At 37.6% G+C, this 123,562-nt stretch overlaps 5 protein-coding genes across 19 annotated transcripts; 2 read left to right on the top strand and 3 right to left on the bottom strand.

Moving 5' to 3' along the window:
* The first annotated feature begins 43,440 nt into the window (after positions 1–43,440).
* Positions 43,441–44,721, top strand: LOC142175489 (uncharacterized). The gene is made up of 2 exons (XM_075242347.1): positions 43,441–43,708; positions 43,832–44,721. Exons 1-2 carry the CDS (start codon positions 43,441–43,443, stop codon positions 44,719–44,721), a joined length of 1,158 nt encoding a protein of 385 aa, XP_075098448.1.
* A 384-nt stretch (positions 44,722–45,105) lies between these two features.
* Positions 45,106–47,440, top strand: LOC142175486 (uncharacterized). Its single transcript, XM_075242344.1, has 6 exons — positions 45,106–45,234; positions 45,334–45,633; positions 45,792–46,490; positions 46,784–46,850; positions 46,944–47,221; positions 47,372–47,440. The coding sequence occupies exons 1-6, from the start codon at positions 45,106–45,108 to the stop codon at positions 47,438–47,440; spliced, it is 1,542 nt and encodes a 513-aa protein (XP_075098445.1).
* A 20,935-nt stretch (positions 47,441–68,375) lies between these two features.
* LOC107829938 (uncharacterized) lies at positions 68,376–69,097 on the bottom strand. Its single transcript, XM_016657410.2, has 2 exons — positions 68,786–69,097; positions 68,376–68,636 (listed from the first exon to the last, which is right to left on the bottom strand). The coding sequence occupies exons 1-2, from the start codon at positions 69,095–69,097 to the stop codon at positions 68,376–68,378; spliced, it is 573 nt and encodes a 190-aa protein (XP_016512896.2).
* An 11,435-nt stretch (positions 69,098–80,532) lies between these two features.
* LOC107786449 (putative disease resistance RPP13-like protein 3) lies at positions 80,533–95,727 on the bottom strand. Of its 11 annotated transcripts, XM_075249134.1 has the most exons (10): positions 94,964–95,727; positions 92,392–92,457; positions 86,275–86,434; positions 86,068–86,160; positions 85,620–85,700; positions 81,701–85,390; positions 81,467–81,570; positions 81,269–81,355; positions 81,016–81,138; positions 80,533–80,762 (listed from the first exon to the last, which is right to left on the bottom strand). In XM_075249134.1, the coding sequence occupies exons 3-7, from the start codon at positions 86,368–86,370 to the stop codon at positions 81,541–81,543; spliced, it is 3,990 nt and encodes a 1,329-aa protein (XP_075105235.1). In that variant the 5' UTR covers positions 86,371–86,434; positions 92,392–92,457; positions 94,964–95,727; the 3' UTR covers positions 80,533–80,762; positions 81,016–81,138; positions 81,269–81,355; positions 81,467–81,540. The 11 variants fall into 11 exon arrangements, with proteins under 11 accessions (XP_075105235.1, XP_075105238.1, XP_075105234.1 ...); XM_075249137.1 differs by lacking the exon at positions 92,392–92,457 and having other exon boundaries at positions 81,258–81,355; XM_075249133.1 differs by lacking the exon at positions 92,392–92,457.
* A 564-nt stretch (positions 95,728–96,291) lies between these two features.
* LOC142179379 (putative late blight resistance protein homolog R1A-3) lies at positions 96,292–114,791 on the bottom strand. 5 transcript variants are annotated; one of them, XM_075249129.1, is made up of 7 exons: positions 114,638–114,791; positions 114,414–114,518; positions 108,264–108,528; positions 102,238–102,537; positions 97,968–101,479; positions 97,543–97,889; positions 96,292–97,415 (listed from the first exon to the last, which is right to left on the bottom strand). In XM_075249129.1, exons 3-5 carry the CDS (start codon positions 108,492–108,494, stop codon positions 97,991–97,993), a joined length of 4,020 nt encoding a protein of 1,339 aa, XP_075105230.1. In that variant the 5' UTR covers positions 108,495–108,528; positions 114,414–114,518; positions 114,638–114,791; the 3' UTR covers positions 96,292–97,415; positions 97,543–97,889; positions 97,968–97,990. The 5 variants fall into 5 exon arrangements, with proteins under 5 accessions (XP_075105230.1, XP_075105229.1, XP_075105232.1 ...); XM_075249128.1 differs by having other exon boundaries at positions 108,264–108,482; XM_075249131.1 differs by lacking the exon at positions 102,238–102,537 and having other exon boundaries at positions 108,264–108,482.
* Positions 114,792–123,562: the final 8,771 nt, after the last annotated feature.

Below are 123,562 nucleotides of genomic sequence, written 5' to 3'. Positions count from 1 at the left end.
TCAAATCTTAAAAACTACAACATTAAAGACTGTATCGAACACTAGAAATCTAGAATCTGGAAACTCTGTTGGTGAATAATTACGGACCACCCTTGGTACTATTACCAATAATTTGGAATCTTGTAAAGTTGCGAGTGGTGGGCATAGATGACTGTTCTTTCTTTGATTTGGATACAGATGAACCAATACTGGTAGGAGAGGACTCAAAGTTAGAGAGCTTGAGATTATTACGGGGACTCAGGCTTTCCAATTCAAAAGACATAGAGGATATATTCAAAAGGTTTCCCAATCTTCAAGAGCTTCGATTTCATCTCAAGAAATCATGGGATTGTTCAACAGATCGATATTGGTTCCCGAAATTGGATTTCCTAAATGAACAAGAATCTCTCAAAGTAAATTTTGAACGTTCATATTCAAATGATAGTGCGGCTCTCTATAGCGACAAATCGGCTTTGGGATTTTCACTTCCCTTCGAGTGTGAAAATGTTGTGTTTGTGTGAGTTTCCTCTGCCATCCGATTCACTATCAACAATAGGAATACTGCCCAAGCTTGAAGATCTGTAACTTGAAGACACAATCATCGAGGGGGAAGGATGGAACATGGGGGAGGAAGACACCTTCCAGAATCTCAAATGTCTGACGTTGCAGCGAGTGACTCTTGCTAATTGGGAGGTTAGAGAGGAATCCTCTCATGCGCTTGAGAAATTACGACTGCGGGACTGTCGTATGCTTGAGGAGATTCCGCCTAGTTTCAGGGATATTTGTTCATTAAAAAGTATCGAACTACGGAGGAGCCCTCAACTTAAAGAATCTGCTCTGTAGATTAACAAGATGTTGAAGATATGAATAGGGATATTCTGGTCCTTGTTTATAACTGATCGAGTCGTGAGCACTTTTACCTTGGGAAAATATGTGAGTATAGCCGAACTTATTACCTCATCGTTTTCATTTTACGTGGTAGTGCTTGACCAGTGTAATGTTCTTTTGCAGAACGTATGTAAGAAATACATCCTCAGACATCTAAATTCTGATGCATTCTCCCAGAATACACCAGCATTTGTTGCAGTTAGCTCTACATGTGTAGATCCTTTTGTTGATGCTCTTGCTTTGTCTTCTGTGAAACTACAAATTTGGGAGGGATGAAGCTCCCACTTTCATCCCTCCCAAATCGAGTCAACTGCAGCACTTGTTTTAGTGATTCTAAGCTTCGATAGCACTCTGTCACCAATTTTAATTGCAGCGAATGAGTTTTGCTAAGTGGGAGTTTAGAGAGGAATCCTTTTATGTGCTTGAGAAATTACAACTGTGGGAATGTCATAAGCTTGAGGAGATTTCGCCTAGTTTCGGGGATCTCGTTTCATTGAAAATTATTGATCTATGGAGGAGCCTTCAACTTGAAGATTCCGCTCGGGAGATTAAGCAATATGTTGAAGATATGATGGGAGAAGACATGATTCAGTTCCTTTTTCGGAATGAGTCTTGAACACTCTTACCCTGGGAAAAATAAGTGAGTATAGATGAATTTATTACCTCCTTTATTTCATTTTATGTGGAGGACATTGACCAGTATAATTTTCTTTGCAGAGAGCATGTAAGGAATACATCCAGCTTTGGAGGCTAAAGATGAATCCTCAAACATCTATTGCATTCTTCTCCTTTTCTTCTTCTCTGTTGTGTGGTGAATAAGTGATGGATTTGTATTGATATTAATTATTACTATTGAACTTTTGTCTAATTTTCCCACTTTTTCTTCATTTTGTGGAGTCCATACCTACTAAATTAAATAAAAGAAAAAGAAAGAGGAGTGATTGACTCACCTACTACATTGAATACAAGGAAGAGGAGTGATGGACGGAAGAAAAAAAACTTCAGATTTTTCAAGATTGGGCTGCTGGAATTTGCACATTGATTAACCAATCAAATTGGTTTGGTTGGTGAAAATGTGCCTATAAATAGCAGGCTTCATTTTTCCTTTAAAACACACCAAAATAAAGAGAGAAGCAACATATAGTTAGTGAGAGTAATCCACAGATTATTGTCGGTGAGATAATTAGTGAGTGGTAGTAATATTGTAGTGAAGTGTGTTAAATAAAGAGTGTTATTTCTTTCAAAGTTGTAGTAGTTTCTTGACACTACTAAGTTGCAATATTATAGTGATAATATCGCTCCACTCGGGTATTATATTTTACCTTGCTAAAATATTTGGTGTCATTGTTACTCTCTTGTGTTATTATTATTTATTGTGGATATTATTCCTGGGCGGGATTATTTATTTTATCCCAACAACTTGGTATCAGAGCCATGACAAATAATGGTCCGCTATCTTTTCAGTACCCCCGTCTCACAAAAGATAATTATGAGAAATGGTGTCTACGTATGAAAGCCATTCTTGGCTCCCAAGATGTGTGGGAAATTGTAGACAGAGGGTATGCAAAATCAGATAATGAGGAAGCTCTGCCTCAAACTGAAAAAGAAATCTTGGCAAAGACAAAGAAGAAGGATCAACAAGCCCTCACGCTCATCCACCAATGTTTGGATGATGCCATGTTTGAGAAGGTGGCAGATGCTACCACCTCAAAGGAAGCTTGGGAGATTTTACAAAATTCTTTTCAAGGAGTTGACAAGGTGAAAAAGGTAAAACTTCAAACTCTAAGGGTTGATTTTGAAGCTTTAAAAATGAAAGAATCCGAATGCATCTCGGATTATTTTTCAAAAGTGAAGGCTGTTGTAAATCAACTAAGAAGATACGGGGAGGACATAGAAGATGTCTGTGTGGTAGAAAAGATCCTTCGCACTTTAACACCTAAATTTGATTTTGTGGTGTGTGCTATTGAGGAGTCTAAAGATTTAGACTCTATGATGGTGGAGCAATTGGAAGGTTCTTTACAGGCCCACGAAGAAAAGATCAAAAGGAGACAAGAAGTGTCATCGGAGCAACTTCTTAAAACTCAGGCATCCTTCAAGGATTATGGAGGTGAAACAAGCTATCGAGGAAACGGATGAGGCCGAGGTCGAGGAGGTCATGGAAGAGGAATAAGTAATGGTAACAACTTCAACAATGAAGTTAAAATCCACCAAACATTCAGAGGTCGTGGTTGTGGACAAAGAGGAGGAAGAGGACGTGGATACTACCAAGAAAATAATGGACAAAGGTATGACAAATCAAAAATTGAATGTTATAATTGTCATAAATTTGGCCATTACTCTTGGGAATGTCGTAGAAATGTTGAAGAAAAGGCTAACCTTGTTGACGATAAGAAAGAAGAAAATGAGTCAACGTTGTTGATGACACTCAAGAAGAAGACAGAGATGATTGCATCTCGTGGTATTTGGACAATGGAGCAAGCAATCATATGTGTGGATGCAAATAGAAGTTTGTGGAGATCAATAAAATAGTGAGAGGTAATGTGTCCTTTAGAGATATCTCAAAGGTTCAAATCGAAAGGATAGGTACGATTCTGATCTCCTGTAAAGATGATAGTCGCAAGTTAATTCAAGATGTTTATTATGTGCCAAAATTAAAAAGTAATATTTTAAGTTTGGGCCAAATTCTTAAAAAGGAATATGACATCCACATGAAAAATATGCATCTTTGGCCTAGAGATTCAAGTGGAATTCTAATTGCTAAAGTGCATATGGCAAAGAATAGATTGTTTTCTCTGAATCTTAAAACAATTCATGCAAAGTGTTTGAAGGCTAATGTGCAAGATGAATCATGGTGTTGGCATATGCGATTTGGGCACTTAAATTTTTGAAGCGCTCAAATCAATGGGAGAAAAGAACATTGTACATGGGATACCATCAATCAACCATCCAAATCAATTGTGTGAAGCTTGTCTTCTTAGGAAACATGCAAGGAGGCGTTTTCCAAAGGAGGCCATGTCAAGATCAACCAAGCCGCTCTAGCTTGTCCATACTGATGTGTGTGGACCAATCAATCCACCTTCTTTTGGTAAAAGAAAATACTTTCTGCTTTTCATTGATGACTTTAGTAGAAAGACTTGGGTTTATTTCTTGAACCAAAAATCTGAAGCTTTTGCTGCTTTTAAAAATTTCAAAGTACTTGTGGAGAAAGAAAGTGTCTATTAAATTAAAGCTCTAAGGTCTGATAGAGGAGACGAATTCACCTCAAACGAATTTAATGACTTCTGTCAACTTCATGGAATTCGTCGCCGTCTAACGGTACCTTATTCACCTCAACAAAATGGTATTGCAGAGAGAAAGAATCGAGCGATGCTTAATATGGATAGATGTATGTTGAAAGCTAAAAGTATGCCTAAGGAATAACAGGCCGAAGCTGTTTCTTGTGCAGTTTATTTGAATAACAGGTCTCCAACAAGAAATGTTAGAGATCAAACCCCTCAAGAAGCATGGAGTGGAAGAAATCCAAGTGTCAAGCACTTGAGAATCTTTGGGAGCATAGCCTATGTTCATGTGCCACATCAAGGGAGAGCAAAGCTTGACGATCGAAGTGTTAAGCATGTGTTTGTTGGCTATGATACGAGTTCAAAAAGCTACAAGCTATACAACCCAAGCAGCGGCAAGGTGGTGGTAAGTCGTGATGTTGAATTTGATGAAGAATTGGCATGGAATTGGGAAGATGAGGAAGAAACTTCATATGATTTTCTTCCATACTTTGGTGATGAAGAAGAACCAGAAACCGTGGAACCTGTGAAGGACACAACTCCACCTCCTTCTCCAACAAATGTTGCATCTCCCTCTTCTCAAGAAGGTTCAAATGAACAGCTACAAAGGACAAGGAGCATTCAAGAGCTCTATGAGGACACAGAAGAAGTTACTAATTTTGATTTTTTATGTTGTCTCTTTCCTGATAGTGAACCAATGAACTTTGATGAAGCTGTTACAAACAAAAGGTGGAGACAAGCCATGGAGGAGGAGATCAAGTCAATAGAGAAGAACAACAATTGGGAGTTAACAACTCTTCCAAGGGCCATCGACCAATTGGAGTGAAGTGGGTATACAAGACAAAGAAGAATGCTGATGGAGATGTGGAGAGATACAAGGCACGACTTGTGGCTAAAGGGTACAAGCAAAGGCAAGACATTGAATATGAAGAAGTCTATGCACTTGTTGCCCGCATGGAGACGATTCGTTTGCTGATCTCTTTGGCGGCACAAATGAAGTGGAAGATTCATCAACTAGATTTCAAGTCAGCCTTCTTGAATGATTATCTTGAAGAAGAAGTCTATGTTGAACAACCATTGGGATTCATGGTCAAAAACCATGAAGATAAAGTGTTGCGGTTGAATAAAGCTTTATATGGATTAAAGCAAGCCCCGCGAGCATGGAATAGTTGCATCGACAAATATTTTCAAGACAATGGGTTTACTCGTTGTCTACATGAATATGCTCTTTACCTTAAAGTTCATACTAATGGAGATATCTTACTTGTTTGTCTTTATGTTGATGATCTTATTTTCACGGGTAATAACCCAAGTTTGTTTGAAGCTTTCAAGAAAGATATGTCTCGTGAGTTCGAGATGACAGACGTAGGGCCCATGTCATATTACCTGGGCCTAGAAGTGAAGCAAATGGAGGATGGAATTTTTATCTCTCAAGAAAGCTATAGAAATGAGATATTGAAAAAGTTCAACATGCTCGATTGCAACCCCGTGAACACACCGATGGAAAGTGGGACAAAATTGTCCAAGTTTGATGAAGGAGAAAAAGTGGATCCCAAATTCTTCAAAAGTCTTGTGGGAAGTTTGAGGTACTTGACTTGTACCAGACCAGATATACTTTTTGCAGTTTGAGTAGTAAGTCACTTCATTAAGGCTCCTACCTCTACTCATTTGAAGGTCACTAGAAGAATTCTTCGTTACATAAAAGGTACGATCGATTTTGGGTTATTTTATTCTTCTTCTAATGATTTCATGGGATTTTGTGATAGTGATTATGCGGGAGATATTGATGATAGAAAAAGTACAACTGGTTTTATATTTTTCTTGGGTGATTCTGTTATTTCTTGGAGTTCAAAGAAATAGTCCATTGTTACTTTCTCGACTTGTGAAGCCGAATATATAGCAACAACATCATGTACCTGTCATGCTATTTGGCTAAGGATATTATTAAAGGAGCTCAATTTGCCACAAATGGAAGCTACAGAGATTTGTATTGATAACAAATCAGCGCAGGCACTCGTAAAGAATCCAGTGTATCATGATCGAAGCAAGCATATAGATACAAGGTATCACTTCATCAGAGAATGCATTGCAAAGAAGGAAGTCGAGCTCAAATATGTGAAGTCTCATGATCAAGTTGCAGATATCTTCACAAAGGCTCTCAAGTTTGAAGATTTTCAAAGATTGAGATCAAGACTTGGAATGAAGAAGAAAAATCAAAATTAAGGGAGAGATTTGTGGAGTCCATACCACATTGAATAAAAGAAAAAGAAAGAGGAATGATTGACTCACCTACTACATTGAATAAAAGGAAGAGGAGTGATGGACGGAAGAAAAAAAACTTTAGATTTTTCAAGATTGGGTTGCTGGAATTTACACATTGATTAACCAATCAAATTGGTTTGGTTGGTGAAAATGTGCCTATAAATAGCAGGCTTCTTTCTCCTTAAAACACACCAAAATAAAGAGAGAAGCAACATATAGTTAGTGAGAGTAATCCACAGATTATTGTCTGTGAGATAATTAGTGAGTGGTAGTAATATTGTAGTGAAGTGTGTTAAATAAAGAGTATTATTTCTTTCAAAGTTGTAGTAGTTTCTTGACACTACTAAGTTGCAATATTATAGTAATAATATTGCTCCACTCGGGTATTATATTTTACCCCGCTAAAATATTTGGTGTCATTATTACTCTCTTGTATTATTATTATTTGTTGTGGATATTATTCCTGGGCGGGGTTATTTATTTTATCCCAACACATTTTGTGTGCTTATTGTAAACCAAAAGGTACTCTAGTTATGTATTCCAAGATTTGTTCTTTCAAATTTTTATTGTTTTATACTCTCTTTTCTTTTTTTGGCATGGCTTGAATTGTTTGCATATCATACGTTACTTCTCAAGTCCAGAGACATACATGGGATTGCTGACTCTCCGCAATGACGGGATAATATTCACTCAGATACTGATAATAAAGGATGAGAACAGTGCTTTAGGAAGTGAAACAAAAGGCGTGCAACCTCTGTACTATATGAAAGTTATTTTATATCTCAGATTTTTTTCAAGTTTTTATATATCTTTCAAGAAATACCATCAGAACCAGCTCATCGACGCATAGAGTTTTAATTGCGATGCAGGCTGGTGGATTTCACGCGCACCAAGAATCAGCCCATCGACACATTTGGAGTTGAGGCTGCTATATCTTTGATCTAGATGTTTCAATAGGTGCTGCTGTACAATATTTTGAAGGATTGCGTATGGGTGTTCGTAACACGCAGCGGAAGACAATAACAATTCTAAGCAGATCTTTTTGTGTTTAAAATTTATTTACATGTCAAAGATCGGATCAAAGACGTACCTGGTGAAGAGAGTCTTGTTTTAAAATTTCTTCGATAGTGCGAAGACTCTATGCGTATCCACACCGAAACCGGTCCTTGCTATCAACTCTTTGATCAATGAAACCCGCGAACAAATTGAACAAAATATAGTGCTGAAATTTTTCTCAAAAATCTCAACTCAATGTTAGAAGAACAAGAAACACTTTTCTTGTAATTGTATTTTCTCTCTTGGCTTGGTATTGCACTCTCACTTTCACAAAGTGGGTTTTTTTCTCAAGAAAAAAATTATAATACGACAAATTTTTGTCCCATCACCCTTTATATAGCATCACCTATAAACCCTTTTCTCATTTGGATGAGGTAATAATTTACTTAGGGTAAAAGTTTATTCCAAAAATAAACTTCAATCGAATTTATGGAAAATTGATAAATCACGTCTTCATGAAAAGTGACTGCCGAATCCATTCCTCCAACTTAAAATTGGATTCTCGTCAATCCAACTTAATGTTGGATTCATTCTATACGTCCTTTGTGGACTTTATATTTCCAATTCCAAATTGGTAAATTAATTAATATTATATATATATATATAACTTTTATATAAATTAATATTAATTCATATTATATATATCTCATATATATTTCAACCAAGAAAAATAATTTATTTTCAATTCCAAATAGAAACTTCAATTTGTTCACAATATTAATTATATCATCTATGCTAGCAAAGAATATAATAATATTTTATTTGGACTAATAACTAAATCTATTTGACTAATTAAATTCATTAATTTAATTATCAACTAATAAAATAATTAATTCTCTAGCAAAGATCAGAACACTCATTAGTGTGCAACCCCATAAGTTCAATACTAAACCGGTAGTAAATTGATCACATCAATATACTAATCAAGGGTGGCGTCTAGCAACACTCCTTACCGACCGAATAACATGAAGTATACAATTTACTCTGAAGAACCAGTAGAAGAATAATGTAGTAATTCCTTCTGTCCTTATAGCTCTGGATCACCCTAGGATATGGTTCAACTGTCAAATGCTAATGGGCGACCAACTATGTGTTCATATCAAGTATAATCGACAATTGAATGACCTAAGAAACTCATTCTTCTTTCATTCAATTGCCCTGGCCAAGATCTTAATTTGGTCATTTATAATTCATGACAACATGGAGCTTAAACTCATTACCAAGAGTTGACAGATTCCATCTTGATCAATCACTAATTCTACAAGTATTCAATCGTGCCCAATATCCTTTCAACTATCGCCCTAGGGCCATAGGTGTCAAGTATTAAAGTACAACAAATAACTTGTCAATTACTATGACGATCTCAGGTCAAAGGAAACTCTTACATCACATCAAGAGAATATCCTATTGACAGTTTATGGTAATTCTAACCATTAGGAATTATCCAATGAGTCGGTTCAATGATCATATCTCTATATGCATCATCTATCTATATGATTTAGTTAATGAGATCAACTAATCTTTATTCAATAAAGACGATCCCATAAATATTGATCTAACCGGATTATTAATGTCCGAATTAATAATCCTATGATCAAGAACAAATTTAGAATAAATTATTGGAAAACTTCACTCTCATTATCATGATCTCCATCACAATATCAAGTCTCAAAATTTAATCAAGGACTTTATCAAATTAATCAAACAATAAATAATAATGATAACAGAATATCAAATTTCATATATTTTTATATCAAATAACGTTCACAAAAATATGTTCAAATCATCAAATATGAGATTGGATCTAGGGCATCTCTACTATATCTGTAACAATCTCCCACTTGCACTAGAGCCAATCGTTCTTATACTTCATTCCCAATTTCTACTTGCACTTGTCAAACTCTTTTGCACCAAGAGCTTTAGTGAATGGGTCTAGAGCATTTTTCTTTCCATAAACCTTTTGAATCTAGACATCTCCACGTTTAGTGATCTCTCTTATCAAGTTATACATTCATAGAACGTGTTTGGATTTTTGGTGTGATCTTGGTTCTTTTGCGTGAGAAATAGCTCCAGTGTTCTCACACAATAATGGAATTGTAACTTCTATTGAAGGAACCACACCAAGTTCAGTTGAGAACTTTTTCATCCATACAGCTTTCATGGCAGCTTCACTAGCTACTATATATTCTGCTTCAGTCACTGAATCAGCTACTGTAGCTTGTTTGGAACTTTTCCAACTCACTGCACCACCATTTAAGGTAAATACATAACCAGAAATAGATTTGCTATCATCATTATCTGAAGAGGAACTTGCATCAGTATAACCTTCAAGTTTCAACTCAGAATCTCCATAGATGAGGAATTGGTCTTTAGTCCTTCTTAAGTACTTAAGAATGGTCTTCACCACCTTCCAATGTTCCTCACCAAGATTTGCATGATATCGTCTAGTCACTTCAAGTGCTTAAGCCATATCAGTACGTGTATATTTAATGGTATACATGATAGCTCCCACTGCACTAGCGTATGAGATCCTTCTCATGCGTTCTCTCTCTTTAGGTGTTTTAGGACAATCCTCCCTACTGAGAGTAATTCCAATACCTATTGGTAGATAGCCTCTTTTGGAATTATCCATATTATACCTCTTTAAGATGATATCAATATACAAAGATTGGGAGAGTTCAAGCAGCTTCCTAGATCTATCTCTATAGATCTTTATTCAAAATATATAAGTTGCTTCTCCCAAGTCTTTTATGGAGAACTGTTCAGATAGCCAAATCTTGGTACTTTACAATGCCGGTATGTCATTCCCTATGAGTAATATATCATCAACATACAACACTAAGAATATAATTGTGCTCTCACTAACCTTTTGTACCCACAAGGTTCTTCTTCGCATCTAACAAAATTAAACTTTTCAATTGTCTTGTTAAAGCGAATATTCCAACTTCGAGAACCTTGCTTTAGTCCATAAATGGATCTTTGTAGCTTGCAAATTTTATTATGATCAGACGAAGATGTGAAATCTTCAGGTTGTGTCATGTACACATCCTCTTCTAGCTCACCATTAAGCAAAATTATTTTCATATCTATTTGCCATATTTCATTGTCAGAACCTTATGTCGTCTCTTCATAGGTCTCAAGGTCATCATCATTATGATCAACCTCATTTGATACATCACCTTTTACCATCAGATTTAATCAAGTTGGTACATGATGTTCTCGTGTAGACCTTCTAAGAGGTGCTTGTACAACTTGTTCACCTTGTGCTGGATTTGGTTGTTGTTTATTTTGGTTTGGAACTGGTCCATTAACCTATTCTTGAACTACATTTAGTTCTTGAAATTTAACCATTGAAGATTGCAACTTCTTTGTCAACTTCAAAACATCCAATAAAGGTTCTTCAACTTGGGTCTCATGATCTTTACACAGTTTTGATTCATTAGTATCTTGAACTTCATCAAGTTCTATTTCTCCATTATAATTTCCTTCTAAAAAAAATTCCCTTTCCAAAAAGGTTGCTCCTCTGGCCACACACACTTTATGATCAGAAGGGTGATAGAAATAATATCCCATTATTTCCTTGGGATACCCAATGAACCTACACTTATCCGATCTTGAATCAAGTTTATCATACTGTAGTCTCTTAATATAAGTCGGACAACCCCAAACTTTAATATGTTTAAGGTTAGGCTTACATCATTTCCATATCTCATATGGTGTTGTAGAGACTGACTTAGTGGGATTTTATTAAGTAAGTATGTTGCTGATTCCAAAGCATATCCCCATAAATTTATTGGAAGATCAGTGAACCCCATAATAGATCCCACCATATCTAATAAGGTTTGATTTGTCCTTTCAGACCGGATAGCATGAAGTATACAATTTACTCTGAAGAACCAGTAGAAGAATAATGTAGTAATTCCTTCTGTCCTTATAGCATTGGATCACCCTAGGATATGGTTCAACTATCAAATCCTAATAGGCGACTAACTATGTGTTCATGTCAAGTATAATAGACCATTGAATGACCTAAGAAACTCATTTCTTCTTTCATTCAATTGCCCTGGTCAAGGTCTTAATTTGGTCATTTATAATTCATGACAACATGGAGCTTAAACTTATTACCAAGAGTTGACAGATTCCATCTTGATCAATCACTAATTCTACAAGTATTCAATCGTGCCCAATATCCTTTCAACTATCGCCCTAAGGACATAGGTGTCTAGTATTAAAGCACAAAATATTATGCTGAAATTTTTCTCAAAAATCTCAACTCAATGTTAGAAGAATAAGAAAGACTTTTCTTGTAATTGTATTTTCTCTCTCTCACTTTCACAAAGTGGGTTTTCTTCTCAAGAAAAATTTATAATATGGCAAATTTTTGTTCCATCACCCTTTATATAGCATCACCTATAAACCCTTTTCCTATTTGGGTGAGGTAATGATTTACTTAGGATGAAAGTTTATTCCAAAAATAAATTTCAATCGAATTTTATGGAAAATTGATAAATCACGTCTTCATGAGAAAGTGACTGTCGAATCAATTCCTCCAACTTAAAATTGGATTCTCGTCAATCCAACTTAATGTTGGATTCATTCTATACGTCCTTTGTGGACTTTATATTTCCAATTCCAAATTGGTAAATTAATTAATATTATATATATATATATATATTTCAACCAAGAGATATATATATATATACTTTTATATAAATTAATATTAATTCATATTATATATATCTCATATATATTTCAACCAAGAAAAATAATTTATTTTCTATTCCAAATAGGAACTTCAATTTGTTCACAATATTAATTATATCATCTATGCTAGCAAAGAATATAATAATATTTCATTTGGACTAATAACTAAATCTATTTGACTAATTAAATTATTTAATTTAATTATCAACTAATAAAATAATTAATCTTCTAGCAAAGATCAGAACACTCGTTAGTGTGCGACCCCATAGGTTCAATACTGAACCGGTAGTAAATTGATCACATCAATATACTAATCAAGGGTGGCGTCTAGCAACACTTCTTAATGACTGGATAGCATGAAGTATACAATTTACTCTGAAGAACCATTAGAAGAATAATGTAGTAATTTCTTCTATCCTTATAGCTCTGGATCACCCTAGGATATGGTTCAACTGTCAAATCCTAATAGACGACCAACTATGTGTTCATGTCAAGTATAATCGACCATTGAATGACCTAAGAAACACATTTCTTCTTTTATTCAATTGCCCTGGCCAAGGTCTTAATTTGGTCATTTATAATCTTGACAACATGGAGCTTAAACTCATTACCAAGAGTTGACAGATTCCATCTTGATCAATCACTAATTCTATAAGTATTCAATCGTGCCCAATATCCTTTCAACTATCGCCCTAGGGCCATAGGTGTCTAGTATTAAAGCACAACAAATAACTTGTCAATTACTATGACGATCTCAGGTCAAAGGAAACTCTTACATCACATTCTTCAAGAGAATATCCTATTGACAGTTTATGGTAATTCTAACCATTAGGAATTATCCAATGAGTCGGTTCAATGATCATATCTCTATATGCATCATCTATCTATGCGATTTAGTTAATGAGATCAACTAATCTTTATCCAATAAAGACGATCACATAAATATTGATCTAACCGGATTATTAATGTCCAAATTAATAATCCTATGATCAAGAACAAATTTAGATTAAATTATAAGAAACTTCACTTTCATTATCAGGATCTCCATCACAATATCAAGTTTCAAAATTTAATCAAGGACCTTATCAAATTAATCAAACAATTAGTAATAATAATGAAAGAATATCAAATGTTATATATTTTTATATCAAATAACGTTCACAAAATATGTTTAAATCATCAAATATGAGATTGGATCTAGGGCATCTCTACTATATCCCTAACATATTTGGCCTCATGCGCAACAGTAAGTGTTATTAAAAATCCTGCAGTGCCTATTAATACGCTACTGGTAAAGATGCGTGTTGCTCTCAAACAAGAATTCCCAATAAGAAAAAGAAGTTTAATTTGAGTATTACAGCTACTGGTAGTTGTGATAATATAAGGGGGAAGCTGAAAAAATTAATCCAAAGGCGCAAGAGCCATAATTTTTGGTATAGTTGACATCTTTGCTGTTTTATTTGGCGACTTTGTCAAGTATTCTTTAGGTGCATGCCGTGATCAACTGAATGGTTGCATATATTGTGTTACATATATACCAATTCTTTTTTTTTTTTGGCAGTGCTCGTCCGCTAGCTTTGGTTTTTTAGATTCTTACTACATTTCACCTAAGCGTCTTGAAGGAGATCCTGGACGTGATTGCGCAGTGCTTGGCTTCTTTCAATCCTATAGATTGTTGGCTTTATGTTTACCTTGTCCGAAATCCATGCGGAAAGGTTCTTTTGAGGCAATTTTGATGGAAAGGCAACCTGAATCATCGTTGGTCCCGAAGCAATTTTTAGTCCTGCTCCTTTCCCATCATCAACAGGTCCTACTATATTTCCTCCACCAAATGTCCAACCAAACCAGATTCCTTCTCAAAATGCTGTTGTAATAATTGCTGTTGCAGCTAGCTCTACTACACAGGCTGCTACATTAGCTGTGACAAAATAGACAAGAAATTCAACAACTATTCTTCAAACCTTGATCTACTCTCGTTTGCTAATATGGTGGGACAAGTGCTGGAAAGCCATAAGATGACCTTTCATGAGGACGAGCTGCCATTTCCCCGCCAGTGATGTTACTTGGTACGTATGCCTCACTTAGCACCTTTAACAGACCATTCTTGTGTGCCTCAGAATTTTGCAGCAGAGAGAGAATGGATATTTGTGTTGGCGTCTTGTTTAATTGGTCGATGACCGAATATTCCTTGGCCTGTATCTTCCTCCAAAGATCGTCCGGACCTGTCTCAATGAGGGGTGGCCTAATGGAGGCCTGCTTTCTTGATTCAGCTAGGTGTTCAGGGGTACAGACCGTACTAGTTCTTGTCATACTCTGTGCTGCAATGGTTTCTTCAAACATGACCTTGCCTTCCCTTCTTGCCTCGGCTGTATAGTCCCAGGGTACGACATTTTTATGAAATGGTGTCATGTTCGACATCGTTACTGGGATCGGCGAGGCTATCCTCACGCCGAATGGTAGATGTGCCTTGGGTGGCAAGACTCAACCTCAAATGGTGCGGGTGCATTTGCCGGAGACACGAATTCAACCTCAATTGGTGCTGGTGTCTTTGCGGATGATGTTGCTTCAAACTCAAGTGGTACAGACATATTCACCTCAGCGTCCTCAGACGGTTGAATTTGGACTATGATTGGATTGAGAGTAATTGTTGGTTTCTTTGGGTCATCACCTTCTGCGATCAACCCGATTGACCCCTCGGGATCCCAGTCATCTTCTATTTCAATCATGTGGATACCTCCACCCTTATGGTCTAGCAGAGGGTTGTTGTGGATGTTTGGAGCGGGTTCTTTTGCCACAATGATCTTGTTATCAATCAAAGACTGTATCTTATCTTTCAAAGAACGACATTCATCGATGTTGTACCCTTTCATGCCGGAGTGGTATGCACATGATTTGTTTGGGTTAACCTATTGAGAAGGGTTCTCAGGGGTTACAGCAGGGATGGGGGTAAGATAACCAGCAGATTTGAGTCTCTCATATAACTGGTCGATGGGTTCGGTGATGGCTGTATATTATTTTGGAGGTCTGCGATCAAAATTTGGCCGAGGTCTAGGGGAGTTTTGGCGTGCAGGGGGTGACTGGTAATGGGATGGTTGAGCATTATAGGTTTGGTAAACATGAGCGGGTTGGGAGTATCTGGGTGAGGTAGGTTGATACGTGGGAGGTGGAGACGATTGATAAGTTGGTGGTGGAGCTTGGTATGAGGGTGAGGGTGCTTAGTAATTTGAGGTTGGCTGATATATGAGTGGAGGTGTTGGGAAAGTTTGGTATTTGAGGGGAGACTTGGTCCTTTGCGCAACCATCACAGCCCATACGTCCCTCTTCTTAGACATACCACCGGACTATAAGGCCTTATTTGTAGCTTGCAAGGCCTCAAAGTTTGTAACCATGCCACTTTTGATACCTTCTTCAATTATTTCCCCTAGTTTGATAATATCGGAGAACTTATGGTTCTCAATCATCATCAGTCGTTCATAGTATTGTGGGCCCTGAGCCCAGACAAAGAACTTGTTCATTTTCTCCTCTTCTAAGGCAGGTCTGACCTTAGCAAATTCGGACCTCCAGCGAGTAGCATACTCACAAAACGTCTCTGTGGGCTTCTTCTTTATATTATGTATATAAAACACATCTGGTGCATTTTCTGTATTAAACCTGAATCTATCCATAAAATCAGATGTCATGCCTATCCAGCTTGACCACTTCTTGGGATCTTGGTTGATGTACCAAGACAACGCATCCCCTTTCAAACTCCTCATGAACAGTTTCATGCAGATTCTTTCATCCTTTCCTACTCCAACCAGCTTGTCATAATATGTCCTCAGATGGACCCTTGGATCACCCGTACCATCAAATATCTCGAACTTAGGAGGTTTGTATCCTTCGTGAAGTTCGACATCATGTTGTATACAAAGATCCTCATAGTTCAGCCCTTCGATTCCTTTGCTTCCCTCCACTCCCTGAATCCGGCTAGTCAGTTTCTTAAGTTCCTGATAAGCAGATCCTTTTCATCAGACTCAGGTGTGCTCGAGATGGGTTGGGTGGTGTGTGGAATGGTCTCCACATAGATAGGAGTGTTGTGGTGGCCTGGTGTGTGGGTGTGGAAATGGTCATTTGTGGAGTTTTGGGGTTCTGGGATGAGTAGTGGAGTGTTGTTTGGGGTATGGCAGGTGTTGCATTGGAACTTTGGTGGAACAGTGTGATGGTAAGGAACGAGATGATTCTATTGCTTTGGGATATTTTGAGGTGTAGGGTTTTGAGTGTGGGGGAAATTAATATCTGGGGTGCTCAGAGAAAATGACAGGCTTGCCAGATTCCGAACCTGATCGAGCTCTTCCTGAAATTTCAGCAGCTTCTGTTCAAGTTGTGACACATTCTCATTAGGAACCCAAATACCATGGCCATCAGTGGCCTCAACCGTTCAGTTGGGTTCTCCTTCCTGACGTTGTTCAAATATTCCATCTTGCCTTTGTTCTTGCTTTTAACAGGACTAAGAGGAGGAGTGGGTGGAGGGCCCCTGGATCTCGTGGAATAAGATGATGATGCAAGAGTGCACGAACTAACCTTTGGGGAGGGGAATAATAAAAACAGAAATAAAAACAAAAGGTAATCAAGTTAGTGAGGATTATAAAAAGTATTACAATATTTAAACACATAGTGCGGGAATGTAAATCGAGTCCTAATCGAGTCCTAGCGACAAATTGATTTGGAGAACTTGGAATGGTAAATGCCTCATTTTATTGATAAAAAACAGACGGATCCCAAATCGACACTAAAATAAGCAAAAGTCACTAGTGGTCATTGTCCTTATTACATTTATAAAGTGGAAAAGTAGATTCCTATCTATTTGGTCCCAGAAGGACCTTCCCCAGATTCGGCATCCTTGGCTCCGTCGAACAGCTTCCCCAACTCGCGAAGTCCCAGCAACAGGAATGCTCTGGCTAGATGTCCTCTTTCGGTCCCTTCAGCCTCTTGACATTCTTCAACCCTTTTGAGAATTTTTCTCTCTAATTCTGCTATGCCTCACTCCAAGTATCCTAGCCTTTTGTTGGCATTTACAGCCATATCCTTCCATTCCTCAATCAGCTTCTGGTTGGACTCTTGTATCTCGCGGTGTTCGCTCTCACATTCATGGATCCTCTTGCGCAATTGGTTGTACTTGACTTGCGCCTCGACCTTTTCATCTATAATTCTGTGACCTCGAACAAACCCTGTCTGGCCCAGACTATCATGATTGTCTTCCAACCAACCTGAGTAGAAAGGATCACAACCAGCATGGTATCTCTCCCCATTACGATCTTGCAGTGCCACATATGCTGGGCTTGGCACTTGTAAGGACTATCATCATTTTGGAAGTCAGTTCGGAAATGGATCATCTTGTCGACCCTGGGTATAACGTGCTTCCTACCAGCTTACCTCATAACTCGGACAGGAACGTAAGGGTAGGTTCCTCTTAGACCAATTAGTATCAGGAAAGGTGCATCTCTGGATCGGACAATGAATTCCTCGATCGGAAACCACTCGAACATCCATTGAACTTGTTCTTCAGTCAGATTATCAAATGGCTCAACCCATCCTTTGGCATTCTCAGACTGAGCGAACATGTCGGGGATGTAATTTATTTGTTTTGGATGGTGGAAAGCGATGTGGTCATCCCAGTCCCTTCGCTGAATTTATTGTCGGTATTCGCCCCTTTGAAGATGTTCCATGAGCCAGAAGTAGTAAATTGCAGCCTTCAAAGTGTTTTGCTATTTATTGGCACTTATCTAAGTCTCGGTATATGTCTGCAATGATCATGGGCACAATGCTGAATGTCTGCCGGTCAATACCCTCCATTAGGGTCTTAGTTACCATAGCCAGTGTGGTATGGATTCTCCCTTTCTTCATCAGAAACACGATCAGACCCAGGAAGCAGAACATGAAGACGAAAACCCTACGATGGATGTGCCCCAAGGATGTGATGGCGAACTCGTCAGGGTAGGTACGGTAAGATTTGTTGTGACCGTACCTTTCATACAGGTAATCAAAAGGGATGTATGATTCCTTCAGGCATGTCAATTCTGTATTCTTCTTCAAACCCATCATTTTAAGGAAACCCTTGCCTTTGCGGTTCTCAGGCATTAGCAAACCCGGAGTTTTCCATGCCAGACCAGCCAGTCATCCTATCTCCTCTAGTAGAGGTGTCATTTCAATGTCCCCAAAGCGGAACATAGGACTTTCACAATCCCAAAACAATGTGGCAGCTTCTATGATTATGTTGTTAGGTTGGATCTCCAGGAGGGATGGTAGATTTCCTAGGTATTTTCTGACGAGAGTTTGGTCACTAGAGTGTAAATCTCTCCACCAGCTTAACAATCTTGGGTGGATGTTGGTGACCATGCCGAATCTGGGGACTTCGTGCCTCATATTTCTGCAAGACAAATAAGGCTAGGCCTTTACCCCTACCAGACTCGACTATTTAATATCAACAATTAGCATAAAGCATTTAGTTCTCCAAATAAATGCATAGAATGTGATGATGTCCATTTGGGTTCAGGGAAACCCAGTGGACTTTGGACTAGGCTATGTTAAAGGATCATTATGTGGACAATATAACCGACCCGACTAGGTTTGACCATGATGCATGCACAATTTAAACAGAGTAAGGTTTCTATGGGGTTTTAGACTGGTACCCTTGAGTGGACTACTCAAGGGGGAAGGCACGGAACTGTCGACTGCACCACTGATCGACTAGTTTTGCAGAAAATATGCCTTTCCGAATTTAGGGGGTAATGATATAGGAAGAGCGCAACCACTCATTAAAGCATTGCTATAGTATTTGTTTGGCACGAGTGGAGTATGATGTTGAGCATGATTATTCAATAATTAAAATCATGTTGCCATGTATTTGCACGTTAAGAAAGTGATAAATACAACAATTTTGTCATTGAAAACAATAGTAAAGGAAGGAAACAAGAGAGATAGTCAGTTTTGCTTTTGAAGAAGAAATTAAATGCTTAAACAAATTAAACAAGTTATTGCACATAGGGAGGTACAAATTCACAAGAACAATCTGAAATGGCAAAAGCCTAAAAATCCTCAGCAAAGTCGCCATGCTGTCATGCCCCCCTTTTCCTTCTGCGGAGAGAAGTCCGGGTTTCGACATTCATGGAGGTGTGATGACTCATTTCCTTTTGGGAATTGGGTATTGTGTTTTTGAAGAGTCACCACCTAACAATTTTTAAGGTGTGTTAGGGCACCTACAAGGTTTATCTACAACTACGTTGGATAACCAGAGATAGGGTAAGGGCTTGAAATTATCCTAAGGGAAAGGTGTTAGGCACCCCTCAAGATCCACTAGTGTGGTTCCCGGCCATATAGTTTTTGTGAATTTGTGCAATTAGCAAGTAAACAAACAAGGCTCAAGTAATAGGGAATTTTGAGTTTAAATACACAAATATTTGAAAAACAATAAAAGCAAGGTTTTGAAAAGAGTTATAGTCTAAGCATACTTATAAAAATAAAAGGGGTGTCCTAGGTTTGTTTGTAATATGTATCACCTCAATGCAATACCCGGTATGACACTCCTCAGAAGAGGGGATACACGTGGTATTAACACACTGGTTATCATATCCATATCTACCCTTTCCCACCCCGTGAAGGTAATTAAAGTGAGGGTTGGTCTCGACCTCTATTGCATGCTGCTGCCCGTCCCTTCCTATCAGTCCCGGAGGAGCTTTAGTACTCATATTCCTATAAGAAGGAGGTTCTAGGTAGACCCTCAGGTTTAAAGGTAAAAATGCTAAGGCAACATACAAAACATATAAGACTGCAATTATGGGGAAACATATAAGCAGATAGAAGGCTCAGTTATACCTCCGCAAACAGTGCACATAGACAGCACAACTTATACACAGTTAAGGTCTGAATTTTTTAAAATCCTAAGCAGGGTGTTTAAGTCAGAAACAGATTCATTATATAACTCAGAAAAGAAGTCTGAATCAGGTCTGCCTGCTGGTTGTAGCAGTTGATATGTAAACAAAGGCAGCTCCAGTTTTATTTAAGTAATTACCTAAGGCTTGCCTAGGCGTAATCAGTATTCATTAGTTATTCAGAATTGTTAAGACGGTTTGGAGATTATTTATATTACCTAAAACATGTTGTTCTAGGTGTTCAACACATAGAATTATGGCCAGTTGCTTGTAAAAAACTGAGTAAAATTGTTTTATTCCTAGTTAGCCTAAGCGTGTTTAAGAGAATATAAATGAAATCCTAAAGACATGGCATCTAATGTACAGAGATGCAGAATGATGTATATGCAGAATCCTAAGCAGGATTTCTATATACACAAATATTACAGCGTTTAAAACATGATTTCAAGAATATGCAGAGATGATATGTTTGTTAGTATTGTTTAGCCTAAAACAGGATCTCTAAGTGTGCATGACAGTAGGAGCATGATCGCATAAATACCAGTTATTAACACATTTAATGCAGAACTTTCTAAGTGATATGATAGTGAAATAAGCATGCTGAAAACAATAAGTGTAGTCCTAGGGAACATGATCTCTAATGCATAAGATGAATCCTAAGCATGACTACTATAGCGCAAGTAGGAATATAAACCTAATAGCATGTTTTCTATCCTTTTTTATAGCTAAAGCATGCATAGTCACACATTCCCTTTCCACTATCCATCCCCAAATTATTACAGACCAGATGATTAAATTACAAAAGAAGTGCAAAAATAAGAAGTTACAACCATAGGAAGCCTGATCCTAACTTCCTCTCTGAGTTATGTAATAAACCACTTCAATGCCAATATTGTTCCAAATCTTTGCTCATATCTGGGTGTGTCAGAGTTCTCTAAGGACCTCAAAGGATCTCGGACAGTGCTCACACCCAGATTGTATAACCAAAAGTAAGTGCATTATGGAAGGGCCAGCTCATATGTGTCCAAGTTTAGAGAGAGCTCAAGGGTCCCAAGGCAAGGCTCACACAAGAGGGACAGAACCTAGTATTTTAAGAGTATATGTGAGAGTGCTTAACATAGTTTGAAAAAGAGTTTGTGCAAAAATTGGACTGTCAAATCCATTTTTGAAAGCAATCAGTAACAAAGATGATTGAAAGTAGTGGTAGTAGTAAACAAAACTCAAAACCCCTTAATATGGGATCACACACAGAACCAGTAGACACACACGGTGGGGGGTCAAGGGATTTTGGGGATACACAGACACTTGTCTGTAAGCACATGACCCCATCAGGAGTCTAGTTTGGACATGCACAACAATAGCTGATACTGGCATAATCACAAACCAACCAAAAGAACACCAACACATGGAGGGGATATGGGTTTAGGATTCATAAGATAGCAAGTACACAATAAAGACACATGCAAGGGAGTGCATTAATCTAAAGGGGAAAGGGACATATTACGGCATGCTGGTAATGTATCTTAACAGGACCACAAGCAGAAGTAGACCAAAAATGAAAGAAGCTAAAATAAATAAGGAAACATGTTGTTGTTGGAGCTTTAAAATTAAACTAGGACATACCAGTCAAGGAAGAAAAGTGCAGAAAAGAAAAGTAATCAGGGTTCCAAAGTCCATCCTTGGCTTTCAGCCGGCAAGACAAGGCAGTAGCACAAGTAGTAGAGAAAGAAAGAGAGTTTGAATGTGTAAGTGTGTGTTTTTGAACTCAGTTGTTCGTGTCTTTATAGAAGAGAGGGTAGGGTATTTGTAGCTTTGAAAACGAGTAGAAAATAAGGTAACAAGTATTGACTGATCATAATTATAGAAATAATACCATCTAGAATCAATTAAAGACCCAGACTCCCTTTAATTAGGGAGTCATAGTTCAGACGGGTACAAGTTGTATCAAATAAGAAATATAATTGTTTGCAAGACTGATTTTGCCATAATAGGAATAGTAAAAGCATGATGCATGTAATAGGGACTAAGTACAGAATATTTTCAAATAAGGAAAGTATAATAACAGTATATTGGGCACATAAACAGGCAGATTACAAATTGATTTTAAAAATTAGTTCAAAGAATCACGGATGAGATTGAAAATCGTAGGGAATCAGTACTATCCAAGGAAAGTATCACGAAAGTAATGTAGCTATTTTCGAAAATCAGTATAGGGTTACAAGAAAAATACACAAAATCAAAGGTGTAGACATAAGGAGATCATACAGAATCACCACAAATTGTGTAAGCAATCAGTAAAACAAATGGTTGGACCTATAAATAACAAGGTTTCAGACAAAATCAAAGAAACCTTAAGAATAGATCAAAACGAGAAGCACAAGAGAATATAGAACACACATAAAGCCCAGAAGGTTCATAACAATCATGCAAACACACTGCAAACAAAGTCAAACTTCGAATCGAACCCCAGAAGTATTAGGGTTCCTTGACAAAATGAATCGAGCCAAAAGGAAAGTCTCAAGTAACGTTTAAACATGCTAAAATCATAATAATTAGAAAGAAATCATTTTTTGCAACAAAAAAAGGGTTTTGAAACCCTAGTTTTAAAAAATAGAGAAACTTTTTGAAATCAGAGAAACATTGTTTAGGAAAACAAGCGAAAACCTTAAGAATCTCATAGATCCACCACAGATCTAAGAGATCGGAAGATTTTAACTAGGTTTTTTTCAAAGAAATAAAAGAGACGAAGAAAAGATCGGTTAAAACCCATGGATTTATCTAGATCGAAGACAGATCTCAAAGAAAAGTAAAAGGTCTCAAGAGCTAGGGTTTCAGAGAACCTAGAGAGGATAAGAAAATATTAGATCGTTACCGATTTTAGCCGGAAAAGCCATGGATCTGACTCGAGCAGCCATGGATGGCCGGAAAAGGACCACGGCTAGAAGTTGATCAAGGACTGGACCAGATCTATTTGATATCTTTCCATGAAATCACGAAAATAGTCCACCAGGAGACATAGAAGACCGGTATACATCTCAAACGGCCATGAGAGTCCATGGATTGAGCAAGGATTGCAAGGGTTTAGGGTGGATTTGGGTGGAGGCAGCTAGGGTTAGCCTTAGGTTTCAGAGAGAGTTTGAGAGGAGTGTGGATTCAAGGGCGGCGGGTCGGTAACAAATGAATAAGGTTAGGGGTCATTTTGGGTTAAAAATGGTAAGGGGGAATGGTGGTCGTTGATCTGAATTATCAACAGCCTAGATTAAAGGGGTAGGTAGGGATACGGGTTTGGGTAAGGTCTAAAAGGGTTAGGGTCGGGTTAATATTAAAATTGGGCTGGGGAATTGAGGTCCAATTTGGTTATAATTGAAATACAAAAGGGGCTATTATTTAAATAGCCAGTTTTCCCTTTTTTAATTTATAAAAATAGTAACTATTTTTTGGAAACTAAATTGAAAGGGTTAAAATGATTTATAACACATAATTAAAAATTTTAAAATACATGACCCAATGTTAAAATATAAAACCTAATTAAACCTTAAAAGGGCTAATATTGCAATTATATGCAATTTAGCTTTAAAAATACTAAACAAAATTGTAAAAATTATTTTAGCCATATTTTGGCACGAATAGAAAAATCCCATAGATGAATTATCAAAATAATAATTTTGGAAATAATTATTGGGGATTTTATGGATAAAAAAGAAAAATAAATCAAATTTAAAAATCTTAAAAATTATGGAAAAAATAATAAGGCACTTGGGCATGCTTATATATGCATATATATGCTATTTTGAAGTATCTTGCATATTGAAAATATATAGGGAAAAATTGGGTATCAACACATATACATATATTTACATATATACGCGTATATAATGCCATCTGGTGCCACTGTGGGCAAAATCATCAACGTATACCAGCTGATTAGGTGGTGGTGCGTATATAAAGTCATAACCTTTTTTCATATCTCATATACATATATTTACATATATACGCGTATATAACGCCATCTGGTGCCACAGTGGGCAAAATCATCAACGTATACCAGCTGATCAGGTGGTGGTGCGTATATAATACCGTAACCTTTTTCCATATCCTATATATATATATATATATATATATATATATATATATATATATATATATATATATATATATGCATATATAAGCATGCACAACGCCGTCTGAGTCATGGGTAAATGCACATGTAAATGAATGCAATGCATGAGAAATACGTTAGTAAACTCTCTCGGAATGTCATTGATTGTACCTTCAACTACAACTGAAGTATGTTGACATTGTGTTAGTATCTTTGATGGATTATTCATTCATATTTCCTTTTATTGCTTTCCTTTGATCTGCATGTGTTCATATGGCTCAACCCAACCCCTAATTTCTTTGCAGGTCTATTATCTTTTGGGGTGTAAAGTATTTTTGGAGCAATGTATTGTCAATTGATTATACTTTCACAACTAAAGTATCTTGACATTGTGTAAGAACCTTTGAGCGAGTATGTATAATTGTTCTTGACGTGTACATTGCTGAAGACATAAAACTTCAAACACAATTTTTATTTTTGCAAGATAGGAATTATCCAAATATAAAGAACGCAATTATTAGATACATACTTACACAAAATCATACATATTTAAAATACAAGTACAATTGCTATGCATAATTATTCTAGCAACATTCTTTGTATATAACAATGTACACATTAATACATATTTGAAAAAAAGAAGGTACATATAATACATGTAAAAGTTCATAGTCATATTTTATCATAATATACATTGTACCTCGTGAGCGTCGTGGCGCTTCACTTTCTAACCTTAAACTGTTAAGAGTGGAATCACTTATGGAATAACATTACGTTTGTGAGCACGTGATTTTTGCCCTATATGAATTACTCCTACAAATTCAAGAAAATAAAATTTTCCCATTATTTGCAATTTCGTGGATTTTTGTAGCATTTTTCTGCGCATGTTAACTTTGTTTAATTAATGAAAAATACAAAAATATATTGCATTTGAATTTAGGATTTAATTCTATATTTTAGGATTAATTAAAAAATTAGTTATTTTATAAAAATGGAAAAATCACAAAAAATAGTTTACTTTTGCACTTTTTAATTTTAATTTTTGAAATTTTGGTAGTTTTCCCTTTAAATTTGGTTTTTAATTACTTATGGTAATTATTAGTTAGAGTTAATTAATTTAATTTGGTAGGATAATTTGGGTTAGGAATTTAATTAGGTTTTACTTTATTTTTATTTTTGTTTTTAAAAGAAAAAGGGATTAAAAAGAATTTTGAAAGGGAAAAGAAAAGAATCAGATTTTTGGGCCATTTTATTTTAATTCTCTCAAGCCCAAACAATTGCACCCTTAAACCCGTCCAAAACCAGCCCCAATCCAGTCCGACCTTTCAGTCTCCTAAACAATTCAAGCGACGTAGTATCAGGCCAATACTACGTTATTTTGAGTTTCGTCAAGACAAATCAATCTAATCCTTTCATTCCTCTTCATCGAACGGCCAGCAAAGCCTCACCCTAATCACATAAGACTGTCCGAAAACCTTAGAACATTAACATAGTATCGTCTTCTTCATCACACCCTCCTCTCACCACTGTCCGCCGCCCATCGGAAATTGCCAGCAGCGGCGGTTGACCTCCAATCCACACCAGATTTACACCGTAGCACCCTCTTCCTCCCCTCATAATGAATCCGTCATTTGTTGCCTTCGAATCATCATGGAACTCTTCGAATCTTCGATCGAAGTTTGGACCTTCAAACCTTAACCCACCCAAACTCATACCAGTTAAAGTCCAGACCGTCCCAAAACTTATCCATACGCCTATTTCCTGAAAACCCTAACAGGACCTCCCTAGTTCTAAATCTAAGAAGATTCAACCTTAATCTCTCTCGTCTTCTGATTCCGTTCAAGGCCTGGCTTCGTTTTGAATTATAGTCTATGCGGGTTGATTGTTCTTAACGAGAACAATAAATCGACAGTGATTTTAATTCATTCCGAGGATGCCAGACTTTGACGAGTTCATCAAGTTCCGAGGCAATTGTTCACTCTCATTGATACGCCTCATGTCGTCAAGGCATTCCACCATGTTTGGTAAATTTTCCTCCTTTCTCCCACTAATTTTATACACTGTAGTTCCTTTCTGTTTTCATTTGGTTCAGTTTTATTTATTTCTTTTGTTTTTCGTTGTTTGTGACTGATTATCTTTAGTTAGTCAAGTTCGATTTTAGTTTGATTAGCTAAAGTTAGTTTAAGACTAAAATCAGAATTGTGTGAGTTTATCCTCCAGTTTTGGATTTGTTCTTTTTCTATGGTTTCGTTTAATCGTTTCTGAGTATTCAAGTCTCTCATAGTAACTATGGTCACCACTGACCTAGTTAAGAGACTGGTTTATTTGGACTATGGTCTAGCTTAACCCATGTTAATAATTGAAGGGTAAATAACAGGGGATTTTAAGGGTGATCTGGGAATTGTAAGTAGAAAATCTCTCTATACCTGAAATAGGAAGCTTCCCAGAAGCTATCATTAGGACTTAACTGAATTTCTGATCTTTACACTAGGGTTATCTAAGCTAAAACCAAAATTTCAAAAGGTTTAAAGTGCAAAATTGTTTTCAGCATTGTTGCCCTAATACCTTGTCTATAAAGGCATCCTTACTTCACTAGCAAAAAAGAGAAAAATTAGAGAAGGAAAATCTTGTAAAACTGAAACAGCTGAAAACTTGGGAATAACACTGATTTCCCTGCACTTTCTTTGTGAAAAATTGCTCAAAAAATCTGTTTGGTGTTGATTTTCTGATCTTCTTCACTAGTTAGAATCTCTGAAAACTTCAAATCTTGCACCCGAGCTGAAGATGGTTTGATTTTGGGATTTTAAAAGCTGGTTTTGAGTTGCTGTGGGGGTTTTACTATTTCATTGGTATTGCTGGGTTCTGGTTCTGCTACTGCTTACTGCTGATTTTCTACCTCTTTTGTTTTTCCTTGTTCCTTACCAGGTATTACTTCAAACCACTGTCAACAAGTAGCTAAGAACATGTGTTTCCAAATGAGGCCTGATTGAATACAAATTGCTTCAGATTCTCTTTTTTTTGTTTTTTTATTTCTTTGAATGTTCTGTAATGGATCATATGTTGTACATGTTAGATCAGTTATCTTAGGTTATTGATGTGTTGCAGAAATGAACTTATGCTCTTCTAGAAGTTTGGGTGTTGAATTTGGATTTAAGCGACTTGTGCTAATTATCTAGAATTTGGGACTGTTTGGTATTGAGGAAGGTGAATGGTTTTGAAGTTTTTTTAGGCTGTTTTTGAGTTTAGGTTTGGATTTAAGCATGAACATCAGTAAAATGCATTATCAGTATAGTTAAAGTTTTGGCAGGCGTCTTTAGTAGTTTTTGAAACTTCCCTATGTTCTAGTGATTGTGGAATGATGAAGCTCGTCCTTTTGTTCTTAAATGCAAACAGTATTTATTGTTGGTGAGGACTCGAGATGTAGTCTTAATCCTTGATTTGGATTTTGGCAAGGTTTGGGCCTCCTAAGCCCGGGCTTTGACGTCCTTCGCAAGAGAAAATAGTGTACCATGGCTGCTCGAGCTTGTTCCTTGAGCACAATGTTTCTTTTGTTGCTGTTGGATTTTCTAGTAGTGGGTTGGACTCAAAATGCATGTCATATAAATTGAAAACTTAGTTAGTAATTAAAACTCAGAATTAAATGCTATTGTAATTTCATATTTTCATATGGTCTTTTGGTTGATTGTCATTTAATTGATTTTGCATAAGTTTTGATTCTCAGAATTGGGCCTAAAAGCTGGCCCAATTATGGCGTTCGAAAATCAGAATTGGTTTGCGTATTATCTGCTCTGGGACGTCCTTGTCGTCACCAAATTGGGCTCATTTTGGGCCCAAGCGTGAAGGTTCAATGTTGATTTGCCTCTGGTAGTTAGCTGGGTTCGATATTGACACCCTCTTTAATTGTTGCTGACCTTGAATGCATGCCAAGAGACTCGAACTCGAGTCTCACTCCTACTTTCTCCTTAATTTGGGCCAGGATATTTGCAAAGCAGGGACGCAGGTTTTTCATTATTGGGCCTACCCCCTTAATGCTTTTGGTTCTCTTAATTATGGCACGAGCCATTCATTGTTTTCAAATAGTTAAATCCGTTTTCTCTCTTCAATGCAAATGTTCTTTCATAAGGCTGGCCTGAACATGGATTTATTATTTTAAAATTGGTTCAAACTTTTATCTTAAACAGTGGTGACATTTTTCCTTGCTCCTTTAATCAATTAGTGGAGGGGAGTTGTACTAGATAACACAAATAGCTTATGACCCCTTCAAATTTTTTTGTTTTCCTTTAAAATAAGTCGAGGTGCGTCGCGCTAAATAAAACCTCAAATGCGTGGATCTCATTTATTTATTTCTTTTAAATCCTTAGAACTCGAGGCACGCCATTTAGAAAATTTTCCATGGCCCTCGCAAAGTTAAAAATGCGTAGTTGCTTTAGGCGCGCTATTTTAATGATATTACCTTCCTAAACTCGGGTGTGCATTTCATGTGACCCAAATCCAAATTTTAACAATGTTGAATAAAATGTGTTTCGGATTGCGGGTGCATTTCATGTGGCACGGTCCAAAGACATGTTTTAGATGGTGTTGAAAACTTCCTTAAAATAATTAAAAGCGGTTTAAAGTTAAAATGCACATAGGTTCAAAAGTGTTTTAAAATCAAATAATAGGCCAACTATAACAGTTGAGCGACCGTGCTAGAATCACGAAACTCGGGAATGTCTAGCACCTTCTCCCGGGTTAACAGAATTCCTTACCCGGATTTCCGGTTCACGGACTGTAATACAGAGTCAATCTTTTCCTCGATTCGGAATTTGAACCAGTGACTTGGGACACTATAAATTATTCCAAATGGCGACTCTGAATTTTTAATAAATAAATAATCCCGTTTCGATTGTCACTTAAATTGAAAAAATTCCCTTATACCCTTCCGGGGGTGTAGTAAAAAGGAGGTGTGACAGCTCTAGCGACTCTGCTGGGGAACGAACCCAGAACTTCTGGTTCAGGGTTCAGAATTTGAGCTTAGATGAATTGTTATAATTGGCTTTATTTATTACTGCTTTGATATTCTGTGAACTGTATATAAACTGCTACGAAACCCTTCTTGTTTCTGAGTCTTCTAAATCATGGAGAAGGGTGCACTTCGTGTGACTTCTCTTCTGTCTAGAGTCTTATACCATTTTAGAACGAGGTTCGGACAAGTTGCAAAGCCGGTGAAGCTTCTGTATTCCCGGTAAGCCAGGTCCAGAACAATAAACCCAGGTTTTAAACCTAGTATAACAAAGCCTCATGCCGGATCTCTAGTACGAACGTTTGTTTGCATCACGTGCATTTGACTTTGGAAACTCAACACAAGGGTTGGGTCTATCTAGGACAGGTGTACCCGAAATGAAAAGAGCATTGTGATACATCATACTTGCTACTTGTGCATTTATTTGTTCCGAGTTTGCATGCTGACCGGTTTATGAATGATTAGAGGAGAGTTGGAAAGGAAAAGTCCATGTGAGGGCTGAGAGAGATAATTGTCTGTTTTTGAAAAATCAGTGTCCAACAAATATACTGAAACTCTGCCAAAATTTCGACAAAAAATTTCTATTGTTCTTACTTTCAAAAATAGTTGGTTTTTGTTTTCGTCAAATCTGCCCGAACTACGCCAGTTTGATTCTCACCGGATGTGGGATACGTAGGCAACCCCCATCGAGTCCAACTTCCCTCATGCAAAAATAGCCCCAAAAGAACAAAAAATTTATTTTTATTGTAAATAAGAAAGGTGATTCCATTCTTGTCAAAAATAGCCGAATGTCCCCAAAAGGGCGCCGAAAGGCTATTTTTGCAAGAACAGCCGCATTTGGTCATTTTGTAAGGTTTTGACCGGTTAACGAACACAACCTTAAGATCTTCTTCCTTGAAGTGCCGAAAGGCCGTATTGGCAAAGCCGGATATTTTATGAAAATTTTGAATAATAGTGATAACTTTTTGAGTCAAAATGAGTCTTAATTTTGCTCCTAACTAATATCACCCTAATAAATGTGCAGGATGAGCACAGATTAAAATGAACCCTTCTCAGCTCTTAAAAAGATCCCCTTACAGCTCCACATGTGGTGGAACGATTTAGGGAAAGACAATAGAGAAACTGTGGTCAAAGTTTTGGGTGGCCTTACCGGTCTTTTGAACATCAAGCCAAGATTGGACGTGATTGAAGCCCTGATACCTTTTTCGGATCTGCCCCGCAATGTATTACGCTTTTCTAACTTCGAGCTCACACCCACGCTAGAGGAAATTGCGGGTTACGCCGGCCTCAGTGGAAACCTTAGAAGTCTTTACCCTGTGTCACCAAGACCGGTATCTCCACACAAATTTCTCGACATGTTGAGTATTAGACGGGACGTTCAGGATGGGAGTTTGTCTGAAGGGTATTGCACTTTCCAGTTCTTGTATCATCGCTATGGTAACCCCCAAGGCTTTGAAGCACCGAACACTGGTTTGACTCATGCCAGAAATAAAGATAAGTGGGAGGCAAGGTGAGGTTTAGTTTTTATAGTAGCATTCTTGGGTACTGTAATTTGTCCACGAGACGATGGCAACATAGAATTGGGCCTCGTGGGAATGGTTGATGTTGCAATCAAGAGAGATAATGGTACCTTGATTCCCCTAATTTTGTCTGAGATTTATAGAGCTTTGACCATTGGTCGGGAAGGGGGGAAATTCTTCCAAGGCTGTAACTTGCTACTACAATTGTGGATACAGGAGCATCTTTGCCACCGTGTTGGATATATGAACCACAGTTTGACCGGTTTGAAATGCATTGAAGAATTTGAAAACCGAATGATGGGTATTGCCTTCCCCGAGGGTACTGAGGCTTGGTTTGCACTCTTGAGTTCTTTGACTGTCAATAAAATTGAGTGGGCATTCAGATGGCTTCCTGTCACCAAAGCAGTATACATGTCAGTTGAAGTATGTTATCTTCTCCTTATGGGCATCCGGAGCATCCAGCCGTAAGCTCCTCACAGGGTATTGCGCCAACTGGGCAGCTTTCAAACCATTCCCCACGATGAGGATTTGAGTAGACACGTCTTAGAATTGGGCCCAAAGGCCACATTTCCGGAAGGAAAAGTTCGCCAGGTGTGGAATCAATGTAGATTTCTTGAACCTAAGGCCATGGTTTGGGATTTAGCCAGAGGCGAGGTAGACCCTAAGTATGTTATTTGGTTTGGCAAAAGGTTTCAGATTCCCGAGAGACCTGCTAAGAGAGCTCATGTTCAACAGTTCACTAACGACTCGCAAGAGCAGTGGGGTTGGTTAGCAAAAAAAAGAAAGCTATAGGGCTAAAATAAGCAAGTTAGAAGGACAAATTAGGGACCTCAAGTTTGGCAACAATATCCAGGCGGCCGCAGATGAAGGTGAAAAGAAAAAGCTAATTCAGGAAAATGAAGCCCTCAAAGCACAAATCCAGAAGATGAGAATAGCTGCTAGAAACTCGGAGAGAAGCCGAGGAGATGAAAGGCTTATAAGCGGTCTGAAAAAGAAAGCCCTTGAGTGTCAAGATGACCTAGAAAAGTCTGAGGCTAGTCTAGCAAAAGTCCTGGCCCAATTGGCGAAAAATGCAGAAGGGCAGACACAGTTTGTGCAACAAATGAATTGAAAATATGAAGGAACAATCCCCAATCTGAAGAGAAAAGTAACTACCCTTGAGAATGAGGCATCCAAACAGGCCAAGGACTTTAAAGCTGACAGGGAACATTGTTATGATGTGATGGCACAGATGGAGGAAGAAATACAACAATTGCAAAATCAAAATCATCATGACACTCAGGTGTTGGAAGCTCAAAATCAGCAGATAGGGCGTTTGCTTCAGGAAAAGGGTAGAATCCGAGAGAGGATCAGAGCCATTTCTGATTACATTGTCGTGAAAGGCCAAGCGTACGAAGACATGACTCGTACCACTTTCTTCGCTGCAGTGATAACGTTTGTTTGCCAGATAATGAGTGATTTGGAGCGGTTGTAGGGGGATCTCTCATATAGGCCCGTGGCGAGACCGAATGATATCCCACGGGCCCCAGGAGCATTTGAGGCATTGATGTATTTATGATTTTTACTTGAGTCTGTATTTTCTTTCTGTTGGAATTTGTCAGGTTGTTTTCGGGTATGTATTTTCTTTCTGCCAGAGTTTGTTTGTTTGTTTTCAAGTCCGTGTTTTCATCCTGTTGTTGGAGTTTGTTATTTTTTTTTCGAGTCTGTTGGTTTTTATGGTTAAAATTCGGTAGGATGAGTCGTTGTAATCAAAACATTTTATTTTTATGAAAACTTGAAAATTCCAAAATGTTTTATTATTTATTTTTTACACTTATCTCCCAGAACTACTCTTCATTTGATTCATACGGGGTCATGATATGTAGGCAATCTACATAGGATTCGATCATAAACCAAAGAAAAAAGAGAGAAAAGAAAAAAAAAGGAAAAACAAGAGAGGAAAAGAAAGAAAAAGAGAGAGAAAATAAGAAATCGTGAGAAGGAAACAATGACAAAATAAGAGAGAGAAATATGAGAGAATAAAAAACCACAAGAAATCAAGCATAGAAAGGCATAAGTGAAAAAGAGAAAGAGAGAAGTTGCAAATGGAAATAAGTAAAAGTCGGGGTGACGCAAGCAACCGATCAAATGTATAATATAGACGGTTAACTGGTTAGGTGCATTCATTCCCCAAATGTGCGGTTGCCTATCTGTTAAGCTCTAATCGCTAACAAGTTTGTTGTTGACAATCCAGTACAGGAAGGTGGTTAGTTTGTTTGGCATTCTGGCAACTCACCCATACAACACCCGGTCCAAAAACAAGTTGATCATGGCTAATCAAGAACTTTATGCGAGTGTTATCGATCATTCGAGGGAGGGGGAAGAGTCGGATGTCAATTTGAAAGAAGAGATGTATAAGTTGAAATAACAGATGGCCGAGATGTATCAAGCATGGGTAAAAGGGAACCCACCACCACTTTATCCCGCCAACCCTACCTTCATCCCTCCATTGGCTTAGTCTCAGGAACCTCCTGCTACCGATTCATCCCCGAGATTTCCCACTTACCACCACTACCAGAGCACCACCTCCCAAACAACACAAGCCCCACCACCCAAACCAGTTCCATACCCTCCTCCACCAGCCACTCCTATCTATGTGGCACCCCCACCCGCTACACTCCACAGATCCTCCAGTGAGCCCTTATTCCAAGCCCATGATAACCAATATTACCCCCTGGAGCCCACTTTCAAAGCTCCAGAACCCTATTCCTACACTTCTCGTTTTGATCTCCCTGTGGAAAATGAGAAACCATCTAAAAATCGCGAATAGGAGGAGATGTTCAGGAAAGTTAAAAGCCTGGAACAGTCATTCTGAGACATGCGAGGGTTGGGAGGTCAGGTAAGTGTGGCTTACAAAGATCTATGTCTATTTCCAGATGTTCAATTGTCGGCAGGGTTTAAGATGCCCAAGTTTGATTTGTATGATGGGCATGGTGATCCAGTGGCGCACTTGAAAGGTTTCTGTAGAAAAATGAGGGGAGCTGGCGGGAAAGATGAGTTGCTAATGGCATATTTCAGTCAAAGTCTAAGTGGTTCGGCGCTGGAGTGGTACACCCGACAGGATCACAGAAGATGGTATACATGGGACGATCTAGCCCAGGCATTCGCTTGTCACTTCTAGTACAATCTCGAGATTATTCCAGATCGGCTGTCTCTGACGAAACTTGAGAAAAAGCACAATGAAAGTTTCATAGAGTATGGTTTTCATTGGAGAGAGCAAGCAGCGAGGGTTGACCCTCCAATGAAAGAAAGTGAAATGGTGGATTATTTTCTGCAGGCCTTAGAGCCTACTTATTACAGACAACTGGTATCGGCTATAGGCAAGTCCTTCAATAAAGTGGTAAAAATGGGCGGTATGGTAGAAGAAGGGCTCAAGACAAACAAAATCATGAGCTATTCGGCGATCAAGGCAACCACCTAGGCCATTCAAAATAGAACTAGGGGAGTAATTGGAAAAAACAAAAAAGAGGATATCGCGACAGTTGAGTCAGGAGCTTGGTTCGGGCCCAGGGTTTCACCTCACCACTATCATCAGCCACGCCCCCACCACCAAACTTACCCCCATACCCCGTATAATCCACCCCAACACTACTACTCACCACCAGACCCCCATTTCTCTGTCCATCATGCCCAAGCATACAGCCAACCTCCGGCCCACGCACAATGGCGTGCGCCAGTCCCACAAAATACATACCCAGCTCCACAAAATGCCTATCCACCCCCAAGAGCCTACCGAAACCCTCCTGGATCAGGTTTTTGGCCCAATCAAGCATTTAAGAACGAGAGGTTGTAGAAGAGGAAAACCTTCACTCCATTGGGAGAGTCCTATACTAGTTTGTTCCACAGGCTGAGACAATTGGATATGCTAAGGCCGATCGAGCCAAAACTACCAAATCCTCCCCCGAGAAATCTTGATCATTCTATAAGTTGTGAATATTGTTCTGGTGCCCCGGGGCACGACACGAAGAAATGCTTGGCAATTGAAAATAGTTATTCAAGAGCTTATTGATACTAATCGGATTTAGGTCCAAGCTCCGGAGGCGCCCAATATCTACCAGAACCCATTGTCGTCCCATCATGAGACGAATATGATCGAAATAGTGCATAAGGGAGGGGAGCCCAAGAAACCTTCACAGACCGTCATGATGATTCGGTCTAGTGAAGTCAGGCCATTGAAAAGCTAACAAGTGAGAAATCAGTGATCAGGTTGAGTGGGGCAAACAGTGAATCATCTGCAGTAGTCAAGAAGGGGACCCCAAGTGATGTGGCAGTAAAACAAGAAAGAGCAAAAGTGGTTGTGCCAGGAGTAGCGAATAAGCCTGTTGTAATTGTGGAGGGTGCCCGTACAGATCCCGTCATTATCAAGTCGGTAACTTAATTACTGATAGTCAACAACAAGGTTGTACCGTGGAATTATGAACGGGTAACAGTGACTTATAAGGGAAAAGAGGTTAAAGAAGAAGTCTATGAGACCCATGGATTGACTAGGTCGGGTAGATGCTTTGCCCCCGAGGAGTTAAGAAAAGCTAAAACCTCCAAAGATAATCTAGTGCCAGTGAAAAAAGTTGTGACCAAAGAAGAGGCAGAAGAGTTTTTGAGAAAGATGAAAGTGCAAGACTATTCCATTGTGGAGCAGTTGAGGAAGACATGTGCTCAGATTTTATTGTTGTCATTGTTAATCCATTCAGACGAACACCGTCGGGCCTTGATGAAAATCCTAAACGAGGCCCATGTTCCTGACAAAATCTTGGTAAACCACTTGGAAAAAGATTTTTGAGGTAAACAGAGTCACTTTTTCTGATGATGAATTGCCCATGGAGGGTACTGAGCACAATAGAGCCCTCTATCTTATGGTAAAATGCAAAGATTCCGTGGTTACCCGGGTACTGGTCGACAATGGTTCTAGTGCCAACATTTTCCCCCTCTCCACTCTGAACAAGTTGAAAGTGGATGATAAAAGAATTCATAAGAACAGTATCTGCATTCAGGGATTTGACGGTGGAGGGAAAGATTCAGTCGGTGACATAGTGCTCGAGCTGACAATCGGACCAGTTGAATTTACTATGGAATTCCAGGTGCTAGATGTGGTTGTTTCTTACAATCTTCTGTTGGGTCGACCCTGGATTCATGCCGCTAAAGCAGTCCCGTCTGCTCTGCATCAGATGGTAAAGTTTGAATGGGATAGGCAGGAAATCATTATGCACGACGAGGATAATTTGTGTGCCCACAGTAATGCCGTTGTACCGTTCATTGAGGTTGGGATGACCAGGGTCCATGGGTCTATCAGGTTTTTGACATGGTGTCGGTCGAGAAAATTCCAGAAGGGAAGTGTGTTCCAATTCCGAAGGTAGCCGCCGCATCAATCATGGTAGCTGTTAAAATGCTGAAAATGGTTTTGTACTTGGCAAGGGTTTGGGTGTGTCTCTGAAAGTTATCATAGAGCCGGTGTCTCTCCCCAAAAACTTGGATACATTTGGTTTTGGATTCAAGCCCACAGTTGCAGACATGAAAAGAGCTAGAAAGTTGAAACAGAAGGCATGGGTCCTCCCGAAGCCCATCCCACGTCTCTCCAGATCATTTGTCAGGCCCGGTACCAAGAAACGCCCAGTAACAATAGTTCCCAATTCTGTGGTTGGTCCTAATAAAGAGTTGATCGAAAGGTTCGAGAAGTTATTCGACGATGTGAACATGGTGGAAGCTGGAGAGGGTTCTAGCAAGGCGGATGTGCAATTTTTTGGGCCCAGTGCAAAGATTAACAATTGGGAGGCTACTCCTCTCCCCACCAGGAAGGAGTTTTGGTAGTTTGCATTGATTTTTTTCAGTTTATCTGGATTATTCCAGGGTTGTAATTCAGATTCTATGTTCTGTCACTTTGGATGTATAAACCTTGTTATCTTTCAATTTCAATGAAATGCAATTTCCCTTTTTCATCATTCCTGATAGTTTTATTTTTGTTTTTTTTCTTTTCTTCCTTGACAAGTTCTTTTTAAGCTGGTTTCAATGACATGACATGCATGAGGAATCTTCGGCCCGGTCTTAAAAGCAAATCTAATTCTGAAATAACAATTCAAGAAATAGAATGTGACGATGAATCAGAATATGATGAGGATGAGTCCCTTGAAAAGATTAGTAAAGAATTAAGCCATTTTGAAGAAAAACCCCAAGTCTAACCTGAGGGATACAGAAGCAATCAATTTAGGGGACCGCGATAATAGCAGAGAAACTAAGATAAGTGTCCATCTTGAACCGCAACTCAGGGAAAAGATAATCAAAGCGTTACTTGAGTACAAAGACATCTTTGCATGGTCATATGATGACATGCCGGGTTTAAGCACTAACTTGGTGGTTAACAAATTGCCCACTGACCCGGCATTTCCTCCCGTCAAACAGAAGTTGAGGAAGTTTAAAAGCAATATGAGTGTGAAGATCAAAGAAGAGGTCACAAAGCAGTTCGATGCAAAAGTCATTCGAGTCACGCGGTATCCCACTTGGTTAGCCAATGTTGTGCATGTGCCAAAGAAGGATGGTAAGACCAGAGTGTGTGTTGATTACCGTGATCTCAACAAGGCAAGTCCCAAGGACAACTTCCCACTGCCAAATATCCACATTCTGATTGACAATTGCGCCAAACATGAGATTGGGTCTTTTGTGGATTGCTATGCGGGCTATCATCAAATCCTAATGGATGAGAAAGATGCAGAGAAGACGACATTCATCACGCCATGGGGAACATACTATTACAGGGTCATGCCTTTCGGTTTGAAAAATGCTGGGGAAACTTACATGAGGGCAATGACAACTATATTCCACGACATGATACACAAGGAGATCGAGGTTTATGTGGATGATGTGATCATAAATTCTAGGAAGCATTCTGACCACGTTAGAGATTTGAGAAAGTTCTTCCAAAGGCTTCGCATGTATAATCTTAAGCTCAATCCTGCAAAGTGCGCATTTGGTGTGCCATTTGGAAAATTGTTGGGATTCATAGTTAGTCGTTGAGGTATTGAATTGGACCCGTCAAAGATCAAAGCTATCTAAGAATTTCCACCCCCAAGGAACAATACTGAGGTGATGAGTCTATTAGGGAGGTTGAATTACATCAGCAGGTTTATTGCTCAGCTTACAACAACTTGTGTCCCTATCTTCAGACTGTTGAAGAAGGACGCTACGGTCAAGTGGACAGATGAGTGTCAGGAAGCATTTGATAAGATAAAGGGGTACTTGTCAAACCCACCTGTGTTGGTGCCGCCAGAACCAGGGAGATCTTTGATTCTGTATTTGACGGTTTTGGACAATTCATTTGGTTGTGTGTTGGTTCAGCATGACATCACTGGCAGGAAGGAGCGGGCCATCTATTATCTCAGCAAGAAGTTCACATCTTATGAGGTTAAGTACACTCACCTTGAGAGGACATGTTACGCCCTAACTTGGGTAGCACAGAAGTTGAAGCACTATTTGTCATCTTACACTACTTACCTCATCTCTCGTTTAGATCCGTTGAAGTATATCTTTCAGAAGCCTGTGCCTACAGGGAGGCTCGCAAAGTGGCAGATCTAGCTCACAGAATTTGACATCGTCTATGTGACTATGACTGCGATAAAAGCCTAGGTATTGGCCGATCATTTGGCTGAGAACCTAGTGGATGAAGAATATGAGCCTTTGAAGACTTACTTCCCTGATGAAGAGGTAATGCATATTGATGAGTTGGAACCAGTTGGAGAGCCAGGTTGGAAACTTTTCTTTGATGGAGCTTCTAACATGAAAGGCAACGGGATAGGGGCTGTACTTATTTCTGAAACAGGGCATCATTACCCTGTTACAGTTTAACTTCATTTCTACCGTACTAACAACATGGCTGAGTACGAGGCGTGCATTTTGGGTTTGAGGTTGGCCACAGACATGGGTGTCCACGAAGTCTTGGTCTTGGGAGACTCGGACCTTCTAGTACACCAGATCTAAGGGGAATGGGAAACACAGGATTTAAAACTCATACCGTGCCGCCAATGTTAGCATGATCTTTGTCAGCGGTTTCGATTAGTAGAGTTCATGCATATTCCAAGGATCCATAATGAGGTTGCCGATGCTTTGGTTACTCTGGCGTCAATGTTACATCACCCAGATAAGGCTTATGTTGACCCTTTGCATATTTAGGTCCATGATCAACATGCTTACTGTAATGTGGTGGAAGAAGAACTTGATGGTGAGCCTTGGTTTTATGATATCAAGGAATATATCAGGATGGGGGTGTCTCCAGTACAAGCCACAGGTGATCAAAAGAGAAATATTTGGCGGTTGGCAAGCAGATTTTTCTTCAGCGGAGGGGTTTTGTACAAAAGGACTCCGGATCTTGGATTGTTGAGATGCATAGATGCTAGACATGCCACAACTATCATGACAGAAGTACATTCTGGAGTCTGTGGACCGCATATGAGTGGGTACGTTTTGTCAAAGAAGATTCTCCGAGCGGGTTATTATTGGCTCATTATGGAGCGAGATTGTATCAGTTTCGTGCGCAAGTGTCATCAGTGCCAAGTGCACGGAGATTTGATTCATTCTCCACCATCTGAATTGCACACAATGTTTGCACCATGGCCTTTTGTTGCGTGGGGCATAGATGTCATTGGACCAATCGAGCCAGCACCGTCCAATGGGCACAGGTGCATTCTAGTGGCCATCGATTATTTAACCAAGTGGGTTGAAGCTAAAACTTTCAAGTCTATGACCAAGAAAGCAGTGGTCGATTTTGTGCATTCAAATATCATTTGTCGGTTCGGGATCCCAAAGGTGATCATCATAGATAATGGTGCTAATCTCAACAGTCAATTGGTGAAAGAGGTATCTCAACAGTTTAAGATTACACATCTCAATTCCACCCCATACCGCCCTAAGGTGAATGGAGCAGTCGAGGCAGCTAACAAGAACACAAAAAAGATACTTCGGAAAATGGTGGAAGGTTCCAGGCAATGGCATGAAAAGTTGCCCTTTGCATTGTTGGGTCATCACACTACTGTTCCCACTTCAGTAGGGGAAACTCCTTATTTTTTGGTATATGGCACCGAAGCAGTAATACCCGCAGAATTTGAAATCCCGTCCCTTCGGATTGTCGCTGAGGCCGAAATTGATGATGACAAGTGGGTCAAAACCGCCTGGAGCAATTGAGTTTGATTGATGAGAAAAGATTAGCAGCAGTGTGTCATGGCCAATTGTATCAACAGAGAATGGCAAGAGCATATAACAAGAAGGTGCGTCCACGGAAGTTTCAAGTGGGTCAGCTAGTATTGAAACGTATCCTTCCTCACCAAGCAGAAGCAAAAGGCAAGTTCTCCCCAAATTGGCAGGGGCCGTTCATCGTAACTAGAGTGTTATCCAATGGTGCTTTGTATTTAACAGACATAGAAGGCAAGTGTGTAGAAATGGCCATCAATTCCAATGCGGTAAAGAGATATTATGTATAATTTGCTTTGGTTAAATTGTATTTGTTTGTACTTGGCATATTTTAAAGATTGGAATGACGAAACCATTTTTGTTCTGCTATCTAAACACTTTCTCCGTTGTTAGAGCCTTATTTATTTCCTTTCATATCCCTCTTTCAGAATCAGTAGCAAAGATCAGAAGCACAAATGCGAAAGATAAGTAAAGGAAAAAGAGGAAAGAAAAAGAATGAAAAGAGAAAAAAAAAGAAGGAAAGAAAAAGAAAGAAAAAAAAGAAGAAAAGTAAAAAACAACAATAACAAAACAAAAAAAAGAAACAAAAAAAAGTGCGGAAAGAAATACTAAGATATATACTAGTCTCAAAACTTGGTCTCAAAAGATATATAAATTCCTTACGAATATTACCCAATTGGGGTCAACTTCAGATCTATAGTCAATTTTTGTAGATCTTAATTTTATTTTCACGAGTTACTGTAGCAGACAATGTTCTTCATTCAATTTCAGCGATTCAGCTAATTCCAGCGCTACTTCTCAACACAACAACTTGTTTTGATAACGAGAAAGTGTTCTCTTCTCTTCTAAGATTGGTTTGAATTCTAAGCTTCATTTTAAATAGAAATTACTATTTTTTACAATTTAGACTGTGAAATTGGATTCACAGCCATAGGCAGTAAGTAACGTGAAGCTAATTCGAATTACAGTAGCATCGTTTTCTTGCAAAGCTGTTGCACCTTTGTCACGTTGTTAAAGTGCTAAAGAATTACATCTACAATGAACACACAGACAGGTGGCCATCCACCTTTTGTGGCTGCGCTGCCTACCCAACCTCCTCCTAATAGTGCACAAGGGAACACAAATAACAACAAACAACCAATGGATTACTCCAAAATTTTGAAACCTTGTACTTTAAATGCTGCAATGCATGAGCAACAGGAAGTTGAGCCAATTCTCATTCGTCCACCTACAATATTGAATGGAGAGCATGTTATTCAGTTCACAGAAGCAGAAGTAGAGAGGATGGATATCATCGAAGTTTTACAATATGCAATAGTTGGTAAATGTTCTTATGGCAGCCCAGAAATTCAAAAACTGCGTAAGTTAATACCAATTTAATGTGGAATTAAAGGTGAGTGTAACATTGGATTTCTAAAGGATAGGCACATTTTGATTAGAATGACGTTAAGGCAGGACTATCTTTATTTCTCATCAAAAACTCATTACATAAAGGACAGGGATGGCTATCAATATCAGCTTAGGCCATTGATTTACGACTCAAAGTTTAGAGCAGATGAAGAAACACCCAAGACAATGGCTTGGATTTCATTCCTAGGTCTATTGCCAACCTTTTTTGTGAAGGAATGACTATTTTCTCTAGCTACAGCAGTAGGTAAACCTATGCATCTAGACATGGCAATAATTAATAAAACTAGACCTAGTTGTGCTAGGGTGAAGGTACTAGTTGATCTACTTGCAGATTTGCCTAAAAAGGTGATGATGGACATATTTAATGAAGCTAATGGAAAACAAGAGCTGAATGGGTGAGAATTCAATATGACATGATGCCTAAATATTGCAGACATTGTAAACTTCAAGGGCATGATCAATTTGAATGTTGGAGGATACACTCTAAACTATATGTCGAGAAGGAGAATGCTAACCAAGCAGATACAGCTAAGAAGCAGGACATAGGAAACTCATAGCCTATAATACTTTTATCTAGTGGAAAGGTCGTGGGTAATGTGAATGTTACAGCAAAAGAGCAATGGAAGGAAGTGAAGGACAACAGAGTTAGAAATGTAGTAAATCAAAATACTAGTCTCAATAATAATGGAAAGGAGATGGCACCAACTAAGCATCTTGAAAAGAATAAGAACAAGGAGGGTACAAGCACTATAGATAGACAAGTAGAAGCACAAAGCAACAGTGGTAAGGAATTGGTGGCAGTAGACAATGAAGATAATGATCATGTTCAAGTAGCTAACAAGTTTGCAATATTACAAGGGATGGATGAAGAGGAAGAACTTGTTAATCAATTGGCAATAGTGGCAGCTAATACAGCAACAAACAGTCCAGCAGTTCATAACCAAGCATCTACAAAGCAAAAACCAAAACATATGGTCAATAATGAGGGAAAGCTAAATCCAGCAGCACAAGCTTTTCATCTTAACTCATCGGGTATTGGTTCGACTAATGGTCTAGTCAATAGAAAGGAGGCATCAAAAGCAAAAAACGATACTACACAATGGGTAGAAAGAAGTTTCAAGGATAAAACAGGAGATGGAATAGTGAAGATCAATACATCATGTCGAGAAAACCCATCACAAGATACATTTGTGAACAATGAACTTAATAAAACTCCAAATTCTCAAGCAGAAGGGTCAAAATTGTCGACATTTAAAGAAAGAGTGCAAAGTTGTGGTGGCAAGCTATGGGATGCACAAAGGGAATACGATTCAGAGGAGAACGAAGTACCACTAGGAGCACAAGCTGATGAGGAACCAAATGAGAAGGACAAAGAAGAAGATGAGCAAAGTTTAAATGAGCAAAGTGTAAATAGAGAGCTCCATACCAATGACAATAATACAACTGTTAATTTTTTAATAATGGGAGGATCAAAAATTGTTGAGCACAACAATAATTATCAGATAGCAGAAGTAACAGAAATTAGAAACTATGAAGGAAGAGGCCCAGAGGTAAATGATCCTGGAGGAACAGAAGACGATAAACTTCATAAATCACAAGAAGACCCACAAGGACACAACCCAACAAAGAAGGAGAAACAACCAAAACAAAAAACAAAAATAGTAAATGTTATTGTTACATTGGAGAAAAAGCAGGTGCAGCTGTTAAAACGAGGAGAAGAGAAGGCCTTGGTCCCTAAAAAATGCATTTGGAGCTACAACAGGAGGGAAGGAAGACAATGAAGAAGGAGAAGAACCTGGTAGATCAGGATACGACATGGATCACGAATCGACTACCCAACACCTTATGAATGCTGCAAGGCAAGGTGACTTATCACCTACACAAGTGGAAAAGGCAAAATCAGCAGCAAAAGGTAAGAAGAAGCAACAAAAAGATAATTTTGCAGCACCAAAAGCTGGGGTGCACACAAGGAGAACGCTAACTAAATCCAATAATCAGTGATGAATGCTATCATTTGGAATATAAGGTCAGTCAACACACAGCAGGCCTTTGAAAGGTTGACAAAAATGCACAGGCAAAATCACTATGAATTTGTAGGATTAATGGAGCCAAAGCAACAAGCAAAAAAATGGAAAGGTACAGAAACAAGATAGGACTTGCACAGGCAATTTCAAATGTTTCCAACAAGATCTGGGCTTTCATAGATGAGGTATTTGAGGTAACTGTTATGTACAATATGGTGCAACAATTAACACTACGATTGTTCCATACTGAATCACATGTGGAGTTTGTCCTAACATTGATATATGCTAAATATGATGCAATTGAGAGGATAGAATTATGGGATTCATTATACGCAATGGCAAGGGATATGGATGCACCATGGCTTGTAGGAGGTGATTTCAATGTAATATGGGATTAAGAAGAGAAGTTTGGTGGGCTACCTGTGTCATTGAATGAAATTGATGATTTTCGACACTGCGTCAACACTTGCAATCTCTTCGACCTTGGATTTAAAGGTAGCATATTTACATGGTGGAATGGGAGAGCAGAGGAAGACTGTATATTCAAAAGGCTAGACAGATGTTTGGCCAATGTTGAGTTCCAACAAACATTTCCAGGAATAGAGGTGCAACATTTGTTAAAGACTGGTTCTGATCATTGTCCAATGTATCTGAAGTGTGATATTGAGACTCCACAAATAAAAAAGTCTTTTAATTTCTTGAATTTTTGGGTGGAACATGAGACTTTTAAAGATGTGGTGAAAGAGAATTGGACAGCTGATTTCAGTGCAAATCCTTATATTCTTTTTAATCACAAGTTAAAAAAATTAAAGAAGGCCCTTTCATTATGGAGTAAGGCTACATTTGGAGATATTTTCCAAAAGATAGCAAGCATGGAGGAGGTAGTGATGGTTCATGAAGCAGAATTTGAAGTAAATCCTACAGGGATGAACAGGGAAAGGCTACAAAAGGTTCAGGCAGAATTGATCAAATGCCTTGCACTAGAGGAGAAATATAGGCAACAAAAGGCAGGCATGACTTGGTTCGAGGAAGGGGATAGGAACACTAAGTTTTTCCATGCACAAGTGAGAGGTAGGAGAAAGAGACTTCAGCTTAACAGAATTCAAAATAGTGGAGGAACCTGGATTGAAGAAGAACAAGAAATTGCAGAAGGGGCTATCAAATACTACGAGGAACAGTTCACAGAAGCAGCTACTCCTTCATTATTTGATATCTTAGAGCATGTTCCTCATCTGATTAACACTGAGCAGAATGCAAAATTGATTAATCAGCCAACAAAAGAGGAGGTTAAAGTGGCAGTACTTGAACTTAATGGTGATAGTGCTGGGGGCAGATGGTATGACAGGAAAATTCTATCATTCTTGTTGGGACATAATAGGGGATGACCTGTACGACATGGTGAGGGCTTTTTTCAATGGTCATGAACTACCCAAGTGTGTAACACACACCAACCTAGTTCTGCTACCAAAGAAAAAAGAATTACCACCTTTTCTGATGTAAGACCAATAAGCCTCAGTAATTTTTCTAATAAGGTTATATCGAGGGTGGTACATGAAAGGCTAGTGAAATTTCTCCCATGTCTGATATCAGAGGAACAGGCAGGTTTTGTTAAGGGCAGAAATATAGTAGAAAACATCCTTCTAACTCAGGAGATAGTGACTGACATTAGGCTTAGAACTAAGGCTGGACCTAATGTCATCCTAAAGCTAGATATGACCAAAGCTTATGATAGATTATCTTGTCTATTCCTAACCAAGGTACTGAGAAAGATGGGATTCACAGAAAGGTTGATAGTGATTGTATTTGGATTAGTTTCAAACAATTGGTATTCTATTCTAATCAATGGTCAAGCTCATGGGTTCTTTAAGTCCTCAAGGGGAGTAAAACAAGGTGATCCTGTATCTCCAACTTTGTTTATATTGGCAGCAGAAGCATAATCTAGGGGTCTAAATGCACTTCATACTAACCTGTATTTTTGTGGATTTGGGATGCCAAAGTGGAGTCCAAAGATCAATCATTTGGTGTATGCAGATGACATGATTATTTTCTCATCCTCAGATGAAACATCTCTGATGCTGATTATGCAAGTGCTGAAGGCATATGAAGCTGCATCTGGGCAGCTTGTTAACAAGACCAAATCAGCTGTGTACCTGCATCATTTAACAGACATGGAAGTGGTCAGCAAGGTGGAAAGGATCACAGGCATTCATAGGGATGATTTCCCTATCATATATCTAGGTTGTCCGATATTTTATGCAAGGAGAAAGCTGGAATACTATCAGCCCCTAATTACTAAGGTAATGGACAAACTGCAATCATGGCAGGGCAAGTTATTATCAGTAGGGGCAGGGCAGTTCTCATATCCCATGTACTGCAAAGCATGCCTATGCATCTACTATTAGCGGTAAACCCTCCAAAGTATGTGATAAATAGGTTGCACAAATTATTTGCTCAGTTTTTCTGGAGCAGCACTATAGGAGGAACTAGTAGGCATTGGGCTTCATGGAATACCTTATGCATGCCAGTTGAGGAAGGAGGAATAGGTTTCAGGTCACTGCATGATGTAGCAAAGGCATTATTCAGCAAGCTGTGGTGGAATTTCAAAATAAAACCAAGCCTATGGAGTTCTTTTGTATGTCAGAAATACTGTAAAAAATTAAATTATGTTCCATGGAAAAGGGGGTCTCACATTTGGAGAAAAATGTTGGAATGCAGAGATCTGATTGAACATCAAATCCTTTGGCAAACAAAAAGGGGATCCTCACTATTTTGGTATGAAAACTGGACAGGTCTTGGGGCACTATATTTTTTAGTTCCTCAGGACTTTGGCATTGATGAAAATGTACATAACGTACATGATGTTACCTTAGATGGTGAGTGGGATGTGGACAGGCTATTTGAAATGCTTCCTGAAGATTTAGCAGTACACATTCTGGAGAAAATCAAACCACCTTCACCTCAGCAGGTTCTTGACATGCCTTGTTGGATGTTGAAAACAAGAGGATATTTCAGTGTTAAGTCAGCATGGGAGTATACGAGAAGAAGAGACGAACCAAGAACAGCCTATAGGATGATTTGGGTAAAGGGACTGCCTTTTAAAATAGCATTTTTCATGTGGAAAGCAAAACTACCTTTAGATGATTTCTTGAAAAGGGTAGGCTACTGCATGCCATCAAAATGTTGGTGTTGTGTACAGCCTGACGAGGAATCTCTTCAGCACTTGTTTTTTAGATCAGAAACTACAAAGACAACTTGGAAGTATTTTCTATAGAGGACAGGAATAGCTGTGGAGGGACTTACATTGCACCAAGCAATCACAAAATGTTGGACTGCAAATGTGTGCTTAAGGCTCAAACTAGTAATGCAAGCACTCCCCTCATGCGTAGTCTGGGAACTTTGGAAAAGAAGAAATAGTATGAAGTATGGTGATGTTGTGACAACCAACAGGGTGATTCATCAAGTTTCATCAAATCTCCAGGCATTGGTGAAAGTGAGAAAGCCTGGGATGGACATGGTACCTCACAAATGGCAAGATCTATTAACTATGATGGAAAATTTCACTCCTAAACTAAGGTTACAAAAGTCATGTGGGAATTTCCAAGTGCAGGATGGCTAAAAGTTAATACAGATGGTGCATCGAGAGGAAATCCAAGCAGGAGCTCAATAGGCTTTTGTATAAGAAATGAAAATGGTGACATAGTCAAGTCAGTAGGGAAAGAGATTGAGGAGACAACAAACACAGTAGCTGAAGCGAAGGCCATGGTAGAAGCACTAAGGTTTTGCAGATTTCAACAATACTCTCATGTATGGCTTCAAACTGACTCAATGTTATTAAAAAAGATAATGGATGGGATCTGGAAACCACCATGGATCATATCTGACCAGGTAGAGGAAATGATGCAACTAATGAATGAGGGCAATTACACAGTTACTCATATTCATAGGGAGGGCAACAAGTTGGCAGATCACTTGGCTAATTATGCTTTAGATCATGGAGAAATAGAATGCCAACAATTCTGGCATCTAGATGCACAGGGAAGGAGGTTGGTTAATGAAGATAAGCTGAAATGTCCAAGTCTAAGGGTGAAGGTGGACAGGATATAAGAATCAAAGAGAAAAGGAAGAGCATGAGGCATGTCAACTTAATTGACCAATATATTCAAATCCTAAGGGAGGAGGATATAATGGTTGGTATTTCTAACTATCTTCTCTCTAGCGCAGGTGACACTACGTTATCACAATGCTTATGGCACTCCATGCTGTAACTTTTCGAGATAACTTATGCTAAAGAACAAAAACACATCAATAATCGAGGACAACAACAAAGACTAATGGTATTGGAAACCCAACCAGCATAGGGTGATCGCGTGCTTTCAGTTCCTTGGATATACAACCAGCATGGTGCAGAAGTGTTTAATAGCACATGCACTGTTCATTTACAAACATGATCTGGGAATATAAAAATGATTGCTCTTCATTTCGACCACAACCAGAAGTAAATGGCATTGGAAACACAACTAGCATGTGCAGAAAAAATGTTTTCGAGAAAAGATGGCAACAAAGGCCAATGCAGCTTTGTATATTTCTTTCGGATTCATAAAATAATCCACTCTCGTGGAAGGCCAATGCAGCATGTGTTTCTTCAATACATTTTCGGATTCCTTAAAATAATGTGTACACATGGTTTAATGTGGAAGGCATGGCAGACAACACATGCTGTTGAGCAAAGGAATTAAATGGAAAAGTGGAATGCACATGGAATGTTATCTAGGATACATAAAAGCATGCAATACTCTAGGATGAAGGTACTATGGGATATATTTCTTTATGGTGCAGCTGTAGGTGGAGCTCATGTGCGTTCCAAGAGGGAGGCTTGGATTATTTATGCTTCAGTTGTATATGGAGCTCACGTGATTCTTTACCAAGCACAAAGCTGTCTTCATTGATCAGCTCAAGGAATCAAAAGGAGCGAAGCAAGGACAGAAGCTGCGTGATACGCACAAAACCAGATGACATGCACGCACATGCATGTTTTCTGCTGTCCAACTTTCGGATGCTGGCAGCTGGGAGGCTCGAACAGGAAGGCATTGTGCATTTTGTGCGTGATCGAACATGGAGGCAGCTGGGAGGCTCGATTCCATCCTGGCAGCTTATCGAACAGGGAGGCTCGGCAAGAGTAAATCGAACAAAGGCTGTCAAACATGGAATTGCACGCCAAGAGTAAATTGAGCTCACGTGCTTCTGGATTACACAGCACAAAACTGTCTCCATTGATCACCTCAAGGAATCAAAAGGAGTGCAGCAAGGACAGAAGCTGCAGATCCAAGACATGCACGCTTTATGATGTCCATCTTGACGAAAGGTTACTGGCAGCTGGGGCGTGATCGAACAGGGAGGCTCGGCAGTCCCAAAATGGAATTGCACGCCAAGAGTAAATTGAGTAAATTGAGGAGAGCATGCGAGGAAGCGTGTTTGAAACAAAAGAGAAAACAAGTGTCGAAAAAAACTGGAATTGATACAAACAACTGGGAATTTTTAATAGAAGGAGCGTTGCATTGTGTGCTGTAAAAGCCTTTCACATGCACATTCTTAGATGCAGACTTGTATTTCAAAGTTTAATAGCATTAATGTGATATCAATGTTGAGTGCAACACTCAATTTTAATAATAGGCTATTTGTTAAATTCAAAAGTTATTTCTTTCATTTCGTAGGATATCATGACATTGTATTTTGTCTTTTATCATGTTATAAATAAAACTAACCCTAGGCGTTTGCCTAGCAAATTGAAAAAAAAACAACAAAAAGAGGAAAAGGAAGAAAGAAAAGAAAAGAAGAGAAAGAGGAAGAAAAAGAAAAGAAAGATCACAACAACAAAGTTGTAGGCAGCCTCACGGTTGCCTCACGTTCGACCCGATTCCTTTTAAGGATACGTAAGCAGCCTCACGGTTCGGTCCCATCAAAATGAAAATCCAAAAGTCCCCAAGCAAAGGAACTGGGGCAGAAGTTGTGGTTGTTGTAGGAAATTTGATTCCAAAAGTTGTAACTTTGAACCCATTTGAATTGTTTTGAGCCTTTTGAGACCATTTCTTTCTAACCCTATCCAAAAGCCCACATTACGGTCGAAAGGAAAACCTTCCGATCAGTCTACGAGAGATTTCAAGTCGAGCAAGTAGAGGTGATTCATGTTAGGGGCAACACTCTGGTTTAAGCAGGAAAATGAAAAAATAAGAGAGTCTTATTGGTGAAAACCCTTGCGGGCACCGTAAGGAGATGGGAGCTGAGAAAAATCAAAAATGAGAGAGTCTTATTGGTGAAAACCCTCACTTGCACCTTGAGGCGACCGTGAGTTGAGAGATAAACAAATAAGAGAGGTTTGTTAGTGAAAACCCTTCGGGGCACCGCAGGCCGAACAAGGATAAGGTTTTGGTGAAGAAATTGGGTTTTGAAGATCTCTGGGCACAAAGTACGACAACTGAAAGTTGATTGGTTGGACAGATTGGGCCGATTAATCCAAGATACATGTCATGATCATTGGTGCCAGCTGCTCCACTCAGATAAGTCTCTTTTTTTTCCTCTTCAGATAGTCTTCTAGTTTTGGATTTTTCTTATCCTTAACTCTGAAAGTCATTGCATTTCATTTCTTTTGGGTTTATTTCTCTAAGATGTTTCCAATGTCAGTTCTGTTTAAGCAAATAAGAAGGGATTTCAAAGCTTACTACCAACTTCCGAAGTTGCACAAGGCACAGGGCGGCCAAGGCATTGCTCTAGATAGTATGATGTGAAGTAGAATATAAAAGTTCAGTGGAAGTTCCACCAGTGAAATGGTTAGTAATTTCGTGGGATATGCAGAGGTTAAAACAGATGGGTCAGAGATGTAACACAATGGTTTGGGTATAGAACATTCGGGTCATCCAAGGTCATGGGGGTTGAAAGTCAGTCGGAAAGTCAAAGCGGTTCTTGGCCAGTTCGGGGAAGCCAATCAAAACAAAGCACGACAGTGGAGAGGCCACCTTCAGCAAGAATGCCACAAACTAACCACTGCAGGAAATTTCGTTTGTTTTGGAAAAATCCTCCGTAAGGGAAAACAAGCACCAGACAGGTCTGATCATAAAATTTCAGGACCCTCCTGGAAAATGGGACCTAGTTTAAAATTCAAAACAATCATGAGTAGCAAAATCTAGCATTGGCTTCAAAGTTTTCATGCTTGAGACAGGATTCAATTAAGAGCTTTCAGGACCATCCTGAATAATGGGACTTAGCTTTAAGATTTCCATTAGATAACAAGATTTAGCGTAAGTTCTACTGTAGGGTAGTATAATTCAGCCGTAAAAGTTGTCACTCTTAGGATAATACGTGATTTTTGACTTTCAGGATCCTCTTGGATAATGGGGTGTAGTTTTAAGACCCTCTTAGATAACAAGATTTAGCAAAAGTCACATCTTTAGAAGATATAACTTAGCTTTAAAAACTGTCATTTTTAACTAGGAGCTTTCAGGACCCTCCTGGATAATGGGATCTAGCTTTCAAATTCTTAAAATATTCGACAAACACTCACACATGTGCCCAGCTACCAAACTAGGGCAGAAAAAATTTTCCTTGTTTTGTCTATTTTGTTGAAATCAGGCGCCCACCTGGAGAGCATGAGAATACAGTTCAAGTTCAGCAATCAGGCGCCCACCTAGAGAGCAAGAGAATATAGTTAAAGTTTTGGCAATCAGGCGCCCACCTGGAGAGCACGAGAATACAGTTCAAGTTTGGTACTCAGGTGCCCACCTGGAGAGCACGGGAATATAATTAAAGTTTTTGCAATCAGGCGCCCACTGGAGAGCACAGGAATACAATTAAAATTTTGGCAATCAGGCGCCCACCTGGAGAGCACGGGAATACAGTTCAAGTTCAGCAATCAGGCGCCCACCTGGAGAGCACGGGAATACAGTTCAAGTTCAGCAATCAGGTGCCCACCTGGAGAGCACGGGAATACAGTTCAAGTTCAGCAATCAAGCACCACCTGGAGATCACGGGAATACAATTCAAGTTCAGCAATCAAGCACCCACCTAGAGAGCACAAGAATACATTTCAAGTTCAGCAGTAAGGCACCCACCTAGAGAGCATGAGAATACAGTTCAAGTTCGGCAATTAGGCGCCCACCTGGAGAGCACGGGAATACAGTTCAAGTTTGGCAATCAGGTGCCCACCTGGAGAGCACGGGAATATAGTTAAAGTTTTGGCAATTAGGCGCCCACCTGGAGAGCAGGGGAATGCAGTTCAAGTTTTGGTAATCAGGCGACCACCTAGAGAGCAAGGGAGAGCAACACCAGTTTTAAGGAAGGGAAATAGTTTAATTGTCGGTAATCAGGCATCCAACTAGAGAAAAGGAAAGCATCTCAGATTATAATTCGAATTCAGCAATCAGGCGTCCACCTGAAGAAAAGGGAAAGTGTCTCAGATCACAACTCAAGTTGGCAACAAAGGGACTTCACCAGGAGAATACAAGTCAACAAGACAACAACAATCACAAGATCAATTTTGAAGATACAGATAGGATTTTTGTAATGCATAAATCGTAGTTTAGTCAAGCTTCTTTAATTTTGTCATGGTGTAATGAGGAGTTCGGTAAGCAGTAGCAGCAGTGAAATCACAGCTTCATGGTAGTCCCAGCTACCGAAACTTCCCAAACTACACTGACCTGATTCCTTTATAGCCAAGGATATGTATGCAACCTCGGAAGCAGGGTGCGGTCAAAATCTTTCAAAAATGCTTCCACAGAGTATTCAAACGGGCAAAAATTGCTCGTATCCACTCACGTTATCTTTGCATGGAAACTCTTCGTGTTTCCGAGTAAAGAGGGGCAGCTGTGAGCACGTGATTTTTCCCTATATGAATTACTCCCACAAATTCAAGAAAATAAATTTTTCTCATTATTTGCAATTTCGTGGATTTTTGCAGCAATTTTCGTTAATTGTTTGCATTTGTCTGCGCATGTTAACTTTATTTAATTAATGAAAAACACAAAAAGATGTTGCATTTGCATTTATGATTTAATTCTACATTTTCGGATTAATTAACAAATTAGTTATTTTATAAAAATGGAAAAATAACAAAAAATAGTTTACTTTTGCTTTTTTTTATTTTAATTTTTGAAATATTGGTAGTTTTCCCTTTAAATTTGGTTTTTAATTACTTATGGTAATTATTAGTTAGAGTTAATTAATTTAATTTGGTAGGATAATTTGGGTTAGGAATTAAATTAGGTTTTACTTTATTTTTATTTTTGTTTTTAAAAGAAAAAGGGATTAAAAAGAATTTTGAAAGGAAAAAGAAAAGAATCAGATTTTTGGGCCATTTTATTTTACTTCTCTCAAGCCCAAACAATTGCACCCTTAAACCCGTCCAAAACTAGCCCAAACCATGCCCCAACCCGGTCCGACCTTTCAGTCTCCTCAACAATTCAAACGACGTAGTATCAGGCCAATACTACGTCATTTTGAGTTTCTTAAAGACAAATCAATCTAAGCCTTTCATTCCTCTTCATCGAACGGCCAACAAAGCCTCACCCTAATCACATAAGATTGTCCGAAAACCTTAGAACATTAACATAGTATCGTCTTCTTCATCACACCCTCCTCTCACCACCGTGCGCCGCCCACCGAAAATCGCTAGCGGTGGTGGTTGGCCTCCAATCCACACCAGATTTACACCGTAGCACCCTCTTCCTCCCCTCATAACGAATCCGTCATTTGTTGCCTTCGAATCATTGTGGAACTCGTCGAATATTCGATCGAAGTTTGGACCTTCAAACCTTAACCCACCCAAACTCATACCAGTTAAAGCCCAGACCGTCCCAAAGCTTATCCATACGCCTATTTCCTAAAAACACCAACAGGACCTCCCCAATTCCAAATCTGAGAAGATTCAACCTTAATCTCTCTCTTCTTCTGATTCTGTTCAAGGCCTGGCTTCGTTTTGAATTATAGTCTATGCGGGTTGATTGTTCTTAACGAGAACAATCAATCGACATTGATTTTAATTCATTCCGAGGATGTCAGAGTTTGACGAGTTCATCAAGTTCCGAGCCAATCATTCACTCTCATTGATACGCCGCATGTCGTCAAGGCATTCCACCATGTTTGGTATTTTTCCCTCCTTTCTCCCACTAATTTTATACACTGTAGTTCCTTTCTGTTTTCATTTGGTTCAGTTTTATTTGTTTCTTTTGTTTTTCGTTGTTTGTGACTGATTATCTTTAGTTAGTCAAGTTTAATTTTAGTTTGATTAGCTAAAGTTAGTTTAAGACTAAAATCAGAATTGTGTGAGTTTGTCCTCCAGTTTTGGATTTGTTCTTTTTCTATGGTTTCGTTTAATCGTTTCTGAGTATTCAAGTCTCTCATAGTAACTATGGTCACCACTGACCTAGTTAAGAGACTGGTTTATTTGGACTGTGGTCTAGCTTAACCCAAGTTAATAACTGAAGGGTAAATAACAAGGGGTTTTAAGGGTGATTTGGGAATTGTAAGTAGAGAATCTCTCTATAACTGAAATAGGAAGCTTCCCAGAAGCTGTCATTAGGTCTTAACTGAATTTCTGATCGTTACACTAGGGGTATCTAAGCTAAAATCAAAATTTCAAAAGGTTTAAAGTGCAAAATTATTTTCAGCATTGTTGCCCTAATACTTTGCCTATAAAGGCATCCTTACTTCACTAGCAAAAAAGAGAAAAATTAGAGAAGGAAAATCCTGTAAAACTGAAACAGCTGAAAACTTGGGAATAACATTTCCCTGCACTTTCTTTGTGAAAAATTGCTCAAAAATTCTGTTTGGTGTTGATTTTCTGATCTTCTTCACTAGTTAGAATCTCTGAAAACTTCAAATCTTGCACCCGGGTTGAAGATGGTTTGATTTTGGGATTTTAAAAGCTGGTTTTGAGTTTCTGTGGGGGTTTCACTGTTTCATTGATATTGCTGGGTTCTGGTTCTGCTACTGCTTACTACTGATTTTCTACCTCTTTTGTTTTTCCTTGTTCCTTACCAGGTATTACTTCAAACCACTGTCAACAAGTAGCTAAAAACATGTGTTTCCAAATGAGGCCTGATTGAATACAAATTGCTTCGGATTCTCTTTTTTTTTTGTTTTTTTTTATTTCTTTGAATGTTCTTTAATGGATCATATGTTGTACATGTGAGATCAGTTATCTTAGGTTATTGATGTGTTGCAGAAATGAACTTATGCTCTTCTAGAAGTTTGGGTGTTGAATTTGGATTTAAGCGACTTGTGCTAATTATCTAGAATTTGGGACTGTTTGGTATTGAGGAAGGTGAATGGTTTTGAAGTTTTTTTAGGTTGTTTTTGAGTTTAGGTTTGGATTTAAGCATGAACATCAGTAAAATGCATTATCAGTATAGTTAAAGTTTTGACAGACGTCTTTAGTAGTTTTTGAAACTTCCCTATGTTCTAGTGATTGTGGAATGATGAAGCTCGTCCTTTTGTTCTTAAATGCAAACAGTATTTATTGCTGGTGAGGACTCGAGATGTAGTCTTAATCCTTGATTTGGATTTTGGCAAGGTTTGGGCCTCCTAAGCCCGGGCTTTGACGTCCTTCGCAAGAGAAAATAGTGTACCATAGCTGCTCGAGCTTGTTCCTTGAGCACAATGTTTCTTTTGTTGCTGTTGGATTTTCTAGTAGTGGGTTGGACTCAAAATGCATGTCATATAAATTGAAAACTTAGTTAGTAATTAAAACTCAGAATTAAATGCTATTGTAGTTTCATATTTTCATATGTTTTTTTGGTTGATTGTCATTTAATTGATTTTGCATAAGTTTTGATTCTGAGAATTGGGCCTAAAAACTGGCCCAGTTATGGCGTTCGAAAATCAGAATTGGTTTGTGTACTATCTGCTCTGGGACGTCCTTGTCGTCACCAAATTGGGCTCATTTTGGGCCCAAGCTTGAAGGTTCAATGCTGATTTGCCTTTGGTAGTTAGCTGGGTTCGATATTGACCCCCTCTTTAATTGTTGATGACCTTGAATGCATGCCAAGAGACTCGAACTCTAGTCTCGCTCCTACTTTCTCCTTAATTTGGGCCGGGATGTTTGCAAAGCAGGGACGCAGGTTTTTCATTGTTGGGCCTACCCCGTTCATGCCTTTGGTTCTTTTAATTATGGCACGAGTCATTCATTGATTTCAAATAGTTAAATCCGTTTTCTCTCTTCAATGGAAATGTTCTTTCATAAGGCTGGCCTGAACTTGGATTTATTGTTTTAAAATTGGTTCAAACTTTTAGCTTAAGTAGTGGTGACATTTTTCCTTGCTCCTTTAATCAATTAGTGGAGGGGAGTTGTACTAGATAACACAAATAGCTTATGGCCCCTTCAAATTTTTTAGTTTTCCTTTAAAATAAGTCGAGGTATGCCGCGCCAAATAAAATCTCAAATGCGTGGCCCTCATTTATTTATTTCTTTTAAATCCTTAGAACTCGAGGCGCATTATTTTAATGATATTAGCTTCCTAAACTCGGGTGTGCATTTCATGTGAACCAAATCCAAATCTTAACAACATTGAATAAATTGTGTTTCGGATTGCGGGTGCATTTCATGTGGCGCGATCCAAAGACATGTTTTAGATGGCGTTAAAATCTTCCTTAAAATAATTAAAAGCGGTTTAAAGTTAAAATGCACATGGGTTCAAAAGTGTTTTAAAATCAAATAATAGGCCAACTATAATAGTTGAGCGACCGTGCTAGAACCACGGAACTCGGAAATGCCTAACACCTTCTCCCGAGTTAACAGAATTCCTTACCCGGATTTCTGGTTCGCGGACTATAATACAGAGTCAATCTTTTCCTCGATTCGGGATTTGAACCGGTGACTTGGGACACCATAAATTATCCCAAGTGGCGACTCTGAATTTTTAATAAATAAATAATCTCGTTTCAATTGTCAATTAAATAGGAAAAACTCTCTTATACCCTTCCGGGGGTGTAGTAAAAAGGAGGTGTGACAACGTTTATGTATCGTTACTTGAATCATGCCAAAAGAAAGAAGTAATAGCCTTAACATACTTGAAGTAGAGAAAAATCCGTATGATATTTTTGAAAAGGATTGCACCGTACTTTCTTAAAATTGTAAAATCTCACGTTGCTTAAGATGCTATAAAATCTAGGTTTGAATTATTGAATATCCGCACCTTACTACGTTGCTTCAGATTGCATTGAAATTGCCATTCAGCTGTATATGCGAGACTACCAGCGGCGCAAATGGAAACAGTTGCTATATAGATAAAACAGTGAATTTCCTTTCTGCCAAAGGAAGAGTTACTAAACAAGCCTCTGGTCATATTGGTATTTAAACTCTTGGTTAGCTATTATTTCTTGTCACTCTTCTAAATTATGTCTACTTCTTGTGCTCCAATGTGATAGAACAGTCAATATGTTGACGGGGTTATAAGATTATAATGTCTAAGTATGGATATTAGATAGAAAGTATTTGTTTTATTTAGAAAACATACTACGGCACTCTCAGTCTTCTGCCAACAACTATCTTTAAGTCTAAGTGCTATTTTAATCAGCCACCTATTTTAATGAAGGCATGGGTCATAATTTTCCTAAGCCAGAATATGCCACGTGATGTTTTATCCAAATTGTTTTTAGACAATTACCAATTACCCGCATAATTAAGACTTATCTCAAATTACTTAAAATTTTACTTATTTTTAATACACTTTATACACCGTACTATTATGTTCATGTGGTATCATGTAAAATAAATTCATACACTATTATTTCATTAAAACATCCATGTAAAAATACATATATTTTCTCAACTTTTAATTTTCCTAATCTCATATAAAGAGTATAAATTTTCGTACACTTAATTCTTAAAATGGTAAAAAAAAATAACCTTCTTTTCTTGTGAAAAAAATAATTCATATCTTTACAATAAAGAAAATCTCATAAACCTTTCTCATATTATGTATATAATTTAAAACATATTTGAAAGTAGTAATATTAATAACTATATAAAATTATATTTTTCAAACCATTTTTTTTTTACAAAAATCTTCCACTCAAAATACCATATCAAAATAATTCATATCTTTACAATAAAGAAAATCTCATTAACTTTTCTCATATTATGTGTATAATTTAAAACATATCTGAAAGTAGTAATATTAATAACTATATAAAATCATATTTTTCAACCATTTTTTTTACAAAAATCTTCCACTCAAAATACCATATCAAATATATATATATATATATATATATATATATATATATATATATATATATATATATATATATATATATATATATATATATATATATACAAGGTTGTTAAACTTACAGTGTGTAATAATATGAGCTGAAATTATGGGTTCAGATGAACCCATAGCTTCTATTCTAGATACGCTACTGACTGCTAGAGGCAACATTTCTAAACAAGTACAGAAAACAAACTGTTGGAAACAACATAATATACACCAGATATACAACATTTCTGGGAACACTAGATAAGCGAGAAGTTTTATTTTGTGTCTCATACAACTTACACTAGTTGTATGAGGCTTCTTTTTATCTCATAAATTTGTGGACCCCAATCTTACACTTCTGGGTCCACAGAAATCTGGGTCCACCAAACTGTGAGAAAAAAAAGTTATCTCATACAACTAATATCAGTTATATGAGACACAAAATAAAAATTTTCCTAGATAAGCATATGCATCGGGATTTTGAAGGAGAAAGGCTTCCACACTGCTTTGTACATCCAACACTTTTATTTGGAGAAAATCTCACTTTATACCTATTAAGCCCAAACTATTTACCTTTTAATACCCATGCCCAAACTATTTACTATTCCTACTCAGTTGGCCCAATTTATTTACCTGGCCCCATATTTCACGCGACCCAAGCTACTCATTTGTCTTTAAAGTCTTATCTTCATTCTTTACACTAGACTAAAGAATCCAGCCCACCTATTTCACCCGGCCCAAGCTACCCACGCTTGTCTTCAACAGTTAACACTATACTAGAGAACAGTTTCCAAATCTCCATAGCTAACCCATGAGAGCGCATATTTCACCCATATTCGAGTTTTTAATTTTTTCTTCCGATTCCGTTCTATCTCTTCGTCTAATACTTATTTTTGGGTGAATTTTTTTGCTTCTGAAAGTACATTTTAGTGAAAGTAGGTTTTCAAAATCATAGGATTTTTGTGTTTTTCTTTGTACTTTTGTGAATCAATGTCTATGGGTTGTTGTTTTCTCTATGGGTCGGAAGCATTGTGCGCATAGATGGTGGCACCGTGGACAACATCATTCTTCAACACAAGTAGCTACTGAATCCATTGCCTCAGCCATATCCGGTCCTAGGTTTTCCTTATTTTCTGATTCTCAGTCTTTGTTTAGTCGTAACCCTAGCAGTAGTCATGTTGAAAACATAACAAAAAATGTAGAATTAGAGGGTTGAAAAGGCAACAATATTAATACTTCGTCAGTCGATGAAACTCCCTACCAGTCATTACCCGACACAAATTCTGAACCAGTCGTAGGAGGTATTCCTGTGACTGATAAGGGAAAAGGTAAAGTTGTTGAGGATTCTGAGTTAGGGGGAAGCCGACGTGAATCCGTGCCTAAAATAGAGACTCAACCAGAAGATGTTGATTGTAGCGATGATTCTCAGTTAAAGCAGAAAAAAATTGGTGTCGCACCCAAGAAGGTAATTTTCTTAAAATTATGATCTATGAGATTTTGAATATATAGTACATTGTTATTTTTTGATTTCCTGTTATGCTTTTGTATTATATTATAGTTATAGTCAGTTGTGTTAATTTTAAGTGAATTCTATTTCTTAAATAATTTATATAATTATGTTTTGCATTGTTGTGATTCCCTTGTGCCTATAGATATAGTGTATATGTGTTATGTGATAGTTTTTATAGTTATAGACAGTTGTTGAAACAACTTCGTACAACTATTTACCCTGTTAGTATAGTTGTATACTATCATATGCTTCTGGATCCTTTTTTGGATGTCTTCGCTATTTGTTTTTCCTTTACTAATAGTAGTATCGTACAGTATCTTGAAAATACTTTATAGCTGCATACCTTTTTGCTTTTTCTCTTTATTCCTATCTGTTATGTAATAGTAGTATAGTCATTTATAGTTACTGGAAATTAGCCAGTAGAATTGTATACCCTGCTGGTATAGTTATATGTCGTGTTGGTATCGTATGATTGTTGTAATATTTTTGGTTGGTTTAGTTGCATTTTAAAGTAAATTCTATTTCTGAAATTATTTTATATGAACATATTTTGCAGTTTTGGGATTTTCTTATGCCTATGGACTTAGATTATAAACCAAAGGTTGATTGGGATACCAACTGCCATGTTATTTGTCAATTGAAAGAGAATTTATCAAAGAAGCAACTTCGGTTGTTTAAGAAAATATGTTTTGGCTATTTTTTGAATCTGGCACCAGTTATTGTGCAGATTCGGGTTATGCACCATTTGCTTATTAGAGAAGTACATCATGAGGTGAAAAATGAGATGTGGTTTGTAGTGAATGATTCTAGGTTGCGCTTTGGTTTGGGTGAATTTGCACTTGTTACTGGATTGAAATGTAAGGGTAATACAAGTATAGAGAGCATAACAGAGAATAGGTTGATTTCAAAATATTTTGAGACTGCATCCGTGATATTGGCCCAACTAGCAGACTGTTTTAAGAAGAAGAAATGGGAAACAGATGATGATGCGTTAAAGATAGCAGTTCTTTATTTTGTGAACAACTTCTTACTTTCTCAACTCAAAACAAAGGTTATTTCATGATCTTACATTGACTTGGTTGAGTGCGGTGATTTTAATAATTATCCCTGGGGTATAGATGTTTATAACGCTACAATCGACTCGTGTTCCAACAAGTTTCAAGATAAGCCTTCTTTTATAGACTCGGTGGCTTCCCATTGGCTTTGCAGATTTGGTTGTATGAATGTTGCCCAAGTTTGGATGGTCACTTTGCTGATCATATTGGAAACAAACTTCCACAAATTTTGAATTGGGTAGTCATGGGTCAAATACCAAATGAGCGAGTTGCTTTACCAATGTCTAGCTTGAAACGCGAGCAGGTAATTTTCTCATAGTTTTATTGCCTCTCTTAATGTTTTGGTACATGATTTTAGTCACGGGTAGTTGTAGCAATATCCCAGATCAATGATGTTCTCTGTTGGTATACATGTATACTATATTGGTATCATATGGTAATAGGGATCATTTCTGCTACTTATAACTTTATTGCCACTTACTTTTAATTTTCTCATTCTTTTATGGCATCTTTTAATGTTTTTTGTACAGTATTTTAGTCAGGGATAGTTATAGCAATATCCCAGATCAATGATATTCTCTGTTGGTATATATGTATAACATATTGGTATCGTATGGTAATAGGGATCTGTGACGACCCGGCCAGTTGTCTCATGAGTTACAGCTATGTTTCCCCCATTTCTACTTCTTTATGCTTCGTTATCCATATTTTTTGTGGTCGAGTTGATTGGTTTGCATTTGGTGTGGTTTTTGTAAGAAATGAGACACTTAGTCTCTTTTAGGAAGGCTTAAGTTGGAAAAGTCAATTGTATGTTAACTTATGAGTTATAGGGCTTGGATGTGAGTTCCGATTGTTTGGTCAGCTTCGGGAAGTGCTTTGTGGCTTGGGAGCATGATCGGAATTGGTTTTGGAGGTCCGTTGTAGAATTAGGCTGGAATGGCAAAGTTAGTATTTTGGCGATTTCCGGTTGATAGGTGAGATTTTGATCCGAGGGTGTTTCGAGAGTTGTTGTAGCTTCGTTATGTGATTTGGGGTGTGTGTGCAAAATTTCAGGTCATTCGCACGTGGTTTAGTTGATTTTTTTTATCAAAAGCGTATTTCGGAAGTTTTTAGAAAATTTAGGCTTGAATTCGATGTGAATTGGTGGTTTTGGTATTGTTTGTGGTGTTTTGATGATTGGAACAAGTTTGAATGAGGTGTTAGGATGTGTTGGTGCTTTTGGTTGAGGTCCCGTGGGCCTCGGGTGAGTTTCGGGTGGCCAATCGGACCATTTTTGGCTTTGAGAGTTGCAGAAATTGTTGTTCAGATGTTGTAGAGAATTGGTCTTCGCGAACGCGTGGGGCCAGTCGCATTCGCGTAGAAGGATTTTGGGCTGGCCTGAGTTTGTGCTTCGAGTTCGCGTTTGATGGCTCGCATTCGCGAAGGGGCCTTGAGGTTATGCTTTGCGTTCGCGTGATGGATGTCGCGTCCGCATAGTGAAGATTGGCGCGTGAAGGTCCAGGAGCTATTGCTCTTCGCGTTCACGTAAGTGGTACCACGTTCGTGTAGGTTCAAAGGCATAAAGCATCGCGTTACCAGGCGCGGTGCCGCGTTCGCGAAGGGTTATTTTTGGGTCAAGGAAAATTGTGCATCGCGAACGGGTGGGTTTGACCGCGTTTGCGAAAAAGGAATTCCAGAACTAGGCAGTGAGTTTATAAAACATTTCATCCGCGATTTTGAGCTATTTTTCCACCATAGCTGAGTATTTTGAGAGCTCTTTGAGGGGAATTGAAGAGGGATTCAAGGAGAATTGATTGGAGGTAAGTTTTATGAACCTAAACGTGATTCTATTGTGAAATTAACCTAGAAATTCATGGAAATTTAGCCAAAAATGGAAGAACTAGGGCTTGAGATTTTTGAACTTTTAAATTGGGATTTGAAGGACCATTTGAGGTCGGATTTGAAAATTTTTTGTATGTATGAACTCGTGGGGTGATAAGGAATCTAATGATGTAAACATTTCTGTGTTTCGAGGCGTGGGCCCGGGGCTCGCGTTTTGCCAATTTTGAGATCTTTGATATTTTTCGATTGTTTTCGCTTGGGTTATGTTCCCTTAGCATATTGTGACGTATTCGTTCTAGGTTTTGGTCAGATTCGACACGCGAGGAGGCCGATTTGAGAGGCAAAGGCGTCGGGAGCTAGAGTTTTGCTGGTTCGAGGTAAGTAATGAATGTAAATGATGTCCTGAGGGTTTAAAACCCTGGATTTGCACATCGTAGTGCTATATTGAGGTGACACACGTGCTTGATGATGAGCGTGGGGTCGTTTACTATTGCGGATTGTGACTTGGTCCGTCTCGAGTGATGTTTTTACCGCGTATTTGATTGAAGTTTATTTGTTATAATCATTATGTGGACCGATTGCCATATTTGGGCTTCGTGCCAACTATTTGAACCCTCCGGGGAGTTTTATCACTATTTTCTCACTGTTTTGACTTACTACTTGAACTCAGTCGTACCGTTTTCCACTGTTTTACAACTCAACCATTTTTACTCAGTTTTGAAACTAAAATGATATATTAATTGATGTATTGGGCTGAGAACTATTGTTTTACTAATGCCCGAAGGGCTTATATGATTTCTGGACTGAGTACGGCCAAGGGCCAGATGTGAAGATACTATGAGATCGGGCTGCGCGTCGCAACAGTGTTATACTGATATATTGATATGAGGCTGAGGGCCTATATTTGATGCCACGAGATGTCTTGATATTGCGCTTGGGCCGTAAGGTGTCCCTCCCGGAGTCTGCACACCCCCAGTGAGCGTTGTCGACGAGATATATGGATCGAGCTGCACGCCGCAGCGATATATGGATCGGGTTGCACGCCGCAGCGGATACTATAGGGTACCATTCTATGTGTTGATTTTTCTTTATATGTCTGTCACCTAACTGCTTATTTGTTGTAGCATTACTACATTTCGTTTCCATTGGTTTATTGCTTTCATATTACTTGTTAAACTGTCGCATTATAGATTACTCTGTGTTTTTCATGATTTCTTATTCTCAGTTATTATTTATGCTTATTACTCACTGGGTTGGAGTACTCACATTACTCCCTGCACCTTGCGTGCAGATCCAGGTATTCCAGAGGCTGAGTGAGGATTATCAGTCGATCAGCTCATATCTGGGAGTATCGAGGTAGTTGCACAGCGTCCGCAGCCCGGATCTCTTCCTTCTATCTTTTCATTTTATCCGCATTTCCTAGACTGAGTATGTATTAGGTTGTTAAACTTGTACTAGAGGCTCAAGACTTGTGACACCAGATCTGTATGGGCTATGTAGTGGTATTATCATCTGAATTTTTGCATATTTAACTCGTTGTCTTAAACTCTTATTAGGTTAATTTAGCAATCTAACTGGGTTAGAAGATATAATGATTTTATAAGAAAACGGATTGGGGTTGTTAGTTGGTCAGGCTTGCCTAGCAGTGTGTTGGGTGCCATCACGACCGGGGTTGGGGTCATGACAGGATCTTTTCTTCTACTTATAGTTTTATTGCTACTTATACTTTTAATTTTCTCATACTTTTATTGCATCTTTTAATATTTTTGGTATAGTAGTTTAGTCACAGTTAGTTGTAGCAATATCCCAGATCAGTGATATATACTCTGTTGGTATACATGTATACTATATTGGTATCATATGGTAATAAGGATCTTTTATCTTTCCATACTTTATTATCATTTCTATTTCTAACTAGTGTGCTTAATAATTGCAGCTAAAGAACATCACCCCAACTAATGATGAGAAGCAACTATTTGATGTGCGTGGTCTAAACTTTGAAATTGAAGTTGAGTACACTGACAGTCAGCCCGATAGCTTTCAGGTTTTTAGCACACAATTACCAAAGACAAAAAGTATGCATGAAAGTACTGGAGGTGATTCCCAACCTACCAATGCTAAGGTAATGAAGGAGTTACAAGTTTTGAAGCTTTTTGTAGAGACCAAGTTTGAGGAGGTGCTTGCAGCTATTGGTAGGCAATCAATGAAACCAGAGTAAAATTCAGCGGTATTGATCTTCTATATAATATAATGCTATAGTATATTGTTCAAAGATGCAATATATGCATATAGGATACTATTCCATTCTTTACTTTTTGTACACATAGTATTCTTGTAATATGCATAATAATAAAATTGTTAGTTTCTCATTTTCAGCATAAGCAACAGGATAATGATCCTGACTTTCGTGAGATGCATAATGATTATGACCAGTTTGAAAGGGGCCACGTTGGGAATGATCCTGTAGCTATTGGAGATAGCACGCCCAAAGTGCCTTCTAGTATGTAAATCACAGATTTGATTTCTTTTTTGCTATTGTTTTTTTGAAAATAGTATTCTTGCTTATACTTTTATATGTTTAGTGTCTGGTTTTGGTGGGCTGGTCGAGATGAAGGTGCTACTGGTGTCAATATGAATAACGTCACAACAAGTCATGGCGTACTTAATGATGATTTGCGTTCTGGTAAAATGTTGTTTATGTAATTTTTTTATTCTTTTATTTATTTATTTAACTCTATGTATTTGTGCGTTCACTAACTTTTTTTAAAAAACTTTTTTCAGACCCCTTCGTAAATGAGCATGATTTTGGCTTGGATTCTAACTTTGAACTGTCTGCATCTACAATTGATCAAATCACCGCCATTACGCAACAAGCAACATATAAGAAGTCATCTCATGATGTTAAAAAGTCGGGTCCTGCTCTGCTTCCATCAGGAATCCCTGCACAGACACGAGCAGATGTTGGTATTGAGTCTAATACTGCTCCACAGGGTACGATATTGTTGTTACTAATTTTGTAGTTAGTATGTAAATAATAGGTTCTTCATAGTTTTTTTAATTTAAGTAGTGATGCTGATAATGCTTTTATGTGTTCAGCATCTCGGGTTGATGGTGTTGGTCAAGTGGATGTTGGTGGCAGTAATATGAATTTGCCTTCTGGTAATGTCTTCTATATATAACTTTTCATTCTTTCTTTTTTTAAATTTCTTAACTTTGTATATTTTTTTATTCACTAGAATTTTCTAATTTAAGCTTTATGTCGACACGGGGGTGATCTTCACTTGGATTCTGATTTTGAATATACTGATTCTCAACTTGATCTAATTGTTGTCATTACACAAGGAGGGAGACGTAATTTAAATCAATCTGGAGGTCCGGTATAGAATTAGGCTTGAATTGGCAAAGTTAGTATTTTGGTGATTTCCAGTTAATAGGTGAAATTTTGATCTGAGGGTCGGAATGGAATTCTGGGAGTTGCAGTAGCTTTGTTATGTCATTTGGGATGTGTGTGCAAAATTTCAGGTTATTCGGACGTGTTTTGGTTAGGTTTTTTATCGAAAATGTATTTTTGAAGATTTCCCAAAACTTAGTCTTGGATTTGATGTGAATTGATGGTTTTGGTGTTGTTCGAGGTGTTTTGATGATTGGAACAAGTTTGAATGAGATTTTAGGATGTGTTGGTACTTTTGGTTGAGGTCCCGGGGGCTTCGGGGTGATTTCGGATGGCTAACGGAAATTTTTGGGAGCTTGGAAGATAGCAGATGTCTGCTGCTTCTGCTGTTTCCGCACCTGCAGCTCGAGGACTGCAGGTGCAGTGCCGCACATGCGAGGGAGGAGGCCGCAGATGCGGGAGGAGGTTGAGCGAGCAGTTTCCGTAGAAGCGGTCAATGGGGCCGTATCTGCGAAGCCGCAAATGCGGAAGATCTGTCGCAGAAGCGACTTTTGGAATTTTGGGAGAACCGCAGAAGCGGTTGGTTGGACCATAAATGCGGTACCGCAGATGCGGTAAAAGGGGTCGCAGATGTGAAAACCCCTGGGCAGAATGTTTTAAATTGTTTCATCCGCAATTTTGAGTCATTTTTTCCACCATTGTTGAGCATTTTGAGAGCTATTTGGGAGAAATTGAAGAGGGATTCAAAGAGGATTGATTGGAGGTAAGTTTTATGAACTAAAAACGTGATTATATTGTGAAATTAACCTAGAAATTCATGGAAATTTAGCTAAAAATGGAAGAACTAGGGCTTGGGATTTTTGAACTTTTGAATTGGGATTTGAAGGACTATTGGAGGTCGGATTTGAGAGCTTTTGGTATGTACGAACTCGTGGGGAGATAAGGAGTCTAATGATGTGATAATTTCTGAGTTTCGAGAAGTGGGTTCAGGGCTCAGGTTTTGCTAGTTTCGAGATTTTTGATATTTTTCGATTGTTGTCGCTTGGGTTATGTTCCCTTAGCATGTTATGACTTATTCGTTCTGGTTTTGGTTAGATTTAACGCGCGAGGAGGCAGATTTGAGGGGCAAAGGCGTTGCGAGCTAGAGCTTTGGCCGGTTTGAGGTGAGTAATAAATGTAAATGATGTCCTGAGGGTTTGAAACCCCGGATTTGCACATCGTAGTGCTATAACGAGGTGAGACACGCACTTGATGATGAGCGCGAGGTCGTTTACTATTGGAGATTGTGACTTGGTCCGTCCCGAGCGATACTTTTATCGTGTATTTGATTGAAGCTTATTTGATATCATCATTATTTGGATTGTTTGCCATATTTGGGCTTCGCACCAACTATTTGAACCCTTCGGGGAGCTTTTATCACTTTTTCCGCACTGTTTTGACTTACTACTTGAACTTAGTCGTACTGTTTTGCAACTCAACCACTTTTACTTGGTTTTGAAACTTAATTGATAATTCTAATGATGTTTTGGGCTGAGAATTACTATTTTTCCTAAATGCCCGAGGGGCTTATATGATTTCTGGGTTGAGTATGGCCAAGGGCCAGTTGTGAGGATTCTATGGGATCGGGCTGCGCACCGCAGCAGTGTTACACTGATATTGATATGAAGCCGAGGGCCTAGATTTGATTCCACAAGATGGCTTGATATTGCGCTTGGGCCGTAAGGGGCCCCTCCCGGAGTCTGCACACCCCCAGTGAGCGTCGTCGACGATAAATATATGGATCGGGTTGCACGCCGCAGTGGGTACTATAGGGTACCATTTATGTGTTGATTTTTCCTTCTATGTCTATCATTTAACTGCTTATCCGTTGTAGCTTTTCCGTAATCTCGACTTCATTGGGTCATCGCTTTCATATTACTTGTTTTAACTGCCGCATTATAGATTACTTTGTGTTTCACCATGATTTCTTATTCTCAGCCATTATTTATGTTTATTACTCACTGGGTCGGAGTACTCACATTACTCCATGCACCTTGCATGCAGATCCAGGTGCATCTGAGGCTGAGTGAGGATCCTTCAGTTGAGCAGCGTATATCCGGGAGCATCGAGGTAGTTGCATGGCGTCCGCAGCCCTGATCTTTCCCTTCTATCCTTTTGTTTTATTCGCATTTCCTAGACTAATATGTATTAGGTTGATAAACCTGCATTAGAGGCTCAGACTTGTGACACCTGATCTATATGGGCTATGTAGTATGATTATTATTTGAAATTCTGCATGTTTAACTCTTACTTCAGACATCTAATATGATGATTTGGTAATTTAACTATATTAACTAATAATGGAATGTATGAGAGAGGGGTTGAGGTTGTTAATTGGTCAAGCTTGCTTAGCAGTGTGTTGGGCGCCATCACGACCGAGATTGGGGTCGTAACAACTTCAATACAGACATGAGCTGCAAAGCGTGCCCATTTTGTTAACGATGTATGTACAAATGTTGCATTTGTGGCACCACTTCTATTTTTGCACATATTTTGATACCAATAAGATATACGGATATACCAATAAAGTATACAGATATACCACTTGGGTGTCACATTTATATTTTAGCATTTTTTTCCTGCAGCAACTAGATGTAAATGCATCCCACTTTTATATACTAAAATAGAAAATAAACAGGTTCTTATTGAAAACACAAGTAGCCATATGAATTTGTTTCCAAAAAGTAATTTGGCAAAGAATCATCATACCAAATATATGTCTAGTACAAGAAATGCATTTTATTTCTTTGCAATTCAAATGTTATGATTCTACGGTATATGAGTTCTATAAAAACATTGAAGCATTATATCAATCTCTCTTTGGAATATTTCGGCATATTCTCCGGTTGTGTCCTTTTCTCCCGCATACTGCACATGTAACTGTATTTCCTTCCCAGCCTCCTATGCGTCTCTTATTTTTAGGTCTTCTTAGTTTGATTTTTCCTTTTGGTGGCAGTACCACCTGCGAAGAGACATGTTATGGAATTTGCCACGTTGTTTCATCAGGCAAAGGATTTACTGGTATCTCATATGTTTTCAGCAAGTAGTCTATGTTGTAGTAATCCGAGCAATACTTGTATGAATCCATATGGAATTTTTGTATAACTGCCATTGCATATGGACATGGAATATCGTCTAGCTGAAACCTCCCACAAGTGCAGTTGTTTTCATGTAGGTGCACCACATTTCTTGTTTGGCCATCAATTACTAAATGTAAGAATTCAGTTGATGGCAACACCTAGTATAATTTTAATTAAGAAAAGTCATTAGCTATATAAAGTAATAGTATTTTTTAAATAATAATATTCAGTTGTTTAGTGAAATCACTAAGGTAAAAAAGTAAAACTACAGTACATGTAGTATTTTTACGATTTTGAAAATGCATACCGTCATCGTCTGTGATAAGATAGTATTATCTGACAATATTTTTTCATACTTTGCACCAATCTTCATAAATGATTCCACTGCATCCTTCCGATTGGTGTAATTCCATTTTTGAATCAATGTTGTCATAAAGTCAAGCAAATTCACAATTGGGAGGTCTCTTGCGTGCTTATTTGCTGCATTTACTGATTCCGCAATATTCGATGTCATGGTCATGGTTCTATTTGCCTTGGAATGTGCCCGAGACCATTTATCATATCCAATATCCATCAGGTATGTTTTCACTCTACTATCAATAGCTTCTAACTCTGCCATATGCCTGTTGAATTCTTCAACAGTGTATGCTCTTGCTAACGCAAAGTATACTTCTTTGATTTATTTTTGGCTTTTCCTGAAGTTTGTCTTTATATTGTTCCACAGATGGAACATACATGCACAATGAGAGACTTCTGGATAGACAATTGAAGTTGCCCTCCATATACTATCATGCCTGTCTGATATAATGCACATTCCCTCTCTTTATCCATAGGTTTCTCTGAACTGCACGAAGAACCACTCCCACGATGCATCGTTTTCCGAATCAACAATTGCATATGCGAGGGGTAGAATTTGTCCTGTAAACCCAAAGAACAAAATATCAATTACAACACACTATATTAATTTAGCATTTCATATAGTAGTATAGTCATAAGTAGGTGCAGGTGTTTAGCAAAATAACTATATACTCTGTTGGTATACTTATATATCATACTGGTATCATATAATATTTGAAAATCTTTTTTGTTTCTTTAACTGAATGTAATTGAATTGTACACACAATATTAATTTAGCATTTCATATAGTAGTATAGTCATAGGTAGGTGCAGGTATGTAGCAAAATAACTATATAATCTATTGGTATACTTGTATACCATACTGGTATCATATAATATTTGAAAATCTTTTTTGTTTCTTTAACTGAATGTAATTGGATTGTATTCTTACCCTCTGCATCTTGCGTGGAAGCCGTGAGTATGGTCCCTCTATATGTTGACTTTAAAAAACTTCCATCAACTACAATTGTTGGCCTACAATACATCCATCCTCTAATCGATGCATATATAGCTATGAATACATACAAGAAGCTCCCATCTACTTCATTGTGTAGTCGTGTCACTGATCCTGGGTTAGCGTACTCTAACATGTAAAGATATGTTGGAATTTTCTTGTATGACTCACTTGGTGTTCCTCTCAACAATTGCATTGCTTTTTCTTTTGATCTCCATGCTTGCATGTAGCTTAAGTCCATACCATATGCTTTTTGGATGTCTCTCTGGATATTTGTTGGTGTATATATGGTTTTCGGGTCAACAAGTTTATCTTGTTCCACAGCTGCAACAAAGCTGAGACATCTTGCTTTTGTGAACAAAATCTCTTATCAGTTAAACAATTATGGACAGAATTGAAATTCGTCACTTTGAAAAGATTTGATGCCCGCAGGTTTGATGTTTTAGGTGTCCAAGTGCATCTTTCATCCACGCATTCAAGGATATACTTGTTTATAATACAAATACAGTTATGTATCATGTTTTATTGATAAAAAACACACACAAAAATCTGTACAATTATCACATAGTATACTCTGTTGGTATACTTATATACTGTATCAGTATCATATTTTGCTGATAAAAAAAATAGACAAAGCAGCACAATTCTATACTCACATAGTATACTGATTTAGCATACATATATACTATATTGGTATTATGTTTTACTAATAGTAACAAAGACAAACCGGTACAATTATATACTCGCATAGTATACTGATATAGCATACTTATATACTATACCAGTATCACTGATAAAAAATACAGACAAACCAATACAATTCCATACTCGTATAGTATAGTGATTTAGCATACTTATATACTATATAGGTATCACATAATTTTTTACTTGAAAACATGGAGACAAACCTTCCTGGGCATGATTTATTAACCCGATATTGACATTTTTCTCTAACAGCATACTGTTTCATAATGAGAGCCAGGAGGTTCTTGTCTTTGTAAATTTGTCCTTTTTCAATTTTTTGATGAAATTGATCAGTTATGATATTTGAATCATCAAGTTCTAAACTGGTGTCATCTCCTTCTTGCACATCAAACATACCAATCATATCAGTACTTTCAAATTGTGCAATTTCTGATGAAATTGGAGCAACATCGAAACTGGAGGTGCTTGCAGCTATAGTATTTTTAGCAAACGACATACATAGGTGAAGTGTTGTCATCCCTGCACTTGATTTTTTTCAATTCCATGTAAACACTGACACTCATATCGCTGCAAATTGTAATTGGTGGATATCCTTGAGCAATAGCATACTGAATAACTATTGTGTTACTGTCCTTTTGCAGTTGCTTTGCAATTTCTCTGAGAAATTGTTCAAATTTCCAATAGGTCTTTATTAGAATTGCATCAACATGAAAATTTATAAAATTATTGTTATCACCCCATTCTCCAATATGCTGCAGCAGAATTGGTATATTTTCCATGATTCTGAAGTTATAATCATTTTTATGTCCAAAATCGAATCTCAACAATGCAAATTTCAACAGTGTTGATGTCAAATATTGAATTTCAACAGCAGATTTTTCGAAATCAAACCTCTAGATCTCTAGATCTTCAAATCGAGATTAGAATTTTCAGCTAAAAATTCAGAAGTTTGAGCGCTAAACTTCTGTAATACTTATAATTTTTGACATTCTGCTTTGCCAGCGAAATCAAAATTCGAAAACAACAGCGAAATCAAAATCCGAAAACAAGATGCGAATCAGCATCTTCGATCTGTTCTTTCACACTTAGCGTTCTTTAAATTAGGGGATGTCGGTGGAAATCTCAATTTTGTGCGCTTATTTTCTGAAATTTTGAGCAGCTTTTGGGTTTTTATAGGTAAGGCTTTGCGTGGGGTAGTTATTTTGATATACCCGTTTGTCTATTAAATGGGTAGGGGATTGTAGTTATTTAATGGATAGAATTCTTTTATGGGTAAAGCAAGGTAAATAGTTTCACTTTTATAGGTACTCCTGTCTTTTCCCCTTTTATTTGTAAACCGCAAAGAAGCCCAAGGACAAGACAACCCAACAAGAGATCTGTTTAGAATCCAGACAGAGTAGGGAAAGACGTGACAAAGATTTAAAAGGAGAGTGGTCTACTGTTTTAGGATTTATGCGAATTGTGATTATGCTTAGGCAAAGTCTGTGCTCCTCACCTCCTCTTCTGATTCTGTCTAATTCCTTATCCCCTTTCTAATTACCTACCATATTTCTTCAGCAGTCCTGTAACTCCTTTTGTTTTTTTTTCATTCTAGAGTTGTAATCTTTTAGTTATTTAGATGCTTATCGCATAAAATACCTTAGCTTTGTGTTGAGTAATTCGGGTTGTTACAGCTAGCGGAGGAGCCCCGCAATTAAAAAAAAAACACCATGTAGGGTTGAACATGGAGCTTCATCAGTGCGCGCGGGATTTTCACCTCATAAGTTATTTTTTCAAGTTTGTTTACTAAGCCTAAGGCATAACCTTCAATCAAAGTGTATTTGTAAAAAAAATTCTCTTTAATGGACTTAAAGTTGCCACCTGCAGAAAAGAAGCCACGATTAGAAAATACTAGCAATTAAAATTGGAAAGAATTAACTATAGGATGATTTAACCTTTACGGAAAGCTGATATTCTTAATGTTGGGAAAATATAGACCCGCAAAAATAATATTCACGGTATTAGTGATAAACGCAGAATACTAAATTATGGTTAAATCATCAAGAATAGAGATGCAGCTGTCACGACCCCAAAATCCCTCCAAAGGAGTCGTGATGGCACATAGTCTCTAAACTAGGTAAGCCTAACATTAACTGAGATAACAGTTATATTTGTTATCTTTAATTTAAATAACTCTTAACAAATTACAATTCCGAAAACCAGTAGTACAAGTCATAAGCCTTTCTAAGAGTAGTTATACAAAATAAATACACCACTGTTCCGAAACAAAAGGAACAAATGGAAGTAAGTACAAGTGAAGGTGACTACGAGGTCTGCAAATGCTGCAACATGTTTACCTTGAGTCTCCACCGCAACGACACGCACCGCTACTGCCGATCAAATACCTGGATTTGTACATAAAAATGTATAGAAGTGTAGTATGGGCACACCACAGCGGTGCCCAGTAAGTATCAAGACTAACCTCGATGGGGTAGTGACGAGGAACAGTCAAGACACCTACTGGTCAGACAGATTAAACAGGATATGATAACAAATATTAAGATAAAGGTAACGAAAGAATATCAACAGCAGGGATAAATCAATCTACAAACAGTCGAAATAATAAAAGGAAACTCGGATGGAAATGAAAGATAACCAAATAAATCAACACAAACATAGTTGGAACACAGAGAAGTAGAATGAACTCAAGTAAGGAAGACAGTGTCCACTCAATCAATCATATCGTTTCTGGTGCACAATCCCAGCCATCTCAGAACTCGATGTCTCATATCATAACCTCAACTTCCAAACCTTTAGCACACCCGGCACCTTGTGCCCACATATTTTGTCTCTCTTTGTACAACCACGTTCTCATGTTACTCAGTACGTAGGACCCATGACTAATGCAATTAAGATGTTCCAGGAGTCTCATTTACATGACGTAAAGTAGAGTACAACTTCTAAACCAATTAGGAACTCAGCAAGAAAAGGTGAAGTTATTTTTAGAAATCATTTGAATAAAGAAAGTATCATTTTCAATTTAGAATACAACATCGAATGAATTATTACCTTTACGATTGGATTTAATAAATTAACTTAGTAGAAATTCCCTTTTAAGTAAATTACAACTTCAGACGGTTTAAAAGAATTTAATTGAGTAACTAATTGAATAAAAAATGTGATAAATTTTGAAATTTGAAGTATTGAAATATGTATATATAAATACGGCGAGGTATTGAAAACACTATGAATTCCAACACAAAGGATCACGGCAGTAAAGGAATCTAAACAGTTAAAACACTTGAATTGATAACAACAAATAAACACAGCAAACAGAAAGTGCACGACATCACCCTTCGTGCTTTATCTCTCGTGCTTTTACTCTCGTTCTCACCATAAGAATCAATATTCACTTTTATTCTTTCTTGTTGCGGCGTGCAACCCGATCCCAATCATATATTACTGTTGCGACGTGCAACCCAATCCAAAACATATAATATTGTTGCGGCATGCAACCCGATCCAAATCATCTAATAATGTTGCGGCGTGCAACCCGATCCATATAATATTATGATGTTACGGCGTGCAACCCGATCCATATGTCCACCCTTATTACTCCTTATTGCGGCGTGCAACCCGATCCCATATAATATTGTTGCGGCGTGCAACCCGATCCCAATATACAAAACAACACCAATCACAAAAGAATCCCGGCAAGGGAACAATAGTATAACAACAATATCCCCGCAAGGGAAACAATATCATTAGCAATAACACCCTGGTAAGGGAAACAATATCATAAACAATAAATCCCGACAAGGGAATCAACAATAACCAATCTCGTTTCAACAATTAACTTCACAAAATAAATCTCAACTTGATTCAATACTCAACAACGGTCAAATACCAAGGAATTACCATAAGCATAGTCCATGAATACGCATCAAGTCAAGCATGAATAGTACATAATAAGGATCACGAAAAGAAAACCAAGAAGCGCACTAACCTTAACAAAACAACAAGACATGATAAGCACGTGATAATTACACCAGTAACCCCAACAAATGGACATGTAACATATTTGCACGAAGCCATAGGGGAACTCACAATCAAGAAGTATCAAAACAATGAGGAAGACAATCACTTCAATTAAGGCAATTAGCGGTCAAGTAACATGTAAAAATTAGAAGAAAGCTAGCAACATCATATGGAGCATATAAAGGTAATTTAAGCGATTAGGAAACTCAAGCATGACAGAATACTTTGCACATAATGAACATAAGGACCTAAAAACTCTAGAGGCAAATCTCCCATAAATAAGTCCGAGCACACACTCGTCACCTCGCGTGCACGGACTACAATTTACATAGAAGACTCAAAACCTAAGGGGAAGTCCCCCACACAAGGTTAGGCAAGATACTTACCTCAATCCGGCTAAGTCAATACTCAATTTAGCTTTTACTTTACCGATTCATCAACGCTCGGCTAAATCTAGCCAAAAACGACTTGAATACATCAAAAAATGCAAAAGAAAATAATTTCAGTTGACAAAAATATGATTCTTATACAATTTGCAAAAAGTCAACAAAAGTCAACTCCTCGTTCCCGCACCTCAAAACCCGACAAAATTTACAAAAACCGAACACCCATTCCGCTACAAGTTCACCCATACAAAAATTATCTAATTCTGATACTATTTGGTCATTCAAATCATCATTTTACATTTTTGAAAGATTTCGCAATATTTCCCAAATTTTCCTTTAGATTCTCATGAATTTGATGTTAAATCTAAGATATAATCACAAAATATAGTTGAAAATTGATTAGAGATATTTACCCAATGATTTGGAGAAGTTTGGGTCTTTGGAAAATCGCATATGAAGGTTTAGAGATTGAGAAAATTGAAAAATGGGTAAAATCTCGTCAAAAATCTCACTTAACAGGCCTTAAATGTCGCATTTGCGACCCAGCGTTCGCAATTTGCGAAGGCAGGGCTAGCATAAGTCGCATTTGCGACAAAAAGTTCGCATTTGCGAACTAGGCATCGCAATTGTGATGAAAAAGTTTGCATTTGCGACCACACCAGAAACCAGCAATTTTCCCCGACACGAAAATGATCATAACTTCCTCATACGATGTCCAAATTCGATAATTCTTTTTCCTATGGATTAGTAATTTCTATACGGATCTAATGGTTCAATAAAAACTGAATTTCGATCTCATTTTCTTAATGTGGTATCATTTTTTCTTGAAGAAACGACGATGAAGCATCCAAAAACAAGCGCAACATAGCCTAAACCTATCCAAAACTCACCCAAGCCCTCGGGGCTCCAAACCAAACATGCATGCAAGTCTAAAACCATCATACGGACTTGCTCGTGTGATCAAATTATCAAAATAACATCAAAACTATGAATTTAATCTCAAAACTCATGATTATCTAACTTTTCAACCTAACATCCAAATCACGTCAAATCAATTCCGATTCTCACCAAAATTTTGTAGATAGGACTTAATTATCATAAAAAACTTGTACTAGGCTCCCGAACCAAAATATGGGCCCGATACCAACGAGTTCAAACATTAATTCATTTATTTATTTTCTCTAAAAACCAGCTCAACAATTTTCTTCAAATATTATTTTCTAAGGCTAAGGACCTCAAAATTCAATTTCGGGAATACGCCCAAGTCCCATATTTAACGCGGACCTCCCAGGATCGTTGTAACACACATCTGAGTCCGTTTACCAAAAATATTGACCAAAGTCAACTAAAAACCAAATTTTAACTCTAGAAATTACTATACTTTTCATATTTTCACATAAAAGCTTTCCGGTTTTACGTCCAGACTGCGCACGCAAGTCAGTACACATAATATGAAACTACTTGTGACCTCAAACTGCCGAACTGGATGATATTGTTCAAAACGATCAGCAAGAATAGAAATACATCAATAATGACACCAAGATTTTACGTGGAAACCCTTCTGAATAAGTGAAAAATCACGGCCAAGCAACTGATATCACTATAGCAAGGAATTTTATATTGTGTAGTAACGTGTATAAATACTCCTAAGACCACTACACCCTCAAAGAAAAAACACTCTTTTACTTTTTTCACTTCACTACAATATCTCTCACACTCTATTTTTCTTCACAAACTATTTTCTTATAGTCTATGGAATACCTTGCTCTCTCTCTCTCTCTCACTCAGCTGTATCGTCTAAGATTTTGGTGTGTTGAAATGAGAGTTGAAGCTCTCCTTTTATAGCCAAAACCTCACTCTCTAAAACCTACAATATTTGATAATTTGCACACACTTTTCACAATTTCAACAAGGTTTGTTACCAAACAAAACCAAGTCAACAAAATTGGCTACCAAATCATACCAATTCAACAAGGTTGGCTACCAAACCAATACAAATTCAACAAGTTTGGCTACTAAACCATTTGAATGAGATGGACACCATCAATCTCCCCCTTCAGTCATATTCATCTAGAGGAGGTATCACTATCTTCTAGTTTGAGTGCTTGCCGATAAGTTCTTTGCATAGCTCGATCTTGTCTCTTTGTACCACTTTGGTCAATATATCAGTAGAATTTCACTCGTGTGAATCTTTTTGACCTGAAGTGATTCGTTCTCCACTTGGTCACGAATCTAATGATATCTAACGTCGATGTATTTTGTTCTTGCATAGTACATGGAGTTTTTGCTTAGGTCTATTGCACTCTGACTGTCGCAATAGACAACATACTCCATCTGTCGCAATCCAAGTTCTTGAAGAAATCTCTTGAGTCATATCATCTCTTTGCCAGCTTCAATAGCCGCAATATACTCCGCTTCAGTTGTAGACAGTGCAACACACTTCTGCAACTTCGACTTCCATGATATAGCCCCCCTAAAAAAGTAAACAAATATCCAGTAGTGAATTTTCTGTTATCAAGGTCACCTGCCATATCAGAATCTGTATAGCCCTTCAAAATTGGATTTGATCCTCCAAAACATAAGTATTCATGTGACCTTCCTCTTAGATACCTGAGTATCCACTTTACAGCCTCCTAATGCTCTTTTCCTGGATTTTTGAGAAATCTGCTAACAACACTGACTGCATGAGCAATATCTAGTCGAGTGCATACCATTGCATACATCAAACTTCCAACGGCAGAGGAAAAAAAATCTTGGCCATTCTTTCTTTTTCCTCCGTTGTTGTATGACACATCTTCTTGCTCAACTTCACATGACCAGGAAGGGGTGTGCGAACCAACTTATCACTCTTCATATTGAAGCGCTCCAGTACACGTTCTATGTACTTCTCCTGTGATAAGTAAAGCTTCCTTTCGTTTCTCGAACAAGTAATTCTCATGCCCAAAATCTGCTTAGCATGACCCAAGTCTTTCATTGCAAAAGACTTATTCAACTATTTCTTCAACTCGTCAATCTTGGAAGCATTCCTTCCCACAATCAACATATCATCCACATATAGCAAGAGGATGATAACGTCATCATCAGAAAATGAATTTCTTCATCAAATTTAATGCCCATAGCAGATAACTGGTTCATGATCCCCTGAAAATTATTCAGATCTGTCATCGCAGAACCATCATGGTATTTTAAACCTAACATCTGTTTTATCAGAAACACCTTGTTGTCTCTAGTTTTCCGAGCATACAAACTTTCAAGGTGCTCCCATAGAGTCCGAGCATGTGTCTCCCCAGAAATATGGTTCAAAACATTATCGTCAATCCACTATCTAATAAAGCCGCAAACCTGCATGTATAACAAATTCCACTCTTTATTTGATTTATTATCAGGCTTGATAGTGGTGAAGACAGGTTGATGAAAATTCTTGACATATAGAAAATCTTCCATTTTGCCCTTCCAAATGGCATAATTTGTGCCACTCAAAGTAATCATTCTACTAGTGTTGGCTTCCATCGTTTATCACGAATACAAATACTATTTATTAGGAGACCAAAGTAATTCTTTTCTAATGTGGAAGTTTAGACTGTGCTGCAACCACAGAGCACACTAAGACAGAACCTTGGCTCTGATACCACTTGTTGGGAAAATATAGACCCGCAAAAATAATACACGGTATTAGTGATAAACGCGGAACACTAAGTTATGGTTAAATCAGGAAAAATAGAAATGCAGCAATAATGACGCCAAGATTTTACGTGGAAACCCTTCTGAATAAAGTGGCTTCTGCTAAGAAAGAGTGCATGTATTCGTTCTTCGTTAATCTTTCTCCTGCATTTATTTTCCCGAGCCTCATGTAGTTGCGGTTCTTGTCATGGTGGAACATTCGGAGCTAAAAGTTATGGAGAGGATCCCACCAATTTTCCCCCATTCATTTATCCCATCAATTTGTGCGACTTCTCAGCAATTAGTTACAAATAAAGAATAGTAATAATGGAAGTTATATTATAAGCATTTTGTGTGAATTTTTGGTAAATATTTGTACAATCACTTGAACTCATTAGCACAAATTATTGTGGTGGTAATTTACATTCGCCTGACTTTAAATCATCTTTCAAAAGGAAATAGAAAGGTATAGGGAAAATAAATAATATAATCCAATTGCATAAAAGACTATAGATAACCGTATTGCACGAGTTGATGAGGGATCAATCCACCCTCAATGCCCTCTGGGTCTGAGCCTGTAGGGCTTGCCTAGTACGGTTTACATCCCCTATGTGATTTGCAGGCTATTACACAATAGGGGATTTACCCGGTGCGCACAGAGTGCTCACCCGAAGGGCAGAGGTTATAGCGGCTGTGGGTTTTCCTGGATTCCAAAAAATAAAACATTGCACGAGTGCATAATGTGACGTCCAACAAGAAAATGTGGTCCTCCATTACGTGCTCTCTGGTTGTGAAAGCCTCCAAAAATTGGAGATCAGAGACTGCTCCTTTATTGACAAGGCTCTGTTGGCCAATGCTACAAAGCTGGAGACAATGTGGATGTCTAATTGTGCAGTAAGTTTTGGAGCATGTAAACTGCTAGGTCAGAAGTTTCCAGGGCTTAATTTTGAAGTTATGGATGAGATGGGTGATCCGAAAACGAGACCAGAAAGTTGCCCTATCGAGTAACTTCATATATACAGGACACTGGCAGGATGGAGGCTCGACACCCCTGATTTTGTTTGGATAATCGATGAAGATGCAGCATCAATCACGATATAGTAATGGGAATTGCTCTGTTACTTGTGCTTAGGAAGAGTGCAGGTATAAGTTGTATGTTAATCTTTCTCCTACATTTATTTGCCCGAGCCTTGTGTAGTTGCAGTGCTGGTTGTTGTGGGAACATTGGGAGCTAAAAATTATGGGAGAGGATTGAAGCTCATTGGCCATCAGTTATGTTGAGCGACTCCTCGGCATTTATTTATGAGTAAAGAGTTTAAACTCTTCCTGTTGTGCTGTTACTATTTAGTTTTTTGGTGGGAAGGGGCAGGTTCAACTGTGTATGTCAACTCGCAGACTTTTGTATCATTATGTAGCAGTTTTTTCTTTCTCTTTCCAGTGATGAAATGGTGCTGTCATGTACTTCTTAGCTGATAAGTAATTAATTATGTCATGTGTGGTTAAACATAATTAATTGGTAGTTGTCAGTTCTTTTTCTTTTTTATTCGTCAGTTCCAATGATGAAATGGTGCTGTCATCTACTTATTGGCTCTTGTCAAGACTACAGGTGTGACTATTCTTTGATGTCTATTGATAATATTGCTTTAAACTATAAATTTGAAGGCAACATGGGATCCATTTTAGAATTCTTAGGCATGTTTTTACATATTTAATCAACATTTTGAAACATGACTAAGTATACTTGCAATGTGGCATCAGATCCAGTTTATTGAAGCAGAGTGCAGCAAATGCCAATCAATCAATCACCTATGCCACAATCCTAAATATGGTGGTTGGTTATATGATTCTCTGGTATTATATTGAATTGTTAGTGAGGATTCATATAGTCCATCTTGACTTGCTTGAGGTTGAGGATACACCTATGCAAATATTCTCTGGTGTTGTGGTGCTATTTTACATTCACTGTCTTAAAATCTTGGATTATCTTTGAACAGAAAAAAGAAAGGAACAGGAAATATGATAAAGGATGGCATAAAGGATGACCTTGTAATACTTTTCAATAGATTGTGTCATCAACTTTGGCATCAAAATCAACAATAGAGGCCTTGGAGATTCTTGACAGAAGAACAGAAACAGCGTGCTCATCAGTGATAGCCATGTTCAGTCTGCACAAGGTATTGAAAGCACAATGTATCAGTGAAGGAGGTGATAGCTTAGCGGCTCTTGTACACTTTCGATTAAAATTTTCAGCTTCCCTTATATTATCACAGCTACCAGTAGCGGTAGTACTCAAATTTGATCTTTCCCACTCACCTTAGGATTAGTACATTTTTCTTGCACCAATTTGTCTGATGTTTGCGATGGGATATCCTGTATTGATGTATTAATAGGCACTGGAGGATTTTTAATAACACTTACTGTTGCACATGAGGCCAAATATTGTACAGCAGCACCTATTGAAACATCTTGATCAAAGATACAGCAGTCTCAACTCCAAATGCGTCAATGGCCTGATTCTTGGTGCGAGTGAATTCCACCAGCCTGCATCACAATTAAAACTATGTGCGTCGATGAGCTGATTGTGATGGTATTTCTTGAAATACATATAAAAACATGAAAAAAATTCTTAGATACATATATTTGAATAGCCAGAAATTGACCTGTTGCCCACCTTTTTGCTATCCTCCAAATACACCTCCAAAAGCACTATTCTCATCCCCTTATAATCAATATCCGAGTGAATATTATCCCACCATTTCTGGAGTTGAGGAGTAACATACGATATGCAAACAATTCAAGACATGTAGAAGAAGAAAAGAGAGTATACAAGAACAACAATTCGAAAAGAACCAAACTTTGGAGTATTTACCCACAGAATGAAGAAAAGGAGGAGAGAAAGAGCAGGGAGAATGCATTAGATGTCGGAGGATTTATCATTAGCCTCTAAAGTTGGATGAATTCCTTACATGCATTCTGCAAAAGAAGATTACACTGGTCAAACTCTGCCATATATTATGAAATGAAGGAGGTAATAAGTTCGTATATACTCACATAATTTCAAAGGGTAAAAGTGCTCAAGACTTTATCAGTTAAAAACAAGGACCTGAATATCCCCCATCATTTCTTCAACATCTTGCTTAATCTTCAAAGCAGATGCTTCAAGTTGAGGGCTCCTCCACAGTTCGATAATTTTTAATGAACAAATATTCCCGAAACTAGGCGGAATCTCCACAAGCTTAGGACATTCCCACAGTCGTAATTTCTCAACCGCAGGAAAGGATTCCTCTCTAACCTCCCACTTAGCAAGACTCACTCGCTGCAATGTCAAACATTTGAGTTTCTGGAAGGTGTCTTCCTCCCCCATGTTCCATTTTTCCCCCTCAATGATTGTGTCTTCAAGGTACAACTCTTCAAGCTTGGGCAGTTTTGCTATTGTTGATAGTGAATCAGATGTCAAAGGAAACTTACACAAACCCAATATTTTCAAACTCAAAGGGAAGCGAAAATCCCACGGTCGATTTGTCTCTATAGAGGGTGCACAATCATTTGAATTTGAACTTTCAAATTCTACATGGAGGGATGCTAGTTCATTTAGGAAGTCCAATTTCGGGAACCAATATTGCTCTGCTGAACAATCCCATGATTCCTTGAGAAAAAAATCAAGCTCTTGAAGATTGGGAAACCTTTTGAAAATATCCTCTATGTCTTTCGAATAAGAAAGCTTGAGTCCCAATATTCTCAAGTTCTCTAACTTTGAGTCCTCTGCTACCAGTATAGGTTCATTGGTATCCAAATCAAAGATAGAACAGTCATCTATGTCCAGCACTCGCAACTTTACAAGATCCAAAATTGTCGGTAGAAGTACCAAGGGCGGTCCGTCATTTTCCACCAGCAGAGTTTCTAGATTCCAGAGATTTGAAAAAGACGAAGGCAGAGATTTAACTTCTGTCTTAATTTGTAAGAACCTCAAGTGAACCAACGTACATATCTCATTCAGCAAAGAATCATTCACCTTGATAAAAGAGCCTTCCAGGTACAACACTCCAAGAAGCCTCAAATGTCTTAGGTGACATGTATCATAAAGACGGTTGTCCAGCTCGTGTCCAGTTATCCTCAAAGAATAGAGGTGTTTAGCAGAGTGCCTTTTCTTTTTTGAATCGAACAGGACAAAATTGTTGTGCCCAAAGTGCTCCTTATCATATTCAATGGTTATTTGGCGTGACATTAAATCAGAAGATGATGATGATGGAGCACTTGAACTTATCAAGTCAAACAACTTTTCCTCTCTTGCTTTTATCAAACAAAAGTCATGCACAAGATCATGAATTTGGCAAGTCCGATCGTTACCTATTTCATTGAAAGAAATTAACAAGCTGCTAGAAATTAAATTATCCAAATAAACCTCCATCACTTCTTCCAAACTCTTCATCTCTGTCTGTTGCACAAGTCCTTCGCCACACCAAAGATTTTTCAAAACAAGGACGTTAAGTGCTATGCCCTTCTGATAACTTGCAAAGTAAAGTAAGCATGGCTTTAGGTGATCTGGTAAATGTTCGTAACTTAATCCTATAACCTTCATCACTTCCACTTCCTTCTTGAAAATAAAGGAATGCAAATTATTCAGAACATCAAGCCACACACTCCTTTTCTTTTCCTTCCGAGCAATGACTCCAGCAATCAGATCAACCACCAAAGGAAGCCCTTTACAGTTTTGGACTATTTCTTTTCCAACATCCAGTAGTTCATCAGGGAAGCTTTCTTTTCCAAAGACCCTTTTCTCTAATAACTCCATACTTTCTGCTAATCTTAGCAATCGAAGATCAAGCGGATCACTGTGGTGTTGTGCATACAAAGCCACTTTCTTATCCCGAGTCGTCAAAATAATTCTACTTCCTTTCTCAACTCTAGGAAAATGTCTTCTCAACTTATCCCATGCTGCAGTATCCCACAAATCATCTAAGACTATAAGGTACTTCTTTCCAAACAGATTTTTCCATAGCTCATCAGCAACATCAATATTCTCACTGAATTTTGAAGCTGAGCCAGTAACTTGTTTAAATAGTTTTTCCAGCAAATCCTTCTCGTCATATTTTTGATCGACTGTACACCATGCACGGATGTCAAAATGACTGGAAACTGACTTATCATTATACACTTTGTACGCCAAAGTAGTTTTACCCGAACCCGGCATACCAGTGATCGAAATGATATCTAGCGTTTTTGGTCCATTGCTGAGCTTCCTAATTATCAAGTATGTCTCCTCTTTAAAACCTACAATTATTTTACCAACTATTGATGACTTGCGCTCAACTGGCTTATTGGGAGTGTTCACAACAATGACACCCCTGTTCTTGGAAATCTTCTCAAGAAAATTTGAGACCTCTTCTTTGATAAGATTGGTTTTTTTAATGGCAAAGGGAAGTGAGAAAATAAGATGTAAGAGACCATTATCTCTTAAAATAATTGAATCAATGACATTTTTTGCTTCATATGCCACATCTAAAGTACGTGCCCAGAGATCTTTATACAATTCTTGCTCAACATTTTCGAAGAAAGATCTTATGAATTCAAGATCTTCTTTCACCAGCCTGATTTCTTCCTTTATCAAAGCAACTGAATAAACATTAGAACTGAGAATATCATTTAAGTGTCTCAGTAGAAGATGCATGAACAGGGGTCCATCACTCATGGGAAAGCAGAGTTGAGGTGAGTCCGGGGCTTTCAGGTAAACATCTTTGAGTTCTCTCTTCAAGAATTTAATATTTTCGAGCAAGCCTAGAGTTGCACCGTTTGTTTCATTGGTACTCTCTCCATTCCTTGATTTCTCTTCTAAGTTGCAAGCAATAGCTGATACGCCCCTGGTAAGTGCTCCAACACGTGCTAGGAATTCAAACAACTTGCCATTACGAATAAAGTCCTTAGGCACATCAGTGAGAATGATTAATAGGAACTCTATCATGACATGAATGTCTCGAGCCCCTGAAGAGCTAGCGGTAATAACATTTACCATGTGCTCTTGTAGATGAATCAGATATTCTCTAAGAATGTCCGAAAAGGTTTCTAGGAGCTGTTTAATAAAGTTTCCAACTTCTGCTGATGTTGAAGCTTTCAAATTTGTAAAACATATGTGCATAACCTCCAGCTCAATTGGAACAACATTCAAGAGTAGATGTGCTAGCTCGAAGAGTCGAGAATCTCCATGAATCCAACTATCCCAAAGGAAAAGTCCTACTCTCTCAGCCATAAGTTTAAACTGAGGTAAGACATATTCAATAATATCATGCTCAAAAGAACCATTCACTTTCAACCCATGGAAATCTTTTATGTTGCCACATACATTCTGAAGAATCTCATATTCACTCACTGATGGAAAAACCTGTTTAGCATGATACTTGGATAGATGGTGGAGATTCAAGAGGAGCAAGTCTAACTGCTCCTCAGTCATGGTGGCAGTTGATTCAGAACGATAACGTGAGCTGATACAATCATCCATATTATCCATGAAGCAAGGAAGGCCATGATGCATGTCATATTTAAACAGCATGTTGCGGCCAACATGATTAAATATTGATCGAAGTAGATCTCTAATCCTTTGTTCTTTGCGAGTCATTACATCTTCAAACTCTTCCAAATCGGAATAAGAAAGCTGGACATATGTACAAACAAATGCCAGCTCCAATTCCAGTATTTCAATTATATCCTCGTCAAGAGCTATTTGATTTTCTTCATTCTTGAAGCTCTTTATGAAATCCAGAACATTGACAATATCCTTGCGAAGAGCAGAAAATGACTCCTGCCAAAAGACCAAACATTATTTGTTTCTTACTTGCCCACATATGCGCAGAATAAGTTTCATTTATTTTTTTTAATCAATCCATTAATTTAATTATATAAATTCATTCAACTACTTGCACGTGAATAATTAAAATTCACTAATAATGTAAGAAGATCATAACATTTGAATAACATTATTGTAGTCAACATTAGTTTTAATACGTATGAATATATATTGAATGACATACCTCAAAGTTATTTGCTAATTCCCCTTTCTCTCTTTCTTCTTTAATTTCTTTTCCTCTTTCCATGGTTGTAGTACTCAGGATCTGATGCATAAAATGTACATAAAACATTATTAGGAGAAATAAGGAAACACTTTTGCAGATATAGCCACACATAAGGTGTTTTTGTATAAAATGTTACTAGTATTGAAATATACTACTCCCTCCGTTCAAAATAAATGACACATTTCTAAATTTGGAAATAATTCAACTTTAAACTCTTTCATTTTACCCATTTACCCCAATGAGAAGCTTTTATAGCCGCACAAATGTCATAACCCCACAAACTTTTTACCCCTTAAGCTTTTAACACCAAAGTTTCAAAAGTTCTTTCTTTTTTCTTTAACTCCGTGCCGAGTCAAACTAACTCATATAATATGAAACGGAGGGAGTATACATTATTAAATCTAACCTGCGTCTCGACAGGATGATCGGTAGGATCTCCAAGTGAAACTACACCCCTGGATGGTTGTGATGTCTCCGACCGATGAGTAGCTGACGAACCCTAACAGATGTATTACTACCAATAAGTAAGAACACTAAAAATTCCTTACACAATTAAGAACAGACAGTTCCTTCAAGATCTATAATCATGAAATTTCACAGTTTAAAGTCATACTTGAGTAGTAGAACATAGTTCCATTATTTTGTAGAAGGCAGCTTTAAGGATTCCTCCACAGTAGTTGAATAGACTTTCTCTTTTCTCTCTTTCCATGATTGTAATTCACTGGTCAGTCCCAAAGTAATTTCTCCTTCCCTTCTTTTCAAATTCTCAACATCTGATGTATAAAATGTGCATAAAACATTATCAGGATACAAAGAAACTGAAGAAATAAGAATATATAGCAGAAAACATTTTTGCAGATATAGCCATACATAAAGATTTGTTTAGCTAATAGAGAATAAGATCATGGTTGACTAACCTTTTTACTTGATATTGAAGATGAAAAATCTGAGAAATGGCTTTAGAATGAGGCAACAGAGAGTATCGAATGGTTGCTTCTTTCTGTTCGTTTTTGTGTATGTATGAATTCTCCCCTTTTCAACAAACCAACTACTACTTGAGATAACAAGTTGAAAATTAGGGTGAAGATGAGGTCATTGATGTTAGGTAGAAATTGGTTGGACGCCAAATTTGGAAGAGTCTTAGTTTCTTTAACTTTGTTACAAGTGAGCACTGTTGATATATTCACTCTATTATATGTCGGTGCTTGACTTGTCACCGAGTTATAAAAAGAAATTTTTGAAATTTATGGTCTAAAATAAACTATAAATATTTATGTGGCTACAAATCAATTCATTAGAGATAAAGTAGAAATATTAAAGATAGATTATTTTTAGATAAGAGAAGATGACATTAATTTTGGGATTGATTAAAAAATAAAAAAGAGTCTCACATAAAATTGGAGAGAGAGAGAGAGTAACAAACTCTGGTTGTAAAATTTAACGTGAACTATTCATAGTTGGAAGTGCAATATTTAGAGTTCGTGATCGAATGTATCAGAACTAGACTCACCTCACCTTACCACCGTGGAGCGGCTTTTTGCAAAAAGATGAGGGGGAAACTCAGTGAGATGTCGGAGAAGCGAAATATACGAGATCACATTCAGGTGTAACGCTTAGCAAGAAATAGCATTGGCCTCATATTAAAGAGGAAAAGAAATAGTCGGCGTGAGAATGCTGAAAATTATCAGTATGAATACAAAAAAACAGTAGGAAAAAACATAGAGAAAAAGAATCACAGATTGATAACAACGTAACGTTGACACTGCGGAATATCGTGGGTTAACTAGCACACAATTACACACAAAGTAAATAGAGTAGAAAAATTGACACAAGGATTTAACGAGGTTCGGTAAGTCTAATCCTCGGGCAAAAGCAGAGAGAGTTTTCCACTATGAATGAGAAGAAAAACACAATACCATCTTTAGGATCCCCAACTACAACCCTATATATAGATTCCAAAAGGTCCCAACTGAAAGTACAAGAAGGGGGTTGAATTGTTGCTTATTGAAATTAGTCGACTAATACGATTATTAGTTGACTGACCTTGGAGCATAAAGAAGGTAGTTAGTAAATAAGAGAAAATGACACACAATAATTTATATTGGTTCGGTACCGTTGTGATACTTACATCCAGTTTCCCTTGGGTCATAAGGATCTTTAAATAAAGTTACAGTATGGATGGTTTTAATGCGTTCACCACCAACGAATAATAGCAACACTTGAGTTGAGAATAATTGACACAATTCTCTTTTGTGTTCTAGATCTCCCTATCTTTTTGGACACTGACAAACAAGAGTTACAGTGTTTGAACTAAGCAGCAGAAAGACTTAAAATACAATGTGTGTAGTTGCGTGTGTTCTTCTTGAAGGATCAGCCTTCTTATAGGACAGAGAAAGGAGCCGTTGATTCTTCAGATGGAGACAAGAGTCGTTGAGTCTTCAGTAGAATTAGAGGCACATGATCATTGATTAAGGGACTTGACCCAAGGGTGCCTCTTCGAATCTTGCTCTTTGGAAAGCCCAAATTCAATTTGTGACCTTCCTTGTCACAGCTGGATTCAAGGGCAAACTGTTTCCATGATGGAAGACAAGATAATGTGTTGCTCTGAAAGCACTAAGTGTTTTTCATTTTTGTCTCCACTATAACATAGGATAATATTTATGGGCAAAGCATGCTTCCCTGTTGAAAATAAAACAATTAGCATTTCTAGATTGCCCATATGGACAACGCATGTTGTCTTGGATGAAGATTAAAAAACTCAGCTTCTCTTGTTTGCCCATTCTCATTGTCGACTATTGTTCCATATTGTTTGCCCCGTAGACATAAGAACATTGTCATCACTAAATTATAATACTTAACCCTAACACCAACCACATAAGACAAAGGTTTCCCAATTTGATAAGGACTATATGTTTTCCTTTACCAAATCCATTAGGACAATGAATTTTCCTAAACCTATAGGGATTATAGGTTTCCTAAAAATACAAGGAAATAATTCAAGCCACAAATAACAAATTTTCCCCTTGGCGTGAATTCTCTTTATCAATAGGAACAACGTCTCTCTACCTTGCCCTCAGCACTCACAAGGGCTCTATCCATTGCTACACACATCAACCAAGTCTAGGCCACGCCTAAACTTGTTAAGAGACTCAATCTCTTTAGCAATAGCACTAATCTATCGATTTGGTTCTGTACTCTGAATAGCTTCTGAATAGCTATAGCACTCAAATGCATCAAAGGTCTCTGCAACTACCAAAGAAAATCCCACTGGGTTCGAATATCCAAGAAGATTCCCATCAACTACGTTTGCAAACCTTTGCGGTTGGTTAATCACTCTCTTCTCTCTGCCTGTTGCAATGTTATATGGTTGTTGTTGCGCAGATGCATCAACATTATCATTTTGATCAATATTTTGTACCTCATCCACTTCTTCTACTTTAGAACTACTGGGTTGAGCTAGTGGAGATTCAATTTCAAGCTCTATGCGGTCACTGACACCACGATCAGTTTCTGCTATTGCCTTCTCCCTCTGACTGTCCAGTGCAGCGGATTCATTGAGAATTATATCCCTACTGATAATTAGCCCTGGAGTCTTTAAATCTGTGCACTACAACCTATAACCTTTCACTCCAGTTGTATACCCTAGAAATATGTACTTCTTTGCTCTTGGCTCAAGTTTTCTATTCCTCACATGAGCATAAGCAGGACAACTAAATATCCTTAAATTTGAATAATCAGCAGGTGAACCGGACCATACCTCAAAAGTAGTTTTGAACTCAATAGCTGTGGATGGAGTTCTGTTGACCAAATAACAGGTTGTTTTGATTGCGTCAGCCCAAAAATCTTTGCTAACACATGAGTGTGAAAGCATGCTTCATGTCGTATAACAAAGTGTTCTATTAATACGTTCTGCAACACCATTTTATTGTGGTGTTCCAACACAAGTGCGGTGTCTCACTATGTCCTCTCTTCTGCAAAATTTATCGAACTCAGAATTGCAAAATTCCGACCCATTGTCAATTCGAAGAACACTTAACTTTTCTTCCTGTCTGCCTCTCAACCATCGTCTTCCATTTAACAAATGTCAAAAATGCCTCATCTTTTGTTTTCATAAAATACACTCACACCATCCTTGATTAATCATCAATCAAAGTCATAAAATACCTGCCACCATTCTTGGAGGGAACTCTGTTTGGACCCCACAAGTCAGAGTGTATATAATCTAACTTGTCTCTGGTCTTGTGCTCGGCTTTCTTGCTGAACTTTACCCTTGTCTGTTTACCAAACACACAATGCTCACAAAAATTCAAAACTTGATTTTTGTACCCATTCAACAAATTCTGCTTACTCAACAAAGACAATCTATTATCACTCATATGGTCAAGTTGCAAGTGCCATAACTGAGACTGATTCAGATCACTTTTCCCAGAAGCTATAGCAGCTTCCCCTTCAACTACACTGGCCTGAAGATGATACAATTTAGAATGTAGTTTACCATTCATAAGTACCATGGAGACTTTACACATTTTAAATATTCCATTCTCAAAGTGAAATTTATACCCTTGATCATCCAATGTCGAAACAGAAATCAAATTTCTCTTTATCCGAGGAACATGCCAACACTCAATATTTCTGATAATTCTGTCAAACATTCTCAATTTGATGTTACCAACCCCTTCTACTGGTAGTGGATTATCTTCTCCCATATAGACAATCCCACTCATTTGCTTGTAAATTACAAACCAATTCTTGTGTGGACACACGTGTAAAGTAGCACCAGAATCAAGAACCCAAGAATTCTGTCCATGACTAGAACTCGCAGCACAGACTTCCCCTACATAGTCACTATCATCAGAATTATTGCCAGTGTCAACAATATTTGCGGAATTATCTATTTTCTGCTTCCCTCTATTCTCCTTCAGCTTAAAACAATCTCTCTTGTAGTGACCTTGTTCCCCGCACTCATAACAGTGTTGCTTCCTTGCTCTAGACTTTGATCTGGCGGTTGACTTTTTTCTGTTAAAGTCCTTTTGTTATGTTCTTCCTTTAATCACAAGACCCTCGACCTCAATTCTGCTTTAACTTTTTAGATTTTAGTGCATTACTAACATCTTCTAGTGAAATGTTGTATTTCCCATATAGTAGCGTATCGGCAAAAGTATCATAAGACGGTGGTAAAGAACATAACACAATCAAGGCATGATCCTCACTTTCAATTTTGATATCCACATTCTTCAGGTCTATTATAATTGAATTAAACTCATCAATGTGAGTTTTAACAAGTGTACCTTCATTCATACGGAAATTGAATAACCTCTTTTCAAGTAGAGGCGGTTTGTTAGCGATTTTCTTAGAATACAGATCTTCCAGCTTCTTCCATGCCGTTGCTGCAGAAGTTTCTTCAGCAATTTCCCAAAGAACGCTATCTGTAACGCTCATGAAGATCGCACTCAAAGCCCTCTCCTTTAGGTTGCCTTCTCTGTTTCTTTCATCTCTTCAGGAAAATCCTCATCAATTGTCTTTCATAACCCTTGTAACACCAAGAACGATTTCATCCTAATCTTCCATAGACTGAAACTAGAACCCCTGTCAAATTTCTCTACTTCGTACTTTGTTGAAGATGATGAAGACATCTTAACCCTAGATTATATGTAGAAACTTGAACCTTGCTTTGATACCAATTGTTACGGAATATCGTGGGTTAACTAGCACACAATCACACACAAAACAAATAGAGAAGAAAAATCAACACAAGGATTTAATGAGGTTCGGCTAAGCCTAATCCTCGGGGCAAAAGCAGAGAGAGTTTTCCACTATGAATGAGAAGAAAAGCACCGTACTATCTCTAGGATCCCCAACTATAACCCCTATATATAGATCCCAAAAGGTCTCAAACATATAAGAGAAATGTTTCCCAATTTAACAAGGACTGTATGTTTTCCTTTCCCAAATCTATTAGGACAATGAGTTTTTCTAAACCTATAGGGATTATGAGTTTCCTAAAAATACAAAGGAATAATTCAAGCCACAAATAACAGACACGAACTGGCAAAAATATCTGACCCCATTCCAGGAACTAACGTTGTAGAAAGTAACAAACTAAGAAAGCAAAAAATCAAAGTAGAAATAGTACTAAGTCTTACAAAATTAAAATGCAAAAATTCCAAATGACATTTTCAATGGTTGATGATACGATGGATAAAATAAAGAGTAGCCCGGTGCACAAAGCATCCCACATTCTAAACAAAATGTTTATTCCTCCCTTTTGTTGCTATAATTTTCTTTACTCTAGAAGTAAAAAAAGTTGTATTCATTTTTGTTAGCTTTCGTGTGGTCCTATCCCTTAAGAATTGGAAAAAAGATGAGCAGTGAATCCGTGATTTCCACCCATTTAATTTCTACTGCTGCAAAGCTAGAGATAATTCGATCCCTTTGGTGACAAGGCTCTGTTCAACACCCCTGATTTTGTTTCGACAATCGATGAAGGTGCAATATCAATGCGATATAGTAACTGGAATTGCTCTATGCCTTTTGCTTAGGTAGAGTGCAGGTATTAGTTCTATGTTAATCTTTCTCCTGCATTTATTTGCCCGAGCCTTGTGTAGTTGCAAAGACATATGGAAGAGGATTGAAGCTCACAACCATCAGTTTTACGCTTTTGTTGAGCGATTTATCCACATTTAGTAGGAACAAAATACTGTATAAGCCACAAGAAATAGACCAAACTTACTGTAAAAAACTGCACCTCCAAATATGAGTTTCCTTAAAATCCGGTAGCATTAAGAATGTCAACTTCCTGAAAAGTTATATCATCCTATAGTTAATTCTTTTCCAATTTTGCTCAGGACTAATTAGCATAAAATGCTCGCTAGTTCTACATTTGTAGATAATTTAGCTGCATAATCTGGTACTCTTGCTTGCTTTTATTTTAAACCATTGTTTTAGCATTATCATTGTAGAGTATGTACAATCACTTACAAAGGCGTTGGCTCATCTTTGAACATGAAAAATGAAAAATGAAAAAGGAAAAAGGAATGCAATTGCATAAGACTTTAAATAATCGAATTGAACGAGTTTATGATGTGACGCCCAACAAGAAAACGTGGTCATGACAGGATGGGGCTTAGACCCAAGTTGGAGAGAGATTCCTGGGCAGTTTAAAAACAACTTTTCACATCATGAGTTAGCTTTTGCAGCCAAAGTTGGAGATTCTATGGTAGAGTGGTATCAACGTTTAGTATCACCAATCAAGGCGCTGTCGACTTTGAAAGTCTGAACTTGTTGTCTGTTGTCTCACAGCTAACGGAGCAAGAGTAGCAGGTAAGTTATCTACAAATGTAGAGCTAGCTGCAACAGAAACTACAGCTGCACTTGTTGCAAATTCATCCACCTGTACTTCTTTTTCTTTTCATCCCATCCATGTGCATCAACTTGTTGCTCAACACACTGCGGTAGATACAAACGGTAAAGAATAGCAGAAGAAGAGTATTTTTCAGAGACCTTCTGCTAGCCAAAGATCGTTAACAAAGATTGGAGGATTCAACTAAAAAAGAGAAAGCTTGAAAAGAGAAGAGAGATTTTTGAAAGGAGAACTTTGTTATTGAAGAAGACTTTCTTGAATTTGGCTTCATTACAAATGCCTAAGTCTACTCCTATTTATACTTGTCTTGGAATGATTCTAGATACAAAAATAATCTAGACAATTATATCATCTTCTACTAATATTCTCCTTAAATATCCAATACTTTAGAATATCCAGATATTTCTTAAGTACAACAAATATCAAAGATATTACTCCATAACTTTCTAGAAACTTCTTCTAATTATAATTTTTACTCTTTCAAAAAATCAACTTTACTTTTTCACACAAACTACAAAGGCTGGAGAATTTGAATTTTCTGCATTACATCTCAAATTGCACCACCATCGATCTACCCTTTCTTCTCTGTTATGTTAAAGTGAATCCATCGTCTGTATAAGTATTCAACATCAAAACTCCAACATGATTACTCCATATTATGATTAGGCCAGATAGCATTTCTCGAAACACCAAGTGTATATATGCTGGAATTGAAAACGTACTTGTGCTCCGGTTGTAGCGGCCTCTTGTTCATGGTAGCCTTAGAGTATAAAAATTTGTTTATGTACTGTCACACCTCCTTTTTTACACACCCGAAGGTATATAAGAGAGTTTTTCCAATTAAAGTGACATTATTCGAAATAAGATTATTATTTTAATCTTAGAGTCGCCACTTGGAATATTTTTATTGGTGTCCCAAGTCACCGGTCTATTTTTAATCCCAAATCGAGGAAATTTTGACTTTGCTTTTGAAATCTGCAAACCAAAAATTCTAAATAAGTAATTCTGTTAACCCGGGGAAGGTGTTAGGCATCCCCGGATTTCGTGGTACTAGCACGGTCGCTTAAACTATTAAAATTGGCCTAATTATCTGATTTATTACCCGTTTTAAACCTACTGTGCATTTTATTCCTTTTAACCGCTTTTAATTATTTTTATGGAATTAATCTGGAACAAGTTACGATTGTCGTACACCTGTTTGTTTGATACAGGTTGTGAATCGTGTCACGAAAACCGTACCACGATCTATAACATGTTTAAATTATTTTAAAATATTAGTTGTTATGGCCGGGTCACATAAATGTACCCCGAATTTGGGAATTAGGCATCGTAACTATGTCACGGGAACCGTACCCATAGTCACAATGGTTGATTTATTAATCGTGCCTAAAGCAAGCCACGATGTTCATGAATTATTTATTTCTAAGTTTGAGATCAAACGTGAAGGTTCAAGAATTATGGAACATTTTATTGTGAGTGAAGGAATGCCAAGGCGTGAATCAAGTTTTTCTTTTGAAATTTCCATGAAGGATTATATGACAAATTTAAAAGCATATCTAACAAACTTGACATCATGGATGACTTACTTTGAGGAAAAGCACAAAGTTTAGCAAACAGTAGCATCTCAAATTGATATTAAAAAAAAACGAAATCTCAGCAGAATGACAATTGAGGTTTTCTTCCAAACCAATTAAATATACTCAGTTCCATATATCTCATGCCTTCCGTTGCCCAATTAATTAGATCAAATTAAATTTGGCATTTTAAATGAGAATGAAAGCAACCCAAGAAAATATTCCCAAATATCATCTCAGCTATATCCAAACAACATTTCAGATTTATTAATACAACGATCAGAAATTTTAACCCATTTATGAACAAAATAGCATCTTCTCTTAGTAAACCATCACACAGATAATCGAAGAGGAGGAAAGAAACGGACCTCCAAATAGAGTGTTGCATATTAACGAGAATTTCCCAACTTTACAGTTTTATGTTTGGATGCAAAAACTGTTACAGCAAACGGGACAGCTGAAGCATGAACCACCGACGCTAGACGGAAGCTCGAAACGATACCGAGAAACTCGACACTCAAGCTCGAAGCTAACATTCACTCGATTTTGGACTGAACGTGTGTGTGGCTGCCAATTTTAGAGAGGTGCAGAGTGTTGGCTATGGAGATCTGGTGCGGGGTTGTTTGGTTCTGTTTGTCGCGGCTGGAGCTCGTTTCTCCGGCGAGTTTCAGGCAGAAGAAGAAGGAGCAGCGGCGTCTAGCGTTTTCAGGCAGCTCAAGGAAGATGAAGAAGCTTCACCCTTTCATGGAAGCGGCTGAAGTTCCTAGGTCTCTAGGGTTGCTGCTACACGATGAGAGTTGAAGAAGTGAAGAAGGGAGATCCGATTTTTGGTCTTCTGCAGCTGAAAAGCACGATCCAACGTTGAAGGTGGGGTCTGTTTTTACGTTTGGTTGCTGCCTTTTCGTGAAGAAGAAGGCTGCTGGGAATGATTTTTTGATTTTAGTCTCTTCTCATATGAAAGAAAACGGCGGATCCTCACTTTTTTGCAGAGTATTTTTTAGGCGTCATTGTGTATTGCCATTTTCAGAAACGGCCCTTCCTTAGAGTTTTTTTTTGGGCGTGGGTTTTTGATATTGTGATAATGTGTAGGTAATATTTTTGAGGAGAGTGGGTAACATGAGCAGGGAAAGTGGGGAAGTGGGTAGTGAGTGGAGAAAGCGGGGAAGTAGGGAAGTGGGTAGTGAGTGGAGAAAGCGGGGAAGTGGATAGTGAGTGAGAAAAGTGGGAATAAATTTAAATATTGTAAAAAATTAGTTGCTCACATGTATTTTTCGAACAGATTATGTATTTATCTCATATCAGCTTTGTAAATTCTAACTTTAGAAGCTCATGATTTGTACTATCGGTCCTTGAGAAATATATAAGATTCAGATAATTTCTTTTATTTATTTGTTTTATAAATTTTATTGGAATTGGATAGTTGTTAATTGACTTATCTAGCTGGTTGGGTTAGGTGTCATCACGACTAGTTGAATCTTGGGTCTTGACAGCGAGTTGAGGGTTCCTCTCATATCCAAAATGGATCTTTCATTATTTTATGTCATTGGTTGTCGACCAAATGGGATATGGACTATAGAATACATAAGAGAAAGAAGAAAAGAGAGCGCTAGGAAAAAGAAAAGGAATACGTTAGTTTATATGATCCACCAAACTATAGAGTACCTCGTCCTCTATGAGTTTTCACTGAGAATCTTAATGAAACAGTAAGTAAATGAGACAAAAATCCCACACAAGGGAACAAAAACCACGACCTACACTTGTAGTCTTTCAACTTCACTAACTTGTAAACACTCTATTACAAGCCACTTTGTAATAACTCTATTACAAAGACTTCAACTCAACTAACTTATGATACTCTTATCATAAGTCACTTTGTCACTCACTAGTTACAAAGACTTTAACTTATGACTAACTCTAGTCACAACACAAACTCAGAAAGTTTATGGTTTTACACGGAAGCTCCTAAGCAACGCTTCTAGCTAAGAAATTTTAGGAATTACAATAAGAACAATCACAAAGTTACAACTTAACTAAGGACAACAATATACTAGATTTAGGAACTGGTCCGTAGTAGCGTTTAACTTTGTTCTTCAAGCTCTTGAGAATTGAGTTCACTGTTTTTAGAAGGCCCGAATGTTTGAAGCGAATTCTCAAGAGTTCAATTGATGTTTTGTTATAATGCACTTGTTAATACAATGACATCACTTGAATGATGTAAGCACTCGGTAGGTCAAAAGCATGTGACTGCAAGACTGCTGCACTGTGTGACTTCCAACCAGAAAAAACATGGCACCAACCCAAGTTGAATGCCCAAGTAGCTTACATTGGAGCGAGATTCCTGGGCAGTATATAAGCAGTTTGCAACTTTTCACATCATGAGTTAGCTTTTGCAGCCAAAGCTGGTGAGTCTGTGACAGAGTGCTATCGAAGCTTAGCATCACCAAAACTAGCGCGGAAGTTGAGTCAGGCTGTTGAACAACAACCAAGGCATTGTCGATTTGGGAGGGATGAAAGTGTGAGCCTCTTGTTTGTTTTGTTGTTTCACAGAAGACGGAGCAAGAATAGCAGCAAAATTATCTACACATGTAGAGCTAAATGCAACTACAGCTGCATCTAACTGCAAATTCATCCATCTGCACTTCTTTTTCTTTCATCCCATGTGCATCAATTACATTTTCTGCATTACAGTTGAAGTTGCACCACCATCTACTCTTTCTTCACTATTATTTAAAGTGAATTCACATCTTGATCAAGGATACAGCAACCTAAACTCCAAATGCGTCGATGGGCTGATTCTTGGTGCGTGGGAATTCCACCAGCCTGCATCGCAATTAAAACTCTATATATGCTGGGCTGATTGTGAAAGATAAATATAAGAACTTGAAAAAGCTGAGATATAAGATAACTTTCATCTAGTACAGAGGTTGCCCCCTTTTGTTTCACTTACTTCTTGCTATCCTCCAAATCCACTTCCTAAAGCATTATTCTCATGCCCTTGTAATCAATATCACATCATTGCGGAGAGTTAGCAATCCCATGTATGCAAAAAATTCAAGACATGCCGAAGAAGAAAAAAGAGTATTCAAGAACAACAATTTGAAAAGAACCAAACTTTCGAATACATAACTAGAAAATGAAGAAAAAGTGGGGAAATTAGAGGAAAGTTGAATAGGAATAATTCATATCAATACAAATCCATCACTTATTCACCACGCAACAGTGTATAAAAAAAGTTGGGAAATAGCAGGGAGACTGCATTAGCCTCTAAAGCTGGATGTATTCCTTACATGTGTTCTGCAAAAGAAAATTACACTAGTCAAACTCTGCCATATAAAATGAAATAAAGGAGGTAATAAATTCATCTGTACTCACATATTTTCCCTTGGCAAGAGCACTCAAGACTCACTAGGGACCTGTAAATAACAGACCTGAAGCTTGTCTTCTCCCGTCATATCTTCAATATATTGCTTAATCATTAGAGCAGATTCTTCAAGTTGAGGGCTCCTCCACAGTTCCATAATTTTTAATGAATAAATATCCCCGAAACTAGGAGGAATCTCTTCAAGCTTATGACATTCCCACAATTGTAATTTCTCAAGCACAGGAAAGGATTCCTCTCTAACCTCCCACTTAGCAAGAGTCACTAGCTGCAATGTCAAACATTTGAGATTCTGGAAGGTGTCATCCTCCCCCATATTCCATACTCCCCCCTCGATGATTGCGTCTTCAAGATACAACACTTCAAGGTTGGGCAGTCTTGCTATTGTTGATAGTGAATCGGATGTCAAAGGAAACTTACGCAAACACAATATTTTCAAACTCGAAGGGAAGTGAAAATCCCACAGCCGATTTGTCGCTACAGAGGGTGCACCATCATTTATATTTGAACTTTCAGAAGTTACTATGACCTTTTCTAGTTCATTTAGGAAGTCCAATTTCGGAAACCAATATCTTTCTGTTAAACAATCCCATGATTCCTTGAGATTAAAACGAAGCTCTTGAAGATTGGGAAATCTTTTGAAGATGTCCTCTCTGTCTTTCGAATAGGAAAGCTTGAGTCCCAGTACTAATCTCACGTTCTCTAACTTTGAGTTCTCTGCTATCAATATTGGCTCATCTGTATCCAAATCAAAGAAAGAACAATTATGTATCACCAACACTCTCAACTTTACAAGATTCCAAATTGTCGGTAGTAGTACCAACGGCGGTCCATCGTTATTCACCCACAGAGTTTCTAGATTCCAGAGATTTGAAAAAGACGAAGGGAGAGATTTAACTTCTGTCCGAATGTTTAGGTACCTCAAATGAACCAATGTACATATTCCATTCAGCAAAGAATCATTCACCTTGATAAAAGAGACGTACAGTATCAACACTCTAAGAAGCCTCAAGTGTCTTAGGTGACATATATCATAAAGACGGTTGTCCATCTCATGTCCATAAATCTCCAAAGAATAGAGGTGTTTACCAGAATACCTTTTCTTTTTTGAATCGAACAACACAAAATTGTTATGTCCTAAGTGCTCCTTATTATATATAATTGTCATGTGACGTGGCATCAAATTTGAAGAAGATGATGATGGATCATTTGAACTTATGAAGTCAAACAACTTTTCCTCTCTTGCTTTTATGGAACAAAAGTCATGCACAAGATCATGAATTCGGCAAGTTTGGTACTTACCTATTTCATTGAAAGAAATAACCAAGCTACTGGAGATTAAATTATCCAAATAAACCTCCACCACTTCTTCCACACTCTTCATCTCTATTTGTCTCAAATATCCCTCGGCAGGCCACAAAATTTTCAAATGATCGACTTGAATTTCCGCGTCCTTCGGATAACTTGCAAGGTAAATCAAGCACGGCTTTAAGTGATCTGGTAAATGGTCATAACTTAATTCTATAACCTTCATCACTTCCACTTCATTCTGGAAAATAAAGGAATTCAAACTATTTAGAACTTCAAGCCAAACAGGCTTTTTCTTTTCCTTCCCAGCAATGACTCCAGCGATCAGATCAACCACCAAAGGAAGCCCTTTACAATTTTGGACTATTTTTTTACCAACATCCAATAGTTCATCAGGGAAACTTTCTTTTCCAAAGACCCTTTTTTGTATTAACTCCAAACTTTCTTCTGGTCTTAGCAACCGAAGGTCAAGAGGATTACTGCGGCGTTGTGCATGCAAAGCCACTTTCTTTTCTCGAGTCGTCAAAATAATTCTACTTCCTTTATGAGCTTCAGGAAAAGGTCTTGTCAACTCATCCCATGTTGTATTATCCCACAAGTCATCTAAGACAATAAGGTACCTCTTCCCAAATAGTTGTTTCCGTAACTCATCAGCAACATCAATATTATCACTGAATTTCAAAGCTGAGGTAGTAACCTGATTAAAAATGTTCTCCAGCAACTTCTTCTCGTCATATTTTTTATCGACTGTACACCATGCACGGATGTCGAAGTGATTAGAAACTGACTTATCATTATACACTTTGTACGCCAAAGTAGTTTTACCCGAACCCGGCATGCCAGTGATCAAAATGACATCTAGCATTTTTTGTCCACCAGTGAGATTCCTAATTATCCAGTCTGTCTCCTCTTCAAAACCTACAATTATTTGCTCAGCTGATGATAACTTGCTTTCAACTAGCTTGTTGGGAGAGTTTACAACAATGAGGCTACAGTTCTTGGGAATTTTTTCAAGTAAATTGGAGACTTCTTTTTTGATAAGATTGATCTTTTCTATGGCAAAGGGAAGTGAGAAAATAAGATGTAAGAGACCATTATCTCGTGCAATAATTGAATCAATGACATCTTTTGCCTCATATGCCAAATCTAAAACATGTGCCCAGAGATCTTTATACAATTCTTGTCCAATATCCACGAAGAAAGATCTTATGAATTCTAGATCTTCTTTCACCCGTCCAATTTCTTCCTTTATCAAAACAATTGAATAAGCATTGGAATTGAGCAAATCATTTAAGTGTTTAAGTAGAAGATGCATGAAGAGGGATCCATCACTCATGGGAAAGCAGAGTTGAGATGAGTCTGGGGCTTTTAAGTAAATACATTTGAGATCTCCTTTCATGAGTTCAATATTTTCCATCAAGTCCAAAGTTTCATGGTTTTTTCCATTGGTACTCTCTTCATTTCTTGAATTCTCTTCTAAGTCGTGAACAAGAGTTGATACCTCCATGATAAGTTCTCCAACATGTGCCAAGAGATCAAACAATTTATCATGATGAATATACTCCTTCGGCATATCGGTAAGAATGATTAATAGGAACTCTATCATGACATGCATGTCTCGAGTCCTTGAAGTGCTAGCAGTAATAACATTTACCGTGTGGTCTTGTAGATGAATCAGATATCCTCTAAGAATTTCTGGAGAGGTTTCTAAGAGCTGCTGAATGAAGCGTCCAACTTTTGCTGACGTTGAAGCTTTCAAATTTGTAAAACATATTTGCATAACCTTCAACTGAGTTAGAATAATCTCCACGAATAGATGTGCTAGCTTGAAGAGTCGAGAATGTCCACCAATTCTGTTATGCCATAGGAAGAGTCCTACTCTCTCACCCATTAGTTGAAACTGAGGTAAGGCATATTCAACAATCTCATGCCCAACGCAACCATTCACTATCAACCTGTAGAAATCTATTATGTTGCCATATACATTCTGAAGAATCTCATATTCGGTCATGAATGGAGAAAGTTGTTCAGCACGATACTTGGAAAGATGATGGAGATTTAGGAGGAGGAAGTCCAGCTCCAATTTCAACTTTTCAGTTAGATCCACATCAACAGCTTTTTGATTTTTTTCATTGTTTAAGCTCTCTATGAAATCCAGAACATTGAGAGTGTCCTTGCGAAGGGTAGAAAATGACACCTGCCATAAGACCAAACATTATATCAAATTCTCACAAAGAAAGACAGTTAATTTTCTATATATTATGTTCTTAGAGTTTGAGCAACTGGTTATGTATCCAAAATAAGCATGTCAAGAAAATGGTTTACTATGCATATGTTCAACTGGTGTTTTCTTCCCCTTCAAATTACTGGATTATGCACTAAAAGGGGGATGGACGACTTAATGAAGATCTTTTCTAACCAATTGTCCGAGGAAAAGATGAATAGAGGTAACTGTCAAACATATAAACACAACCTCTTGAAAATTATAACTAACCAGGATTTATAAGCTTTATAATGTTTAGTTGTTTTTTGCTTTATTCTTACAACAAGAAGTTTATAACTCTCTCAATAAGTTCCTATTGTTTGTCATAAAATAGTGAATGCACATGTCTTTGACAGCAAAAACTTACTCGTACTCGGTATTTATGCCAAATCATACTAACTTAGAATGGTTAGGCGATTTAATAATGTAAGAATATATATTAAGTGAACGAAATTTATGTGCAGACACATGGTATGCATCTGTTGGTTTAGTATATAAAGTCACAATTAATCGGAAAGAAATAAAATAAAACAACAAGAAACAAAATTTATCCGATTCATGATATTAAGATAAAAAGTAGTATGTATGTCATGGACTTCAATTTCTTCAACCATAGGTTCCATTGATGAAGTATGAGGTGATAAAACAGAAGTAGAGGCGATTAAGCAAAGGAGGGAATAATCACAACATACTTCACGGATTTCAATGTCTTCAACTGCAGGTTCCTTTGTTGAAATGGGAGGAGTAAGTTTCTGCAAATAAACACCAATAGCATCAAGGTACGCTCCACAACGCCCGTGAAATCCCACAATAGCTCCACCTTCTCTTATCACAAGTGAAAATGGGGTTCCACCAGCCTCAGACCCAAATGGTCCATAATTCTTTGCATTAGTTATAAAACATAGAGATTTTATAACCGAATGGCTACCACAAAGTCCAAATGTCCCCTTGATGCCTGTTAAATATTCCAATAGAGTTGCCTCAATAACAACCTGAGATTATTGCAAATCACATGTCGGTTAAATAAGTAGCAGGGTCAGAAATTTTGACAAGAATTCAGAAAGGTGCAAGAATATCATACTAGGATTCGAGATCTGTGGCCTAAAGAAAATTTGGACACTTAGTTGAATCCTCTCAATGCAAAGGAAGCGGCAAAGTTAAATATGTAGCAACAGGTGCATACATATCTTTGACTTGAAAGATGGTTTTATTGTGGGGTCCAGGCCCTTAATTTAAGGAAGAAGTTTTCTTCCTTGCTTCAGTTTTCAATATAGGCAGCAATAGCCCACGTTTTCTTTATCTGTCAAAGAAAGTAGGCTGCAGAACATTGAAATGTCAAGTATGGGAGGCTCGTTTTTGCCTATAAAATGAGAGCTTCGGCTCTAATTTTTTATCATCAATCTCAGAGGAAAATATATCTGAGAGCTAGAAAGAAAGAGTGAGGTTTCACAGACAGGATATAAGAAAATAGTCTGTGAAGAAAATAGAGAGTGTGAACGATATTGTAGTGAGGTGAAATATCAAAAGAGGGTTATTTCTTTTGAGTATTGTAGTGGTCTTTGTAGTATTTTTACTCGGGCCTACAAAGTGTAAATTCCTTACTATAGTGATATCAGTTGCTCCTCTCGGGGTCGTGGTTTTTCCCTTATTCAGAAGGGTTTTCCACGTAAAAATCTTGGTGTCATTGTTACTCTTTTATTCTTGTTAATTACCGTATCTCGGTGCTACATTATTATTCCGCTTTTATTACCGTGAATATTATTTTGGTAGGGGGTTTATTCCCAACAACTGGTATCAGAGCTCAGGTTCTGCTCGTTCACTGAAATACTATTCACTGTCGGTAGTACTATACTTGGTGAAAAATAAAAATGTCCGGAGTAAAGTACGGGTAGCAACATTCAATGGAGATAACAGTTTCTCAACATGGCAAAGAAGGATGAGAGATCTGCTCATCCAACAAGGATTACACAAGGTTCTAGATGCTGATTCCAAAAAGCCTCATACCATGAAAGCTAAAGATTGGGCTGACTTGGATGAAAGAGCTGCTAGTGCAATCAGGTTGCACATATCAGATGATGTGGTAAATAACATCATTGATGAAGACACTGCAGGTGGAATTTGGACAAGGTTGGAAAGCCTATACATGTCCAAAACGCTGACAAATAAATTGTACCTGAAGAAGCAGTTATACGCCCTACATATGAGTGAAGGTACGAATTTTGTCACATTTAAATGTTTTTAACGGACTAATCACACACCTTGCCAACCTCGGAGTGAAAATCGAGGAAGAAGATAAAGCCATCTTGCTATTGAACTCGTTGCCATCTTCGTACAATAATTTGGCAACAACCATCTTGCACGGTAAGACTACTATTGAGTTGAAAGATGTCACATCGGCTCTTCTACTCAATGAGAAGATGAGAAAGAAGCCTGAAAATCAAGGATAGGCTCTCATCACAGAAGGTAGAGGCAGGAGTTATCAAAGGAGTTCGAGCAACTATGGTAGATCCGGAGCTCATAGGAAGTCAAAGAACCGATCTAAATCAAGAGCCAGAAATTGCTACAACTGTGATCAACCAGGTCACTTCAAAAGAGATTGCCCAAATCCAAGGAAAGGCAAAGGTGAAACCAGTGGCCAGAAAAATGACGACAACACAGCCGCCATGGTGCAAAATAATGATAATGTTGTCCTCTTTATAAATGAGGAAGAGGAATGTATGCACCTATCAGGTCCAGAGTCGGAATGGGTGGTTGACACAGCGGCATCTTACCATGCCACACCGGTAAGAGATCTTTTTTGCAGATATGTAGCAGGTGATTTCGGCACAGTGAGAATGGGTAACACAAGTTACTCAAAGATTGCGGGGATTGGTGACATTTGTATCAAGACAAATGTCGGATGCACATTGGTTCTAAAGGATGTGCGGCATGTACCTGATTTGCGGATGAACTTGATCTCGGGAATTGCTTTAGACCGAGATGGATACGAGAACTATTTTGCAAATCAAAAGTGGAGACTCACTAAGGGATCATTGGTGATTGCAAAGGGAGTTGCTCGCGGCACGTTGTACAGGACAAATGCAGAAATATGCCAAGGTGAATTGAACGCGGCACAAGATGAGATTTCTGCAGATTTGTGGCACAAAAGAATGGGTCATATGAGCGAAAAGGGATTGCAGATTCTTGCCAAGAAATCACTCATTTCTTATGCCAAAGATACAACGGTAAAACCTTGTGACTACTGTTTATTTGGTAAGCAGCATAGAGTCTCATTTCAGACATCGTCTGAAAGAAAATTGAATATACTTGATTTAGTATATTCTGATGTTTGCGGCCCAATGGAAATTGAATCAATGGGCGGTAACAAATATTTTGTTACTTTTATTGATGATGCTTCACGAAAATTATGGGTTTATATTTTGAAAACCAAAGATCAGGTGTTTCAAGTTTTCCAGAAGTTTCATGCTCTAGTAGAAAGGGAGATGGGTCGAAAGCTAAAGCGTCTCCGAAGTGACAATGGAGGTGAGTACACTTCAAGGGAATTTGAAGAGTACTGTTCAAGTCATGGGATCAGACATGAAAAGACAGTTCCTGGAACCCCACAACACAATGGCGTAGCCGAGAGGATGAACCGCACCATTGTGGAGAAGGTGAGAAGCATGCTCAGAATGGCTAAACTGCCTAAGTCATTCTAGGATGAAGTAGTTCAGACAGCCTGTTACCTGATCAATAGGAGCCCATCAGTTCCGTTGGCGTTTGAAATCCCAGAGAGAGTTTGGACCAACAAGGAGGTGTCCTATTCGCATCTGAAGGTGTTCGGTTGCAGAGCTTTTGCACATGTACCAAAAGAGCTGAGAACAAAGCTGGATGATAAATTTGTTCCCTGCATATTTATCGGATATGGAGATGAAGAGTTCGGGTACAGACTGTGGGATCCTGTAAAGAAGAAGGTCATCAGAAGCAGAGATGTAGTCTTCCGAGAAAGTGAAGTTGGAACTGCTGTTGATATGTCAGAAAAGGCGAAGAATGGTATAATTCCTAACCTTGTTACTATTCCTTCTACTTCTAACAATCCCACAAGTGCAGAAAGTACGACCGACGAGGTTGCCGAGTAGGGGGAGCAACCTGGTGAGGTTATTGAGCAGGGGGAGCAACTTGATGAAGGTGTCGAGGAAGTGGAGCACCCCACTCAGGGAGAAGAACAACCTCAACCTCTGAGGAGATCAGAGAGGCCAAGGGTAGAGTCATACAGGTACCCTTCCACAGAGTATGTCCTCATCAGTGATAAGGGAGAGCCAGAAAGTCTTAAGGAGGTGTTGTCCCATCCAGAAAAGAACCAGTGGATGAAAGCTATGCAAGAAGAGATGGAATCTCTACAGAAAAATGGCACATACAAGCTGGTTGAACTTCCAAAGGGTAAAAGACCACTCAAATGCAAATGGCTCTTTAAACTCAAGAAAGATGGAAATGGCAAGCTGGTCAGATACAAAGCTCGATTGGTGGTTAAAGGCTTCGAACAAAAGAAAGGTATTGATTTTGACGAAATTTTCTCACCTGTTGTCAAAATGACTTCTATTCGAACAATTTTGAGCTTAGCAGCTAGCCTAGATCTTGAAGTGGAGCAGTTGGATGTGAAAACTGCATTTCTTTATGAAGATTTGGAAGAGGAGATTTATATGGAGCAGCCAGAAGGATTTGAAGTAGCTGGAAAGAAACACATGGTGTGCAAATTGAATAAGAGTCTTTATGGATTGAAGCAGACACCAAAACAGTGGTACATGAAGTTTGACTCATTCATGAATAGTAAAACATACCTAAAGAGACCTATTTTGATCCATGTGTATACTTCAAAAGATTTTCTGAGAATAACTTTATTATATTGTTGTTGTATGTGGATGACATGTTAATTGTAGGAAAAGACAAGGGGTTGATAGCAAAGTTGAAAGGAGATTTGTCCAAGTCATTTGATATGAAGGACTTGGGCCCAGCACAACAAATTCTAGGGATGAAGATAGTTCGAGAGAGAACAAGTAGAAAATTGTGGCTATCTCAGGAGAAGTACATTGAACGTGTACTAGAACGCTTCAACATGAAGAATGTTAAGCCAGTCAGCACACCTCTTGCTGGTCATCTAAAGTTGAGTAAGAAGATGTGTCCTACAACAGTGGAGGAGAAAGGGAACATGGCTAAAGTTCCTTATTCTTCAGCAGTCGGAAGCTTAATGTATGCAATGGTATGCACTAGACCTGATATTGCTCACGCAGTTGGTGTTGTCAGCAGGTTTCTTGAAAATCCTGGAAAGGAACATTGGGAAGCAGTCAAGTGGATACTCAGGTACCTGAGAGGTACCACAGGAGATTGTTTGTGCTTTGGAGGATCTGATCCAATCTTGAAGGGCTATACAGATGCTGATATGGCAGGTGACATTGATAATAGAAAATCCACTACTGGATATTTGTTTACATTTTCAGGGGGAGCTATATCATGGCAGTCTAAGTTGCAGAAGTGTGTTGCACTTTCAACAACTGAAGCAGAGTACATTGCCGCTACAGAAACTGGCAAGGAGATGATATGGCTCAAACGGTTCCTTCAAGAGCTTGGATTGCATCAGAAGGAGTATGTCGTCTATTGTGACAGTCAAAGTACAATAGACCTTAGCAAGAACTCTATGTACCATGCAAGGACCAAGCACATAGATGTGAGATATCATTGGATTCGTGAGCAGGTGGTGAACGAATCTTTACAGGTCAAAAAGATTCACACAAGCAAAAATCCTGTGAATATGCTAACCAAAGTGGTACCAAGAGACAAGTTTGAGCTATGCAAAGAACTTGTCCGCATACGCTCAAACTAGAAACTGCGGTGTTATCCCCTTCAGGTAAATGAGACTGGAGGGGGAGATTTGTGGGGTCCAGCCCCTTAATTTAAGGAAGAAGTTTTCTTCCTTGCTTCAGTTTTCAATATAGGCAGCAGCAGCCCACGTTTTCTTTATCTGTCAAAGAAAGTAGGCTACAGAACATTGAAATGTCAAGTATGGGAGGCTCGTTTTTGCCTATAAAATGAGAGCTTCGGCTCTCATTTTTTATCATCAATCTCAGAGGAAAATATATCTTAGAGCTAGAAAGAAAGAGTGATGTTTCACAGACAGGATATAAGAAAATAGTCTGTGAAGAAAATAGAGAGTGGGAACGATATTGTAGTGAGGTGAAATATCAAAAGAGGGTTATTTCTTTTGAGTATTGTAGTGGTCTTTGTAGTATTTTTACTCGGGCCTACAAAGTGTAAATTCCTTATTATAGTGATATCAGTTGCTCCTCTCGGGGTCGTGGTTTTTCCCTTATTCAGAAGGGTTTTCCACGTAAAAATCTTGGTGTCATTGTTACTCTTTTATTCTTGTTAATTACCGTATCTCGGTGCTACATTATTATTCCGCTTTTATTACCGTGAATATTATTTTGGTAGGTGGTTTATTCCCAACATTTATAATATACAGTTTATGTTGTGTACACTGAAAATGACGCAAAAAGTTGCTACACTGCCAAGTTAAGTTGATCCATAACATGTGATTTTTCATATCAAGAGCCTTATAAGGTAATTGAAGGTTGTAAGATAAATGAATAATTTAAGCTCATTGCGATGGCATGACACAAATTTAACTTGAGAAGAACGTGCCAATCATGAGAAATTAATATGTCAACCATAATTTTTTTGGACTTACCTTGTCTCTTCGACCTCCGTCCCCACCAAACTTTGGTGAGTCGATGGTAGTACCTTGTTCAGTAACGGTTCTGAACATGATGGAGTCTATACAATCTCCATGAGTAATCAATATTTCTTTAATGGGACTTTTCAGCATGTAATTCCATTGTAATCCACCAGTGCCTCCCCGTGGCTCCATCAATATTGAATCTGCTTGATCGTAACTCACTTGATTTCCCTTCTCGTACATAACAAATCAATGGCTCCATTATCAAATTTTATCCCTATATTGGTAGTATTATTTTGCAGTGGAAAAAAAAAAGAACAAATATAGATACAATCATGTAAAAGAAAAGAAGGCAAGGTACCGTTATTGGCGATATGCTTTGACTTTTTGTTATTTTCCCTTTCTCTTAATATTTCTTATGATCATCTGATCCTGATCATTCTTTTTCTTTTTTAAGTTATTCATTCAATATATATAAGGAGTTAAAAGAGTAACATAACTCATTAGCTTTAAGAAAGGGATCTGTGCTTGTGTGTAAGTATGAGGTGAAGTAAAGGAGGTAGAGGTGAATAAGCAGAAGAGGAAATAATCAGAACATATATGAGAAATAGTTAATTTATCCGCATTTGCACGGTCACAAAAAATTACCATAGTGACCATTTTATAAATTAGCCATAAATAAAAAGGAGAAATATCATAAATACTTAAACTAATTTTTCATATATAAAAAGTATATCTATCTATTAATAAAACTTACAAATATCATAAAACAATAACGCTCTTCTTCTTGGAATATGTTACAACTTCTTATCTTTTTAAATCTAGCATTTAATCACGCCGTGTCTCTTGGTTTTCATCTCTATATTTCCTTATTGCCCAATGAACACTAAGATTCAAAGGTTAGAGGATCAATTTAGGGAGAGGAAAAGAGGCATAACCTCAAAAATTAACATATTGGAACCAAAAAGAAAAATGATAAAGGATCATTGACACATGGCATCTAATCATATGACAGATTGTTTAAAATTATTGCATAATATAGTTGTCCCGTTACTTCGCCTGTTGGAAGCAATGTTGTATCCACCAACGAGGGTTTAACAAAACTTGAAGGAAATTTGATTTTGAAGAATATTATTTATGTGTCTGGCTTAACGTGCAATTTGATATCTATGTCGCAATTGATGGATCACTCAGATTGTTTTCCTACGCATTAAACTTTTATGTGTTATACATGGTATCACCTCGATGTTGATTGGAGCGTGTGAACGAAGAGATGGACTCTACTATTTTTAGAACAAGTCAAGGGTGTGTGCGCTGAAGATAGGTGGTGTTGACTCGTTGGATCTTTGGTACAAGCATTTGGGACATCCTTCTCTACAAGTGACCAAATTTATTTTGTTGTAGATTTTCAGAAAAATTTTAACGTTTTGAATAAGAGTTGTGATGTGTCTCATCGGGCAAAACAAAAGAGAGAAAAATTTCCTTTGAGTAGTTTTATAGTTTCTAGCATTTGTGAATTAATTCATTGTGCTTTATGAGGACCTTAACGAATGACTTCGTCAAGTAGCCAAATTGTGAAGAAATTTTTGCTATGATAGAGATACAATTCAATAAGCGAGTTAAAATTTCTAGAGCAATAATGGTTAGAGTTTACTTGTATGAAAAATTATTTTCTGGAGTGCGGGGTTATTATCAAACTTCATGTACAAGAATTCCTCAGCAGAATGGAAGAGTGAAAAGAAAACATCATCACATATTGAATGTAGCACGGGCCTTGCATTTTCAAGGTAATTTACCTATAGAGTTTTAGGGGAATGTATTTGACGGCATGTCATTTGATTAATCGAACATCGTTCTTAACTTTGGACGGAAAAATCCCTTATGAGCACAATGTACGGTCAATCCGTTTGTATGATTATGTTACTAATATGATCCAAATATTGACTCTATTTTGGCCTTTATCCATTTCACGACATCATACAATGTACGCCCTATCCCTTAGCATACTATGTAAATTGAGATAAATTTTTAGCTGATAGGTTACAAGTACTTTGGTCATAAGTACTTTACTTTATGTTTTGATGATCTAACAAACTTACCATCCAGAACCAGATAAGGAACTTGTTACACATTTACAAGACCTTAAGATCACCAAGTTCCAGGTTGGGATCCATCATAGGATATAACTCAACTCTTCAGAGTGGAAGGAACAGCTGAGGGAACAGGTCCCTACCAGTTTCCGAAGAGACTGTACGAAATCAACTCTCCAGCTGGAAAGTTGCTGCCTGCACACGCTACTGTATAGGAATAATGCAACCGTCAACTTTATATGGAAGGTTTTTTACCTACATTGCTTACATCATTGTAAGTAATGTCACACATGTATAAATACAATCAAGGAAGGTAAAACAACTTACTTTATGAGAGAAAAAGATAAGGAATCTGATACAATTAAGTTCCCTTGCATTCAGAATAACGAGTCAGATGTTTGGTTCAATTCTCAATGAAATCAGATAAGGAAACAACAGAGGGCCAGATAGGGATCAGTTCCCCTTGTCGTTGTACAATTAACTCTACAGTTGTAAAAGCTGTTGCACTGTACCGTCTGGTAGGTTGTTGCCTCTACCGTCTGGTAGCAGCACAACTGTAGCTTGCTAAGGCCAAACTAAAGGGCACTTTATAACATCATCCTTGATGACATCACACACATATATTATCAACATAAGGCATGGGATTTCATCTCTCCAATACTTGCAAAAATCAAAAGAAAATATTCTCTCAAGTGTTAGCCACAACCTCTCTCAAGAACAAAGCTGCTGCAACCTCAAGGACCAGATCTAAAGATTGAAGATATCTTAAGTCCTTAGGTTTGTTGAGTTTTTATTATTCATTTGTAACTCCTACTTATCTTAGTTAGAAGCATTGTGTAGGAAACCCTTTGTAAATCATAAACCCGAGTGTTTGTGTCTTGGCTAGAGTTAGTCGAGTTGTGAAGTTTTTATAATAGAGTTATTACAAAGTGACTTGTAATAGTGTTGTTACAAGTTAGTGAGTGATTAAGTCTTTGTAATAGAGTTATTACAAAGTGACTTGTAATAGTGTAGTTACAAGTTAGTGAGGGATTAAGAGGTTAATTCCTAGGTTACAATAGGTTGTAATCTAAAGATTGCTCAGTAGTAAAGTTGAAATCCTACAAGGGTAGGTCGTGGTTTTTAATCCCGTTGAGCTAGGAGTTTTTCACGTAAAATTCCTCTGTGTTCGTTACTTACTACCGATTTACTATGGGAACAATTAGAGCCTGATTCCCTCTACTGTTTGGTTTTACAGTCTGTTGCTTAAATTGGGAACTGATAGAGAACCCGATTATCTATACAGTTCGGTGGACGCTTAGTTGGCACAACAAAGAAATTTTCTTGCAGCGATTACTACGACGTACGAACTGGGGACTTCCTCTGAAACCATGAAATATGAAAAGTGGAGAGAGGCAATGAAGCAAGAAATACAAACGTTGGTGAATAATGGGACATGGGTGATAGAAGATTTTCCTCCTAATAAAAAACTCTTAGTTGTAGGTAGGTTTACCGGATAAAATACAACTTACATAGAACGGTTGAATGACACAAATCTCGTCTAGTTATTTTTTGGAATCATCAAGTAGAAAAGATTGACTATACTGAAACATTTGCTCCTGTGGCAACGATGGTGATTGCCCGAGCATTCCTGGCAATTGCAGCAGTGAAAAACTGGGAGCTCCACATGCATAATGCCTTCCTGCACGGGGATCTTCACGAGGATATATACATGAAACTACCTCCTGGGTTTCATGTTGCGAGTCTAGAGAAGCTATGCAAACTTAAAAAATTTCTTAATGGGTTGAAACAAGCGTCAATGTGTTTGTTTGTTAAGTTATCAATGACTTTAGGAGATTATGGATTAGAACACTCCTATTCTGATTACCCCCTTTTTACTCCGTAAAGGAGTGAAATGCGAATAAATGACCTTGTGTATGTCGATGATTTTATTATTTCTGGCAATAGACCTGTGGCTATCCGCAATTTAAAGATATATCTTGTGAATATTTTCACATGAATTTAGGTAAATTGAAATATTTTTCGAGTTTTTCGGAAACTCCAATGGAATTCTTTTGAGACAACATAAATATGCCTTGGAAATTACCTCAGAGGTTGGATTATTGGTTTCTAAGCATGTGGGAACGCCTTTAGAGCAGAATCATCGGCTAGCGTCGGCACAAGGACGGGTTTTTGATGACTCAGAACGTTATCGTCATTTGGTAGGATGACTCATCTATCTTTGCTTCCCACGGCTAGATTTATCCTATTGCATTTACATTTTAACCCAATTCATGCAACAACCGAAAGAAAAGCATTGGCAAGGAGCATTGCGGGTTGTACTCTACTTGAAGGGGAATGCAGGACAAGGCATTTTGTTTAGTAAATGTGATTTGCATCTCTATGGATGGTGCGACTCTGATTGGACATGTTGTCCTTTGACTCATTGCTCACTCACAGGTTGGTTTGTCACTTTAGGTGACTCACCGATATTTTGAAAGTCTAAGAAGCAACATAACGTGTCTACGATCATTGGTAGAAGCCGAATATCATTCTATGGCGATGACGATTTGTGAGCTGAAATGGCTAAATGAAATTTTGTCTAGTCAAGGAGTGAATTGAAATTCTCCTATTCGTCTTCTTTGTGACAGTCAAGCAGCATTGCACACATACAAGAATTCAGTCTTTCAAGAAAGAACCAAACATATTGAAGTGGATTGTTATTTTATTCATGGCAAATAATAAATGAAAATATTTGTACCAACTTTGTGTATTCACATGAGCAATTGACATATTCTTTACGAAGGCATTGGAAAAATCTCAATATGTTTCTGTCTTATGCAAGTTGGATTCGCATATGCCAACTTGACGAAGGGTATTACGCGTGTATGTATTGTATACATTTTATGAAGTTGAAGCATCGATGGTCCACAGTGTAACTAGAGGCGAAGCACCGGTGTCCATATGATGAGTAGGATGTGACTACGGGATGTGATGAGAAGAGTTTTCTTGAGATGTGAAAAGGATTATTGGATTATTGACAAGAGGGGTTGCTCTAATGGTAAGCAACCTCCACTTCCAACCAAGAGGTTGTGAGTTCGAGTCTCCCTAAGGGCAAGGTGGGAAGTTCTTGGAGGGAAGGATGTCGGGGGTCTATTTGGAAACAGCCTCTCTACCCCAGGGTAGGGGTAAGGTCTGCGTACACACTACCCTCCCCAGACCCCACTAAGTGGGATTATACTAGGTGGTTGTGGTTGTTGTTGTTGTTGTTGTAGGACTAGGATTTACTATTTGTATATATATTCTTGTTACTCAATAGATGAAGGCAAGGCTTTTCTCTTCCTTTCTGATTGAAACTCGGTCCATATTTTGGCAACAACTATTACTCCCTCTGTTCCAGTTTATGTGAATCTATTTTCTTTTTGGTCCGTTCCAAAAAGAATGACCCCTTTCTAAATTTAGAAATAATTTAGCTTAAACTTACAATTCTATCCTTAATGAGAAACTTTTATAACCACACAAATACGAGCTCATTTTTAACTTGTTTAGGACCACAAATTCCAAAAGTCTTTATTTTTTGTTAAACCCCGTGCCCAGTCAAACGGGTTCATATAAATTGGAACGGAGGGAGTAAAAAGCATTGAAGTTTTAAATTTGAACAACAACAACCCATTGTAATCCCAGAAGTGGGGAAGTTTTAAATTTGAAAATTAAATTTTACAGTATTGCTATTTGTATATATTTGTTGTTGTTGCAAACAATTGAAAATATCTTATACCTAAATTTTGAGGGAGGTTGGTGAAGATTCGAATTGATTTTGGTTGGAATTTTAGGTTGAAACTCGAAGAAGAAGATATAAATAAATTGTATATATTTTGTATGTCGGTTGCATAAACAACATACAATATATACAACTAACATAATTTTATACAAGTTGTATGCATATATAGTTTTTTACGTACAACAAAAGGGTTGTATTCAAATTGTATATAATTGTAGCTTTTGACTGAAATTACTGTTGAGAGCCCCATTATCATCAATTCAAAGGCTATATAGTCGTAATAAATATGACTATACATATTGTATGGCATACCTCAAAGTTGAATTCTTCCCCTTTCTCTCTTTCTCCTTCAATTTCTTTTCCTCTATGCATGATCCTAATTTTCCCTTTTCTTCCTTCAAGTTCTCAAGATCTGATCTGATGTATAAAATAGACATAAAACCTAATCAGGAGAAAGAATAGAATGAAACTGAAGAAAAGAAGCATGAAAAAGCCATAGCAGAAAACATGATTGGCTAAGATCATGGTTGACTAACCTTTTTAATTGATGTTGAAGATGAAAAATACTCCTCTCTATTTTTGTGTATGTATAAATGTATGAATTCTGCCCTTTTCAACAAACCAACTACTTAGAGATAATAACAAGTTGAAAATTCGAAATAGGATAAGGGCATTGATGTTAGGTAGAAATTGGTTGGACGCCAATATTAAAATAGTCTTAGAGTTGTTTGACTAAGCTCTGGTCACGCTGACTTATAAACACTTTTTGGTTTATTTATGCGTTTGGCAAAATTGAAAGTGCTTATAAGCCAAAAATAAGCCAAAAGTCATAAGTTGGTCTCCCCAACTTATCAAATTTCAGCTTATAAGCACTTTAGGTTCGACCAAAAATTTACTATTTTATCCCTAAAATACTTATTTTTAAAACAAAACTCTTCGTATACCCAGTTCTTCAGCTGCTTATTATTAATTTCAACACTTTTATCCAAACACGTAACTGCTTATTTTTAAATCAGTTTCAGCACTTAAAAATGCTTTTCAGCACCTAATGCTTATCAGCTACTCTAAATCAGCTAAGCCAAACGGGCTCTTAGTTTCTTTAAGTTTATTAGAAGTGAGCACTATTGATATTTTTACTCTTTCATACATCGGTGTTTGACTTGTTACCGATTTCAAAAAAAAGGTAAGGCTTTGGAAATTTGCAGTCTAAAATAAACCATAAATATTTGTGTAGCTTTTATAAATTAATTCATTAAAGATAAAGTAGAAATATTAGAGATAGATTGTTTGTACATAAGAAAAAATGACATCTTTTTTGGGAGTAATTGAAAAAGAAAGAGTCTCACATAAAATGAGACGGAGAGAGTAACAAACTCTGGTTGTAAAATCTAGTGGGAACTATTCATAGTTAGAAGTGCAATTTTTAGAGTTTCTGCTGTTTTGGTCTTTTTCTTGTGACTAGTGTTGTATTTTCTGGTGTAATTTTTATTATTTTGTCCTATTGTTTATGTATAGTGCAGTCTTTGGTGCTCCAATTTTTGGAATTCGACAGGACTTTCCTAATGTTTCTACTTAAATCTTCTCTTATCAAAGTTAATTTCAGCTATCTAACAAATAGAACTTTTTAGATATTTTGACAGTCACCAAACATGCTCAATTTTCGAAAACCTAAAGCAATAAAACAACAGGAATATAAGCATATAACGTTTAGCCAGAAAAAGTGTTGGCCTCATATTAAAGAGGAAAAGAAATTGTAGGTGTGAAAATGCTGAAAATTATCAGTGTGAATACAAAGAAAACAGTAGGAAAAAATAAAGAAAAAGAATCACAGATTGATAACAACGTAACAGTGACACCAACTGGCAAAAATATCTGATCGCATTTCAGATAAAAACGTTGTAGCTAACAAACTAAGTGGGCGTTTGGACATAAGAATTATAAAATTCCAAAAAAAAGGGGGAAAACATTTCAAGTGAATATGGTATTTGAAAATTAGAGTTGTGTTTGGATATGAATATAATTTTGGGTTGTTTTTGAAGTTTTGTGAGTGATCTGAGTGAAAATTTTGAAAAATAGTTTTTTGGAGTTTTTCAAATTTTCGAAAAACTTCAAAATGCATCTTCAAGTGAAAATTGGAAATTTTATTAATAAACGCTGATTTCGAAAAAAAAGAAAAAATTTCTTATGTGCAAACAGACTCTAAAGAAGCAAAAAATCGAAGTAAAAATAGTACTAAGTCTTACCAAATCAAAATGCAAAAATTCCAAATGATATTTTCAACAGTTGATGATCCGATGGATAAAATAAAGGGTAGCCCGATACGCAAAGCATCCCGCATTCTGTGACTACTTGCTATATTTGTTGCTATACTTCGTAGATGTGGTGGAACCATTTTAAAGGGAAAATGCATAAGTACCCCCATCTTATGACCGAAGTTCCAACTACATCTTTTTTTCGGGGGTCTTATTATCCCTTGAACTATTTTAAAATGAAATTATTACCTCCTAAATGCTTATGTGGCAAAGTGAGTGTATTTCACTCTCTTTAAGAGAGGGAGCAACAAAAACAAATATTAAAATTTTATTTTTAATATACCTTTTATTAAATATATACAGGTTTTTAGTTTTTCTTTTCCTTTCTACCTCTTTTTTAATTTCTTTTCTTCCTCCACCCGACTAGCAACATGGCCAATGTCACCCCCATGTTTCAACCCCCAAATTTCTCCGCCACTACCACAAGGCGTATATAGCAACCACCCTCTCCCTTACTCAGGGGCGGAGCTACGTATTAAATTTAGGTGTTTCAACACCCATCTCCCTCACTCAGGGGCGGAGCTACGTACTAAATTTAGGTGTTTCAGCACCCATTAAACTTTACATAGCATAGGTATAGTTATATAAGAAATTTGAGGCCTCTAATATAAAAAGAAAAGAAAGCACATATCAACCAAAAACGCTAATGGGTGCTTTGGTCATCAAGGGGTAGTCGTTGATTTCAAGAAGGTAGGGGTCGGGAGTTTGAACCACATTGATTACAGTTTACCCGTTTTTTTTTAAAAAAATTAAGCACCCAGGAACATAAATTCCTGCAGGATCCGCCACTGCCCTTACTGCCATAATCCACCAAGAGGCCACCCTACAACCAATTTCAAAATTAACAGTAAGCCATCAAAACACCATTGAAGCACCAAGTTGAAGATAGCGTAACTTGGTTTTTTAAGAAGACAAAATTGTTTAAATAACTCAGTAATTGCAGATTCATTCTAAATGATTTAAAAAGTAAACAAATTTGGGAAATTCATTAGTTGTAGAAAATTTTCCTATTATCGGTCCATAAATTTGCAAGAAAAATAACCAGGTTGTGCTGGAAATCCATCGCTGGAAAGTTTTCCGACCATCGAAACCCATTTTTTCAGGCCAAATTTTGCAGAACTTTCATCAGCAGGTCCACCATATTTAACAGCAGATCCCATTTATGATTATATTCTTCTTGCATAACCACAAACTAAACAATAATTTCAGATTTGATAAATAAAAAAGAAAAATGAAAGAAAAAAGAAAATGTGGAATGGATTTTGTGGGAATGGGGGTGGTCACGTCTTGGAAGAAGGTAATTGGAGGAAGAGAAAGAAAAGAAAAAGAAAGAAAAAAAGAATAGAATAATAAAACAAAAAATAAGGGAAAGAATAAAAAAAACTTCTTAATGAAATGTAGATGGCGCGTGGCTTCAATCAACATATGATATAGTTGTGGCATTTCAAAGGTGTAACGATTCTGTTTTAAAATAGTTCAAGGGGTAATAGGACCTTGAAAAGGAAAAATGTATAGTTGGTACTTAGGTCATAGGTCGGGGTACTTATGCAATTTTCCCAACCAATTTCTTTACTCTAGAAGTGAAAAAAAGTTGTATTCATTTTTGTTAGCTTTTCTATTTTGTGTGGTCCTATCCTTCAAGAAGTTAGAGATGCTTTCCATAGCTTTTGCTGGGGATAATGGTTGGAGATCAGAGACTGCCCCTTTAGCGACGAGGCTCTGTTGGCCAATGCGATCCCTTTGGATGCTTAATGTTGAAGTTATAGATGAAATCCAGAACATTGAGAGTGTCCTTACGAAGAGTAGAAAATGACACCTGCCAAAAGACCAAACATTATATCAAATTCTCACAAAGAAAGATAGTTGATTCTTTATACATTATGTTCTTAGAGTTTGAGTAACCGGTTATTTATCCAAAATAAGCATGTCAAGAAAATGGTTTACTACGCATATGCTCAACTACATTAAAAGAATATATTCACTTTGTGTCCAACCCCCCACCACAAGGGGGGGGGGGGGGGATGGACGATTAAGTGAAGATTTATCCTAACCATTCCAAGGAAGAGATGAATAGAGGTAACTGTCAAACATATAAACACAACCTCTTGAAAATCATAACTAACCAGGATTGATAAGCTTTATAACGCTTAGTTATTTTTTTTCTTTATTCTTACAACAAAAAGTTTATAATTCTATCAATAAGTTCCTATTCTTTGTTATAAAATAGTGAATGCACATGTCGGTGACATAAAAACTTGCTCATACTCGGTATTTATATCAAATCATACTAACTTATAATGGTTAAGTGATTTAATAACGTAAGAATATATATTAAGTGAAAGAAATTTAAGTGCAGACACAAGGCATGCATCTGTTGGTTTAGTATATTAAGTCACAATTAATCGGAGAGAAATAAAATAAAACAAACAAGAAACGAAATTTATCTGATTCATGATATTAAGAGAAAAATAATATAGACGTCATGGATTTCAATTTCTTCAACCATAGGTTCATTTTCCTCAATTGTTTTAGCTTCAAGTTCATTTGATGAAGTATGAGGTGAAGAAACGGAAGTAGAGGTGATTAAGCGAAGGAGGGAATTATCACAACATATGTCACGGATTTCAATGTCTTCAACCATAGGTTCCTTTGCTGAAGTGGGAGGAGCAAGTTTCTGCAAATAGACACCAATAGCATCAAGGAACAACCCAGAACGCCCGTGAAATCCCACAATAGCTACACCTTCTTTCATCACAAGTGAAAATGGGTTTCCACCGGCCTCACACCCAAATGGTCCATAATTCTTTGCATTAGTTATAAAACATAGAGATTTTATAACCGAACGACCATAATGACGTCCAAATGTCCCCTTGATGCCTGTTAAATATTCTAATGGAGTTTTCTTAATAACAACCTGAGATTATAGCAAATCACATAAATAAGTAGTTGGGTCAGGAATTTTGACAAGAATTCAGAAAATTGCAAGAATGTCATATTAGGATTCGAAATATGTGACCTAAAGCAAATTTGACACTTAGTTGAATCCTCTCAATGCAAAGGAAGCGGAAAACTTAAAATATAAAGCAACATGTGCATTCATATCTTTGACTTGAAAGACGCTTATATAACTATAGATTTTAAGTTATGTACATTGGAAATGCAAAAAGTTGCTACACTATCATATTAAGTTGACCTATAACGTGATTTTTCAAATCAATAGCCTGATAAGGTAACTTGAAGGTTGTAAGATAAATGAATAACCTGCTATAACTGGTTTAATTATCTTAATAATTAATTTTTTTACATAATTTAAGCTCATTGCTATGACATGAGACAAATTTAACTTGAGAAGAACGTTCCAATCATGAGAAATAAATATGTCTGACCACAATTTTTTTAAACTTACCTTGTCTCTTCGACCTCCATTCCCACCAAACTTGGGTGAGTCGGTGGAAGTACCTTGTTCAGTAACGGTTCTAAACATGATGGAGTGTATAAAATCTCCATGAACAATCAATATTTCTTTAATGGGACTTTTCAGCTTGTAATTCCATTCTGATCCACCAGTGCCTCCCCATGGCTCCACCAATACTGAGTCCGCTTGATCGTAACTCACTTGATTTCCGTTCACATACATAACAAATCAATGGCTCCATTATCAAATTTTTATCCCTATATTGGTAGTATTATTTTGCAGTGAAAAAAAAACAGAATGAATATAGGCACAATCATGTAAAAGAAGAGAAGGCAAGGTACCACTGTTGGTGTCTTTATGATTTGTAGTACATAGCTAAACTTAAAAAAGTTACTTCTCATAGTGTTAATATTTTTACAAAGTAGTAATACATAAAATAATGAACAACTTATATGCGAAACGAAATATATAAGAATTATGCCAGGCCTTATTCACCCATTTAACTGCCTTTGATTCTTTTAAAGTTTTATTATTTATTATTTGGAATGGGGTTATGATCACTTGCTATTTAGGCTTAATGTGGTATATAATCCGTCTAACATATTTCGATCATTACAGAGCAATCAAAATATCATAAAATGAAACAAATACAAAAAAACACTATCTATAAGAAAATACTAGATACGATAAAATGGTTATATAACTTTTAATGGGCCTTGTGGTAATATAAGTTTGAAGTTAGAGGCTTCCCAGTTTTAGTATAGCGTGATGATATGATACACTAAAAAGGGATGAATAACTTAGTGAAGGATTTTTTAAACCATTTTTCCGAGGAAGAGATGAATAGAGGTGACTGTCAAATACATAAAAGAACAACCTCTAACACTATAGTTAACCAGGATTGATATGTTTTATGATGTTTACATTGTTTTTTCTTTTATTCTTTCAGTTATGGGTTGTTATTTGGGACCTAGCCAAATAAATAAAGTAAAATAAAATATAAAAAAGAGAAAAATATTGATTGGATGGATTTGTGGCTGGGTGGTAGAACCAAATTGCAAGATATGCAAATTGAAAAATTGGTTGAAGTTGTCGGATACCAATCAATTTTGATTGGTTAAACTATCAACTCTTCGTGCTATAAATAGAGGCCCTCGTTCCTCATTTCAGACACCAAAAATCAGAGAGCGCAATAGAGCGTAGAGAGAGTAATTCACAGATTGTAGTCTGTGAGATAAATAGTGAGTGTGAGTAATATTATAGTGAGATGTTTAAAATAAAGAGTATTATTTCTTTCAAAGGTGTAGTAGTCTCTTGACACTACTAAGTTGTAATATTATAGTGAAAATATTGCTCCGCTAGGGTATTGTATTTTACCCCGTTAAAAGATTTGGTGTCGTTGTTACTCTCTTGTGTTATTGTTATTTACCGTGGATATTATTCCTGGGCGGGATATTTTATTTTTTATCCCAACAATGTGGTATCAGAGCCATGGCGAATAATGGTCCGCTATCTTTCCAGTATCCCCGGCTCACAAAAGATAATTATGAGAAATGGTGTCTACGCATGAAAGCCATTCTTGGCTCCCAGGATGTGTGGGAAATCGTAGATAGAGGGTATACAAAACCCGATAATGAGGAAGCTCTGCCTCAAAATGAAAAAGATGTTTTGGCAAAGACAAGGAAGAAGGATCAACAAGCCCTAATGTTCATCCACCAATGTCTGGATGATGCCACGTTTGAGAAGGTGACGGATGCTACCACCTCAAAGGAAGCTTGGGAGATTTTACAAAATTCTCTCCAAGGAGTTAACAAGGTGAGGAAGGTAAAACTTCAAACTCTAAGGGCTGATTTTGAAGTTTTAAAAATGAAAGAATCCGAATGCATTTCGGATTATTGTTCAAAAGTGAAGGCTGTTGTAAATCAGTTAAGAAGATATGGGGAGGACATAAAAAATGTCCGTGTGGTAGAAAAGATCCTTCGCACTTTAACACCTAAATTCGATTTTGTGGTGTGTGTTATTGAAGAGTCTAAAGATTTAGACTCTATGACGGTGGAGCAATTGGAGGGTTCTTTACAAGCCCATGAAGAAAAGATCAAGAGGAGACAAGAAGTGTCATTGGAGCAACTTCTTAAAACTCAGGCATCCATTAAGGATTATGGAGGTGAAAAACGCTATCGAGGAAATAACCGAGGAGGAGGCCGTGGTGGTCATGGAAGAGGAAGAAGTAATGGTAACAACTTCAACAATGAAGTTAAAATCCACCATACATTCAGAGGTCGTGGTCCTGAATAAAGAGACGGAAGAGGACGCAGCTACTATCAAGAAAATAATGGACAAAGGTATGACAAATCAAAAATTGAGTGTTATAATTGTCATAAATTTGGCCATTTCTTTTGGGAATGTCGTAGCAATGTTGAAGAAAAAGCTAAACCTTGTTGATGACAAGAAAGAAGAAGTTGAGTCAACGCTGTTGATGGCACTCAAGGAAGAAGACAAGGATGATTGCAGCTCGTGGTATTTGGACAATGGAGCAAGCAATCATATGTGTGGATGCAAAGAGAAGTTTGTGGAGATCAATAAAACGGTGAGAGGTAATGTGTCCTTTGGAGATACCTCAAAGATTCAAATCGAAGGGATAGGTACGATTCTGATCTCCTGTAAAGATGGTAGTCACAAGCTAATTCAAGATGTTTATTATGTGCCAAAATTAAAAAGTAATATTTTGAGTTTGGGACAACTTTTTGAAAAGGAATATGACATCCACATGAAAAATATGCATCTTTGGCTTAGAGATTCAAGTGGAATTCTAATTGCTAAAGTGCATATGGCAAAGAATAGATTATTTTCTCTGAATTTTAAAATAATTGATGCAAAGTGTTTAAAGGCTAATGTGCAAGATGATCATGGTGTTGGCACATGCGATTTGGGCGCTTGAATTTTGAAGCACTCAAATCAATGGAAGAAAAGAACATGGTGCATGAGATACCATCAATCAACCATCCCAATCAATTGTGTGAAGCTTATCTTCTTGGAAAACATGCAAGGAGGAGTTTTCCAAAGGAGGCCATGTCAAGATCAACCAAGCTGCTCCAGCTTGTTCACACTGATGTGTGTGGACCAATCAATCCACCTTCTTTTGGTAAAAGTAAATACTTTATGCTTTTCATTGATGACTTTAGTAGAAAGACTTGGGTTTATTTCTTGAACCAAAAATTTGAAGCTTTTGCTGCTTTTAAAATTTTTAAAGTACTTGTGGAGAAAGAAAATGGCTATAAAATTAAAGCTCTAAGAACCGATAGATGAGGCGAATTCACTTCAAACGAATTTAATGACTTCTGTCAATCTCATGGAATTCGTCGCCCTCTAACGGTACCTTATTCACCCCAACAAAATGGTGTTGTATAGAGAAAGAATCGAACGATTCTTAATATGGCTAGATGTATGTTGAAAGCTAAAAGTATACCCAAGGAATTTTGGGCCAAAGCTGTTTCTTGTGTAGTGTATTTGAACAACATGTCTCCAACAAGAAATATTAGAGATCAAACCCCTCAAGAAGCATGGAGTGGAAGAAAACCAAGTGTCAAGCACTTGAGAATCTTTGGGAGCATACCCTATGCTCATGTGCCACATCAAGGGAGAGCAAAGCTTGACGATCGAAGTGTCAAGCATGTGTTTGTTGGCTGTGATACGAGTTCAAAAGGCTACAAGTTATACTACCCAAGCAGCGGCAA

The sequence above is a fragment of the Nicotiana tabacum genome, chromosome 3 (genome assembly GCF_000715075.1).
Source record: "Nicotiana tabacum cultivar K326 chromosome 3, ASM71507v2, whole genome shotgun sequence".
Classification (NCBI taxonomy): Eukaryota; Viridiplantae; Streptophyta; class Magnoliopsida; order Solanales; family Solanaceae; genus Nicotiana; species Nicotiana tabacum.
The sequence above is the reverse complement of the archived record's forward strand: the minus strand, read 5'-3'. Positions and strand labels throughout refer to the sequence as shown.

What these genes read in the sequence shown, in the direction of transcription:
- LOC107786449 (XM_075249134.1), bottom strand. Translation starts at nt 86,370, where the DNA reads ATGGAAAGAGAGAAAAGAGAAAGTCTATTCAACTACTGTGGAGGAATC. An exon ending in ATCATCCTGTCGAGACGCAG is followed by an intron (nt 85,701 to 86,067) that starts GTTAGATTTAAT and finishes TTTATGCATCAG; the next exon opens with ATCCTGAGTACTACAACCAT. An exon ending in AAATGATGGGGGATATTCAG is followed by an intron (nt 81,571 to 81,700) that starts GTCCTTGTTTTT and finishes CTTCTTTTGCAG; the next exon opens with AATGCATGTAAGGAATTCAT.
- LOC142175486 (XM_075242344.1), top strand. Translation starts at nt 45,106, where the DNA reads ATGGGATTCACAGAAAGGTTGATAGTGATTGTATTTGGATTAGTTTCA. An exon ending in ATCAGCCCCTAATTACTAAG is followed by an intron (nt 45,634 to 45,791) that starts GTAATGGACAAA and finishes TTATTTGCTCAG; the next exon opens with TTTTTCTGGAGCAGCACTAT. An exon ending in TAGATGATTTCTTGAAAAGG is followed by an intron (nt 46,491 to 46,783) that starts GTAGGCTACTGC and finishes GACAACCAACAG; the next exon opens with GGTGATTCATCAAGTTTCAT.
- LOC142179379 (XM_075249128.1), bottom strand. Translation starts at nt 114,473, where the DNA reads ATGCATAGAGGAAAAGAAATTGAAGGAGAAAGAGAGAAAGGGGAAGAA. An exon ending in GGGAAGAATTCAACTTTGAG is followed by an intron (nt 108,483 to 114,413) that starts GTATGCCATACA and finishes ATGTACGAGAAG; the next exon opens with GGAAATCAAGTGAGTTACGA. An exon ending in AAGACATTGAAATCCGTGAA is followed by an intron (nt 101,480 to 102,237) that starts GTATGTTGTGAT and finishes GTCTTATGGCAG; the next exon opens with GTGTCATTTTCTACCCTTCG.
- LOC107829938 (XM_016657410.2), bottom strand. Translation starts at nt 69,097, where the DNA reads ATGGCAGAGTTAGAAGCTATTGATAGTAGAGTGAAAACATACCTGATG. An exon ending in TCTTATCACAGACGATGACG is followed by an intron (nt 68,637 to 68,785) that starts GTATGCATTTTC and finishes AAATTATACTAG; the next exon opens with GTGTTGCCATCAACTGAATT.
- LOC142175489 (XM_075242347.1), top strand. Translation starts at nt 43,441, where the DNA reads ATGGAAAGGTACAGAAACAAGATAGGACTTGCACAGGCAATTTCAAAT. An exon ending in TGCACCATGGCTTGTAGGAG is followed by an intron (nt 43,709 to 43,831) that starts GTGATTTCAATG and finishes TTGGATTTAAAG; the next exon opens with GTAGCATATTTACATGGTGG.